The sequence below is a fragment of the Spermophilus citellus genome, assembly GCF_964194105.1.
Source record: "Spermophilus citellus genome assembly, chromosome: 13".
Classification (NCBI taxonomy): domain Eukaryota; kingdom Metazoa; phylum Chordata; class Mammalia; order Rodentia; family Sciuridae; genus Spermophilus; species Spermophilus citellus.
In genome coordinates, this window is record NC_138193.1 from 62,745,512 (window position 1) to 62,889,690 (window position 144,179).

General features: G+C 36.7%; 1 protein-coding gene, 1 long non-coding RNA gene and 1 pseudogene across 3 annotated transcripts in view; 2 read left to right on the forward strand and 1 right to left on the reverse strand.

Annotated features, from left to right (window-relative positions):
- LOC308632959 overlaps positions 1-2,746 on the reverse strand; it is a 10,284-nt gene extending 7,538 nt beyond the window's left edge. The window contains exon 1 of the long non-coding RNA XR_014018662.1: positions 2,705-2,746. This is a non-coding gene — a long non-coding RNA (uncharacterized lncRNA). The remainder of the gene's footprint in view (positions 1-2,704) is intronic.
- Positions 2,747-46,861: 44,115 nt separating this feature from the next.
- LOC308632794 (bax inhibitor 1-like) lies at positions 46,862-47,605 on the forward strand (annotated as a pseudogene). The gene has a single exon. The product of its transcript is annotated as a bax inhibitor 1-like (transcript).
- Positions 47,606-53,960: 6,355 nt separating this feature from the next.
- Positions 53,961-112,690, forward strand: PELI1 (pellino E3 ubiquitin protein ligase 1). Its single transcript, XM_081265060.1, has 7 exons — positions 53,961-54,098; positions 98,587-98,726; positions 101,553-101,682; positions 105,703-105,804; positions 109,299-109,496; positions 109,592-109,780; positions 110,281-112,690. Exons 2-7 carry the CDS (start codon positions 98,656-98,658, stop codon positions 110,845-110,847), a joined length of 1,257 nt encoding a protein of 418 aa, XP_081121186.1. The 5' UTR covers positions 53,961-54,098; positions 98,587-98,655; the 3' UTR covers positions 110,848-112,690.
- Positions 112,691-144,179: the final 31,489 nt, after the last annotated feature.

Sequence of the window (144,179 nt, forward strand, 5' to 3'; positions counted from 1 at the left end):
GAAGTGTGTTTTAGCAGTGAAGATCTCCATTGTCATACCAAGCCAGGGTTCTCTGAGGCACCCATTCTTTTAGATGCATAGGTAGCAACAGTCTAACAAGATTCCCAATCTGCTGGTGGTCTGGTGGAGTTTAATGAAGTTGTTGACAACCTCCTGTACACCAGGAGTGCCACCATATACCTGGTGAGCCACCATCTATTTTCCATTGGCCATGAAGCAACAGCCATGAGGTCATTTCTAATTTGAAGAGGGGGGAAAAAACCACTTTGGGGGTATTTGATTTGGTTTTAAAATTAAAGAATTTAAAATTTATTAATTTGTCCAGCTGGAAAGGGTGGTCAGGATAGGAACTTCAAAAGGCTCCTACAGATGGCTTTTCATTTTTTAAAAAATTATTTTAGTTGTTAATGGATCTTTATTTTATTTATTTATATGTAGTGCTGAGAATCAAACCCAGTGCCTCAGACATGCTAAGCAAGCACTGTACCACTGAGCCACAACCCTAGCCCCAGATGGCTCTTATTGCCACCAAGACACAGCTGTGCTTTTCTTGAGATTTTTGCACAACACATCTTTCGGTCTGGACCCTGCCACACTGGGTATGAGACTGCCATGATGACCCATGTACTGTCTTCTCCTGCTGTTCTGTAAAATGGTGGGAAGGGCAGAGACATTTCTCCATTGAAGGGAAAGGGATTCTTTTTTTTTTTTTTTTTTTTTTTTTGAGATTCTTGCTATGTTGCCCAGATAGATCTCAGACTTCTGAGCTGAAGTGATCCTCCCACCTCAGTCTCCCAAGTAGTTGGGATTACAAGTACATGCCACCATAACCAGCTAACGGGGATTTTGATGATAATGTATACCAGTGTCTCTGGGAGTGACTTCACTCCCAGAGTCGTAAAGTACTGGATTTGGGAAGGCCTGTTTCCTCTTGAACAGAATGGGCTGAATGGGATAGCTTATTTAGCCCTCTGAATTTACAGAACCCCTCTGAAAGATACCCTGGCAACCATGAAGATAAGGAAATCACTTCCCTTAGTACATTGGAAGGTGTTTGGTAAAGCCCCCCTTTACCAATGCCACATTCCATCCAGCTAGGAGCCTCTGGGCCATGTTGTGTTCTTTCTCCAACATAGACATCATGCTGATTAGGCTTTTATTCTCTTTTATCACTTGATTTTATCACTTGATTACTTGAAATGATGACATGGCCTGTAAGACTGCTGCTTCAAGGCTATAATAAAAATTTCTCAGTAATTAAACAATAAAGTTTAGGGGCCAGTGATGTAGCTCATTGGGAGAGTGATTGCCTAGCATGCACAGGGCCCTGTGTTCCATCACCACTGCATCATTTGCCTACCTTTGTGGGTCAGAATCAAGTGAGTTAATGCAGGCAAATCATTTGTCAACTAATCAACTCTCAGCAGTTGGTGGCTATCAGAGTCCACTGTTTTTTGGCTGAAGAGGACATGGTAAGGTCCCTCTCAGACAGAGAGAGTCCCAGGCAGTGGACAAGGGATGCCCGTGCAGCCACTGCAGCAACCATTCCTAGGAACTCCCAGGAGCTGCCCTTGCTCCCAGGGCTGCCTCCAACACCCTCACACATGCTGATGACTCCTGTGGTGAAACTGAAAATACTTACAGAACTTCTCAAAGGTCAACTGTGGCTAATGAGTTATCCCCTGAGAACCTCCTACCACAAGAACACACACACGTGCACCCACACAGGCACAGACACCCATCTGGCTTAAGAGCCATCAAAGTCAAAGAGGTCAATTCTAGAACACAATTTCCCCAGGATGTAAACCGCTATAGTACAGGGTCTGCTTAATACCAGCACAGAAAATTTGACTGTCATTTAACCTCCCAGAACCTTGGTTTGCTTATCAGTCAAATGGGTCTTAATAAGGCCTACTTCTTCAGTTGGTTGCCAGGATCAAATGAAAGTGATGTGCAGAGCCCCTCCACCACGTATGATACCCAGGAAGCTCAAGTTGAGTGCATGATCATCAGGCAAAAGTAGTGATTACTTTAGAGTTCCTATCCATTCCAAACGAGGAGAAATACTCCAATAAAACAAACTTTTATGTGATTAATAATAACATTGCACAATCCAAATTCCTGTACAAAGTTTAGTGTAATCAACCCAAAGCTTTCAGCAAGGTCCCTGAGCCTGACCTCAAATTCAATATCACTATAGCCAAGAACTAAAGGAAAGAGGGGTGGGAATCACCACTGTATTAAACACATCCTCCCTTCCCTTTTTCCCAAAGGCTATTTGTCCCCTTCTCTTGATCAGTTCCCAGAGAACAGAGACTCTTGGGAAACAGGAAGTAGCAACATACCAGTGAGAAAATCCCCAGATGAAAATCAGCAATAAATCTCATCAGGCAACAGTTCGTTTAAAGGGGGGAAATTCCCCCCACCAAACCTCAAAAACAGTCTCTCAAGAAAGCTTTAGAGAAGGTTAGTTTGGGAAATTCCCTCAGAGGCAACAGAACAGAAATGGAAAGCTGCTTCTGAAGGGAAATGCGAATGAGCAAGCCAATTAGTGACTGCCTGGGGAGCACTCTGTGTCAAGCCACCCTGCTGCGCCCCCCCCCCCCATCTTCATCCTGATCCTGAGAGTCACCCAGAGGAGACCCAGTTGCCAGAGCCACTTGACACCCACTCTGCCCAGCCTCCCAACTCAGGAAATTAATACCTCAATTCCTAGACTTTTGACATGACTGCTGCTAAGCCAGATTCCCTTCCGTTAGAACCTCCTGTGACCACGCTAACCCTACCCCTTCCCCAACCCCATGATAGAAAAGCAAGCCACACTAGTCACGCTGTTTCCCTGCAATCCTGCTTCGGCAAGCCTATCAGGTTTTACTGGGTTCTAATCTTAATGTGACCTTGGGGTCACATCTCTTAGCTGCTGCTAAGCTCCAAGAGTCAGGGAGGAATCCTTCCCACGGAGGGGAAAAAAAAAATCACATAAACCTTGTCCTGTCAAGGCCTAGTGAGTTGAAGCACAGAAAATGCATCAACACTGTTGGAAAAGAGCCCGGGGGAAAGTACTGGCTCTATGGATCCCTGATCTGCAGGTTCCAGGGATGCAAGGAAGGTGCAGGTCACTGCTGGGACCAGCTCCCAGGGAATCATTCCCACTCCCCTAGAACTTCCCTGGGGTGTTTTGTTTTGTTTTGCTTTTTAAAGGTATGACCTAAAATCATCATTTCAGGAAGGTGGCAAAAATGAGATTTGAGCTAAAAAGAAAGGAAAATAGGCTCCTTTGTGACAGCCTAAATGTTTAAAAATTGTATATTTACCCATCATAGCTATCAAATCTTAGAAAAGAGTAGTTTGTTTTTTAAAGAAAAAGTAGTCTGAGTCTAAGGTCCTATAAGAAATTATGCTCTGCTAGAGTGTGTGCTCTTTCCTGTGGTCAGATGCACCACTGTGTGATTCACAATGACAGATTCCACTTCCAAATACTTTTTACTCCTACAAAATTCCCTAGCAAAACCACTTCTCTGATACCTTCAGATGAGCATGATTCTTATTCACTCTGATTCCTATGGTTTTATTAAGAGTCTTTTTCTAAAAATTGTAAACACTCTCAGGCACCTACTTTCCCTTAGGCTTGCAAGCAAATAGCCACACGACTCCTGTTTGGGTTTGCAATTAGAATAGGTCTTAAATTCATTTTATATATGTGAATAATAATTACACTAGTTACAGTTAAACTATTGTCGAAGGCTCCACATTTGAAAAGTCTAGATAGATGTCAATATACCCTCAAAAGATGTTATTCCCATTTCTAATCTGAGTACCTGGGAAGTATTCAGTTCTCAATTCCTAACAAAAGCAAGGAATATTCCCAATTTCAGGGGGAATTTTTTCATCTTCTTTCGGCACTTTTGTAGTTATCATGGTGGAATCAATTAATGATAATGTACGTCAGCAAAAAAAAAAAAAAAAAGCCTTCAATGCAGGCACAGATGAAATGGATTCCAACATGGATCAGAGAATATTAAGTAAGCTAACAAAAAAAAAAAGAAGGAAAGAAAGATAGAAAGAAAGCATGGAGAAACTTTGATAGAAGTAAGCTGTTTGCCTTTGCCCTGGAAAGTTTATAGTGTTTTAAACAATTGTAAACATGTCAGTATATGTGGATACCGTTTCCATAGCAGCATAGCAACAGTTAGTAGTTTCTCCAAACATATCCAAAAGGAAACTAAAAATAGCTTGTCTTCAATATCAAAATAAGTATATATATATATTCAGGCAACAAGTACACAAAATGATGTGTAATTAGAAGTTCTACAGACACTGGTCTTTCACTAGAGCATGTCACAGTTAGCTTTAAAAACCATTGAGTCCTGTACCTCTGGATATGGAGCAAGAAGTCCAAGAGTGAAAGGTACAGGCCACCTTGAATTCAAATATCAGAGGCTCCTGACATCAGTGCCCCAGCTATTGCTTTGCTGTCCTACCTGACACTTCTCTTACCTGAAGTCCCACTGTGTCCTATTCTACCTTAGGTTCCTACCAAAATTGGAGTTGAGTGTATTTGCATATTATGATCTCCATTTTTTGCAGTATTCTCTCCTCTTCTTAAATTTTCTGGTCCATTTATTTCAACCTCTCTACAGAGATTGGGCAGTAGTTGCATTTTCTAAAATAATGTAAAATCAAATATCACCCTTTCCCAATGCACTAACTTAAACTGACACTGACAGAAATAGTGATTCCAAAATGAAGTCAGAGTGTCAGTACATGCTTTTGGACCTTCACTGTTTGTACTTTTTATTTATATCCAAGAATTGCAAGTATTTCAAAACATCATCTAGTAAGAATTATGATTACTGGGGTGTACATAATTTATCATCCAAACTGAGACACTTTTGAGAGCAAATGGGGGGGGGTATTATTTATAATTACATTGGGAAAACAGGTGTGATCCAAGACTGTCCCCGGCAGGCCCAGATGAACAGTCACACATTACGTATAAGTGTAAGTGACTTGAGGGCAGGGATGATTTTTATTTGTTAATGTATCTTTTGTTAATGTTTTTTTCTTGGTCTCCGTGTTAGGTTTAAATAAGGTCCCATGCAGCACCACAAGGTGCATCTTACTTCTTCATCATCTGGTCTTTGCCTTAAAAGTAAAGAGGACATGGGGCTGGGGTTGTGTTGAGAGCCACAGCGGAAGGGGCCCCTGCAAACTTTCAGACTGCCAGCTGATGATTGGCTCACAGCGGCCCCAGCAACTTCTAGCTGATTGGCTCCTCTGCAGTGATGCTCATTGGGCTGTTTCCCTGCCCTTTCAGACCATGGAGCTGCTCATTGGGGGACTTTTTTGGCTCTGCCCAGGCACCCAGCCAATCGGCCTCAAGAGCAGGAGGAGTGGGGGAGGTGGAGAGGCTTGTGGGAAGCCGGTGGTGGCAGTTGGGCTCTGAAGGTTTTTCCTGAGGAGCTGTTTCTTTTGGCTGTGTGGTTCTAAAAAATAAAGTTGTTTCTTTTGACAAGTGGCTCCTGAATTGTGCCCAGCCAGACTGCGGCAGTAGAGTGCTGTCTCGCAAGGGTAAGGCCCTGGGTTTGATCCTCAGCACCACATAAAAAATAAATAAATAAAATAAAGGTATTGTATCCATCTACAATTTTAAAAAAAGTAAAGAGAGCAAAAATGGAAAAGTAAAATACATCCATGAATTATAAAAAAAAAAAAGATAATTCTTTCAGTTTCTGAAAGCACTAAAGAAGGGTTAAAGTATAAATTCTGATAAGAAACAATTTCATAATGTCTATCATGGTTACTATCCTGGTTTCATTTTCCTTTGCCAGGAATGTTGGCCCCTAGAGAGAAATGAAGAACGAGTATCGAATGAGTATATGCTGATAGGGAAGAATGCTATTTGTCTTGCGTGATGTGGTGTTAAGAAAAGCACCAGCCATTGGTGAACTCCCAAGAAAAAGAGCATCTTCACTGTATGCCTGGATCCGCCGTAGCACAGGGAATGCCTTACATAAGTGGTTTCCCCACTGATGGCCTCCAGTTGTTGGTTTATTGACTGCATCAAAAGATTGCTGTGGGAGGTTATCATTATGTTCAAGTGAAGCATTTATTATCCTTCCATGAAAAATGCTAGATATCCTCCTGCCTGTTGATGGAGAGACAGAGTTTGGGAGGTGATACTGCCTGTCTTCATGATCTCAGACCCTGTTAGCTTACTGTTTCTTTGGGTTTGAAGATGTTGGCTAACCTATAGGATGTTGCCTAACCTCTCTGGGCTCCGGTTTCTTCCCCTTTCACAGAAGGAAAATAGTAATTGTACCCCTTCTAAGTCATCTGTGAGGGTTAAAAGGAATTCATGTAAAATACCTAGAGCATGAACATAGGCTATTGTTATTATACAGCTCTGTGTTTATTTGGACATTTCTATAAAAATTTAAGTAAAGGTAAACATTATGATTTTATGTTTCTAATTCAAATCAACTCAAATATGTATACCTAATGCCAGAAAGAATCTAAAGCCATTTATGGACTAGATCCTAGTCTCATCTCCCTCCCCAGAATTCAATTGTTTATGACTCTAACAACAATAGGATTTTGCATTTTATTATCATAATTATTATTATTATTCATTAAATTCTATTAAACTCACATCTGTTTGTGTTGGGCCACAACTAATCATCCCATTTCAGGAAAAGATGAAGGCCTAGCCCAAGAGAATAATATCTCTTTTTTAATATCTAGTTTAGAAGTTGGGAAAGTTCCAGAGAAATGAGTTTCTTCACAGAATTATGTAAGACTTTATATTTAATGAATTTCTGGTGTCTAAGGGTGGGGGTGGGGGAAATAGGCTCTTGATAAATATCAAATCATGTTGTTATCTGCAGAAAGTGTGCCAGTTGGTTAAATAGAGCCAAATTCTGTTCAGTTTGGTAATTACTGAATTTGACATTCATAGAGGTTCTTTTATAATTCCGAGAATAAGAAATCCACAAACTCATTAAATTATGAAGTGTTTCAACCCTATTATCCTAATACAATTACCCCATGGACTACATCACTACAGGAAGTCTTTGGGACAGCTCCTGATGTTTAGAAAGACTGAATAACAGGGATTCAATTCATATGAATGCTACCACAGCATGGTTTTAAAAAATAAAATTGAACGTTAATTCACCTAATCTAGACTTGTGGTTAAAGATTCTAAGGAAGGATATTATTACTCATGCCCAACACAGAGTCTTCTGTCCAATAAATCCACCCTGGCCTTCAAAGTCAAGAAGGGCAAAAAAAAAAAAAAAAGATCCAAACTTATTTAAGAATATTGGGGGCTGGGGATGTGGCTCAAGCGGTAGCCCGCTCGCCTGGCATGCGTGCGGCCTGGGTTCGATTCTCAGCACCACATACAAACAAAGATGTTGTGTCCGCCAATAACTAAAAAATAAATATTAAAATTCTCTCTCTTTCTCTCTCTCCCTCTCTCACTCTCTCTTTAAAAAAAAAAAAAAGAATATTGATGGACTGGGGAGTATAGCTCAGGAATAGAGCATTCAATTAACATATGCAAAGCCCTGAATTCAATCCCCAGCACCACAAAATAATAACAACAACAACAACAATAATAATAATGGGGCTTGAAGAAAAATCTAGGTGATGTTTAGGCTTTTAGAGTTTATTCAATGTATTGAGTAATAAAAGTTTTATTAGAAACTCATATCTTGTGGAAAATAATTAGATTTTTCTTGTTGTGGCTAAACAACAAATGGTAATACTGAAAGTTAAATCAACTATTGCTATTAAAATAGACAGAGGTGTAGCCAAGTCTCCTGTTCCCCATTATTAGTATTACTCAAAGGAAACAGTTGTGAATAAAAGAACCAATGGATGAATGAGTAAATGAGTAGTTTGTTTGTTTTTAATTCTAAGTTACTTGAGTTAAATCCAGGAGTAAATGACAGACCAGATGAACCCATGCTGCCAAGGGTGTAAAGATATCTCAGAAACATGAGAGTCTTCATCAATATTTAGTTTCTTTCCCTACTGATTGTTTCATTACTTCCATGGCCTCCAGTTGTTCCATCTTCTTCACCTTTAGGTTAAACTCCCATTTGGTCTTCTGGAAAATTAGAAATGTTGGTCCAGGAATGATAGGAATGCATATGTAAGACTACTTTCAACAAATCTGAAGTTTGTAATCCCAGTGACTCTGGAGGCTGAAGCAGGAGGATTGCAAGTTTGAGGCCAGCCTGGGCAACTTAGTGACACCCTGTCTCAAAATTAAAAATGAAAAGGTCTGGGGATGTAGTTTAATAGGTAGAGCACCCCTGGGTTCAATCCAGAGTACTGCCACACTCAGTGAATATTTATCGAACAAGTGAATCAAACAAAAGAAAGAAATACACACACACAGAGAGAGAGAGAGAGAGAGAGAGAGAGAGAGAGAGAGAAAGAGATTTTGAGTAATAATACCTTGCTTTGTCAGCACCAAAATTTGGTATTTTAAAAAAATAAATCTTTTGCTACTCTATTTTAAAACATTTGAATACATTTTTTGGAACTAACTAGATGGATTTTACACTTTGTTCACTATCTTTCAAGTGAAAAAGGAAGAGACAAAAATATTGCATAATTATCTTTATATCTGTTTCATTCACTGGAGTCTACAATACTAATAAGCATTGTACAGACCAATTCTTGGCCTCATCCATCATACATATTTCTACATACTGCTGCCAGCATTACAGCTCACACCATGCAGTAACCTAATTGTCACACATTTAATTTAATCTCTTACTAAAACAAAGAGGAAATAAAGCTTGGTTTTAGAATAATGTAAATTTAAATTGATCACCAAATATTTGGGGTTTGGAGTTGATGATGTACTTCAGGACTACTGATGGTGACCAGCCTAATGTGATGTGATCCCACATGCAGTGAGGATCTGAGCCATGTCCTTGTCATCACCCACTTTTCCTGATATTGCCAGGAGGCTGCTGAGTGAAGCACAGTAGTCTCACCTTATCCTACAGGCAAATGTTCCAAGATTCCCCCAGTGGGTTCCTAGAACTGTGGATGCTACCAAACCTCATATACAAGCATTGAGGTGCACTGATGCCTCAACAGTCCATCTGATAACCAAGATAGCTACTACATGGAGACACTGGCAATGGGAGGACTCATGTTCAAGGTGGGACAGAGTGGGACAGTTTGAGATTTCATCACACTACTTATAATGACAAGCAATTTAAAACATATGAATTATTTATTTCTAGAATTTTCTATTTAATATTTTGGAACCATGGTTGACTGGTGGTCCAAAACTTCAGAAAACAAAACTATAAATAAGGGGGAACTAATATAATAGCAAAAGAAACTATTAGTAAGGTAACAATGGAAGTTATGTGCCAAATGGAATGTGTTGAATGAATGATGAATATCATCCAGGTGAAACCACTTATTCTAAAATATAATGGAAATTTTTTCAGAATCTTGTGATCTTGGGGGTGTTGCTTAATTTTGCTATGTTCTGTTTTTTTAAATATTTTTTTAGTTACAGATGGACACAATACCTTTATTTTTATTTATTTATTTTTAGATGGTGCTGAGGAGCTAATCCATTGCCTCACATATGCTAGGCAAGTGCTCTAACACTGAGCCACAACCCCAGCCCTATGTTTTGTTTTAATATAGATACTACTGACTCAAATAACCAGGCTTCCATTACTCAGAAAATTTCCACATCCTTATCTAAGTATATCTTCTACCCCATCTATCAAGTTACAATGACCAAGTAAATAATTTTATTTCTTGATAACTCAGAAGGAAAACCGTAGTAATGATTTTCATAGGTTGCTTATTAATTTTCCATTTCTAGTTTGGGGGCACACGACACTTACATGGTTGTGTTTCTCTCCAAACCCCTGCATTCACACATTCGATCATTTAATTACTTAACTATCCAAGTGAAGAGAACAATTGGCCCCTTATAATAGCTTGGATTTGTGAGTAGGAAGAGGGACCTCACCAAAACTAGAGATGCAAATCTACAGACTATAGTTGAAAATTGACCTCAATGATCACAAATGGCAAGTTAGAAGTAGTTGCTTCCACAGTAATTAACCATCTCTTTATCCCCAAACCCCCAATTCAATTCTACCATTCGCATCTGTCTTCTGATGGAGGCCCTCGGGTTCAGGAGTTGGCCATGGCTCTGGGCTCCCAGAGAACTTTGTTTTTACCTCTTGAGATAAAAATTTTAGTATAATTACATTCTGACTTAGTAATTAGTACGCTATTAAGCTTCTCTCCTGGATAATAAACTCCTTGAAACCCCGTTTTCTATTTTTCCACAATATTTGTCTGGCACACAATCAATGATTAAAAATTTTTTTTTTATTTGAATTTAGGTCAAGTTACAGATGAATCTGCGTCCCTGACCTGCAGCTGGGGTCATATGCAGACACTGCTTTCAGGAAGTAAGCTGAAGGATGCCCCTGTTGTATTTGTTAGGTCAGTACGTGCTAAATCCCGTCTTGTATACCCACTGTATATGTCTTCCTTTTCACCAGAGATACTGAGGTCATTCAGTCTTTCTTCTAGAGCTTCACAAGCTAGAAGAGGAACTCGAGAAGGAAAGGGAAATCTTGGCCTGCCCTCACACTTAGCTTCCTTTTTTTTCCTTTCATAGTTTTCATGTTGGTCATGTGACAGCCACAGGAAATGTTTTAGGGTTCTCACTTTGAGGCTCCTGAAAATGTAAGGAAGCTCTTCTAACCATCTGAACTTCCTTTGTGTCTTTTATAATCCCCACTCACATTCAAAAGTCAACAAGTTCATCCTGCTCCTTTCAGTTCTTCAGAAATTGGAGTCTAAACCCAGACCGACCTTTCAGATGTTTGTATTGTGAGACTTGACACATCTCGGGTAATATCTGTGAAGAAAGAAAAATCTTAGCATTACAATAAAGAAAGAGGAAGGAATCAAAAGAAGTACAATGATGTGGTGGAAAGAACCATCTAGGCAGGAACCAGAGGGCCTGAGGTTTCAGCTCTGCCTCTTTGTTTCATCTGGCTGACCCTGGACAACTTAGGTCATTCCTCTGATCTCACCACTTAGTGTAGAAGGTTCCATTAGGGTACCTTTATTCTTTCCCAGAAGTAGGAGTCACTAATATGGCAAGTGATGGGCATTCTCATGGAGCCACTGTCTCCAGGCTGCCACAGAGGTGCCATCTATCTTCTTGGGTCTTGGTTGCCAACCTGTCACCTAGCTAGATATAAAATCTGATCCAGTGAATTAAGTAATATTTCTTCCATTTTCTATTTAACAAAGGCACCAAAACACAGACCTATACTAATAAAACAGAGTTTCTTTCTTTCTTTTCTTTATTTAAATTTTTTATGTAACTAATAGAACAATACCTTCCCAGCACCAATACCTGTCCTTATCTCTCTAGGTGTTTACTCTGGGAAGGAGGATACCAAGGTCTAAGTTTCCTCTCTTATACTTTAGAGCTCAGTAAAGGACATAATGGCCCCCAAATAAAGAAAAACTTTAATTTCTGAGCTCTGGTTGGGATGGAGTTTTCTGTTGTTTGACAAGATGTTCTAATGGGTCTCTCACAGTAGGAGCTAAGACATTATCTGGTAATAGGAGAAAGGAATTGAAAATGTTCTGCATTAAAAATGGAAAAGTCTCTCTCTCTTGTGGGCACAGGAATTTGGGCAGATATGTTGTACTTAGAAAAAAAGAAGATTTCTTGCCCTTAATTTAGACTATTCTGCCTCCAAGAATTGTTGCTTTTGCTTTTGAGTGGGCTTACACATGTGTGTCTATATTGTATGTGTATAATGGGGAGGAGGAGGAAGATGAAGGCAAGATGTTCTCCCAGAGTCTGCAGGGACAGTTGGAAACTTCTGCACAGCTCAGCAGTGAAGAAATCTTGGAGCGGACATTTTCTGGAATGTTGTTATTAATTGTCCTCCTAAAGTCCCCATGGGGCTGTTCCTGAGTGAATAACTTAAACTTTGGGAGATGCTGCAGTCATTAGACCCTGAGGTCAGACTAAAGGAAGCATCTGGTCAGTCTTAAAAGTATTTCCCCCTTTGATGGAGAATTTTGCCCCTGAAGCCAATTGGTAAGGAACTCAGAGGGAAAACAGAGAGTTCTAGATCTTTTAGGTGGCTTGATTGTTCTTCTTCCCTTCTCCCGCCTTTCAGAACTGAGGGGGAAAGAATGGAAGGGGGTTTGTCTAAAATGAGGAATGACAGGAAAGAGCGGGATATAAGCACTAAGATGTTGCAGAGTAGGCCCCTTGATGAGAACAGGGATGATTTCCAAACACTGGAGCAAGATTAGAACAGAAGGGTGCCTGCAGAGAGAAGCTCTGAATAATATGAATTATGACTTTGCCTTTGGACACATATTTTTCAATGAGGGCAAAAATCAGTTCTAGGTGAAAAAAAAAAAAACAAGCTTAGATAGTATAATGATTTGCAACCCTCCAAAAGGCTACAGGAAATAAACAAATACTCAGTATATTTGTAGTGTTTAAATTTTATAGAAAGGGGTGAATTTGAGGTGGGGTTCAATTAGGAGGGAAAATATCTAGAGAATCTCCTTAGGGGAGGTAATGATGAAAAAGGTTGAAGGATGGCATTCTAGAATAATCGGATCTAACTTCAGTTTCACATTATTCGGTCCTGATTGTACTCCCCTCTTAGTATCACTATCCTTTCATTAAAAAAATAGATAGATAGATAGATAGATAGATAGATAGATAGATAGATAGATAAAACAAGGTTTCTATTAGAACAAGTGTGGGGAAGTTAGACCTCCATATTAGCTCCCAGCTGGGGCTACCCAGAGAAATCAGCCAAGAGCCCCAGTGGGGACAAGCAGGGATGGAAGCAATAGTCCAAGGCAGAGGGGAGGGCCAGGGGAGGAACCACAGTCAAGAAGGAAACAGAAACTGTCAGGAGGTCAGTTTCCTTTGTCGGTCTCAAACTGTGGTCTCCTAACAAGACCAGCCACATTAACATCACTTATTAGAAATATAAAATCTCAGGTCCCAGCCCAGGCCTGCTGGCTCAGGAACTCTGGGGGTAGGGCCTGGCCATCTTTTTATAGTACTCCCTCAAGTTGAGACTCTCTGGGCTGGAGGCAGATGACCTAAGGAGGTAGGGAGCTGATTTGGGGGGGATAGAAGGAAAGTGGAAGTTCAGTTGACAAACATTTTTCACTCTCTGGTTTTTAATCATCATTTTAATAGATCTCAGTAATATGAATATTTTTCATTTTTTCCCAGGAAGAGAAACAACTTTGCAGTCAAATGCACCGAGCATAAAGTGAAGGGAAGCCTGCAATAAGTTGGCTAATTAAGGCCCAGAAGTCATCAAGGTAGGCAAGTCAAGGACGGTCAACCTCAAGCTTGTCTTGGCTGGTTCTGCTATCTTCACTGATCTGCTAAGCCACACAATCAGCCATCCCTTTATTTTGTGCTAGGTAGTCATGGTAGAAATGGTCATAAGATATTTCTAATCTATACCTGAAAGATTAAGTTATTTACTCAAGTCCCTACATAGGGAAACTAAGTTACTTGTTTTGGATCACACTATCGATGAAGGTCAAGATCCAAACTCCAATGTTCTGACTATAAACGTTCAAATGATCAAGTTCAACCTTTTTCTTTTCAAATTGCTTCTTATGAACTGTGGCATTTTGACTTAGAACTTTTGTTGTTGTTGTTCAGTTTATGAAGCACTCACAATTGTTTGTGCAGAAAACATACATCTCTCAAATAAGAAGAAAACTTAGGTTGAATGTAAATTTCCTGGTAACAGCCCACTTTGGTTTGTGCCTTCTTCTTCTCCTAAGGCCACTGCTGAGTGTGTGAACTTGCCAACCTTAGATTCAGACCTAGGTTACCCAAAGTCCTTTTCTGAGTTGATTTGCCAGAGACCTATTAAAATAGAATAATAGTTATCATAGTTATGGAAGAATCACTATATAACAACAACTCTCCAGAAACTTGGTGGTGGTTGTTACTGGTTACATTATGAAGCTAGAGTCCAGTGAAAATTACACTGAGAATGGTTTTCCTGACCCAAACTACAGCCAAGTCTCTAGAAAAACTTATTTGCTGCTGTGACTTATGTTCTGGATATAATAATTGTGCTTTCACATTACTGCTAGATCACTTCTAAAATGAACTTGCATTAAATATTCTGACTACCCCTGGTAAGGAGGTAACCAACATTAACCTAGAAGATTGTTGAGTTCTCTCCACCCCCAGAATTTCAATAATCAAAAACATTATTTAAAAAAATAATGCGTTACATTTTCAATAACTTCCTCACTGACTTTCTTAAAAGCCAGTGCTGGTCTTGATGACATGTCAAGTTTCAGGTCCTGTGAGATTTTGACCATGTGGTTATTGAGAAATTCATAGCATCTTTCTGCTGGTGGGATTTTTTAACCAGAACCCTTTGTAGATTTCTGCAGAGATCTGTCACAAGCCAACACTCTCTGTCTCAACCCCCCAGATTACAGGTTGGCTTGAGATTTAAAGAGAAGGCATTGCTGCAAATAAAGGAACCACTCTTGAGATATGTACAACCTAGCCTTTTTTTCAACCCTATATTTTGTGAAGCTCTTTAATTGCTTTTTTTGAACAGGTGAGAGAGTGAGACACTGAGTGTCCTATTATATTATTGAGTGTAGATGTAAGAAAAGGGTTTTAAAAAATTCTTTTTGTTCTTTGTAATACTAAATTAGCCAAATAATTCACACTTAGTGGCAGGTGGGATCTTTCTTAAAGATATTTCTGAAGGATCGCCAAGCTTTCCCTGCACAGGTGTGCATTTTATCCAAACTATGCAGTGATACTCAGCAGAGCCACTGTGTTCTAAAACAGTCCTCTCTTGGTACAAGCTGTAGATAAACTAATCAAACCTGTTACGTTTTGGATCTGGAATGTTCCCTCAAAATTCAACTTGGGTCCCTATTCAGCAATGTCCCAAGGTGGGGATTTGGGGAAATGATAATATTGTGATCTTATTATTTTTACATGATTGCCTTTCTTTTCTAATTTTAATTTTCTAACCTAATCAGTGGATTAACCCATTTCTTGAATTCACAATTTAAATGGACTACTGGGAGGAGATGGAAACTATTGGCAGGAGGGGCATGGTTGGAGGAAGTAGGTCACTGGGGATGTACCCTTGCAGACTGTATCCTGTCCCTGGCCCCTTCTTCTTTCTGTCTGCTCCTTTGCTGCCTTGAGCTGAGCAGTTTTCTTCTACCATGATGTTCTGCCTCACCTTAGGCCCAGAGCAATGGAGCCAACTAATTGTGGACTAAAACCTCAAAAACTGTGAACCAAAATAAATCTTTCCTCCTCTAAGTTTTCCTTGTCAGATATGTTGGTCATGATGATGAAAAGCTGACTAATACCAAACCATATTGTGAAAGAAGGCCTGAGCCATGGATTTAATAAGAGCTAATGTTTATTGAGCATTTACTTTTTGCCAAGCACAAACCTACATACATGTTTTACATGTATTCATTTGGACTTCATAACTACTTGACAGCATAGGTACTCTCAGTATCCAATTCTCATTATCCTTAATTTACAAATGAGGAAAGTGAGGCCCAGGAAAGTTAAATATATTACCCAAGGTCATCTGCTGGTAAGTAGTTAATCATAAACCCAATGCATGACTTGGAAAGTTCTCCTCCTCCCTCACTCTTCTATCTCACTGTGTCTCATTTACCCTGATCCTATGCATTTTATACTGTGGGGTTGGTTAGACTGGGGTGCTGGTTGCCCTCAAGCTCCTTTGTTTCACTGAGCTGTCTTTTGGATAGCCACATCTCTGCCTCTGGCTGGAGTCACACAAAAAGCCTGAACATCTGATACTCATTGGTCATACCTCGTCCCATTGGGGTCTAATTTCACACTGTGCTTAGTGATGCATGCAAAAGCATTATCTCCTGCTCTAACTGGTAGCCCCAAGGGTACTCTCGGACCATGGCCAAACTTGGGGTAACTGAGGCACTCTAACACAGCAGAGGCAACTTAATTCTTCAGCTGCTTACATTAAAGATGAGACAAAGGATGGACATTTTTTTTTTGGACTCGTGTTTCAACCTGATGGCTCCTCTGCCACACTGTCCTTCCTTAAGTTTTCTCTCCCAGAGGATCTCCTCATGGTAAGGCATTGCCCACCCCATACCCAAGCCAAAGCAGACTAACAGAGCACCATCAGAACACCAAACATCATTAGTATTAGAGGTAGGTGGCCACTACTCCTTCCTCTTTCCCATTATCTGACATGATCAGAAGTCCAGGTACAGGATACCTGACCTACATGTCCAGCCTTAGGGACTCTGCACTAGTAATTATCATTAGCTTTCAAAATCTGCAGAATTTAAAAAAAATTGCCCATAAATAGCAAATATTTTGTCCTTCTCCCCACCCCACCAAATGCTGTGTCAAGAGCAACTGGAGGCAACAATTGTTCTGTTCAACATTTGTCCAGTTGAGACCATCTCAGGGTCTCCTTTATCTCTGCCAGAGTCCAGATCCATGGGGGAGGGAGGGTTCAGTATGTAACAATCCTGGAGCTAGTTTATACTTGTCATATATGACTTGGATAGTAATAAACAAGGTTATTATCCAAAAATTATTTGGAAAGTGTTTGACATAATATCCATGAGCTTTGGAGTTTGTTTACGGAAAGCTTTAATTGTAAGCATTAACACAAAGCTAGGCTCCTGTTATGTCTGAACGGTGGCAAAAACAATTTCCCTCTCATTCCACAATCAACACAGATTTGTGGTGCCTGCCCCCAGTCAGTAGAGGTGGGAACCACAGATGAAGACTCCTGTCCTCATGAGACTTCACAATGGCATGTTCTGGGAGATTCTTGGACATCAACTATTTATTTTCAAAAAATTCAGTGGGAATTATTTTAAGTTAAGAAATACCCATGACAGCTGGTTCGGGGGCAAATTTTCTAAACATGCTGTAACAAAATTGGTAATTTTAGCTAAATCACACCCTGTTCTTCAGACACTTGACTCAAATTTTTCTTTACTACAGTCAATCTGTATCCGGAATGTAGAAGCTTATAGGAATGAGCCAGGCCTGCCCAATCTTAAAAGACAGATTTCCGTGCTAGCTTGCATTCTCTACAAGAACAATCTAAATATTTGTATTCAAAGAGAACAGAAAGAACAACCTTTAATAACAGCCAACCTGAATATTTTAGTGAAAGTGTTCTAGGCTTTCTAATTGAGTGAACTAATTGAACTAATAATGTATTTCTGAAATGCCAGAACTCCTAATAAGCAGCAGGAGAAAAGAAGAAAATAGACAATCTCTTTGGGGTAAGCTAGATTATTTTCCCAAGACTTAATTAAGAACTGGACACTGTCTCAGATTCTGAGGGACTTAATATATTGGGTATTTTATGCCTCATCCTTCATGATTTAACATATACCTATTCCATGTTCATTATTGCCAGGCATTGTTCTAAACACTTTATTGACATTAACTTTTAATTTAAAACCTTATTCAGAAAACTTTCTGAATTTTATAAATTTTATGCAATTTTGAGGCTATTTCTGTAGGTGCCTTATGTAAGGTGTACCTTTATGAATATTTCCCTGTACATAACTAAATTAGTGCTCTTAAAAGTCTCTGTACATTCTGCATCCATTAAATAAAAACACTAATTTTTTATTGATCACTAGTCTTCTTTGGCTTAAAATAAAATACATATGGTCTTCAAATGTTCATCCTTGTATTATAATACTCTCCTACTCTGACTCACAGTTACTCAAAGTTCTCAGTTTCTGTTATATGTGCTCATGACAGCAATACATGATTGAAAGAAAAGACGTTTGCCTTAGAGTTTTAAGAGTAATAAGAGTAAAATTAATCTGCTTTTCTATGCTGTTTCACAGAAGTTATAATAAAATTGGGAAGCACAGTAGTGACAAAGAATGCCTTTTTAGAGTTACAAAGTCCCAAATCAAATCTTCAAGTCTTAGCTCCACCTCGTACTAGCTGTGTGGTCTTGAAAAAATTACTTAATCTGTTAGACCTTAACTTCCTCATCAGGAAAACAAAAAATACACTGTGAACCTGGTCTTCAAAGTTACTGCCAGGATTAATTAAAATAATATTTATGTTATAGATTGAATATGGTTCATCCCCACTAAAACTCATGTTGAGGCTTAGTCCCCATTGTAACTGTGTTGAGAGGTTGTGGGCCTTTAGGGTCATGATGAATCTGCCCTTATAAATAAGTTAATACTTTTCTCATGGAAATTGCTTTGCCACTGCAGGTGTTCAGCCCCCTTTCTCTCTCTTTCACACATAACCTACTTGTCCTTCTGCTTTTTTCCACCATGTTATGTTGCAACCTAGGGCCCTTACCAGAAGCCAAATAGATGCCAGCACCCTGCACTTTGACCTCCAGAACTGTGAGCCAAATTAAAAATAAGCAATTACCCTCTCATTCCATAGTCAACCCAGATTTACCTCTTTTCTTTATAAGTTATTCAGTCTTGGGCATCCAGTGCCTGCATTTAACAAGTTCTCAATAAGTGGTTGCTAGTTTTATTACCAATGCACAGCAGTGCCAATTACATGGCAGGCAGTGCTGGAGATCTGATGTATGCTAGCTCATTTAATCCTTTACAATCGTGGGAAGCAAGGAAAAGTCCTTCACATTCGTATAGATTAGGAAAGGGTCAGAGAGGCTAAATAACTTGTTCAATGTCATATAAGCAAACACGTGGCAAAGGAGGTATTTGCAGCCAGGTTTACCTGATTCTGAAGTTCATTTCCACATTGAAGCTTATTCTTTCCAAATTTCTTTACTATTTCATGCAAAATGTGGATTACCATTTCAAGTTTTTATTACTTTAGGGATAGCTACACGAATCCATTTGTTTTGCCTTGCATCACCATGAATAACAAATACATCTTCCACCACATTTACCTCCTCTATCATTCAATTCAAGATAAATATATTTTGCCTAAAGCTTTTCTTGGCTTTTGGAAGAAACTCAAGGTCTGTACTTAAGATCTATAAACAGAAGACAGATCAAATCACAGAGTCAAGAGTTGTGTGCTTCTTTGATTCCCAGTGCTGGGTGTGGATCTATCTTGATCTAAATTTGGATGTTAGTCATTATAACCCATCTTCATACATTCCTTTTTTCATACAACAAATATTTATTGAATTCTGGGTGCATTACTCATGGATCCTACCTTTTTGGAGCTTTCAATAAGAAAGAAAATATATAAAGAGGCCAAGAAATGTTAAGTGCTAGAAGAAAAGTAGTGGGAACATACTAGGGAGTCTCAAAGATAGCTCTCACTGGAGAGAGAAAAATCAAAGGAGGACTAAGGGGAAAACTGGCCTCTTCTATTAATTGCTCCATCCAAGTGCAAACTATTTATTAATTTGCTTCAGAGAAATACAGAAAGGGGCAAATAGATGGGGGTATAAATGAAAGGAGACTGGCCAAAATTTGAGGGATGGAAGTGCCTCAAGCTTTGTTTACACTGATATGTGTCTACAGGATCCATTTACATGTCTTAGAATATGTTTGAAATTTTACATTATAAAAAGTTAAAATATTGAACAAGACAATTTACTTATAGAGTAAACTGCATGCAAAAGGCTTTGGAGTGCATAATATAATGGTGTGGGCCTTGAAGACTAATGAGGCAGAAAGGATATTAGTGACTACCAAAAATGTGAACTGAATTCTCCTTCCTGTCTCCCCCTCCACAGACATAAATCTATCCAACAGGAATTGTTTAATGTAAAACTTCTGGTTAGAAAAGGTAACACTAGGGGGCTGGGGTTGTGGCTCAGTAGTAAAGCAATCGTCTTGCACGTGTGAGACCTGGGTTCGATCCTCAGCACCACATAAAAATAAATAAGTGAAATAAAGGTATTATGTTCAACTACAACTAAAAAATAAATATTAAAAAAAAAGAATAGGTAACACTAGGGTAATAACAACCCAGGGATTCCCCTAGTAGTATGGCCTACCACCAGGGAAGCACTGAGCATATATCCTGATAAAAACAATCTATTTAAGTTTCAAAGAAATTCAAACTCAGTATAATCAATAAAGTTTGGAGGCTCTGGGGTAACTGCACACTTCACTCACAGAGACGTAACACGCAGGCCCAGGGAAAGACAACGTACCAATATTTGTGGGTAAGACAAAAGCCTTCAAAACTGTATTGACCCAAGAATTCTCAGTGGCTCTGTATTGCACGTGTGCTCAGTATGTTGCATAGGTATGGTATGTAGTGATTCTTGCTAATTAAACGCAATGTAGTCTTGATATAGACATTCATATCATTTAATTCAGATGCTATCAGGCATTATAAGGAAAAGAGAGAAAAGCGGGGAGAATAGAGATCAGGCCCCTGGCAGCATTCCAAAAAACTAGGCAGATTCTTGAAATATTGCACTGGCGGAGGTGGTGCATATACTTTGCACTCTTCTGAGGGTGAGAAAGTATATCTCTTAGAAATTCTTGAATGTTTTACTAGAATCGGGAGGAAGTGGCAACCCAACTCTAAACCCAAATAAAAGCTACAGCAGGCAAAATTAGAGAGTGTCACATGCTACTTTAATTCTGTGCTGCCATACTTTAATGGCTTCTCATTTGAGAGTGCATAATTATTTTCAAATTATCATATATCATTTCACAGTTAAATTTGATTATGAACTAGAACATCTAGGGAAATTGGAATTCTACATGCAAACTAGATTCCAATTCCTATTTATTATCCTTTTGGATAGTATTGTTTCCTGAGCCCTCAGATCAACTATTTGCCAGATAACCATGGTAGGGCACTGGGAAATCTTTAACTGGAAGAGATCAGTGCTGTTTTATATGGTGTGTTTGCAAGAGACATCATTTGTTTATATTTGAAACCTAGCTTGTATTCAGTAGGGATATACTTTTCCAAGAACATCTCAAAATATTTCTTTAAGGAAATGTAATTCACTTGACCTCTTACCTCTTAATTACACTCAAATGCATGTGTGTGCATGTATGCTTTCTATACCTTATTTCAATAACAGAGAAAGATGCTCCTAAGGGGGCCTCTGCCTTACTATACTATGAGTCAAAATGACTTGGAAACTCCCTGGATATATTATGATCAACAGTTCTACTTCCAGTTTTGACAGCCTTAGTGCTGCTCTTACGCCACCAGGCTCCTGTTATTCTTCTTCTTCCTTCCAAAGAGAAACAGTGATTTTGTTTATATATGCAGTCAGTATGATAATTATCTACATTTGTTTCTACCAATTCTGTTTGACCTCTGTAGTGACAACTGATAAAATCCATCTCTTTCATAAAGCCAAGTGTCTTTTAGATCCTAGGTCACAGGTCATTTCCTTGGGGAAAAACCAAAAGACTTTAAAGAGGTTATAAAGCCTGTTTTCTTCACAGAAATCAGCCACTGAGGATAATCTCACAGTCCTCAATTCTAATTCCCACCAGCTGTGTGATTATTTGATTGGTATCTATGTATTCCATAAGACTGTAAGTTCCATGAATGTAGGGCTTTGGTCAATGTTGCTCATTATTACTTTCTCGGTGCCTGAAACAAAGTAATCAGTAAATATTTGTAAAAATAATAAATGGGATACATAGGTGCTCATGTGTGTGTGAAGAGATAACTGAATTAAAGAAATTTCTCAAAGAAGCTTTATTAATAACACTCTAGAACTGCACTGTTTAATACAGTAGCCATTAGACATGTGTGGCTATATAAAACAACCTTAAATTAATTAAAACTAATAAAACTAAAAATCCAGCTCCTTGGTTGTACTAGTCACATTTAAAATGCTCAATAGTCACCCACAGCAAGTGACTAGCATACTTGACAGTGCAGATTAGAGAGCCTTGCCATTACTGTAGAAAATTCTATTAGATAGCACAGCTCCAGTGATTTTGAAATTCCAGCATAAGGGTAGTATTATCTTTCCAGGATTCATCAGATCATTATTACTACTGCCATTGTTAATATAAACTATGTGACTTAAATCCCTTTCTTATAAAACTATTCTTCACTAAATGCGTGAGCTTAATCTAAATATTTTACCTCTTTTTCTCCCAAAGTGTATGTAAGTGAATCATTTGGTTACTTTGGTTTGCAGGGGTCCAAGGCCCTATAGTTCTATATACTTTCCTGAGCACTCAAGAATCCTTGAAATCAGGGAAATACACTCTTTTAAAAGTGCATTTATTACACAGACCAGGCCTCTATGCAGTGTTTTGAATAAAACACTGGGAAAAACATAATGTGTTGTAGAAGTCATCATGAGTGTACAAGGAATTGGAATCTGTATTCACTTACTTAATTATGTTAAATGCATGATTGCACACATTTTGAAGTTGTAATTATGCATTAGACTGGTCTAGTCTTCCAAATGAATAATATCAAATATGTTTAGTGAGATCCTTTTATTTCAACAGTTAAGGATTTTTTTTTTAAAAAAAAGTCTAAGACTCAAGTTACAGTTATTTTATTCTATAAATTATGAACATTTTGATTTTGAGAGTGGAGATTAGACAGTTTCCAGAGGTTAGAAGAACACGATTAAAATGAATTTAAAGTAATAATTTGATATAAATAACAAACAAGCCAAAGCTTCCTCAGTGATATAATTGTTAGAAAAAGGAGAAGAGAATAGTGAAGATGATATAAGGAGTGGAGCAGAAAGCCCAGATTCAAGTGAACAAAACAGGAAACAGCACACCAGGAGAAATTTCCAACTGCAAATCGCTACTAGAATCCTCTTAGAGGGAGAAAAGTTCCATATCTCCTTTTAACAAGCTAGACTCTATAATCCTACTTATCTCCATATCTCTTAGAAAAAGACAGATTCTGTTCAGTAAATTTATGATTACCTCTCCTGAACCCATAATTTAAATTATGTCACAAGTTTTTGTCAATCTTTTATCATAAAATACCAAATCCAACTTCTGAATAAGTCATTTTTGCCACATTTTCCTGGTTTCAGTGAGTTAATCAAAGCAATGAATACCAGCACTGCTTTTGACAGGTAACCTCCTCAATGCCAAAAATGCTTGTCAACATCACCAAGCACTATCATCTATCATATTCTAGTAACTTCAAGTTTTCATACCATATATATTCCAAACTATAGGAAATCAAATAATTCCCTAATAATAGCGCACTTAAAAATTTCAAGCCCTACAAATTGAGAAGTGCACAATTAACCCTTTTTAAAGTGCATTTGCAAGGGTTGCACCTGTGTCTACTTAGAAACAAATCTTAGACTGTTTCGCTCTTTCAGTGCCTAGTCAACCTTTAGGTATCAGAATTTTTCATTTACAAAATGCATGTCACATTTGACAAAGATGAACTCATATGGTTTCTCCATATGGCTTTTTGGGCAGTTCAGGTCTTGCTTCTTCAAGGGTAAACCTATGGATTGTCAGGATACAACACAGCAAATTTATCCATAAAGAATTTTGAGATATGATCTAGGAAAGGCAGGGTCAGATGAGTAGAAAATAGGAAAATTGGAAGGTTCATGCCCCTTGTCTCTGCTAATTTCTGCATGGAAATTCATAATATTCATATATTTAGGATCAGTGAAGCCCTTTTAAATCTGTCCAGATAGATTTCTTTGCAGGAATTTGAAGTTTATCTGTCTTCTAGGTTGAGGCAAGAAGCAATGAATGAAGGCTCAGAGAGAGATAATAAGAAAAGATGAGTGGAAACTGTGATAAGCCCCACTTGACAACACTTGAATTTTTTATAAAAGTGTGTTAAAGACTACAAAGAGTCACAAATTTAGAACTTTTTCTTTAGGAGATAGCTTAAACTTAGGGTAGGGGCAAAAGACTAGAATAACTTAAGGAACTTTTTTGTTCCAGTAAAATTCACATGGCCATGTTAAAAGAGGCCAGGGAGTTCCTGTGGAACAGTATTTTCATGTTTTAGGTTGTAAAAATCACATAAAATTATGAGCTAACTTTAACCTTTCTTCAACTTTTCTCCATCTCCCTCCCCAAATACCTCATCTTTCTCTTGACTTCATTAAGTCTACTCTAACACACTCTACACCAACTTCTTTCTGACCACTGGTATCATCCCAAACAATGCAGGACATTTATAATTTGCCCAGATTTTTGTGCAACAATAATAACAAAAAGGAATTCTGAGATAGATCCTTTGTTAGCCTTGATGGTACAATATTTCAGAAGATGATTTTACTTCAGGTGGTATTCCTTCTCTTAAGGGAAACCATATTTAAAATGTTTGCACTTATACTACTCTAGTGAAAACAGGTACTGTGTTTACATTCTTTGTTATTTGGTACAAGTGAATAATCCCTCTACTTTAATTTCTTCATATATTAATGTGAATTATTTTGCTACCTAGTTCAAAGTTGCAAAAACCATCCTGGGGCTGAGGGAGTAGCTCAATGGTAGAATACCTGCCTAGTATATGTAAGGCCCTGGGTTCAATACCCAGTACCACAAGTAAAATAAAATAGCATCCTATGTATTGATGGTTTTTTTAAATATAGTCTGTGTTACATGGAAAATACTTTTTACAATTTCCATATAATTTACTAATTGTCTTGAATATTATTGATATAATAATGACATTGAGAGATATGGTAATGGTGCTTAGGCAGAAGAGCATGCATGAGAGAAAAAGGATTGAAACTGAGAAAATGACTATTGACATTTACTGTGTGCTTGCTATGTGTCAGACACTGTGATAAGTGCTTTTTTGCATTTATTAAATCTCATTTACTTTACACAACATTCCTGTGATTTATGAACTCCTAATAGTGGCATTTGGAAAATGACTCATCTGGTGATTTTTACTTTCTCAACCTAGTTGAACTAGACCTAGGTTCTCCAGAATTCTCTTCCCTGTGTGATCCTGGGTTTGATTTGACCAGAAATGAAATCTGTATGAGATTTGGAAGGCAGAAGTAAAGCAGCAGCCATCACTCTACGAAGATCATCCTGGTTATATACAGTAATGAACAGTCGGAGGTGCCAGCAGGTTCTAGCTATCCATTCTCCTTTACTCCACATCCTTCTATTTTCTATTCAATGGCCCCATTGATCAAACACAGCATCACTTATACTTGAACATGAATTTCCTGAGGCAAAGGAACCCCATAGATTCTCTACTAGTTCCCTATTTGGAGTCCCCTTTCAGTAGCTGAACATGCCTACCTTCTCAGATGGACTGATGGGTGGCCCTTCTGGTCTTCCAATGCCCTCTTCAGACCCTCACTTCCCCAGTGTATCCAACAGTGGAGGCTTTGTTTTCCCAGTTGAATCTTGATTGACAAAGGTAGTGGCATCATGGTGAGATTAAGTAGCTTACCCAAACTCACTCACTTAATAAACTGCAAACAGAATTAGAAGCCTTAATCTGCTTCCAGAGCCCATGATCTTCTTAATAACCACTATACATCATTGCCTTGAGAGAGAGAGAAGGAAGGAGTCAAGAGAAAAGAAAGGAAAAGAGATCAAGCTTGAAGACTAAATAAAATGAGAGGAAGCAGGAGATTTTAAAAAAAAAAGGCAAGGAGGAAAGCAGGAAACAGGCATAGAACCATGAAAAACTAGAGAATAAGCAATGAAGAGAGAAGAGGAATCAAAGCTAAAGGGGGACAGAATAGCAACATTCCCAGTCTCTTGCTCTGCCAATGCTTCCTTTTTAGCACAAAGGGGGAATTTTAAGCATGTTTAATATATGCCAGAGGACTGCAGAGATCTAGTGCTCAGTTATAGAGGAAGCAAAAGCCCTTTGAGTTTTATTATTCTGTTAGAAACTGCATCTAAATTTTCATAAAGGTTAGTTGTTGTCGATAGAGGACCTAATAATTCTCTAATTAGTCACTCCATTTTTTAGCGATTACTAATCTGTTTTTTACAACCTTGCATAAAGTCAGTGATAAAATGCTTTTAAGGAACAACTTTTACTATAGATTTTATCCACGAGTTGATTCTATGCAACAGAACAATGACTAATAATTTAATTACAGTTCATCATATTCAACCAGGGTGGTTATCAATTTAACTATGAGATATTCAACATGAGGGATGTGACAGATTTTGCACATAATTCCAAATAGAGGTGTGAAATATCAGTTTCCCATGTGACTACTTGGTTTACCCCTCCATATTTACTATGTATAATATTACGACTGCCAAGGAGACATAGAAATTAAAAACAAGTTAAAAATCCTGTTGAGTTTTATTTTCTACTCTGAGGCAGCTAAGACTCTAAAAATATCCCATGCAGGGTACAGAAAGTGCTCTTCTGATATCCTAATGTGTATGGAGGCTACAGGACATTACACCTGACTTTCAGGACAAAGCATCTCACACCCCCACTGCCATCCCACATGACTGCCCATGCACTGCTCCTGACTTGCTTTAAAGCATTGGTCAGCATGTTTTTGGCAAGATTAAGCCAGAAGAACAGGTTTTATAAGGAGACAGTGAGAGGAGTTGGGATCATCTTGATGCCAACCATTCCCTCTCTCTCTTTAAGTTCCTGTCTCCTTAAAACTCCATAATGCCACAGTCCCCAGTTAAAGTGTCAGGCTGTTAAGGGATAAAGGGATACCGCCATTGCTTTTATAGCCAGTTGCCCTCTTCCTGTCCCAAAATGGGGCTGAGAAGGGCAGGCTTGACTCAATATATTGTTTAAAATTCAGTTATTTTGAAAGACTTCCTCTCATTTATTTGGATTCATTTCACAGGATTACAGTGGGTTTTGTCTCTGAAGAGGCAAATACAGGCTCAGAATGGTATCAGAAGGCAAAAATTGAATTTATTATTGTTACTATTGTAAATAATTAATAATAATGATCATTCATATTATAACAAGTAATTGTTAAATATTTATTACCACTGTGAATAAGTAGAAGTAATGTTGGTTTCCTGAGACTTCTGAAGTTAGGCTTGAAAAATCACCATCAATTTCAACCCCTTGGCAGCGTCGACTTGGGTGACAGAGCATATGGAGCCCGAACACCCTCAGCCTTTGTCATAAGACCTCTTTTTACACACCTTCTCATACTGCTTTCCCTAGCAGTTTTCAGTTCTGCCAGATTCTGGCTTCCTGGTTTATTTTCCTGTCTGTAATCTCAGACATAATCCGAGTTACCACTTCCAGAGCTCATGTCTTCCCTACCTGCCTCTTCTGGAGAGCTAGCTTTGATTCGTGGTAGCAGGGAGTAATCAGGATTCCTCCTGAGTTTTGTTCAAATTTTTATCCTCTACCCCCAAAAGCTTGAAGATTCCTCAAGCGCCAAACAAATTCCAAAACCACCAGGGACAGAGATGAGACATGACAACCACTGGCTGCTTCCTTAGCCTAACTCCACACCATAGCTAAAATCCAGAGATGGGGATGACCATCAGTATCGTGTTGGTGTAGTGCCGCCCACCATGACAGTGAGTCTGGCTGTGTGAGCTGCCTTAGATTCTTCCCTACTTAAGAGCTTTTTCCTCTGTGGAGCCAGCCTTCTCACCTTGTTTCCAGCCTTTTTGTTATCACCTGAGATCTTGATTCTTATGAGAAACTGGGTTTAAAGAATATGTCTTCAAGACAAGTAGGGACTCTTGACAGAGGGACCCATTGACAAATGGACATTACCTGCCCATTTTCATCTGAACCATCAGTAAATATTCACTGCCTCTTTGTGAAGTCTATGACAGCTTTAACCTCCACTTTACCCACACAGTTGGATTCCTCTATTTTCCCTAAAATAGTCAAAATTTTAGGTGCAAACAACTGAAATGGACTTAATCTTTAACAGACAATGAATTTATTGGCAGACTGATAGGTACCTCCAAGAAGTGTTGGAAAGCCCAAAGAACCAGATTCAATAAATGGGCCAAAAGCAAGAGAAGCCAAGAGATTGAAGCAGACAAACACATTAGAGTGTGCTGGATTGCTATAATGACATCATTTCCTTACTTCACAAGACATAGAAATGACACTGGAAACCCTTTGGATATTGATGTCACCAGACACTGGATGTTCCTGCCACTAACACTTTTACTAAAATGAATTATTTCTTGGCCTTGCCTGTTCAGTCCAGAGTCCTTAGTGGCCTAAGATCACATGACATGCCCTTATCCCTAGGTATATATGGATGGTCATTGAGTCACTGGCCTTGCATTTTAGTGGTTCAATGTGGTCCTACATCTACCAATTAAGGGAATTTCCCAAAATAGAAAGGGTTCAGACATTGACATTAAAAACAAAGCTACTACTTATGTCTAATCAGTCGTGAAATCTCCTAATATCTAATCCTAGAGAAGTTCAGACTCCACTCTCATATTATGAGCCAGATTTGGGCATTCCATACTCCATGAGGCTCCAACCTGTACCATCTTGGTTCTCATAATTTACCACCCTAGCTAGGCAGTTACAACTTGTAATGACTTTGTTCCAGTAAGTATCCTAGGTTAAGGGAATTCATAACCAGTTTCCTACTTAATACAATAAGGTCAAATTCAGCCTCTACTACATGCTTATATTATATACTAAAGCATTTTGAGTATTTTGTACCTTTGACCAAGGACTGAGAAATAATTTTCTTTTGTATTCTTGAATAATAACAACACTTGCTAAAGGCCTACTAAATGTAGCACATGTGTTTATTTTTATCATAATGCAAATATTATCTGTCCATTTTTACAAATGAGGAAACTGAAGCTCCATGCAGTTAAATGACTTGCCCATGAAACTAGTTAAGCCAAAATTTGAATTTATTCTAATTCTTCAGCCTATATTCTCTCAATATGCCATGCTACCTCACCAGGAAAGCAAAGAGTTCTATAGATAGATGTAGTATTCCATATGCAAAATCACCATAAAAACAGGTAGATCTAAAATTATGTCTACCATTTTTTACTCGGATTCTGGAGGTGCGATTATTGTTTCTTGCCTGATGATTTACTTTCTATACTTGCCTGACAGAGAAGGTAACAGATGCAGAGTGTGAGAGCAGAAGAAAAACAAAATGGGTCTTGATGCCAAAGTCAAAATTAACTCGAATGAGATGGAAAGGTAAAAGAAGGGAATTTTCTTTATGTTAGAGTTTATTTTAAATCACTTATGTTCATATTACACTTTACAAATTGTAGAAGATATTAGGAACCTAACTTTTTTAAAAAAATATTCCTTTCATGAAAAGGTTTACAAATTTTTAAAGAATAATGCTTCTAATTGATCCTTTCATGACTTGTTTTCCTTTTTTGATGGTAATCCATGTACATCACTGTGTCTTATTGGTCTTTCTATTTCCAGTACCTGAAAAAAAAATGTTTGGACTGAAAATATAATGATTTAGAGAAGAAATTAAAGGAAGAAAGAAAAAAAAAAAGGCTATCAACTCAACAACAGTACAAAAGAGATTGGGCATACAAGACTTAGGCCCTTTCTCTCCTAAGTAGAGAGTCCTTTCTACTCTTTGACCAATCCCTTAATAGAACAGGAACCTCTTCCCTCAAATCTAATGGGTGCTTAAAAGGAAGCAGATTCAAGTTCACCCACCAAGCATCTGCTCTATGTCAAGAGCTTTCATGTACAACATCTTGTGTAAAACACCTAATAACTCTATAGCCATTATTTTCTCCCCAAGGTTACACAGATAATAAGGAACAAGATTGAAGATAGTATATTACATTTTCTGTTTGTTACAACAAACCACTTGAGGTTAGAAACTTTATAAAGTAAAGAGGTTTATTTAGCTCATAGATTTACAGGCTGAAAGTTCAATATCAGGCAACCTCATCTGTTTACCTTCTGGTGAGAGCTTGTCTGCTGAAACTGGCTCAAAGTCATTACATGGAAGAAGAACAGAAGGGAAATAGCTGAGTGTAGAAGCAGGTGGGGGTGGACTTGCTTTATAACAACTCACTCTTGGAAGAATTGACTGGGGTCCTGAGAGAACTACATTAATCCCTTTTGAGGGCCATGCCTAATTATTCCCAGTAGGCCTCATCTCTTTAAGATTCCACCATCCAACACTGCTATATTGGGGATTAAACTCCAATAGCAGAAGTCAAACCTGGTGTCAATTAAAGCTCAGCATTCATCTAACTCCCTCACTGTTCCTTATCCTCAGTGCACCAATCCATATGCCTTGTTTCAGGAGAATTTATGACATGCTTTTTTTTTTTTTACCTTTTTAACATCCTCTAGATAGGGATGAATTTTATAAATAACAGCATCTTAAATTACACAAAATATGTTCATGGTTTCTCAATAAAATATCCCTATCCTATGTATCATTATCTCTGACCAGAAACTAGTGTTAGAGACTTCCATTTTGTTTGTCCTGTCAAAAGGAAGTGGGGACAACCTAACTGTGATCATTTGAAAAACAGCAGGGAAAAACATTTCTGATATTTTAAAAAGTCTGCATTATTTTTGCTAGATAACTACTAGTAATCCATAGCTGATTTTATAGTAGTTGAATTAGCTTATTTCCTCTTAACCCCAAACTGAGATCACTTCGAAGGCAATTGGGGCTTTGATTGGCAGTTAGGTGGAGGGCAATTAAGGAGTTGAAGTCATTTAAGAAGGCAGTGGGGTGCTTGGGGAAAGACTAAAAGTTACCTTAGGGGAAAGCTAATCAAGAAAAAAACTATGTTAAGTAGAATTTTAAATGAAAATAAGCATTTTAAGAGGAAGGTAAATAAATGTGCCCAAAACATGGGACTACCATACCTTGAAAGGATTATTTATAAAGCACTATGGCCAGTAGGACGGTGACATTAAAACTCAAGGGACGCTCTTATTTCACATTTATGAGTAAGTTCATCAAATGCCCAAGATGAAGTGAAATGGTTCATAATATATATTTAAAATCAAAACAATTTTAAGTCACTGATTTTTTACAATGCCCTAAAACAATTATTAATATTTGTGTGTATTATTATCCAAGAACATTCTCAAACATCTAATTTGTGATTAACAAATATCTAAAAGACCAGAAATCTGCTGTTGACCCTAGGTATGGTTTTCCTGTCTCATCTAGAAAGATGTGTCATCAGCTCAACAAAAATTGTGTCCCAACTCAGAAACCACTGGTCAATTTCCAAGTCAAGACCAAGACATTTTGCAATCAGTTCCCTGCCCAGTGAGCCTGGCAATGGAACAATAGCCTCTCTCCTACTTGAAGAGTATCTTTGTTTACCAGACAAGTCAACATGGTGCCTACCATATGGACAGCCCTTATGGACTCTAACCCACAGCTCCTGACTATGAAGAAGAAAGAGGCCCAAGATTTTCATTCCTTAAGCTTAATAAATGGCCATGTATTTTGTATTTCATGATGCAACACCATGGCTGTTGCTAATTGGACTAGGGAGGGAGTATCGCTAACTCAAAGAAAGCCAATTTATGGCCCCCATAGCCTTTGAGGTAGCCTGGTTGAAGAGCATTTTCTAATGGGTTTCCAAAATGGACTAATCAGGTTCTATCTCTCTACATCACTTTATAAAGATGTAGAAACATGATGCGAGATATAGGAAAGGGGGACCTGGCAACTAGAAGTGGGAGCAGAAGTAGATAGACAGAAAGGAGCAGATTCTGAAAGAGAAACTAAGTCACTTTAGTAGCGCAGCAGTAGAGATGGACAATCAGAATTTCTGAAATAGCTGGCTATGATTCCTCTTTTTCTTGAGATATCTTATTTATTCAGATTATCCTGAGCCCCAGTGCATCTATTAGGAAAGTCTAAGTTTTGCAGTAATAATAACTCACATGAATATTTCAGAGTTTAGCACAATAAAGGTGTGTGTGTGTGTGTGTGTGTGTGTGTGTGTGTGTGTGTGTGTGTTTGTAATCTGCTCCAGGACAGGGAGATATCCACACCATATATCTTTCAATATTTTGGACTACTTCTAGCTAAAAGCTGATCACTGGTTTTTAAATAGTTCTTCCTACATGTGGTAAAATACTTCTCCCATGTAATAGACCGGAGGTTATCACATGACCCACTCAACAGCAAGACAGCTGAGAAATGAAATTTTTCCAAGCTTTAAGAAAAAGAAAACTGGAAGTATAAGTGAATCAGGTAAACAAATATGGGATACTTTACAACCCTCTCTTTAACATTTCATTGGTGCCTTAAGTTCATTACTTTAGTGCCTCCTCCACTCCACTGAAACCCAACAGGTAGGGTTTCATTCATGTCATTTATTCACCTTTGATTCACTCTCAGACACACCTAGCCACACCTCTTACCACTGGCAAATTTGATGCCTCATAAATAATTAACAAAACTTGTAGCAAGCAGGGACTTGCACGGTTAGCTAGAAGCTTTCAGTTGCCCCTTTTCCCCTTCTAAAATAAGCATACTAGCAGAGAATGATGGATTTTTGTTATGTGGGGAGAAGAAGAAAGACAATGAGAGCTAACGGGATCATTTCAGTATGACCGAACTATTGTAATTTCTTTCTTTTTTTTTTTTTTTTAAGAGAGAGCAAGAGAGAGAGAGAGAAAGAGAGAGAGAATTTTTTAAAATATTTATTGTTTTAAGTTTTTGGCGGACACAACTTCTTTGTTTGTATGTGGTGCTGAGGATCGAACCTGGGCCGCATGCATGCCAGGCGAGCGCGCTACCACTTGAGCCACATCCCCAGCCCTGTAATTTATTTCTTTGCAAGTTATCACAGAAGGGTGAATTCAATCTAAAAAGAAATGAAAGAGAAGAATTCAAATTTACTGAGCATCTACTATATGCCATCAGTTCACACAGATGTTATTCATTTACTTATCACCAAGCAGTATTGATGAGTTAGGTAATACTATTTTCCCATTGACTAAATCGAGACATGAAGACATTATAATGACTTGCCCCAAATCATACAACTAGGACATGGTCCTGGAAAAATTCAACCCAGACTTTTAAACCCATGCTTCTCGTAGTTTTATGAAATATGAAAAACCATCAATCTAAAAGACATTCTGAGAAAGACAATCCATATTTTCTCAAGCTACTCCCAAAAGAAATAAGGTTCAGGAAGTACCTTAGGATTTTAAGAAAGACCCCAGGCTTTTCGAGATAACAATCTCTCATACACTCATTTACACATTTATTTATTCAGAAAGATTTAATGAGTCAGGATAAAAAGCAAATGAGGATAAAAAGACAAGATTAAAATCTCAGTTCTCCAGTTGCTCCCTATATTTAGGCATAGATCCATAAGTAAACAGACAATTATGATACAGTAGCATAAGAACTGTGATAGAAATAGGCAAGTGGTATTGAGAATTCTAACCCAGGGTTGCTGTTCAGTTTCCTGGGAAACAGATTCAGATGGAAATCTGTGTGCAAGAAGCTTGTTTTCAGGATCAGCACCTGTAGGGTGAAGTGAAGGAAGCAGAATTGGGCAGGAGAAGTTGGGTGGTAATATAGTCCCGAGGCCCTCAGCCTTTCCACACAGGAAAATTATGGAGCTAGGATGACTTGAGTCATCCCAGCTGGGGCCACAAGACCAGGCTTTTATATTTCTGTATCAACGAGTCATTGCATATAGGCTGCTTCTAGGAAGAAAAGCCTGACCTTAAACTCTCTTTGAACAAGGGCAGTTTCCAGAATGAAATGCAACTGAGGTCTCAGTTGCCAACATGCTCAGCAGTTAAGGGAATGAGTGTTTTTGTCCTGAGGAAATATAGGAAACCAAGCAGCACTCTACAGCATCCACTCCACTCATCAACAGGGATGAAACTGGTGGGAGGTATCCAGGAAAGTGGCACATGCAAAGACATGGTGGGCCTGAGGAGTGCAGTGGGGAGGTTCTTCACGACTGTAGGGATGAGTACTCCATAAGGGAAAGCAGCAAATGCTGAGGTGGAAGAGTGAGGAAAGGCCTGATGAAGCAGAATATGGCAGCTCTGCTCTAAGGCCTCTGGACTTCTTCCTAAAGGCCATGGGAAGATATTCAAATATTGTATTTAGATAGTGACATAATTGGATTTGCTTTGTCAGAAGATTGTTCTGGCAATGGGTAGAGAAAATGTTAGATGAAAATGTAATGAAGAAGGAAAAGAAGCAGTCTTTTTTTAAAAAAAAAATTAGTTGTAGATGGATACAATGCCTTTATTTTATTTATTTTTATGTGGTGCTGAGGATCAAACCCAGTGCCTCACATGTGCTAGGTGAGCGCTTTCCCACTGAGCTACAACCTCAGCCCAAGAAGCAGTCTTATTAGGATGCTGTGACACTAATTCCAGAAAGAATAAAAATTGAACTCGAAGTAGCAGTGAAAGAAGACAGATTCCAGGAATAGTAAATGGGTAAAACTGAGAAAACTTAAGAAATCAATTAAATGTTATGGGTAGGGAAACAAAGAGTCAAGAGGTTCCATAGATTAACTTAATAAAAATCTAGAGAATAAGATAGAAAGTTAAGTTTTGGGCATATTTTGTGTGGAACGCTCATGAGAAGATCTCTAGCTACACAGGTTGGCCCTTGACTGGAGCTCAGGGGAGAAATCTGGGTTGGAGATCGAGAGTCAGAGTCAACACATAAGTACTAGGGGGAAGCCATGATAATGGGGGAGATAAGCTGGGAAGTATACACTCTGGAGTACACAGAGACACTAAAGAAAAACAGTGTTTAAGATGGAGAGGAGAGCTAGGCACGGTGGCACACCCCTGTAATCCCAGTGGCTTGGGAGGCTGAGGCAGGAGGATCATGAGTTCAAGGCCAGCCTCAGCCAAAGCAAAGCGCTAAGCAACTCAATGAGACCCTGTCTCTAAATAAAATACAAAATAGGGCTGGGGATGTGGCTCAATGGTCGGGGAGACCACAAAGAAGTGCTAGAAATATAGGAGGAAAATCAAGAGAGAAGGATGTCTTTTTAGTGAAAAGAAGAGGATGTACCAAGAAGTGTAAAGTACAGTGAACTGCTACTGGAAGATAGAGATAATTTTCCATAGTATGGAGGAGGTAGGGGGTCATGGGTGACCTTGACAAGAAATGATGTAGAAGAAGACAGGGTCACAATAAAAGAGAATAAAAAAATGGGTGAACTTGAAAGACATTATCCTATGTAAAATAAACACATTATTATCAAAGAACAAACACTGCATGATTCCACTTATTTGAGGCATCTAGGGTTGTCAAGTTTATAGAGACAGAAAGTAAAATGCTGGTTGCCACAGGTTGGGGGCAGTGGGAATAGTTAGTATTTAATTTTTATGTATATTTTTTAGTTGTAGATGAACACACAGTATCTTTACTTATTTTTATGTGGTGCTGAGAATCAAATGCGCTTTACCACTGAGCTATAGCACCAGCCCCAGGAATAGTTAGTATTTAATGTGTATGGAGTTTCCATCTGGGAAGCTTAAAGGGGTCTGGAGATGCATGGTGGTGATGGTTGCAAGACAATGTGAATGTACTTAACACCACAGAAGTATACACTTAAAGTCATTAAGATGGCAAATCTGGTGTTGTGTACATTTTACTATAATGAGAGAGAGAGAAAGAACAAAGGAGTGAATGAAAGATGAGAAGATAGAAGAAGTGAATATAGCCTTTTCTCAGGAAACCTGAATGGAAGAGAAGGAGAAATAGAGCAATAGCTGAATAAGGACATAGGGTCGAGGAGGGCATTTTTAGGAGAGCCAGCATAGAAGAAGATGTCAACGGTATAGAAAAGGGAGATGCAGTATGTGAGCAGGATGAGAAAAAAAATGATGGTGAAAAAGGGCCTTAAGAACTGCTTCTGGAATGAAATTATGGTATTTGCTGGTAAATGGATGGAACTGGAGACTATCGTGCTAAGTGAAATAAGCCAATCCCCAAACCCAAGGTGAATGTTCTCTCTGATCTGTGGTTGCTAACACACAATAAGGGGAGGGGAGAAGAATTGAAGTTCATTGGATTAGACAAAGGGGAAAGAAGGGAAGAGAGGGAGGATGGGGATGAGAAGGACAGTAGAATGAATCGAACATGGCTTTCCTATTTCATATATGAACATACAAACAGTGTAACTCCACAACATGTACAACCTCAAGAATGGGATCCAAATTAGAATAAATTATACTCTACATACGTATAATATGTCAAAATATACTCTACTATCATGTATATCTAAATAGAACAAATTTTTTAAAATTTAAAAAAGTTTTTAAATGAAAAATGATTCTATTCCTAGTTTTTTGAGGAATCTCCATATTGCCTTCCAGAGTGGTTACAGCAATTTACAGTCCCACCAACAATGTTATGAGTGTATGTGTCCCCCCACACCCTTGCCAACATTTATTGTTATTTTGCCCTTCATCAGATAAGTGAATAAAGAAAATGTGGTATATATGCACAATGGAGTATTACTCAGCCATAAAGAAGAATGTCATTATGGCATTTGCCAGTAAATACATGAAACTGGACACTATCATGCTAAGTAAAATAAGCCATTTCCAAAAAGTCAAAGGTTGAATGTTTTCTCTGATATGCAGAAGCTAATCCCGAATTAGGGAGGGATAAAAATAATTTTTAAAAAATAGAAGAGGGGCTGGGGTTGTAGCTCAGTGGTAGAGCACTTGCCTAGCATGTATGAGGCACTGGTTTCAATTCTCAGCATCACATATAAATAAATAAATAAAAATAAGTGTTCACTGACAACTAAAATATATATTTAAAAAAAAAAAGAAGAAAGATCAGTGGAGTAGACGAAGGGGAATGAAGGAAAGGGAGGAGGGCTGGGACAGGGAAAGACAGTGGAATGAATCTGACCTAACTTTCCTATTTACATATCTGAATATACCACAGTGAATCTCACCATCATGTACACCCACAAGACACTAATTAAAAAAAAAAACTACAAGTAAATATTTGAAAGATCAATAGAATAGAAGGAAGGGAACAGAGGAAGGGGGGAGGAAGAAAGGGTAAGTACTAGAGACTGAATTTGAACAAATTATATTCCGTGCTTTTAAAATTATGTCAAAATGAGTCCTAATGTTATATATAACTAAAAAGTACCAATAAAAAAATGAAAGATGGTATTGTCCCCTAAGATCTGGAACATATGAACTTATCAAAAGTTGTAAGGACAAAAAAGAGAGGATTGATCTTTTCTGAGACAATGTCAAGTAATAGAAGATACGGTTCCCTTTCAACATTTTTGTTAATAAGCAAGAAATAGGTATATCTTATCTTGATTCTGCTAACTGCTAAAATGCTTCCTTTCCTTTAAAAGGGAAGAAAACAAGACATTGTGTTCTTTTCAAGAGCCTCCTATCTGAGTTACATCTAAGTATACAAAGTACTATTCTAGGCCAATTATTCAATTGTTGCTTTGATAAAACCTGTCATACTAATTCAATACTTAAATATTTCTTAGAAAATATAATTATGGTAAATGTTTTTAAAAGGAGAAGCATATTCTCTTACATTGTGGAGATGTCGTCCTAGTAATAGATGATAAACCTTTTCAAACTTGCAAAATCAGTATAAATTGTGCCATATGAAGGCTTAAACTGGAATAATTTTTAGAGCATTTCTGGCATAATAACGTGTCATAAATAGATCTCCTAAGGGGTTATAGACCCAGACCATACTTCATAATATTTCTGAAGTCAATTAGAAGACCTTTTCAAAATCAATTACTCCTTATTAATTAAATGCTCTAAGTTTTTAATGAATGTGGAACTCACCTTTGGAAACTCTCTGAAAGGCTAAAACCATTTGGAGTCAAAGTAAAAATAATATCTTTCTAAGGATATCAGACTGTTACCCTCTATGGTATTGAAACATTTAAGACAAAAATCAAAATAAAATGGTTTTAAATGGCTTCAAATGAAATATTAAAACTGGAACTGTCTTAGGAAATCTGGAAAGAGTAATTGTACCTCCATCCAAACAGATCTGGATTCCAACCCCAGATCAACTATTTACTAACAACAATTCTGGATATTTATTCAACTTTCTAATGCCTCAGTTTCTTCGTCTAAAAAATGATGATGCTGATTTGAAGAATAGGTTAAAGAGTAAATTAAATGCTAAGTGTCTAGGGTCTGGGGCTCCCCCAGCCTTCAGTTTCCTTTCCTGCGTTCTGCTATCGGCATCAATTTCTGTTCCACAACTGAGTTTACCTCTCTTACTGTTTCCTGTTATTTCTAGGCTATGAAAGCAGAAACCTTCTCTGACCCTCATCTCTGCTCCACAGTCCCTGGGGGTTGCCATTCATACTTGAAAGTCTGTGCAATGGTAAAACACTTGTGTTTGAATCCTAACTATACCTCTTTCTACGGTGTGATCTTGGGTAAATTAATCCATCTGTCTCCATCTGTTTGCCCCTCTGAAAAATGAGAGGAATCATAATACCTACCACAGAGGTTTAAGTTAGCTGTTCATGTAATTATCCCTCAAGCATAGTTAATCCAGAATGTTAAGTTCCACAAGGACTGGAAAAACCTTTTTATTGCTTCTATTCTCCTTGGCCTGGGTAATGAAATAATCAAATTATTTAAATGTGTTGAAATTATTTTAAAAAAACATTTTTATTAATACAGTTTGTGTGTTTTTGGCATAAAGATTTTTATTTTTCTTTCTTTCTTTTTTCTATTTATTTATTTTTGCTACTGGGGCTCAAACCCACAGCCTCATACATGCTAGGCAAGTGCTCTAACACTGAGCTACATCTCCAACCTGGTATAAATTTTTTAAACCTTTTATTTTTTCTTTCTTCTTCTTCTTCTTCTTATTCTTCTTCTTATTATTATTAACAACTATTATTAGCAGCAGCTCAGAGGGTTTTTTTATTGGATTAGATGTCCTATTTGGATTGTTAGATAAATGGTCTCAAAATAATTAACATTTTTTACTATATAACCTATCTTTTCTGTTGTTGTCTTCTTTTTTTTTATTATTATGTGATTTGACTCTGTCTTCTCTGCTCCATTTACAAAGATAGATTTAAAGTTTTCTTCTAAGCCAACCAGCTTCCCTGTGTTATCACGTACCAATGTTTGCCTTTTATTCATGTGCAGCCAACCATATTAACAGCCAAGTCCACAATTATATGTTATCAGTGAAAATTCAGAGTGGTTATATTTATAAATCTTAATACCTAACTCATTTAATAATTGAATAAAAGTGTCAAATATTTGCATTATGTATTGCATTTCTTTGTATTTAAGAATCATCTATTTGTTCTTAACCAGTAGTCCAGTCTAATCCTCCAGTCGATTAGTCTGTTGGAATTTGGAAACAGGGAGAAAAAACTGAGAGTAGATAGCTATTGTTGAAGAGTAAGTAGAAACAAATTGTTTAGGATAGTAAAATAATCTCATAAGTGGATATATTTATGGTTGTAATTGAACAATTAAATCTAGAAATCAAATAAACAATTTTTAACTGAACCTCAAGTTATGAATGAGCTCATTTTCTTATTTTGTATCAATCTCATTGCTCTATACTTACAAAATGAGGTTCTTACTGTGTTCCTTTTATGATTATTTATCAAGACACACAGTGATGATCGATTCTAACATCAGCAGAATTCTAATGGCAATTTCTCCTGTGTCAAGAGTCACGTGTAAATCTCTAAAGAGGCATATATACAACCTCGGCCCTAATTCTCTTCTGTTCCCTGGACTTTTGTTGTTGTTGTTGTTACTCAAGCAAACTAAAGGGCTGCTTGAACCCCACATTTATTAGAGTTGTGTGGCCAAGATTTAGGTGTGGCATGCTGGAGACTGGAAATTCAAAGGTTTTCCCACAGAGTAGTGGAGAGCTTGGGGGAGGGGTCATCCTTGGCAGGATCAGAACATCCCAGAAGACATTTGGCATTTGCTCAGTGATTACAACATAGCAGACATTTTTACAAGGGGGAAGGTGAGAGGCAACAATGACTGCCAGTTAAAGACCATTCCCAAATCTCAGATCTGATTCTCAATAACTAATCCGGCCCTTTGTTACCTCTTGAAGCTTTACATAGCATCTGTCTTCAGAGTAATTAGACATGTTCTGAATTGATTTTTAAGTATTGCCTACTTGTCTGGAACTCCTAGCTCAGTCTAATCCTTCAGTTGAATAATCTGTTGGAATTTGGAACTGGAGAGTAGAAGATGAGGGGTAGATAGCTATGGTTGAAGAGTGAACAGCAACAAATTGGTTAGGATAGCAAAATAATCTGAAAAGTTGTACATGGTTCTATTCAAACAAGGAAATTTAGAAATTGTCTAAACAAAAGTTCAAGCTCAACTTGTAATTATCAAAAGGCTTATTTTCCTATTTTATATCAATCTTGCTACTTTATATGAGTAGAACAAGATTTTTGCTGAATTCTCTTTATACTTTTCAAATCAGTAAAATACTTCTGAGTATTTACTAAGCTTTCTAGTTTTCTGAGAGATAAGAATTACTTCTCAGGGCTGGGGTTATAGCTCAGCAGTTTAGCACTTGCCTCGAACATGTGAGGCACTGGGTTCAATCCTCAGCACCACATAAAAATTAATAAAGATTTGGGTCAATCTTTTTAAAAGTCTTTAAAAAAAGAATTACTTCTCACAATTTTCCTGAATATTGTTAAGTCTAGTCAGTCAGAAATGAAAATGTAGGTGTCACAGTAATGATTATCTTATTAGCCAGGTGACTTACTTTTAAAGTATTTTTTATTTAATTAATTTTACTTATTTGGTTTTGGTTCTACTGATTGAATCTCCAAGGGTGCTTCACCACTGAGCTACACTTTTAATTTTTTTTTAATTTTGAGACAGGGTCTTGGTAAGTTGCTTAAGGCCTTGTTAAATTGCTAAGGCTGCTACTGTCAAGAATAACTAAAAAGCACAAATTTAAAAGAATTTTTTTTTTTTTAAATTACTGAGGCTGGCCTCCAATAGAATCTCTGCCTCCCTAGTCTCTGGGACTATAGGTGTGTGAGCCATGGCTCCCAGCATAGCCAAATGGCTTTCTTTAAAAGTATGCACTAGTAGGCTTTTTAGCATCTTTTCTCCCTCTGTATCAATGGGATTTTTTTTTAACTGCCTAGATATAGTCTTTGACATTCTCTATCCAGAGAAAAAAATAAGTGCAAAAAATATGTCTAAAACGCAAGAGGAAACCCATGCTATGGCTTAGGGCATTCTCAGTAGGAGCATATATTAAGGGAGGGAATTCTAAAGAGTTGGACAGGAATCCTGGTTTCATTTGTGAGGGAGACTAGTCTCACTCGTGGGGATGCCAGTGTTATGGTTAAGGATCCCAAGATAGTGCTGGATTCTCTTTGTGATTTCACTCCATAGAGTATCTTATGTTGGCTACCTACCTAGAGGAAAATGTTAATGGTGAGAGTGAAGCAAAAGTCTGGTGGTATAGTTTCCGTTGTCATCATCCAAAAGAATAGCAGTAGGGTTCAATACATAGAATGATATATATTTGAGGAAAGGAAATGCTAATTACTTCAATTTGTTTACTATGCATTATATAATGTATCAAATTATTGCACTGTTCCCAATAAATATGTACAATATTATGTGTCAATTAAAAATATAAGTACCAGTAAACTACAGTCTGTGGATCAAATCTAACCATTTGCTTTCATAAATAAAATTTTATAAGAACATATACACATACAAAAATAATAGTAAAAGGAGCTAAGATGTGGGAAAGGGTAATTGTTCTGCTAACATTTAAAGAACAAGGTTTTTGTTTTATGTATGTCCTTTACTATCTCTAAAATTTTCCATAATGCAAAGTTGTTGTTTTAAGAGAAAGATGTAAGAGATGGATCAACTAAAGGCATGTATATTTCTTATTTGGATCTCAGTTTTTAAAAAAAAACTTGGATATATGAGAATATTAGGAAAATATTCAGAGTTTTTGGTTTTAGGTATGTTAGTAGCATTGTGTTTATACTTTAAAAAAAAAGAAAAAAGATACCCCCACCAGGCCTGGTGGCACATGTGTAATCCCAACAACATGGGAGGCTGAGGCAGGAGGATCGCAAGTTCAAGGCCAGTCTTGGTGCTTAGTGAGATCCTCAGTAACTTAGCAAGACATTGTCTCTCAAACTTAAAAAAAAAAAAAAAAAAGTAGGGGACATGGCTCAGTGATAAAGCTCGCCTGTGTTTAATCTCTGTATCAAAAAAAAAAAAAGATACTCCCTTTTTAAGAGTCACAAATGGAAATACAGGAATTATATGGCATCTAGGATTTGTTTCAAAATGAACCAGTGAACCAGTGGGTGAGGTAGAGGTAGAGATAAAGCAAGATTGACCAAGAGTTGAAACTGTTGAAGCTGATTGATGGCTACGTGGGATTCATTCGACTACTTTCTCTCTTTCTGTATATATTGAAATTTTCTATAATAAGAAGTTTTCTAAATAATGCATTTTAAAAAATTCTCCCACCAATCAAAGAAGCTCAGGCTAGCCAAGTCTGGCAAATAAAACTGCATCTATGCAAATATGTGATACTGATTTTTATCTGAGTTGAGACAAGTCTGGGGGCAGGAGCTGGGCTGGTAACACTAGGAGGGGGCGTGTGGTGACTCAGGTTGGGAGGCTGGAAGCTTCATACAGTGACACAGTAGGGTGGAGTTGTGAAGCAACTGATCTCTGAGAGGTTACTGTGGAGGCAGGAAGAGAAGGAGGAGACACCAGATGATTAAGGAGGGATGTGAAACTGCATGGGGGAACCAGCAGAGAAAATATTACTGCAGTTTGAGAGAATCGGTTCTGTAGAATCCATCCTCAGAAAAGCAGAGCTCAAACAAACAAGAGTGTTCAGTTGACACAAGCCAGGTCTACAAAGATTTTACAAACAAACTGCAGAGTTTAGGAATAATTTGCTACTTTAGTTACTAAAGTAACAGATAACTAGAGGAAACTAATAAGGAAGGATTGGGGGTTATGTTGGGACCCACCTAACTGGAGGGATGGAATAGACAGAATTAAACTGAGTATAGTGAGTTAATATTCCTCCAGCTTACCAAATTAAACATGGTTGTTACCCTAAACCCTCTCTCCACTGGCCCTGCTCCCCAGTATTCCCTAAGAATGTAATAAGTTTCTGAAAGTGGAAAAGCCTAACAGACAGTATGGTTTTGCTTTGTTTTGTTTGTTTGTTTGTTCATTTGTTTTACTTAAACAATTAATGACCATAGCATTTTAGAAAGTCAAATGTGTTCTTAAAAGTACAGGTAAGTATTTTGAGAGGGAAAAAACGTAGTTATGACAAAATGTCTGATAAGGTTTTCAAAAATAAATTAAAAAACAGATTCCTACATCATGGTAGACTGAGTTGAGTAACTGGAGCCACCTCTTCTGATACAAATACATTGAAATTCTGGGTAAATTTTTTTAAAAAGGAAAGAAACACACAAAATGCATAACTGATGTTGGGAGAAAGAGAAATTCATATTGTGATAGGAGGAAAAAATATTGTAAGATTAGGGGAGACTCAAAGCCAGGGACCTAATTATAGGCCTCAGGAGCTTCGGGCCAGGGTTTTAATTTCCACAGAAGGGACAGAAGATGTAAGATGTGCCCTTGTACCTGCAGAGTAAGAGGGTAGAATTGGGACTTCTGCTAAAGCCTGGACTTTCAAATAGCTTCACAGTCTGTGCAAAGGAGCTAGAACAAGTTTGTCCATCAGACTGGACAAGTAGCAAACAATTTATTGTCTGTCCTGATCTCTGAATACAGGAAATTTTTTTCTTGTTATAAATCTAAACCCAAAGTTTCTTCATTGTTGAGGGTAAGGTCTAAATTGACACTACCTTTGTGTAGGAGAATCTCAATAAAGACTAGTTATGTAGTATATATATACATATACATATATATCTGATAAAGGATTTATAACTAAACTTAAATATTTTATATATTTGTAGTTATAAAGAATTACAATAAAAAATATAATAGAAGAGGTGCATAGACTCTTTAAAGAAAGGATTTCTAAATGGCCAGTATTATTCTTAATATTTGCTCAGTTTCTTTAATCATCCAAGAAATTGCAATGGGATACTATGCACATACTAAAATATCTAAAATGAAAGCAACAGAAAATAAGAAAAGATTGATGAGGATGTAGACACATAAATATATATACTACTTCATTTTTCCTATCATATCTGTCCTGCATTATTGCATATTCTTTTAACTAACCATTCTACTCAAGCACAAATATGATTTTGTATCACTCCTCTGTTAAAAATCTTTCAATAGATCCTCATTGCCAAACTCTTTGACATGGTGTGGTATACAAGGACTTCCATGATCTGCTCTCAGAAAATTTCCCTGACCTCATCATCCAGGGTGTCCGTGCCACACCCTTATGGGCCCAACTATTCCATCCTTCTGCTTCTTTTTCTGACATTGCAGGCCTCCTGAGATTCTCCTTTCCATCTAGTGAGCACCTTCTCATTTTTCAAGATTCACCTCCATTGCTACTTTAGCTCTGAAATGTCTGACTACAGTCTCATTCAAAATTAATTATTCTCTTCTCTATATTCCCACTATTCTCTAAATATGTATCTAGAAAAGAACCTATAAAACTTTATTGTTCTTACTTTATTAACTTGATTGTAAGGTTTTCAAAGATTGGGATCGTGACTAATTAATGTTTGTATACACAACCTGGAACCATAGTACATATTAATAAGTATTTGATGGAAGAATAAATGAATTAAATCTGAGATATTAAAATTTAAGTAATTAGCCAATGAACAAACAAATTAATTTTAGGGTTGAAAACACAATTGAACTATTATCTTCATGAGTTTTTCACTTTTCATATTTCTCATATATATCATTTTTTTGTGAGGAGAGAGGATACTAGGGATTGAACCCATGAGTGCTTAACCACTGAGCTATATCCTTAGCCCTTTTCTTTGTATTATATATGTATATTTTTTAAATATATATTAAGTTTCTTAGGCTGGCTTTGAACTTGTGATTCTCCTGTCCCAGCCTCTAGAGCTGCTGGGATTACAGGTGTGCACCATCATGCCTGGATCACAGTATTTTTTGATCTTCCAAAATGACTGCTTGCGTACACGTTGTTTGTACTAATACAGAGACTATACAGGCTTCATTCTTTGGTGAACAAGCATATTCCTTTAAACTATTAAAATCTTAACTAGATTGTCTTTGACATTTTCCAAATGTATCTGAAATGTCAGAGCCAGCATTTGGGGCCTACAAATCTTTTGAGTGAAAGCCCAGGACTTCAAGTTGTATGCCATTCACAAGTTTAAAATAGGAACATGTTCCATGTTGACTATGAGCTATTTGGAGGCTTTGAGGACATTAGGAGAGAATAATTTTATTTTGGGAAGGAATGTTGGAAGGTAGGAGTTCTGAGAGTTAGCCTACTTAAAATCTAAATATTAAAATGAATACACACACACACACACACACACAACTTTATTGTTTTCAAAACCAAGAATCTCAGCAAGAATCCAATATGTCAACTAGGATCTTTCTGGTCCCAAACAGAAGTGTGTCAGGAATTTATCATAAGAGGATACAATCATTTTTCAATATAAGCTATGGAAAATTTGGACAAAACCTGAAAAGATCTGTTTATTTGTAGCAGATGAAATATTTGCAATGAAAGGAGAAAGAAAAGTTTATAATAGTTACTTCAAGTTACAAGAAAAGATTGGTCTATCTAATTTCATCAGCATCATTTACCAGCAAATTATATTTGTTGCATGTTATTTTAGAGAAAGGTACTGTGAAAGTTTGACATTAGGTGTTCCCCAAACATCTGTGTGATAAAAACTTGCTTCCCATTGGGAGGTGGTAAGACCTTTAGGAGCTAGAGCCTAGTGGGAAGTATTAGGTGATTGGCGGTATGCCCTTGAAGGGGATAGTGGTACCCTGGCCTCATCCTCTAGCTTTTTCTTTTGTTTCCCAGCCATGAGAGGAATGATTTTGCTCTGCCAGATGCTACATGCCATAATGTGGTACCTTACTACATGCCTAAAAGCAACAAGGCCAAACAATCAGGGACTGAAACCTCTAAAACTATGAGCCAAAATAACACTTTTCTCTTTATAAGTTGTTTATCTCAGGTGTTTGTTATAGCAATGGAAAGCTGACTAACACAGGTACCTATATTGGATTTTTCTTTATGTTCATATCCTAAGCACTGTTTTCATATTTGGGGAAAGAGTAGAAACAGATTTAGTTGATTTTGATATAGTCAAATAGGTCAGGAAACTTGTCAAAATTTATCAAGCAACTTCCCCAGAACAGAACCTTTTTAGAATTTAAGAAATCCAAAAAAGTTTAGCTCCCCAGGATTTATTTTCTAATGGAAATGACTAGGTAGCTGAATATACTTTTTGTTGCAAATAAACAATAAAAGAAGAGCTGCTTTTGTTAAGGAAATGTAGGTGTTACTTTAGATATATAGACTGAGCAGGTAGTAACTGGAGGTACACTAATTTTCCATAACTGAACAGTTCCGAATTCAAAGGATTACAGATTTTGAAGAACCATATAATGAAGGTAAAGTCAGTTTCAAAAAGCGTGTCACAGATTTTGATATATAAATGAACGTCACCTTTCTACACCTTTCTACAAACCCCAGCATATGTCTAAATTGTGGTATATCTACCTTAATTACTATGACTCAGTTTTGAAATACTATATATTAATTGAGCATTTACTGTACTCTAATGACTGTACAAAGCATTTATTATATTCATCCTTCAAGAAGAACTGACTGAGAGCACATCTGGTGTTAGAAGAGCTTGTAGACCCCTGAGAGGCAGGTTAAGAAGAGTAGAAGCTGTGTCACACAGCCTCATGGGTCTACACGTGAACATATTTGATTGGAAGATCAACTCTGTGCACTTTTAAAATTTTCACATATAACCCCTTGACCCAGCAGCATTCAAAGAAGGTGCCACTTTTGCCCTTCGTATGTTTCTGGTGGCTGCGGAAGCCTATGTCCATGTGGTCACTCATTTCATTCAGGCTGGCCTACTCTCTGCCTTGAGCTCCCTGGGGTTAATGATTTGGCTGATGTCAATACCTCATAGCTGTGAAACTGAGCAGAAAACACTGGGACTTCTCAATGGATTTGCTTTCCTTACAAGAGTTGGCGTGCGCCCTGCCCTGGAATTGTGCATTGATGTCAATCTTAGCATCCTTCCCAGGCTTTCATGGGCACAGCAATGATCTTTACCTCCTTCACCCTCAATGCACTCTACACCAGGCACTACCTCTTTCTGGGAGGTATCTTGATGTCAGTCATGAGCCTGATGCTCTTGTCTTCACTGGGAAACCTTTTCTTTGGATCCATTTGGCTTTTCCAGGCAAAACTGTATATGGGCCTGGTGGATGTGTTTGGCTTTGTCCTTTTTGATATTCAACTCATTATTGAAAAAGGCTAAAAATGGCAATAAGGATTATATCTGGCACTGCATTGATCTCTTCTTCCATTTCATTACTCTCTTCAGAGAACTCATGACGATCTGGGCTATGAATGAGAAAGACGAAAAGAAAGAGAAGTGAAATGACCATCCAGTCTATCCCAGTTTGACTTCCTCTCCCTCCATGTTCTCTTTGCACACATTATAGATGGCAAGTTCTATGATAATGAAATCATTAAAAAGAAAAAAAACTAATGGAACTAATTGTAAATGATCTTTATACAAAAGATGAACTTAGTCCCAAATATACAAGACCCCAAACTATGTTTAAATTGCTGATCATACACCCAAATTCTAGGCAACATGGTATCTCTCTGATTCAGAAAAATATACTTGATTTGATGAAACTACTATTGGCTTGTGGCTATTCCATTTGGGTTCAGCTACACAACGCAGAACATGAAATAGTGATGCCTTTACAGTAGGATTAGATGAACTCTAGATAGAGAAAAGGGAAGGGAGAGGAAGGGAGGGGGTATGAGGGTAGGAAAGACAGTGGAATGAGATGGACATCATCTCACCTAAGTACATATATGAAGGCACGAATTGTATGACTCTACTTTGTGTACAACCAGAGACATGAAAAATTGTACTCTATATGTATAATAGGAATTGTAATGCATTCTGCTGTCATATATAACAAATTAGAATAAAAATAATTTTAAAAGAATTATGCTATACAAGAGTCATAGAGGATGATAAATAAAAATGAGAAAAAAGTCAATAGACACGGATTTAAATGTTATTTGTGATTTCTTTTCATGGTTAGTTTAGTGTTGATGATTTATACATTAGATAAACTTTATTAATGAATTATAAAAAAATAGTGATGCCTTTAAACAAGATAGAATTTTGTTTCTCATTTTAAAAGAAGTCAGAAGGTAATGCATCCAGAGCTGATATATCAGTTCCATGGTCATTAGGGACACAAATCTCTTCTATTTCAGTTTCTCCCACATTTTTATTTGTTTTAGGATTTCATTTTATCTACATTTTTATTTACTAAGTATATCTGTTTTTATTTTTCACAGCTACTCTGAGGTTTATAATATACATCTTTAACTGGCACAATTTACCTTCAAACAATAATATAATGCTTCATGTAAAATGCCAGATCTTTCTAGACAATATAATTCCATTTCCTCCTTGAACATTTTGAGCTATTTATTGTCCAAAATTTTATTTCCATGTGTGTTACAGCCCTAAAACAGTGTTGTTATTTTATTAAATTATCTTTAAAATTTTTTTTGATTGAGGAGGGAAAGACTTATATTACCACTTCTGGAATGCTTCATTCATTAGCATAAGTCCAAATTTTCCTGTGGTATTGCTTTTTGTATGCTGAAGAAGTTGCTTTAATACTTCTTGTAGTGCAGTTCTGCTAGAGACATTGTCCTAGCTTTTGTTTTCTTAAGCCTTCATTTTTTTAAAAGGAAACATTTATGGTATATTCTTTATTTAAGAAGTAAGGACTTTCAAGAAATAAAAATTATTATTTATGATTTTCTGTGTTTCTTTATCAGTATATTTTATACTATTAATTCTAAACTAAACAAAAGAATATTTGTACAAAGAATAAAAATGATAGAAATTCTATCAGAAATATTTCATATTTATAATTTTAAAATTTATCTACTAGTAGCTTTGTTTTTATCTAATGTTTTCCTTGATATAGTTTTCCCGTGATGTGTAAGTTGCTTTTTTTTTGTTATTATTAGTTGTTCAAAACATTACAAAGCTCTTGACATATCATATTTCATACATTTGATTCAAGTGGGTTATGAACTTTCATTTTTACCCCGTATACAGATTGCAGAATCACATCGGTTACACATCCACGTTTTTACGTACTGCCATACTAGTGTCTGTTGTATTCTGCTGCCCTTCCTATCCCCCCTCCCCTCCCCTTCCCTTCCCTCTCTCTACCCCATCTATCTTAACTCATTTCTCTTCTTTTTTCCCTTTCCCCTCACTTCCTCTTGTATGTAATTTTGTATACCCCTGAGGGTCTCCTTCCATTTCCATGCAATTTCCCTTCTCTCTCCCTTTCCCTCCCACCTCTCGTCCCTGTTTAATGTTAATCTTCTTCTCATGCTCTTCCTCCCTGCTCTGTTCTTAGTTGCCCTCCTTATATCAAAGAAGACATTTGGCATTTGTTTTTTAGGGATTGGCTAGCTTCACTTAGCATAATCTGCTCTAATACCATCCATTTCCCTGCAAATGCCATGATTTTGTCATTTTTTAGTGCTGAGTAATACTCCATTGTGTATAAATGCCACATTTTTTTTTATCCATTCATCTATTGAAGGGCATCTAGGTTGGTTCCACAATCTAGCTATTGTGAATTGTGCTGCTATGAACATCAACGTAACTGTATCCCTATAATACGCTCTTTTAAGGTCTTTGGGGAATAGTCCGAGAAGGGGAATAGCTGGGTCAAATGGTGGTTCCATTCCCAGCTTTCCCAGGAATCTCCATACTGTTAAGCCTTCATTTTTGAAAGACATTTTCTCTAAATATATGATTCTATATGACAGATTTTTTTTCCTTTCAGTGCTTTAAAGATATCTTTTCAATGTATTCTGGACTTTCAGAGGTTTTGATTGGAGTCCACTGAACTTTTGTCTTTATTCCTTTATATGTAATATACCTTTTTCCTCTGGCTGCTTTTAATATCTTCTCCATATCACTGCATTTCAACAGTTTGGCAATGATGCCTTTTGCAGTGGTTTTTAAGAGTGTGTGCGCATTTAGCCTATTTAGGATTCACTGAGCTCTTGGGTTTATAAATACTTTCAGCCATATCGCTTCAAATAATTTTTTGTTAACCCCTAAGGCCCTTCTCTCATCTGGGAATGTAATTAAGCAAATATTAAAGTGCTTGATATTATCACACGGATCACTGAACTCTTCTTGAGTTCTCCCTCTCCCTCCTCTCCTCCTCTTCCACTTTCTCTTTTATTTTGGCTAGGTTCTATTGCTATGTTTTTTTTGTTTTTTTTTGTTTTTTTTTTTGGTACCAGGGATTGAACTCAAGTGCGCTTAACTTCTGAGCCACATCCCCAGCCCTTTTTTATTTTTTATTTTAAGACAGTGTCTCACTAAGTTGCTTAGAGCCTTGCTAAGTTGCTGAGGCTGGCTTTGAACTTGCAATCCTCCTGCCCCAGTCTCCCGAACCTCTGGGATTACAGGTGTGCTCCACTATTGCTATGTCTTTAAATGTTCTAATTTTTTTCTCTGAGTGCCTTAATTTGCTACTACCTCTGAGTGTGAATCCTATCAGTAAAATTTTTATTTCAGAAGTTGTAATTTTAGTCTCTAGATTCCACTTCTTACATCTTTAATCTCTCTTAGCGTGTGGAGCATATTCACCATGACAGCTTTGAAGTTGCTGACTGCCAATTCTATCATCTCTGTCATTTGCAACTTTATGTAGACTTTACTCCAGTTAGAATTAAGGTTTTTGCTATTTGCAACCAAAATTAATTTTTCTGCTCCTTCGTATGTCCTATTTCTTTTGTTACTTCCAAGGGGCTTTCATGATCTTCCTATCTACTTCTTAAGTGCTAGCACTTTCCAACGTTCTATTATTGATTACTCCTTTTCTGCTGTGCATACTATTCCAGAGTGATACCATCTATATGATGGTATATTCCAATCCTCTATTATGTTGCTTTGATCTCTCTCCTGAGCCTAAGAGTATTTATGTAACTGTCCACTCCACTTCTCCAACCGGATGTTGCAGAATCAACTCAAAATCAACCTACTCAAAAAGAAGTACTCAAATTCCCCCTCAAATCTGTTCCATCTCTTGTATCCCCTAACTCAATGAATGGCATCACTAGCTTGTCATCACACAAACCAGAAATCTGGGAGCCAATCTTGGTGTCTTCCTTGTAGTAGCTCCTCAGTCTCTGTTTTTCTCATTCTGGATAACCACATCAGTTTTCATGAAGACATCCATACCTCCTCATCACAGCCTTGAAGGAAGCTGACTCCCTTTACCCTAAGAGTAGGCTTATATCTTTATCCTAAAATAATTAACTTCATGCCACCTCTTGTCTACCATTTTTAGCTTATGTATGGACATGTGACTCAATTATTGAGACTTCTGGGAAAGAGTTTTCTCTCTTTTCCAAAGAGACCATTCTTCATATGTCGTAATGGGCCCAGATGGCAAAACTTATATCCACAGGATTTGTGACAACTGTCATTTGACCATAAAGCTACTACTAAAAGCATGAAAATGAGAAAGAAATGTGTCCTTAATGACATCGCTGAGTTGTTGCATCAATCACCCCTGTAGCCATCCTTTTTCCTAGATTTTCTAGATAGATGGGTCAATAAATCTCCCTCAGTTAAGCCAGTTAGAGTTAAGATTTTTGCTATTTGCAACCAAAAGCATCATAATTTATAACTTCCCTCATCCTTTCTTTACCCCTAAACATAGGCAATTAGTCATTAGGTTCTATTAATTTTATCTTCTAAGTAGCACCTGATTACTCTCAGTTCTGAATCCTGCTGCCACCAGTACCTTAGTTCATTCTCTTATCTTTTCCAGTATAATACTGTATCATGCCCCATACATGTTACACTCCAGAGAGTAATCTTCCTAAAATGCGTACCTTATCAAAATTTCATCTGCTTACAATCCTGGTGTGGCTTTCTATTGTTTCCAGAAAAAAAGTCCACATTAGCATATTGTACAAGATTCATCATCATCTAGGCTGTCTCCTTACTTTTTTTCAGCAGCTTCTCTGGCCACTGTCCCCAACTCCATTCTACTACCCGCAATGCTGAACCAAAATGTTCTTTGATTACATGCCTCCCATATTTTCACACTTGTTGCTCTCCCTGCCCTCCAAAGCTCTTCCCCACTTTTCTGGCACTAAATACACAGATACACCCATTTCTATTTATTCTCAAATTCAAATGATCTTTTGAACAATCTCTTGACCTTGCCTGAGTCTGGGGGGTTTATGCACTTTTCTACTATAGTAGTGTTTATCTCCTTTGCAAAGTAAGCACTTTGAAAACAAGGAATGTTTCCTTTGCATTTCTGTACCTCTATTTCTGAGGCTCAGTAAAGTGCCTGCCACAAGGACATTCAATAAGTGTATTTTGAATGAGCAAACAATTATGTGGTCTGAAGGAATCAGGATTTCTGATACTGTGACTCCTTTCAAAAACTTTGACTTCCCATAAATGTATGTTGATTCCTAAGCATTAATCTTTTTCTTCCAGGGTGTGGGGTTCTAAGTAGACTGAAATGAGAAAAACAATGAACCTGAGACAGGTTACTTCTAGTCTTCTGGAGAGCCAGTCATGTGTCCTGGCTTTCTCCACCCTTCACCACCACCTATGCATACCTGGGTGCCCAGAATGGGTGTAGACGTAGCTGACCAGCCCAACAACATACTCATAAGCTTGCTTCAGATTTCTTATTGCCAAATGAAAGTTTGCTAATACAGTGAACCATTTTCAACTTTACACTCACCTTGTGAACTTACAGGCACTTAATGAAATGTGTATGTCTTAAGCATCGTAGGCCTTAAAGTGAACAGATATTAATTATTTTATACGATCAAGTAAAATTCAGCGATCTTAATCCTGAACTTTACCTTTGCTGGCACTAGAATTAGATGAGACTAACTGAGCAAAGAAATTATGGGATTCTGTTAGTGGTGATGTTACTAACAGTTTCACAACCTCATTGTTAAATTACTGGAAGCAACGAGATTTCAGTGTTTCAGGTAAAGAAATTTGAATTTAAGACAGGATTCACTTGAAGGAAGCAAGGGAAATGGGGTATTTGTAATTCAGGATATGTGGAAGAAAAGCAGCAGAGAAGGCTGAAATATCCGGAGAACGTTAGATTGCACGGGGCACTTGTGTGTGGTGAGGCTAGCTGTTGCAGGTGGAGCAAAGTAGGTAGGACCCGCTATGGGACGGTTCCTCAACAACACTAAGACACAGGACCGGCCTTGTTTAGTCAACAATCCTTTGCATACGCTTGCTTATAGAGTCGGTGACCATGGTAACGGTGTGGAGGCGGGACGCGAACATTTTCGAGCATGCGCAGCTCAGAACCAGGACCCCGGGATCCTCCACAACAATGTCGGAGAACTACAATTCCCATGAGTCCTCTCGGTGCCGCGGCACCGCCTCCCGCTGTGGCCCTACCCCCGTCCCCTCCCTCAGGCTCAGCCCTCCTGTTAGACCCCTCCCCTCCCTCTGAGTGTGTGTCAGTGACCCAGAGGCAGTGTGAGGCGGAGGAACCGTCGGGGGGCGCCGCCGCCGCTGCCGCCAGCAGCAGCAGCCACAGCAACAACAGCAGCAGCCACAGCAGCAGCCGTGAGGCGCGACCGGATTTGTCTCTAGCCCTCCGGGAGCGCTCCACAAAGCGGGCCCGCGCCTCTCGTTCGCTCCGCGGCTCCTCAGCTCTCGGCTCCGCCGTCAACTTCGCCTCGTGGGGCTTGGCCGGCTGGCGAGGCAGGCGGCGGCGGAACGCCAGGCTGTCTGCTCGCGCCCCCCGCGCACGCACTCTTCACCCCCACATTCAGGGTCTCGGGGGCCGCGCTGGCATTCCGGCCACCAGCAGTTGTCCGGTGAGTACGGCTGCAGCACGGCGCGGGAGGGGTCGTGGCAGGGGTAACCAAAGGTGCGGGGAAGGCGGGCTCTCAACTTCCTCGGCTGCTGTCCCTGCGGCGGGCCGGCCGGTTCTCCCCGCCCGCCTGCGCGCCCTCGTGCCGCGCCCGGAGGCGGTGGGGAGCGGAGTTTGAGGCTCCTGCATCCCGCGCCCTCGCAGGAGGAAGCGCCTTTGTCAGGAGCCGGCCCGACGCGCCCTCCCCCACTGCCGGGGAGCGGGCGCGCGGCGTCCGACTCCCGGCCCCGCGCCGGGCGGGCCGCGCTCTCCTGCTGCGGGAGGGGAGCCCTGCGGGTGGCGGGAGGCAAAGGGAAATGAAAGAGAAACAAAGGGGGCAGTGGGCTTTTGCTTTGTTTGCGCGGATCTGATAACTTCTTTCTCCTCCCTTACATAACACAGACTTCCAAGTTAGTCATTCTTTTTATTGTTAGGATGATTGTCATCATCTCTGCGTGTCTCTCACATTTCCTTTCATCTTTGGATCTCAGAGCATTTTAAAAAACACTAATTAATTTCAGCTCCAGGGCCTTTGCCAAGCAAGTTAATACACCCGTTTCGGTCCAGTGGGTAAACTGAGGTCGGAAAGCTCCCTAATTGATGGATACGCTTGATCTACCGTGCCTGGTGTCTGAGGATCTGAAAGCGTTTATGAGTAATAACTCGTTCTCCAATGCCCCGTGGAAAAGTTTAAGATGCTCATTTTACGTACAGGTTAACTGAAGTCTGAAAGAAGTCTGGGTAATTGTTAGGTAGTTCAAACAATAATTCTTAGTGCATAATGTTTGAATCTTAAAACCTCAAAGGACTTCCTGAAAAATGTTCTGAGTGGAGAAAATACTGTAAATCATAAACTCACCATCTACTTTTATTTTTATAGGTACAAGTCTCTCATGAGATGAGAGGAATGATAGGGTTTTTGTTTTGTTTTGTGTTAATGTCACTCAAGATTTTAGCCACTACACACAAGGAAATGTGTCTTGCTTTGGTCACCAACAGTTGTCCCATCCTTTAATCATCAAATAGTGTATCCACAAATATTATGGAGCACCTTCTCCTTAAGGTGCTGGTTGCACTAAGAACTGAAGCTATTAAGTGCTTTAGAATGATTATCTGTTTGTATTGGTTCAAAAACTATTTACTTTTTCTTACTCTACAAAATGTAACTTTGTTTTCATAGCAAGTGATCTTTTGTTTCAGAGATGGCTTTGGGTTTTTTGTTGATGTTGTTTTTTTTTTTTTTTGACATTGAATATATATTACTCTTACAATTGAGGAGAAATGAGTTTATTATTCATTTTCCATACTAGTGTGAATTTAAATTTTTGAATTGTGGAGGTTAAGTTCGTGCAATTTTTCTCTTTTGGTTTTTGATACAGTTTCTTTATACCTAACAGGGAACTGTTTTCTCAAAGTAATCAGATTTACATCCAAGACCCAAGTTCTCCAAGTTGGGGCACCTCAGCAACTCAGGGAGACCCTGACTCAAAATTTAAAAATTAAAAAGAGATGGGAATATAGCTCAGTGTAAAGACCCCTTTGGGTTTAAGGAAAGCATTGTCCTTATTAAATAAATATAGCATATAAATTCTTTGCTTTTTGTTCATATCAACAACTTTTGGAGTAAAATACTTGACTCTGGGGCAATTTTATTTATTTCTGCAGTTTTATTTATTGGATACCAAACTGGAAGGTACCAAAAATTTAAATCAGGCATTGTTTCTACAACTCTTCCTGAGATGAACAGTGATCAGAACTGTATTAATAGTGAATATGTTCACTTATCCTAGATTCTCTTGAATTTGATTATGGTACCCCTCAGTATTTACATTGTTGTTTACATCAGAAAATGAAAGTTAGACATTTGTTATTTTCCCCTCAAGTCTCTAGCCTTTCCCTTTTTCTGTAGTTTATTAAAAGAGTCTTGAGTTTAAAACAATTGGAAATTAGAACAGTTAAATGCAAAAAAATTGCATGTAGTGAAATGGTTATTGTACCTCATCTAATAAAGTTAAAACCCTTAAGAAACTGTCACCTAGATTTTTATTAGCCTGGTAGTAATGTATTATTTGAAAAAAATAAACTGGAAATCTGCCTTAGTGGCAGATCTGCCCTCCTTAAAAAAAACCTGGTATTTAATAACCTTAGAGTTGTGTTAAGTATTTCCTATGATATTTACCAGATTTAACAGTGGCATTTGTACTTTAAGGAAGCTTGTAGCACAGAGTTTTTACTTAGTCCCTAGAGTTCCAAAGGCAGAAGTCATTGTGGACTTGGTGAAGTCTGGTTTTGCAGGTGTCCTTATTTCTTTTGAGTTCCCTTAAAACAAATGACTGAAAAGTACTCAATGGAAAACTGAGTTTAATACTGCTGAGTGCCACTTGGGCAAGTTTTGAGGGGAAGATTAAGGATGTTTCCATTTGACTTAGTTTCAGCTTCCTTTCAGGTTGTTAGAACATCAATTGTATTTTAAAAATTCTCATTTCCAAATATACTTTATTGTGGTTGTCCAGTAGCTCCAGGGATAAAGATTGTAGTAATTCTCTTTGTGAACAACTAATGTTTTCATACAGAAGCTTGTATTAGCAGATAACAGTTTTAAGGCAAAAGTTAGAGTTGAAAACTGTCTTTTCTACATATATACATACATTTTATCTTGGAACATCAGTATAGGTCTATCCTAGTACTATGTCAGAAAGATTTATAGAATTATTTTATTGTATATATTTTAACTGTGTATATTAAAGTTTTATAATGACCAATATATGATAGCACTGAGGTGGTTTTAGGAGTTTCTTTGGAAAAATTGTGTTATTCCAATTTTATCTTTTAACTGAGGAAGATTTAAGAGCCAATGGAGGGGCTGGGATTGTAGCTTAAAGCACTTGCTTAGCATATTTGAGGCCCTGCGTCAATTCCCAGCACCAAAAAAAAAAAAAAGAAAAGAAAGAAAATGATAAGACAAATTTAAAGGGTACAATATTAAAGATTCCCAGTAGCACATATAAATAAGAGACAAAATTCTAGTTGAGGAAGTCTATAAACAGTGCATTTCAATTTGTTCCATTTATAGATTGGTAGCACCTTTCCCAGATTCCTTCTAAATATATTACACAGAAATAAATAGTATTCTTTCTTTCAAGGGATTTGGGTTATTGGAGATTTTATTGTTTGTGGTAGTGGGTGGTTTATTGTTCTTCTTTGTTAAAGTTTACCTCTGTTAGAGAAAAACTTTCCACTGACAGGGGGAACTTCAAAGTAAGAAATATTGATCACTGAAAGATCTGGATATGATTCCAGGTTTTGCCACTAGTTTTTTTCATGTTATCTTGAATTATCATTTCTCCATTTTTTTTCTTTCAAAAGTTGAAAATAGTTGCCCAACATTATTACATTTAGAAGGTTCTAAATGATTTTTTGTTGCTGCTGAATGAATTTGAAAGTGCTAAAGAGAAAACAAGATTGCTGGAGTGAATGCCAGTGAATTTCTGATTTTTTTCTTTTTTAGTAGAAATAGGTAATTGAAACATAAACATCTGTTTATTCTCGCCAATAAACTTGGAGAGAAAGGGTTTCATCAGATGATTTAAGAGAAATTAATTGTAAATGATTCTGAGAAGATTTATTTTTTCATAATGTTGTACAAAATGTTTTATATTTTCTTGCGGACAGTAAACTCCAGAGAAATGGATTCTACATAATACTATAGTTTCACCCCTGTAGTACTTTTATACCTCAAAATACCATTTAGAGAAAAATAGATTGTGTTGCTTATGAATATAAATGGGAAGATCCTCACATCTGTCATCATCCCTTAGTTAATCTTGACCATTCATGTAGTTTCAAAAAATTAATTCAATACACATGTAATTTACTTCTCAAAGCATTTGTTGCTGATTTTTATTTTGTAATGAATCTCTTGGGATGTTGCTGATTCTAAAAATATGTAGTATCCCCGGTTTCCCATCATCATCTGTAGTTTCTTTTTCTATTATTTTTTGGCTGCAGTTTATTTTTTTCCCCAAACTGTCTAAAATAAGCTATGAAATGTTTAAACATACTTAACAAGAAATACATTCAGCAATTTATCATGCTAAATTTTCAGCATAGAAGGTGCATTCAAATCTGTTTGGGGTAGAAGTACACTTTTGAAGATGTCTAAAGCAGGGATAGCAAATAGGTACCATCTTGGGTACCAAATCCACTTGCCAATGGTCACTGCCTGGAGTGCTGTGTTTAGAAAACTGGGGTTCCTAATTCAGATATAGCAATAAAGAGTGCTGTGCTTAGCGATTTTTGCTATTGGATAGGCAATGGACTTCTGGAATGAGTGCCAAATATTCATTATTTATTTGATGCTTTTACATGTAGGGACTGGTGTAGGTACTGATGTCACACAGACTAAAATCTGTCCTTCCTGGTGTTTACATTCTAATAATAAAACTCAGACAGTAAAATATTTCATGTTTCAAGAAAAGTGACCTGGTTTCTTCAGAAAATAAATAGCAAGAAACAAGAGAGGGGGAGGAAACTATAAGACTTCTAAGAGACTTAAGAGGCATAGCCACCAAATGCAGTAAAAGGACCTGAGTTAGATCTTGCTCTGAACAAACTAACTTTAAAAATACATTTATGAAAAATTGGGGAAACTTGAACAATGGATATTTAATTTGAAGGAATTATTGACTTTTAAGGCACCATGGAAGCTATATACTTCTTTAGTAATACTAACATTACTCAAAATATGTTTAGTCTTTTTTTTTTTTAAGTCCTTGCCTTATGGAAATATATATGAATTAAAATGTCTAGATTTTTTTTGTTTTAAAATAATTTAGAAGTGAGAATATGGTTGAAACAAGATTGACTATATATTTTGTTGATGGAAGATGCCATATAGATACATATTCTTTCCACTTCTGTGTGTTGGAAAATTTCCATCAGGTTTTATGCACACATGACACACAAAGCAGGGAAGAAGAGGGGATATGTGGGACACAAGTAAGGGATAGGAGGAGGATGTAGTTTTAAGGGCAAGGTCTTTTCAGAAAAGACCTCATTGAGAAGATGATATATATTTGAGTAAAGTGAAGGAGGTAAGAATGAGACTTGTAGGTAGTCTTTGTGCAAGACATTCCAGACAGAATGAACAGCAAATACAATGGTTCTGGGCACGGGTTGGGAGGTGTTAGACTATAAGAAACTGAAAGATTAGAGTGGATCAGATTGAAACAGAGTATCAGATAATAAAGTCACAATGGTAAAGAGAAGGTAGTAAAGACTAGATTGAATAGGACTAGTCCATCTTTGTTTTAATGTAGAAACACTAACCTAAAATAAGTCTTCTATTTTAGAGTAGTCACCATGGAAGCTATACACTTCTTTAGTAATACTAACATTACTCAAAATATTTTTAGTCCTTTTTTTTTTTTTTGCTTGCCTTTTAAGCCAGTCTAAGCCACACATGAAAATAGCTTTTTACTTTGTATTTACTCCTTGTTTTTAAGGAAAAAGGGGTTATGAGCCACATGATACTTCATCTTATTTATCAGATATGACTCAAGATTTTGACAGAATACAGGAAATAACTTGAGGGTATTTATAATAATTGGATCCACTCTGAGAAGGCAACTCTGTTTCTAAAAATCAGATCCACCCATAGACTAAACAGGAATTTTAATAAAATTCTGGACAATTGTAGCATCATTTGGAATAAGGGTATAATACTCTGTGCATGACTAGTATGAAGGCACTAAGTTCATTTGGATATTTAAATTTTAATACTTTAAATACAAATGAAAACAAGTCCATGTGCTTTTGGTGGGGGGCAGGTTTTGGGAATTTAACCCAGGGACATTCAACCACTGAGCCCACATCCCTAATCCTTTATTTATTTTTATTTTGAGACAGGGTCTTGCTAAGGTGTTTAGGGCCTTGCTAAATTGCTCAGGATGACCTTGAACTTGGTGATCCTCCTGCCTCAGCCTCCAGAGTCGCTGAGATTATAGATAGGCATGCACCACCACTTCTGGCCCATGTGCATTTCTTAATGTTTAAATACTCAAACCAGTCATTGCAGATGTTTCATTTATATCATACATTCAAGACTAAAAAGATGACATTTTAAAATGTAAAAAATTGTATAACTTATTGCTATGGTGGACAATTGGGAAATTGAAAGACTGATGTACATTGTTCATAGATGAATCTTGTATTTTTTACTCAGATCAGTAATTGTTTCAAGTTTTAAATCTTTATTATTAAAACTATAGAAAGGGCTGGTTTTGTAGCTCAGTGGTAGAGCGCCTGCCTAGCATGTGTGAGGCACTTGGTTCAATCCTCAGCATCACATAAAAATAAATAAATAAAATAAAGGTATTGTGTCCATCTACAACTAAAAAAAAAATATTTAAAAAAAACTATAGAAAATTGGTTGTCATCCACATTTTTAAAATAAGAATACAGACCAATTTGTTTGTTTGTTTTGGTGGTGCTGGGGATTGAACCCAGAGCCTTGTGCATGTTAGGCAAGCATTCTACCAACTGATCTATATCCCCAACCCCAGATGTTTTTAAATGTCAAAGAAAACACTTGATAAATTTGGATTTTTAGGGTTGACGTTGTAGATCAGTGGTACAGTGCTCACTTTGCATGTGGAAGACACTGGGTTTGATCCTCAGCACCACATAAAAATTAAATAAAGGCATTGTGTCCATTTATAACTAAAAAATTATTTAAAAAAAAGGAAAAAGAAAAACTGAATTTTTTTTAAATTGGATTTTTAGTTAGTTACACATAATGTATAGCAATGGGGGAACACAACTTTTTCCATTTGAATTTTTAACCAGTAGTATTTAGAATTTAATGGCATTAAGTAGAATTTGTGAACTTTCATTATATAGGAAATTATCTAGTGATCACTAAGACCATATGTACATAACCATAAAAGGAATACTTTAACAAAGCTTCCTATTTTAAACATCTTTCAGTAAACTGTTAGGAATCAAGCCAATTCATTTAGTTTTCATCCCTTTGGTGTATATGTGTGTACATATATGTATATATGCATGTGTATATGTAAATAGATAACCAGACCCATTCTTCATACACTGTACATACCATCAGGATTGATCTGCTAGACTGGATTATTTAAAGGGTTTTAAACACTAGCCTATTAGGGTGGAACACAGAGCTCATGTTTAATTCCTGGGCTTTCCATTGACTCTGAAAGTCTTTAAAAAGCTATCTTTGATTCATCTGTAAAATAAAAATGGCAGTTTTCCATAAAGGACTTTGAAATTCTGTGATAATCATACTGAAGTATGCTTATTTTAGAAATAGCTTTCAGTCTATTGATTTGGTAGTAGAATCATGAATGTTTTTTACTTCCACTTATGTAGAACAAATAAATAACTTGTAATGGAAGAAAAAAGAGGGGATAAGGAACAAAAAAAGGAAAGAAGGGAAAATAATGGTTGTCGAAAAATAGTAAACATTGCCAGAGATAATTCTTGTAACTTGGATCTACTTACACGACTAGGACCTAATGAGCTAAGACTCAAATTAGAGAATGAAAATAATAAAACTTCTATTTAGAGAAAAGAAGTTGCTTTGCTAAAAGAATATCTTATTATGTTTACTTCAACATTAAGATTAAGAATTATTTGAAAATTCAATCTATTAAGTTTAAGTTTTTGCAACAACAGATTTTAGATGGTTACTCTGAATTTGTGCATTGCAAGATAACTCATAATTCCATGTCCCTGCCTTTCTCATTTTCATTTTTACATTATTCTGCCACTATCTCTGTCTATGGTCCTTCACCATCTTTAGTCATGCCCGTTGCTCTTCCACAGTATCTCATAAAGTGGACCTAAAATGAATTAAGCACCTAAAAAGTAACATGCAGATAGCAAGTATAACACTTTTTCTATTTGTGCCTTACTTCTTCTGTCTTAACTTTCCTTGCTCCCCCCACCCCTTTTTAAAACGTGTATTCTGGTAGAAACAATGTATTCTATCAGCTAGACACTGCTAGATAACTGTTTGACCTGCAGAGTACAATATAGAGTACAGTAATAGACTTAATGATTTGAAAGCCCAGTAATTAATCCTGTATCCATCCAGAATCTATATACCTAAACTAGCAAAGTTTAATGGAATTGACAGCCTAGTGGAATTTCAAAAGCTATTTCCAGTTCTTAGTGTTTTTTGTCTTTCCCCAAAATGGTAAACAACTGGGTATTTCATCAAGATCATAATTATAGTTGATCGTACACAACCTGATGACAAAAACTCTCTGGATTTCTATTGAGCTTTTCTTTGACAGTCAAGTAGAAATTATGAGAAGATTGGTAATGTGGTGAAGTTTATAACTTCTTCCCTCCACAAGAATGAATTACAAAGTTGAGCATGGTGACATGTGCCTATAATCCCAGCAGTTTGGGAGGTTGAGTCAGGAGGATCACAAGCTTGAGACAAGCCGGCATAACGTGGGGAGACCCTGTCTCAAAATAATAAAAAGGACTGGAGATGTAGCTCAGTGTTAGAGTACCTTTCAGTTCAATCCCCTGTACTGAAAAGAAAAAAAAAAATAGATAAAGTGAATTATGAAGTGATTGACTCTGATTTTCCTAGTTGCATGTTGTAGTGCTCAACATTTAAGATTGGCTTAATCTTTAGAAGGCACAGTTGAGTTCAATTTTATTTTTTTTACAGTGAGTGAAAACAATTTGTTCTTTAAAACCTTAATGTTGTATTCCTGGTTCTTGGCATATACTGTCCTCTGTACTTAATGTTCCTCTGGGTTTAAGTCAGTTTTAATGATATGCATGTACTGGAAGCACTAAAAGTTGATTTTCTGTCATTTTAGACCTAGTTAACATGATGGATTTTTCTTCTACTTGTTTCTCACTAGCATTCTTTAAATTTACCATCATCTAAAACATCCAAAGTATAAAATCAGTTATCATTCATGAGAAAGTGTGTTAAAACATGTATCTTTTGTAGAGTAGTGACTGTATCTAATTAGAAACCACAGCCCTATGTGCAGACTTCATGTATCAGAAAGCATTTTAAGTATACTTAATGCTTTACTGTAATTTTTATTTAAAATAGGATGATTCAGTCTCTGAACTAGTCCTTTTAGGTTACCAAAGGAGCTGTGATGAATTTTGAGGTGAACTTTAAATTTTGTGATAAATTTTAAACTGCTGAACTTAGAGCACATCTATAACTTTATTGATACCAAACATTTTTCTTTTAATTCACTACTGAAATTTGTTCAACAAAATCACATTTTGCTAAAAGCAACTTGTATCTCTTTTAGAAGTAGTGTGTTGATTTATTTACATAGTTCATCTGTTAGACTAGTCTTTAAGGCTTTTGACAGAATTACCTCCAAGCTGCCTTTAAAATGGTTTGCAAAAAGAATCTGCAAGGTTTCATAACTGAGTGGGCTGTTAATGATTCAGTAGGCCCCCTCATTTTCCTCCTACCCCTTAAATTGAAAACGCCTTTATGGCATCTAGGTGCCCTGAGTCATCATGGCTAAACTCTATAAAGAAGAGTTGTCATACGGAAAAATTCACCATGAAGTAAAATTGTTAGGAAGCAACCTTAGTCAGTGATCATTCATTGATCATAATAATACAACCAAGAGGTTGTGGGCTTCATTTAAATCCTTAAGTGTATTTACATGTGTGCTTTATTATTGGGTTACAAATTCTTTAATACCTAATAAAACCATATAAGGGTTTATTTCCAGTTAAATTTTAATTGGTTTGACTTTTCTTATATGTTAATTGAAAAGGAATTTTAAAAATTGAATAAATGTATCTGGAAAAGCAGTAGGTATATGATAAAAACTACTACACCTGAAGTTAAGAGACCTAACTAGAGTACTGGTCCATTTAATATGTGATATCATATATTTCATTTAGCCTCTCTGGGCCCTAGTTTCTTTATCTTTACAAGATCAGTTAATCTGTAGCACCTATGTCCTCTTTTGAAGCAGCCCATTGGTTGATAATAACTAAAGATGGATTCCAAACTATATTCAGACTTCTTTTTGATACAGCACTGTCAGAAACTATATAGTTGGTATTCTAGGTGAAATCTGTTTGTCATCCCAATTGTATAAGGTCTCTTCCAACTTCAAGATTCCATGACTTTAAATGATTTGAAAGAAGTCTCTTCCTTTCTGAGTCTACTGTGTCTTTACATTGAGTGCTCAGGGTCAAAGCTTAACTGCATGAATATAAGAATTCTTGTCGTCAAGAATAGTATGTTTATGTTTTATGTAGTAATGTTAAAAACAAAATATTGAAGAAAATTCACAGGGGCACTTTAAATTCTACATGGGATGAAAACAAACCAAAATGTTTAGAGATAATTTGATTTAAATTCAAGTTCTAACAGTTCTGTGATACAAACCTCAGGTTCAAAGTGATATGTTTGTGTGGAGTGTACACTGTGAAAAAGAATGAATGCTAGACACAGAGGCCTGAGTTCTAGCTCTGCAAACTGTTTTTTAACCTGATTGATGTTCTTATCTAAGTAATGGTGCATCAGTGCATCTCAAACATTAATGTATTGTATTGATTGCCTAGGAATCATATTAAAAGGCATATTCTGATTCTTTAGATCTGAAAAGAGCTTGAGATTCTTCATTTTTCATATGCCTGTACTTGTGCAACTGTACCAAAAACATCAAAACTAAAGTTTTACTTATTAGGTAATTTCCAAATCTTCTTCTGGATTAGAGGGTCTTTACATCTTAATGCTACTTCTTTATCTCTTTAACATCACTACTAAATTTGTTGTTTTTGAATCCTCTTCTTCATGGATTTGTTCCCTATTTTCTCATTCTGACAACCCTTTAATTTTGATGTTTTTCCTTTTCCTGAAAAATAGTAAAGGTAGTCACTAAGTTAAAGGTAAGGTAGTATGCTAGAAAGGGGCTCTGAGTAGAAGAAAACTGAATTCAGAATCCTCACCCATTGATTAGTAGCTCTGTTGCTTTGGGTAGTTGATTCAATTTACTTAATCTCTCAAGGCTCTGAGTATGTTACTAGTAACATAATTGAATAGAGTCTCTATATTCAGCCCTCAGTTAGATATCAAACATAAAGCAGGTATTCAAAAATTGAAAGTTTTTATTCTTTCTTTTCCGTATTTTTATTAGTACATTATAATTATATATAATTATGGGATTCATTGTTATATATCTGTACATGCACACAATATTAAACAGTATTATTCAGTTATTATTATTATTATCCTGATTTGGTTTGGTAAAAAGAAAAATGAGAAGGGAAGATCTGCCCCTAGCCCAGGATCCCCTGTGTGCCACACTTAAATTTTCAACTGCCTACTAATTTATATTAACTCAGATTCTTGATACTTGCCATGTCAGACTTATTTTTCTTTCCATACCTTTTGTACCTCATTCAGTCCTGATGGAAGTTAGTGTTTCACTGTCTACATACCTGTCAGGAACTTGTCATTTCTGCCTTGATTTCCCAAGTATTGCTTTCCTTTATCCTCACTGCTCTCATGTTAGGTCAGCTCTTCCTCATCCTCTTTCTTTTGGGTTATTTTTATCCGATCTTCCTGGTTCTCGTCCTTACCTGTTTCTTATACATCTTCCATATTGCTTTCAAGTTATTTTTCCTAAAATTTCTTTTTTATGAACCAAATATTTCTTGAATATCTACAATGTAGAATGCAGTGCAGGCAGGCAGTGGGTATATGGTGAAATAACAAAATGAGACTGTTCTTTTTTAATGAAAATCATAGACTAAAAAAAATAAAAAAAATAAAAAAGAAAATCGTAGACTAGAGACAGATATTCAAAGCAAGCACGTATACAAGTACATACAGTGTTGAGAGCCACAGTTTAGACGGAATGATGCCTGGCATTTTGCTAGAGGGAATGGTTGAAAGGTGATCCTACTCTGGGATTAGGACAGCTCTGGGATTAGGGTGGATCCACCCGGATTAGGGCGGATCCTGCTGCCTCAGGCGCCCGCTACTTTGGAGTTTCCCTTGAGTTCTCCCGGGAGAATAGGCGCGGGGGAGCCTGGTGGAGGGAGTATGTTCCCGGAAGTGTGTGTAGAGTGCCGGTGAGAGTTCGGGAATAAAGAGTTGCTGTTTGAACCTACAAGGCTTTGTGGCAGCTCGGTTATTTTGTGCCCAGCCAGACTGCGGCAATACAGAGCAAGATGCTATGAGACAGAGTAACAGGAGGGGACCTGGATTATATTGGGTTGTCAGAGAAAGCCTTCTGAAGAGTTAACACTTAAGCTGTCTCAGGAATGAGAAGAAGCCAGATGGAGAGCCACAACAATGTTGTTCCAGGCTGAGAATAAAGCATGAGCAAAAACCCTGAGTGGGGAAAGTTGAGTATGTTTTAGAAGTCAACTGATAGGGGATGTGATGGGTAGGATACAAGATGAGAGAGAAAGTATGATGGACTTTCAAGTTGCTGATATGAACAATTTCTGGATTTTTGGCTATGCCATTTACTAAAGCAGAGATACCAGGTGAGGACAGGTTAGGGCAAGGGGGTGGAACCACTTTAGTTTGTCAAGGTTGAAAATCTGAAAATATAATTGTAGTTATGTTAGTCCTCTGCGCTGGTTTCCCATTTCCCATAACATCTGTTCCAGATCCTGTCTTGGTTTATAAAGTCTTTACATAGTTTAACAAACCTGCCTCTCTAGCTGCTTTTCCCTCATCTTTCCTTCATTATTTTGCTTAAGCCATAATGTTTTTCTCCAAACTGTTTAATACCTCGGCATATGTTTTTCCCTTTGGATTGAATAAGTGTCTCTAAGATCTTTTCATTATTCAAGGTCCATCTGGAATATTATTGTTGTATATAATCTTCTCTAGGTTTAGGATTGGATCTCAGGACTTTTTACTGCTATTTGATTGATACCTCAATTGTATTACAATTTCTCTTTTAACATATGTGGATATACTTTACTAAAGTATAAGCCATGTATATAGACGTCTAAGCTTATTGTCTTTGTGTTCCCAGGATCTAGGGAACATAGAGCTTCTCAGATAATGAATGAGATGTTTTTTATAAAAGCAGTCTTAACGCAACCCCCCTCCAAACTGGGATGAGTCTTTCTTTGCTTCCATGGTGCCCAAACACTTCTTTTGTGCCACATATTAACATTAAATTGTCTAGCATAAATTGAATGGCAGAGAACAAGTCCTATTTTTTCTTGTCTCCCTAGCACCTAATACTTAACTTGGAATTGAGAAATTTCATTAGATCATAGTATAACTGTTGAATACCTCACAATAATATGCATTAGTTAATTATGTACATTAATGAAGGCTGGCAGAAGGGGAGGGGAAAATGAAAATTTCAGTATAATTATCAACATATCTCAGATGCTTTCTGTTCTTGATTAAAAGATATATAATGATGCTAAATAAATAATAAAATCTAATTATTCCTTTGAAATAGATGTGGAGATCACTTAATATAATGTGTCCATCTTGCTAAATCCAGTCTTCATCTTATCTGACCTTGGAAACCATAGTCTTAGACTCTCCTTTTTACTCCATACTCTTTTCCGTAGGTCATTTCAGATATATAAATTGAAGATTTCCAGATTTACATTTATGACCCATAGTTCTCCAAGTGCCAGATTTGTATATTTATATCTTTCTAACTTTCTCCACAGGTATCTCAAAAGTAAATTTCCAGAAGCCCTAAGAGTACCAGACCATAGAATTTTTTTAAGTAATTTGTTACATTTAATAAAAACTAATTTCCAACATTGTTCCTACTCTAAAACATTTTCTTCAACAGGAAATATTTTCCATACTAATTATTTCTAAATAGTTGATAATATAAATATTCAGATAACTAGGAAGGGATTGCCTAAAGACCTCTGTAGAGCCGCTACCATATGCTAGACCTTTGTTTGTTTCATAACAATCCTTTGAGGTTAAGTAATATTAATAGGGTATAATGGAGACAGCTATCAGCCTTAACCAAGATGTCTCAGGTTCCAATCCCAGATGTCAGTCCTACTGAAGTAATAGCTCTGTGACCTCAGGCAGTTTACTAAACTGATTTTGTCTCACTCTCCTCCTTTATAACAGAAACAATAATCCTAGGAACATTATTAGGAATTAAAGAATTGGTACACAGAGCTCTTTGAAAAATGCTTGGTACTTAAAGACTGCATATGTGTTAGTTGTTGTTATTTATTATCTCAGGTTTACAGGTGAAGAAATTGAGCCTCAGTGAAGTTGGTCCAAGTCTCACAACTATTAAATGATGGTGCCAATAGTTGGACATAGACATCTGACTCCAGAACTCCCTTAACTACTCCATTTTATGTCATCTCAAATAATAATAATTTATTTCATCAGTTTGCCTACAGACTCCATATTAATGGTCTCCTTGTGATCAGAAGAGTATGGTAATGCATTCTAGCACTCAACACCTAGTGCTTAAGATGTACAAGATACAAAAATATGCACATAAAATCTCACTTTGCTACCATCTGAGAAGCCTAAGAATATACCTCCATTTAATTTCATTTTGTTCCATATACATTTTCTTTTTCTTATTAGTGGTTATGTCACCAAAATCCCTAGAAAGTGGAAGTACTAATTTTACATTACTCTTGTAATGACTTTGGTTGTTGTGACTTACTTACTCTATTAAATCTTCTTTTGCTAAACATTTTCAGAATGACTTGGGGGTTCAATAGTGTGTCATAACCACATAGTGTGTTTAAAATCAAGAATTTTTATAAATAAAATTAATTGGTATCTCTTTTGACATTATGTAATGATTTGCCTGTTTTTAAAAGCCCAAGACATTTTAATTTCCCAAGAAGTTTTTCTTGAATTTTAATTTTCATCAGCTGTTTTTTGAATAGGATCTTTGATTTTAGTATTTTGATGTCTTTGTATTAAATCTTTATGTAGTTGAATCTGCTTATTTTTTTAAGCTTTAGTCTCTGATATTTGTTTATGCTCCTAGTAAAAATAAAAAGCACATCTGGTTACTATTTAAAGCTTCTGTAGATGATTTGCTCTTCCCCTCCACCTCCTCCGATTACTTGTTATTTTCTTTTTTCCAATGTCAATTTTTTATTCCTTTGTGGCAGAGGAAAAGAAAGTCCTTTGTAGTGAGACAATATAAGGTAGAAGATATGAAATCTTGTAGCCTTTGAACTTAGGGGAAGAAGGCCTTAAGAGAAAGGTAGACTTTAAAAAGCTAAAATCATCTGTGACGAGAGTTTTTACTTTTGGAACTGAATTCTGGGACCTAGTATGTTTACTTTGGGGGAGACAAACACATTTGAAATAGTTTTTATATTAGTTAAGACTTTTTCTGCTGTAATGGAAAATTCAACAGGATTGAGAAAGAGAAAGGAAATGTATTGGTTTGTGTAAATTGGCCCAGGATAGGTGTGTCTTCGAGAATGACTCCACTCACGATGCAAATAATGTTATCAGGACTCCGTTTCTCTACGTTTTTAAGGACTGCTTCCTCGGTGTTGCTTTCTAATCTAGTGTTCCTGGTAGCTTCTATTCCCTTACCTTCTAAAACCTCACAGTGTCACAAGTAACTAAAGGAGTGACCATCTTTTTCCTAGAAGCCTTGGCAAAGTCTTATTGCATCTTATTGGCTCTTAGCTGGTCCACTCCCCTGTGGCCAGAGGAACATGAAGCTCAAGTTTTTGAGACAGTTAATGCACAGCCAAGTTTGAGGGTGTAGTCTCCACCAGACATGAACTGAAAGTGAAAAAGAGTTTTCCTCCAGAAATGAAATAATGATACCATTATACCAGAGGAGGGGTGAATTTTCTGGACAATAAAACAGATGTCCATAATGCTTGATAGTACTTAATTAGAAAAGACCTAGGAAAAAACTGGGAAGATTTTTTTTTTTTACATATGATATTTAGTTCTACTTTGGGTTATATATAAGTTACTGTTTTTAAATGGAAATTGCTAGTACTTTTTACCAATAGGGCTTTGAAAATGTATTGAAATTTCTTGCTACTTTAACAAATACCATATTAACTAATTTTCCTGTTAGCTGTAATAATCAAATTTGTTGAGCTAGTCCTTCAATGTTTTAAGCAGAATGGGCTTTTGAAACAAGAAATTCATAAAGAACTGTGAGGCCAAGGTCCTTGCCTAGGTTAGGGCCTTTAAGAGAGCTACAGTAGGAGTAAGGGTTTGTGAGGGCTACTGACAGGCTTTACATGCTGATTTCTATAACCAATTTTAGTCTGAAAATGAAAAGTCCCTTTTTACTACATAGAAGATAAATTCCCCATGGTCTGATTACTCTCCCCCAAAATAAGAGACAAAGTGCAAAGTTCCTCCTGTTTCTTATGTCATATTAATGTATGTATGAATGAGAATATCCATTCCCAAAAGACTTTAACATTCTACAGTCTAGGAAAAAAAATTTATATTTCTTGACACCATAGAAATATTTACTCTTTTTCCACCAAATTAAATAATTCCTTAAGATACAACTTTGCAAATCTTCTTTTCCTTTATTCTTTGAAGCGCTGCAAAATGAGCAAGACAGTTTCTCCTTTGGAGGAGTGTTCAGCTTTAATAGATGATAGCACAAGGTTATATGTAACTGTAATGCAAAACTAGATATAAGGTCCTTAGAAAATTTGCACATAAACTGTTGGCTCAAAAAAATTTATACCCAATTTAGGGGATAGAGAGACTCTGATTGGAAAAGGCATATCAAGTAGGTCTTGAAATATCAGAAGTAAGTAGTGATAATATTTTAAAAATTGTTTGCTGAGTGTTTTTTATGTATTTTGTCAAAAATTTTCAGTGCATGTGATGAAGAGCGGGAGAGTCATATCACTGTAAATTTAGGAAAAATTTGGGAAGATTTGAATTAAGGCAGGTCCAAAAGAGACATGGCTTGAAGTTTTAAAATTAAAATTAATAGATTATATTGGGACATATCAAATTGAGGAGCTTTCTTCTTTAGCTACTACACTACTACAGTAATTTTTTAATAATGTAAAACAGAATTGAAAAATCTTTTTTATTTTTATTTTTTTTTTTGTATTGAGGATTTAACCCAGGGGCACCTTACCACTGAGACATGTCTAGTTTTGTTTCGTTTTGGTTTGGTTTTTGCGACAGTCTCACTAAATTGCTGAGGCTGGCCTTGAAATTGCAATCCTCCTGCCACAGCCTCTTAAAGCTCTAGGATTGCAGGCATAGGTTACCATGCCCAGCTTGAAAATTGTTTCTAACAAAAATTACATTGTATTTCTCAGGAGGTAATCAGTGATTTACACGATAACTTAGTATGTATTGTCTTAGAAGGTAATAATTTCATCTGTCACATAAGTCCTATGCCTGTGTGTGGATCAGCAATAATAGCCACTGTACACTGTATTCTGCATCTTCTAGAATCAGCAGTGTATTTAGTATTTATATAGGTTTTGTGTATTTTACAAATATAAAATGGTTCTTTTTTAAGTAGGCTTTTAGAGATACAGTGTGACTTAAATGAGTGGTCTTAAATGACTATAGTCTAAGTATTTACTGAAGAACATTTTTATAATCATAAAAAAGGAAATAATACATTGCATGAGCTAACAATATATCTCCAGATAAAGTCTTCCTTTTAAAATGGGATTAAGAAGAACCATTAGACAAAACATATTTGAATATGGTTTTAATGGCAAGTTATTGAGTTGTATGAAAAAAGAGCCCAATTAAACAGTTAAGATCTGTAAATTTATTGTATTCTCTGCGTAGTATTTTTTTCACTAAATGCCAGGGATATATTAAAATGCCTCCATTTATGTTTCTCTACAAAAGATTATTCTAAGTTTAAGTGATTTTCACAATTCATTGCTGTCTAAAAATTTCCCTTGACTTCACATTTTGTTCTGAATGTCTTAGTTTCTTTCCTCCACCCACACAATATTGAAGGCACTGGTAGCAAGAGTTGCAGAGTAGTACAGTGAATTTGAGAACCAACCCTGGCTTTTTTTTTTTCCCAAAACAAAATAACCTTTATTATAAGATTGCTTTTTATTGATACCAAAAAAGGGGAGACTTTGGCAAGTGTTCAATAAATGTGTGAATAACCTAATTGATTTCACTGGAATGAATAGGAAGCTTTACTGTTTGTCCTTGTAGATACTTGGCTCAGTAAACACAGGGATGGTGATAGACCAAATACTCTGTGACAAAATGTTGAAAAGAAAACAGCAAACATACAGATTCGAATATTTGCAATTTTATATCTTTAACTCTTCAAAGAGAAAGAGTAATATGTTCATTAGGATCTTGCCTATATTTCTGCTATAAAAAATATTCATGTTAACTTACATAAAACCCAGTAGTTTGACAATGTTAATATGTGAAAAGAGAGAGGAGATCCTTGCTGAGAATTGGAAACTGTGAAATTCAGATACGTATAGAAATTTAAACATACTGTCATATATACTCTGTAATAAAACTTCATTAAAGGCAGGTGGCATAATTAGGACAAATGGTTTTGTCTTACTTTTAGGACCATTATTATATGAATAAAAATAAGATATCTCAGAAAAATTCTAGGGGGAAAAATCTGTTTTTCCTAATTCTATTAGCATCTTAAAGATAGGAACATTTGCTGGGTGAGGTTGTGCATGCCTGTAATCCCAGCAGCTTGGGAGGCTGAGGCAGGAGGATTGTGAGTTCAAAGCCAGCTTCAGCAAAAAGTGAGGTGCTAAGCAACTCGGTAAGACCCTGTCTCTAAATAATGCAAAATAGGGCTGGGAATGTGGTTCAGTGGTTGAGTGCCCCAAATTCAATCCCCATTATCCACCCACCCCCCACAAAAAAGATAGAAACATTTCACATTGTTTTCGTAGCACAGAATAGGACTCACAGTAGGCATTCTTTAAGCATAAATGTTTACTGTACTAACCTAAATATGAGAAATTTCAGGGTTAGGCAGTGTTATTTTTCTAGCCTTTAAATATACACCATTCATTCTGGGCTGGGGCTGTGGCTCATCGGTACAGCACTTGCCTAGCACCTTCAAGGCGCTGGGTTAGATCCTCAGCACCACATTTAAAAAAATAAAATAAATAAAATAAAGATATTGTGTCCAATTACAACTAAAAAATTTTTTTAAAAAATAATAAATATACACCATTCACCCTTTGTATCTTGATTTGATACAAATAAATCTTCAATTTTGAATGTGAAGAAAACATGTATAAATTATATGATCTATAAAGTGAATCAACAGAGGTGAAGAATTGCTTTGAAAAAAGGAATAGATATTCCTGTTCAGTGGTCAATTCTAACATTGTAGTTAGAGGCTCAATTACAACTTTCAAGTGTCAACTGAGACAACAACCTAGATTTTATAGGTTCCAATTTCAAGTTCAGTAACCCTTTGACAATAAGGGAAAGAACTACAATTAGCAAAATTGCAGTTGTCACTTGATCTTATTGGAAATGTAAGGTTGGGAAAAAAGTTAAAACAGTATTTAATGAATGTATTTTTAATTCAACAAAAGTTACCAGAAGACATCCCTTTCAATTCAAGCAATATTCATCAGTATTAAAAATCTGACTCACCATTGGTTAGAAAACATTGCAGTGATATTATGATCTACTAAAGAATAGTGGCCCAACAGAAGTTTTATGCACAAATGTGCCTCTGGAAAGTTTTCAAATAAACTCTAAATGGCTTGGAATTTGATGGGGTTTGTGCTTGCTTTCTTCCTTGTTTTGTTATTGTTGTTTAGTAAATATCAACAAAAGTTGTTTTATATTATTTTCAGGTTTTAGTAGTCTATCCATTGTTGGAAAAGTATGTAGTGTCGGTGTTCCCTATTTTCGAGAGATAAAGGAGAATCAATAATTGTCATACTTTTTATTTGTACTGAACTGAATTTTTTCCAAATAAAGACTTTATATTTTAGGGATAAATACTAAATTTATTAATAATTAATTAATAGGTTTGTTCCAAACCACTCTTCCTGCACCCTATCTCTGCTAGTAAACTCATGTTTTATCAAGTTTGTCCTGGTTCTCAATACTTAAAAATATAAAGACCACCCAACATCAGAGATGCCTTTTTTAGATCGGTTTTGTGCTGGCTAGTTTTACATAGTTTAATAAGGTATTGTTTTTATATGTAATTTCTTACTTTTTTAACATCCTTGCATTTCATAAATGTTTAGGCAACCCAACTTACTCAAGAATGAGACTACTGCTTGCTTAATTGATTACTGGTGTATTTTTGATCCATTCACATTGGGAAAAAGGAAGGGTGCAAACCCACCCTGATGACCTCAAAGGTCTCCTGCCTTCCTTAGATAAAGAGACTTCCTTGTGGAGAAATTGAACAATAAAGTATAAAAATGTTGAGGGAGCCCACACAAACCTTTGGTATTAATTGATGCAGATTTTTGTAAATTAACAGTAAGAAATTACCAAAATGTAAGGAAAATCAGTAACTAGAAAGAAGGCATCATCCATTCTGTCCTAATACGTAGGACTTATCTTTCCCTTTCCATCATTAGGCTAAACTTTCGACTACCAATTTAATCTCTTCTAAAAGTTTACTGTTAAACTGTCCAAGAATTCCAAAAGTGAATTTTATGTGTGCCAAGCAGCCTATATTTTGGGTTCCAATATTCCACCCAGATTTGGCAAAATAAAACAGTTTACTATAATACAAAATTTATATTTGATGTAATACATTATTTTTGTCCTAGACATTGTTGTCATACATTTTCTGGCCCTAGTTTGGTGGATTTGCTTATTCATACAATGTAGAATGATAGAACACATGTTTAAATTCAGATTTGGCTTCTGCTACTAAGAGTCTTTTTTTTTGGGGGGGGGGGATCTTTTTTCCTCTTCAGTCTACAAAATGTTTTATTTACTATCTCTATATTTAACATGCTTTTACACTTCTAAACATCTAGAAAGACCAGATGTTTCAAATAAGTTTGTTTTGCCACTTAGTTTCTAAATGACCATGAGCAAATTATTTAGTCTAATTTCCTCATCAGTCATAGGACAATGATAAATATTGAGCTTAACATGGGTGATGTTCTGAGTACCTGCTATATACAAGTTTCCTTTCTTCCCTCTTTCTGAAACCTCATTTAAATTCTTTTTATTTAATGAAGTTTATTTTCTAATCTAGTTTTTAAGGCCTGTTTTACCTTTCCAGCTGTATCTCATTCAGTTAAACTTGTATGTATGTATGTATTGCTTGCTTATAGTCTCAAAGCTTATCAGAGTTATGGTCCTTGATTTCCACAAATTTGGTCTTTATTGATCTCCTAACTAAATCCTTCACTCAGGGAACTTGCTGGCTAACCCTTTCTGGAGCATGTAATATGGAGTTTTTCCCTTTTTTCCTTTTTATTTTGTTGTGATTTTTTTCTACCTGAAATGCGTTTTCTCCAGTTATCATAATCTAGTCTCAGGATCCAACTCAGATACTTCAACTCAAATAAAACCTTTTCTGAATCTTTTCCACCTTAATGGTATAATTTTCTTTGAAAACTTAGTACTTATGGTGTTTTGCATTAATAATATTGCCTCTCCTTTACTGATTTGGCTTGGGGTAATTGATGTACACTTCTATTTCATAAGTCAGCAAGTGTCAATATAGGGCATTATACCTTTACATTAACTCGAATATTCCCATAGCTTTTGGCATAATGAATGCTCAGTAATATTTCTGGGGTCAGTAATTGCATTATTGGTATCTCTGGATACACAAAATTAAGAGTAGGGAGACTGTACCCCTCAGTTTGGAACTTCTTCAATATCTAGTAAAACTCTAAGAGAAGCCCACAATTGTTAATAGGAGAAATCAAAGTATTTAATGGAAAGTACTAATCTAGAATATTAGGAAAAGGTTCTTTATTCCCTGGTTTTGAAGGAATGTCATCATCTGGTAACTTAGAAATATTAGCTATAAGAGGACTTCAATTTTTAGCTATTTAGTCAAATAGGACTATTAGGTAGTGGGCAGGCTAGCTAATTAGTTTGGACACCAACTTACGGTTAAATACTATATCTGTTGGTTTTGTAATTTCTTTGTTCTTATAGGAATTAAGTCACATTATATTGGGCCATAAGTTTATATTGAGCTATTTATTTGAATATTCAGCTTAATATGATATTGTTGTTATGGTAAAATACAAAAATTTGTTTAGCGTCTGTGTCTCCTGGGGTTCCTGGAATAAAGCTCCTAAAACCCTTAGAATTTCCTGAGTGATCACAATGTCTTGTGTTATTCATCATGAGCTTCTTTTAGATCATGCTTTAATTTATGCTCTTGAGGTTATTTAGAATGGGGCTCCTAGGTAGCCTCAGAATGGGACTGGTGACCAGAAGTACCAAGTGACTAGAGAATTGCATCCGTCAGTCTCACCCTAAGAGTGGGGCATGACATCAAACTTTTGGGTTGGTGAACATATCAAAGCACTGGGAATGGCATGTCTGCAGAGGGTACTACAGAAACTCCACTGCTTACATCTGCTCCAAATACCTTGCCCTGTGCATATTTTCCATTTGGCTGTTTCTGAGTTTGATGGTTGTTGTTTGTTTGTTTGTTTCTGAAAGGAGGTCTTGCAATACTAGGCAGGTCTCAAACTGGGCTCAAATTATCCTTTGTCCTCAGCCTCTTGAGTAGCTGGTGTACAGTCATGCCCCAGTGCCTGGCTCTGAGTTGTAGTCTTTATAATAAACCAAGAAACATAAATGGTTTATTGTCTTGTTTTAGTTCTTCTGTGAGCTGTACTAATAAATTATGGGACTCCTCAATTTATAGCCAGTAAGTAGGTCAGAGGTACAGGAAGCCTGGGACTTTTGTTTGCCCCCCGAATTGGGAGTGGGGGAGTCTTTGGGGACTGAGCCCTTCAACTTGTAGGATCTGACACTAACTCCAGATAGGTGGTGTCAAAATTGAATTGAATTGTTGGCTGTCCAACTATTTAGTCAGAGAATTGGTTGATGTCAGAGAACACATACTCCAGTTGCTGTCATATAAAGTGATGTAAGATATCAGTAAAAATATAAACACCACCAAAAAGCTCCATATCTACAATTAAAAACTGACCAAAACAGAATAGGAGATTTAAAATTCCAAAAAAGCCTAATTGTGAATTTCATGATTTCTGATACAAAAAGCATTGTTTTGGAAAGTCTAGCTCTGTAAAAATTTACCTATTTTGTAGAATGTTCATGTAATTAGTTTTCCTCAGCTTCTCTGACTCAAGAAGAAGTAGGAGTTACAATATCTAGAATTTTCAAAATTATATAAGTTCTAAAAGTTGCATAAGATCGGTATTTGCATTCCAGATGAATGCTGGTATCCAGTGATCCTTGAGTCTGTAGTGGATTTCTTTTAGTGTGTTAGTGCTTTATTTGTTTGCTTTCCTGTTTATTGTAGCAGTTTTATTAAGGTACAATTCATATACCATGCAGTTTACCCATAATTGTGCAACCATCATCACAGTTTTAGAACATTCTCATCGCCTGAAAAAGAAACCCCATACCTTTTAGCCAATCCCGTAATTCAGCTCCCCACTCCACAACACACACACAGGCAACCGCTAATCCACTTTCTGTTTTTGGACTTGCCTGTACTAGACACGTCATATAAATGGAGCCATACCCAAAAAAAAAAAAAAAATGTGGTGACTGATTTCCTTCACTTAGTAAAATGTTTTAAAGGTTTATTCATGTGTTAGTACTTCATTCCTTTTATTTGCCAACTAATATTCCACTGTATGGTTGTATACCATATTTTGTTTACCTGTTCATCAGTTGTTGGACATTTGGGTTGTTTCACTTTTTGGCTATTATGAATTATGCTTCTATGAACACAGGCATCAGTTTTGTGTTGACATAGTTTTATTTCGCCTAGGTTTATGCCTCGAAGTTGAATTACTAAGTCATATGATAACTTTGTTTAATCTAGAGGAACTGCCAGACTTTGTTTTCCAAGATGACTATACCATTTTACTTTTTCACTAACAGTGATTAATGATATCAGCTTTTTTAAATCTTTGCCAATATTGGTCATTAGCTGTCCTTTTTATTATAGTTATTCTAGTAGATCTGAAGTGGCGGTTTATTGTGGTTTTGATTTACATTTTCTTAATGACAAATAATATTGGGCATCTTTTTATGTATTTATTGACATATTTCTTCTTTGGGGAAATAATTGGGTCCTCTACCAATTTTTATTTGGGTTATTTAATTCAGTAAATTGAACCCAGGGACTCTACAAGTGAACTACATCCCTGTTTTAATTTTTTATCTTGAGAACAGGATCTTGTTAAGTTGCTAAGGCTGGCCTTGAACTTGTAATCTTCCTGCCTCTGCCTCCTGAGTTGCTGGAATTTGTTATTTATCTTATTGAGTTGTCAGAGTTCTATATATATTCCAGATACAAGTCTTTTTATCATATATATGATTTTCAAATATTTTACCATTCTGTGGGTTCTTTATGATAGTACTTTTGAGGTGTAGATTTCTTTTTAGGTTACTTATAGGTGATAAAAACCTACAAGGTGGGGGTGTAAACGGCCAGTTCAGGGAGGCATGCCCCATTTGATGTACAGAGAAACAGATCTCCATGGTATACCTGGCACCAAATTTTTATTTGTCTTAAGTTTCAGTTTTCTTTTTATGATGTAAAATTATGACAACATACAACAAAGAACAGCACTAACAGCAAACATTTCGCCATCTCATGTAATGATATCTATACAGTACAGTATGAGTTAACTTGTTTGCTGACAGTTCAGTTCTTTAGTGCTTGTGATATTGCCTCTAAAACTAATGAAATAAGCTCTAACATAGTAGTAGAAAGATGTTTTAGCTAGCTTCCCTATTTAGCCCTGTGACTTTCATCAATAACTTACCTCTCTGGATATGGATTTTTCTCATCTATAAAATTAGAGAATTGAAAGGAAGATTGAATAGTAGATTCTTTCAGGTTCTTTTTGGCTTTAAAATGTGATTATATATTACAGTAACATCAGTGATTTTTTTTTTCTTCATCTTCTTCCCTTAACATGAATGAACTATGCCTTTTTAATTAGGTCTGACATTTATTTTCTCAAGGATTGTCTAGATGAATTTGATAAGTAAAAAACTGGGCACACATAGATATTCAACAAAAATTTGCTGTAGAGTAACAAATACCATCTATATGAATTGTATTGTGGGTTAGAGGAACATGACTTAAGCATCACCAGTGAGGCAGAACTAAAGGAAGAAATAATTTACACACCTGATGAGGGTGTGGCTAGAAGTAAAGTGACTATGAGGAATGAGTCCGTGATTGTGTCATTGGAAGTATTCAGAGATCATTAGAAAAGAAGCAAGCTCTCAGAGGTCAGTTGGGTCCAAAGGTGAAACCAAAATCTCAACAACTAAGGAGAAAAAAATAGGACTATAAGAAAACGAACATCTGAGAAGACCTAGAAATTGTGAGGTAAGCACACTTTATTTGATTTGATTTTGTGGGAGAGTGATTTTTTTTTTAAGAAGTTTCAGTGTACTGATAGTTTATAATTGGTCCTTGGGGGCTTGTTATTAAGCCTGTATAAAAAAGCCTGGTCCTTAATTCAACTGAAATAATTGCCAGAGTCATTGAAGAGTAAGATAAAGAAGTTTAAGATACTTATAAGCCAAACCGGATATGTAAGTAGGGGAAAAGTCGTTGAGATAAAGGTGCTTGCCAAAGTTTCATAACTTTGATTCCCACCAACCAAGAAAGCTACTTAAAGTTTTGGTTATGTTTTGTATTTGTATTTGACTGGCCTCCGTGATATTTTTTAATCAAATATTAGTGTAAATAAAAGCACATGTGACAAACAAAAGAAAGGGTTTTTTTTGTTGTGGTTTTGTTTTATTTACATATGTATTTTGAAGTAGTCAAAATTCAGACTGGGGGACAAAAGCATAGAAATTTAATTCTAACCTTTCTATTCCTTTTGAATATGGGTCTTTGTCCTACTTTTTAAAATTTCATTGTAATTACTTAGAAAATATGGAGGTTTTATCTTCAATATCTTATTAGAGCTCTTTAAGAAAAATATATTTCTTTAGAAGATATAAACACAGAGCATAGTATACATAAGAAATTTGATATTCGTTTTTTTAAAATTTATTCTCATTTTTGTATGTGACAGTAGAATGCATTTTGACACATTTTTATCCTCTTAATGTTCTATTTTTAACCATTAAGGGAGTAATGATGATATATCATACGGGCTGTTAATATCTCAGTTGCATAGGGTTGAGCAACAAATAGACTTCCAAAATTAAGAGAATTGGTATATTGATCCAAAGAGTGGGCAAGTTCTTAGATTTTTTTTTTTTAATGGAATCAACTTCAAAGTATAGATAGTCAACCAAACTACATTCTGTTTGGTATGAACACTGAACCTGTCATGTCCAACTTCTTGAGCAGTTTCGTCAGTCCAGAATCACATGACAAGGCAGGATTACCAGGTAGCATGTCCTTAAAATACAACCAGATCATCTTTACATGTAAGTTTTTTGGACTGAACATAATCAAGATACCTGAGCAGATTTATTTCACTATAATCTAAATGGGCCTGTTGCCAGTAGAAGGAGCAAAAGAAGTATTATCCAGATTTACTGAAGAACAGTTTTAAGGCATATGACATATTTCTGGAATGCTAAGACCTGTAGAAACCAGCCACGAGAGAGGATGGTTTCATTCTGTGCCAAGTCATTAGTGACAAGATATTACTATAAAGATGATTTTCTTCAAAATGTTGCTCTTTTGTCCTGTGGACACTTTGTGAGAATGCTTTGCAGATAAATTAGGGCCATTAAAAGTATGTTTTATGATACTTTAAAAAATACAATATATTGATAGATAGGACTTTAAATGATTCTAATTAAGGTCACAAAGGGCACTTACTTTTCAGTCAGGTGTTATTAGTAATATACTATTCACTATAGTGTAATTGAATTAAGTCTCATTGGCTACATAGCCATTTAATAGGTGGCTGTGAACTGTGGGTATCAATATCAATTTTAGTGTTCCATTAATTATTTTTAACAATAGGGTTTAACACTTGAAGAATATTAAAAGACTTTAGACTCAAGTTGGGCTTCAGTTTAATGACTGAGTTATATAGATTATTTGCATGTGCACCTTATCGAACAAGTATGAACCAGCATTATTTTTGTGACTTAACTTTAGTATTCTTTAAAAAAAAAAAAAAGCATAATTAACACAAAGTGGTTCCACTTTTGTTTAGAGGGACAGACTTGGTTCGTGTACAACTATTCCCTGTGAGAAAATAGATTTATTTTGTTAAGAAAGGGTATGGGGAAATTAATAGTACAGGTAGCAACTCTTTGAATAGAATTTATATATAGGCTAATCTGAGAGCAGCAAAAGTCATTAAGTAGGGTGCCTACAGTAGCTATTTATTGAAGTTTGTCCAGTCCCAACTTATCTCTGGGTACAGCTGTCATTTCTCCATGTTTGTGAGCACCAAATGAATCTAGTTTATTTTAAAGTGTAAAGCTAGAAATAAATAAATATAATCAACTGGAAATGTGATTAAATGTTCAGTTTTTATGTCCTGGAGTATATAGAATTTTAGGACTAAATTAAAAGATTGGATTCATTTAGTAGTGCTAAAAGTGTACTTTCTTTACATATGAATTATATTTTTTTTCAAATGGAGTTTTTAATAGATTATCATATTAAATCTGTTAAAGTAGTCTATTTTGCTCTCATGAAAAGGTAGTTCTCTATCTTGAATATTTTTCTGACATTTATAGAGCATTTATATTGTTAATTCAGACAGCCTTTTTAAGAAATAGAATACTTTTCTCTTTTCAAGTACCTTATTCCATAGCTTGTTATTCAGCCTGTGTAAAAATTGTTCTGTGCTTCCTCTTACTTCCGTTTCTTCCCTTTTGGGCTACAGACTTCCTTAGGGAGGAGGTGAAAAAAAAGTGAATTTTCACTTCAGCCAATAGAATCTAGAATTATGTAGTATTTACCTACTTTGCGTAACACAGGCCCACCCACACACATTATGAGGTGCTTAAGTGAAAGAACACTGAGCAGACAGCTAGCTTATTCAGTGTGTCATTCCAAATGTATTTGGCAGATGCTTTAATACTATCTGGATTTTGTCTAGCTTGTGGTGTTAGCGATGGAATAAAAAGGTAGGTGTTCTGTTGCTTAATTTTAAGTGTCACGTTGTCGGTGCTTCAGGTTAAAGTAAGCTTGCAAAAAAGAATGATTTGAAGCATAATTGAATCATTTATATTTCATTTTTCATATTCAGCTTTAGAAGTGTGTTGTATGAATTAAATTTCCTTCCAACTTAGGGAAAGGGTTGAATAAATCTCAAACACCATTTGGGTTGTTAGGGTGGATTTACATCATTATTCTTATTTCCCATCAGTCATAAAGAAAGCCTAAGAAATATAACTACAGGTGTTTATTGTTTGTTCATTATAGATCAATAGAAAACTGAAAGCTGCTCATTTTTAATATTTTAAAATCTAAGCTACAGTAGTTTTTTTTACATATATTAGAATGTAATGTTGTCTGTTTTTTTCTTTTCAGTTATAAAATCTGAGAATTATGTTGCTTTCTGAAGGAAATTGCTTGTTGCCAGAATGATGGTGCTGTCATTGTACTTTGCTTAGCTGTTGACAGCTTATTCACAATCTTAATTTCTTAGCCATAAATCTCCTCCCAAGATCGTTTCAAGAAAGAGATCTGGGCCTTTGTGAAAACTATAATTTAATATTTAAACATTATCATAATATGGGAAAAATTATAAGGAATTTAAAAAAAATACTAACAGTTATGCTATATAGGGATTTTAAGTAACGTTTCTACCTGGATATTTTGATTGTTCTTCTGATATAGTGGGAAGAGCTTTAATAATTTCAAGTCTGATGATTGATTAGAGGGACTCTTTCTGCTAAAAAAGACAGTTATAAGTTTCCTAGCAGTTTTCTTTTCTGAAGCATTTTCTTTTCATCAACAGAAAAGGTGTAATTGAAGTTTTTGTCTTCCTGTAGGACATTTATGAACAGCTTGATCCAGATCCTAGAATATTGACATGAATTTTAATCCAATTTTCTAATCTTTTTCTGAGGAAGAAGTATTTACTCTTTTGTATAAGATGGACGATAAGTCAGTGACAAGGGGAAAAGTACAAATGGGGGAAATCGATCATAATTTATGTAATCGGAGTATTTGTAATGTGATAATATAATAATAACCAGAGTGTCAGAATGATAGAAAATTTATAGAAATATTCCTGTTAGGCTGAGTCTGCAGCTCAGTAGCCGAGTACTTGCCTAGCATGTGTGAGGCACTGGGTTTGATCCTTAGCACCACATAAAAGTAAACAAATAAAATAAAGGCATGCTGTCCATCTACAACAACAAAAAATTAAAAGAAAAGAAATATCCCTACTATTTGAATTTATTATTTTCCTAATGAAAATGGTTAAATAGGAATACCATACTGAGTGATTTAAAATATTCATTCTTCTAAAAAATAAAATAACATGTTCTTAGCCTCCTACACACAGTGTCTCTAAATTACTCTTATAAAAATTTATGGGAAACACATTATGATTTGGTCAAAGAAAGATCAGCTCCTACTCTTGAGAACTTTTCATGAACCAAAAAGAAAAATTAAAACTCATAAGGTGAAACTTGTTGCCTGGTTGTAGTGGTGCACCTTATAAAACGCAACTATGCATGAGGCTAAGACAGCATGATCCCAAATTTGAGGTTTGTCTAAGCAACTTAGTAAACCCTGTCTCAAAATTTAAAAAAAAAAAAATTAAAAAGAACTGTGGGGATGTAGCTCAGTGGTAGTATTAATTGTCATTTTACAATGATGATAATAATCTTAAAATTATTTCCTCTCTATTGATAGCTGGCTTTACTGAAGAAAACCATGTTAAGAGATTTATTTGTAATTCAAATTTTCAACTCTATTTTTTCTTTTCCCATTCCTTTTGGATGGAACTTATTATGGAATTTTGAAATGGGAAGAATTAAAGTCTTCCCTACAAGAAGTGGGAATACATGTTCTAACTGATTTGATTTAGATGTAATGTTTTCCTCTATCGAGAATCAAACATAACATTCAGCCTTGAAATTAAAGTTGTGGTTTTTAAGGTCTTTGATTATATTTTAGGTCTATTATATATTAAGAGCTGTAGAAAACTAGAATTTTCTACAGAGTATCAAAGTTATCCACAAAGACTAGGTTATGTTTATTTTGATACCGAGAAATAAATATGAATCTTTTAGAAAATAATTAAATCCTAAGTGATGGAGCATCTTCACCATAAAGTGAACCAAGTATTTATTAAGACCTACTTTTGTATGCCTAATTAAATACATAGTAGACATTTAACAAATACTTAATTTTTAAAATATTACTTTATGTACTTGGAAATCACTGTTTTAATCTTACAGTTTGGATAATTTGAAGGTACCCCAAAGTTTTATAAAAGGAAGAATTAGCTGGGCATGGTGGCACATGCCTCCATCCCAGCAGCTGGGGCAGGGCATACTGAGGCAGGAGGATCTCAAGTCCAAAGCCAATCTCAGCAACTAAGCAACTTTGTGAGATCCTTTTTCAAAAAAATGAAAAACAGGCTGGACATGTGGCTCAGTGGGTAAGTGGCACCTGGGTTCAATCCCCAATACCAAAAAGAAAAAGAAATAGGTCTGGTCCAGTAATACATGCATGTAATCTCAGAAATTTCAAAGGCTGAGGCAGGAGGATTGCAAATTTGAGTCCAGCCTGGGCAACTTAGTGAAACTTTGTCTCAAAATAAAATTTTAAAAGGAGTGGGGATGTAGGTAAGTGGTAAAGTACCCCTGAGTTCAGTGACCAGTACTGCAACAACAGAAAATAGTGAGTATTTAATGAGTGAATCAGGCACATGACAACATTCATATCATTGCAGTTTTGTTGTTCTCAATCAAACCTTGTGACAAATCATGCGCGGTATGGGAAATATTTTCACCATTTTGTATGCTGTGAAAATAATGTGGGACAGATCTGATTTTTAAATTTGGGGATTTGTTAAGAACTGTGAATGTAGCCCTTATGACTGTGAGGGGCCCAAATTCTTGGAGTTGGCCATATGTACAGTTATGGCTTAGAACTTCACAAATGTCTTTTCTGATATGAAAACAATAGTATTATAATGAAATAATTAGTGATAATTTTTTAAAAATACTAGTTAGCTTAAGATTTATAATTTAAAGCTTTTTAAATGAAATGTGTCAAAATTACCCAGAACTGCTTTTTATTCTTTACTTTTTCTTCTCCCAGCCCCCACTTCTATTCATGTGGATAGGTAGACAAGATTGAAAAGTTCAAATACTGTTAAAAGATTTCAGTGTACAACATTAATTTAGAAGTTATTATATAACTGCATATACAAAGTGTTTTCTAAAATCACCTGGAATGTTGAGCAGTAAAATTGTCCTTTTATGTTTTTGTTCTGTTTTGTTTTACCTTTTTTAAGGAAAAAAAAAAAGAAAAGAAAAACATGAAGCATGGTTCTATCAAATTGCTCAGATGCAGTGTTACTCTGTCCAGTGAGTGCCCAAGTGTCACTTGTGCAGTGACATCTTTCCTGACCAAAGGGCTATAGATGGAACAGTTTCACCTAAGAGAAAGGACATGAGACCCTGCAGGCACTGTGATTTGGCAGGACCAAGTAACAGGGAACTCTCACACCTTTAGGTTGTAGGAAGGCTAAAAGGAGGAAAACTTGAGTCTCAGATTCATATTTTCAATGCCTCATATTATATTTAAAGGGCATTTTTGTTTGTTTTCAATTTTTGTTATTTTTTTTAAAACTTTCTATTTTGAAGTAGTTTTGATCTTAGAAATTAGAAAACAAATGCATCAAGTTTACATATACCCTTTACTCAGTTTCCTCCAATGTTACCATTTATATAACCAGAGTGTATTTACCAAAACCAGAGGTTAACAATGATACAATACTACTTACACAACTTTTAAGTCATTCAAATTTCACCAGTTTTCCCACTTTTCATTTTTCTGTTCCAGGATCCAATTTATGATCTCATGTAATTGTTACATCTTCACAATAATCTCCAATCTGTGACAGTTTCTCAGTTTTAACTTGCCTTTTGTAACCATGGAACTTTTAACAAGTATTCGTAGTTCTTTTGTGGAATGTCTGTCAATTTGGATTTGTCTGGTGTTTTCTTGTCATTAGATTGAGGTTATCCATTTTTGGGCAACATCCCTCAGATATGTGATATGAAAATATCTTATTACTGGCATTATTAAATTTGATCAATGTCTGCCAAGTTTGTCCCATTGTAAATTTACTGTTTTCCCCTGTATAATTCATTATTATCTTAGGAGAGATACTTTGATACTATTGTTGCCATTAAAAAAATGTGTGGAACTTATTTATTGTTTTAATAAAAACAAAGACTAGAGAAAACTCAGATTATTCTATTTCTGGGAGTAATTTGACTTCCCCAACTAATCATAATATTTTTGTGAGGAAAAACCCAGGGCCTATATAAGATTAATATTGCTTACTCCTGGAAATAAAACAGTGCCCCTCACTTAATGTTCCACGTTTAAATCCCGTAGGTTGATGGACTTTAAAGTGTTTGGGAAAATAATTATGCATTTTTTTCACCAAGTTTAGAATTTATCCAAGGGCTTTTAGGTTTTTTTTGTGTGTGTGTGTGTGTGGTGTTTTTGTTGTTGTTGTTGTTGTTATTGTTTGTAGCAGGGATTGAACCCAGGGGCATTTAACCACTAAGCCACATTCCTAGCCCTTTCTTTTTTTCATTTTATACTGATATAAGGTCTCACTAAGTTGCTTAGGACCTTGCTAAATTGCTGAGGCTGGCTTTGAACTTGCAATCCTCCTGCCTCTGCTACTGAGTTGCCAGGATTAGGCCTGTGCCACCATGCCTAGCTTATCCACGGTACTTTTAACAATTGATTGCATTACTGAGAAAATTAAAATAGTTATTATAGAAGTCTATTTTTAAAAGCTGTTGGGACAATAGTATTAGTTATACAAGCAGTACTTTAGTAAGAAAGGAGTTGGGGGATTTTTTAGTTCTTGTTTAATTTAGTTTCCCAGTGTAATTTCCCCTCTTCCCCTACCCAATGTACTGCAGACTGTAATTATTTCAGCAATTCCATGGTGGTATAAGCTTGAGGTGTATGACCTTGGTTTTCTTGCCTATGAAATAAGGTTTATAATAGTTTCTGTCTGGTTAGGTTGTTCAAGGCTTAAATGACTTAATACATATAAAGTGCTTATAAAGTGCTTATTTAGAACAGTACTTGGCATAGAGACAGAACTCAGTGTTAGCCATTATCAAAAGGTATTACCAGTGTTGGATGCTGACTTTAGAAAATGATAGAATTTCCCACAAATATAGTTTAATCTTGTGTTTTTATTCCAAATAATTGTCAAATTCCACCAGATTTACTGCTTCTGCAGAATTTTCATTTTATGTTTTAATGGTTCATAGGGGAATTTCTAGTCTTGCTTTTTGAGAAGCATATTATCATTTTAGGAATTTTGGGAATCTAAAATGGTTGAATGCAGGCCAAGAACAGAAAAGGACAATAAAAATGTTTGAGTTCTAATTATGCTTTTAAAATAACATCTTTTAAGTATGAATAATTAAGTGATTATATGGGGGAAGGTGGTGAGGCTGTTTCATAACCCCTTCTCCCAATCAGTAATACTGCCCCTGCAGTCTTTTTCTTAGCTATAACTTCTAGGGAGCATGTGAAACTTTCTGTCCCTAAACAGTCTGAACTCATTTCTAATGTTTTTCTTCCTGATAGTACCAAGAATTTACCTCAATGCAATACCCTTCTTTCTCCCTTTGGGTTCCTGATTTTTAAAACAAGTATGCAAAGTCTACCTCATTTACTGAACTTTTTTATTGTGGGTAACTACCAGGAAACAGGATTGACAAATAGGCTGAGCATTGAGGAAGCGACAAAAGTTCAAATAATCTCAAAAAGCTCTAGTCATTGTTGCATAATTGTTATTAGTCTGTGAAGTATACCTTTTTAGAGTTTGTACAGGTATATTTTATAATCTCTCTTCTAAATGGTCCCTAATATAGTCTCTTATTCTTATTTAGGAATTAGCCCATTCATCCTTAACTAGAGTATGAATTAGTGGTAAAACCTAAACTACTTCACCTAGGATCCTTAGTTTCCCTATTTATAAAATGGGGATAAATGATTATAAGAATTTTCAGCTCAATTCACAGGGCTATTATGAGGGTCAAATTAAATAATCTTATGTGAAAGTATTTTGCTAATTAACCTTCGGTACCTGTGAAAAAATAGACCTTAACCCAAAATTGATTCAAATTGACACCCCTCTGACTTATAAGGATTTCCCTGTTTTCCAAAGCCTGCTTTTATTTTTTCTAAGTATGGTCTCTAGGTCCAGAAGATACTTCCTTATCTGCCTATAGTACTGGCCTTTTAACTATTTCTGTTGCCACCTCAGCTCTAGTCCCTTTCCTTCAACCATTTGAGAGAGGTTGTCATAAAACATTTCTTTTTTTTATATAATACAACATTTTAACTGCACAGGAACATTAATAAGTGCCATCAAGGCAAGGTGAAATTCTTCCATTCTCACTCACTGCAACCTCCTTCAAAGCTGTTGCCTTCACCAACAGAAGGCTTAAAATAAATAACCTAATAAGACATCATTGGTATGTTACTAAGTACCTTACTACCTGTTAAGTTTTATGCCAAAAACTAGGGGAAATTCCCCTCTTTGCAACAAATTCTATTACCCCTAATTTAAAATTAGAGCTATGGATTTTACAGTGGAACAGTGAGACATTTTTGATGTCAAGGCCAAGGATGTCCTGAGCCTCTTACAGCACACAAGTCAGGCCCCTCCAATGTCAAAATGTCAGTGATGCCCAGACCTTTAAACCCTAGTTTATAAAGAAATAAATTCAGTCCTTGGCAAATATGTTAACTACTTTTCCATCTGAATGAAAATAAGTTATCTTTGTAGGTGATAGACTCTCAGCATGTCATGAAGCTACTCTTGCTAGGGGAGGCTGGGAGTTTGTGCATTTGGCATCTTGTATCTTGGGAAAGGGAACATGAATCTTACTTCCTTGCCCTGCTATTTTGAGCAAATAAAATAGTAATCTCCAGCTACCATCTCTGACACTATTGTTTCTCCTTTTGTGTAAAAATTACGCTTATTAATTCTGCTGATTGTGAAAGTAGGAAAAATGTGATTGAAGTATCACTCTTACCAAGAAACTACTATACATTTACCTCCATTCAATCATAAGCTGCTTTGGTTTCATAAAGTGGGCTCCCCCCCCCCCCAAATATACCTGAACAGTTCTTTCTGTTTGAGTCATCCTCTTGAAATCAACCACACAGGGACTCTTGGGTAGATGGAAATCTTTCATCAGAGATAGTAAATACAGTCCACTTTTTTTTTTCACCATAAAGCAGCATTATAACATTTCATATTTTAAAAGTTTCCTCTTTTCCATCTAGCATCCCTTTTTGCCTACCCACTTGCCACCAAAATAGAAGTGTTCAAAAGATTGGGTTAACATCTAAATAAGATTGCTTTTGTCCCTTACTTAGTATTTGTTTTAGTTCTTTTTTATTTTTCAGAGCAGGAATTTTGTATTTGTGTTTACTGGCATTGTTAAATTTGATCAATGTCTGCAAAAGCAAAAGACAAAGTAATGTAACTAGTAAAAGAAAACATTATGTTGAGGGAAGATTTATTTCCCAGTTTCCCTTTTTGAGATGAAACTGACAGTTACAGAAAGTTTTCCCTTTAGGAAGACATAGTTTGAAAATAATTATACTTCACCGGCCTTCAGAGAACATATGGCTAGACAGTGATATCTATCAAACAAATAAGATTATTCCTAAGAAATATCTTATGACCAACTTTTCATGTTCTTCCAAACCTACACAGAAAATAACATTATTTCAGAATGTTTATTGAAAAAAAATGTTTTAACTTAGGAAGATTAGTTCCTGCCTTTGAGAGCAACATGCTTAATTTTTAAGGATGAAGCAGAGCTTCAAAGTAATAGATATTATAGAAAACAGCATCATAAGCCAGGTGGTGCACACCTGTAGTCCCAGCTACTCTGAAGATTGAGACAGAAGGATCACAAGTTTGAGGCTAGCTTAGGCAACTTTGTGAGAACCTGTCTCAAAATCAAAAGATCTAGGCATGTAACTAAGTGATAGAATACCCCTGGGTTCAACTACCAGTACCAAAGACAAAGAGGAAAAAGATTTAAAAAAAAAACAAACTTTTTCTCTTAATATTTTTTTCTAGTAGGGTAGAATTAATGATGCTATTGTTTCATGTTCTTTGAGCTAGAACACCTTGGGAAAACAGCTGTATACATGGAGTCTAACCACCAAGAAGTGGGACCAGTAATTGAAGCATTAGAATTTTTTTTGTGTACACACCTATTTCAAGTTGTCAAGTGCATGACTTCAGGAATTCATTTTGAAGAACTACATATCTTAATCAGATTTTTAAATATGGAGAGAATAAATGAGAAAGTGAATGCATAAGCATAAGCTTAGCTTGTATATTGCCAAAATTTCAGGAGCCCACGCTCTAGCTCCTATGCTGTGTTAAAAATTGTAACCCAGCCGGACACTACCCTGTAATCCCAGCATCTCAGAAAGCTGAAACAGGAGGATCACAAGTTCAAAGCCAGCCTCAGCGATGGCGAAGTGCTAAGCAACTCAGTGAGACCCCGTCTCTAAATAAAATACAAAGTAGGGCTGGAGATGTGGCTCAATGGTCAATTGTCCCTGAGTTCAAACCCTGGTTACCCGCCACAAAAAAAAAAAAAAAAAAAAAAAAAATTCTGACCCATTTTGAAAATCATAAGAGTATATCAGCTTCTTTTATGACAATCACCTATCAACATGTGTTAGAAATTCAATGAAGTTTCCAAAAAATAACTTGTCAACATTTTATTTGTAGTTTAGTAATGCCAGATATATATCAATTAATCATATGCCATTTTAAACTTAAGAAAACTGTTTATCTTGGGCTATTTAAGTATATAAATAACCAGTACTACTAAATTGTTTTATTTTAGATTATTAAAGACAAAAATAGAAAATAAGTTTGAGATTGTTTCTGTGGTAGAAACTTCAGTGTCAAAGATAAATTATTTTAAGATCAGCCCTTCTGAGGCACCTAAGCAGAGTAATAAGAATATGTCTGAATGGAAAAACATACTGTTTTTCTTGGCTAATGTGGCCAAGGGCTTTAAAAAGTGTAGACTGAAGGGTATATACTAACCTCTACTTTTATTCTTTTTAGTTTCTCATCTAAGCTGTTTCTTTTACTATAGAGGCAGTAGAACTAAACCTACATAATGTAATGCTATGGATGTTATGTGTAAATTCTTATGTCAGGACCAGATGGTTGCTTATATTTTTTCTAACTTCAAAATTCTCTTCATTTCTACTTTAGTTCCTTCATTTTTAGAGATCAAGAAACAGATGGCATTGTTCAGAGAGAGCTAGAACTAGAATGTAGGCTAATATTTGCTAGCCATTTGATATGACACTTTCATATTTTTGCCATATCCATGCTGATATTATTTAATAATATTTAAATTGACTTCTTTAAATGAATAAACTTTTTTAAACAAACATTTTTGCTACTAAACATAGAAGTTATCACTTCTTTAAATAGAAAGTAACTCTGAGTAAAAATCCAATCAAAACAAGACAATGCTATTAAAATTTAATTTAAATTTAATTAATTAATATTATTAAATTTTTATTTCTTGCTGTTCTTGGTTCAGAAATGTGTCAAGGCAATGTTTTCATGTTTGATGGCAGCATCCTAATTGAAAAGAAAAAGCACAGTTAAGACCTCCAGTTAAGCTTCTGCATTCCTTTTTTAAATGGAATGCTTCTTAGGAAGGAAATAAGAGGATATAAAGACATGTTTATATGCTCAGCTGTGTTGGGATATTTTTTGTCTTTGTTTTCTGGCTTTTGCTGTGCTGGGGATTGAACCCAGTACCTTGCAAGTGATAAGCAAATACTCTACCATTGAGCTACATCCCAGCCTTCAATTATGATTTCATGTATACCAGAAAGAAGGTCTTTTATGAGAAACAAAAATTGTTCTTTGGTTCATTTGAATTAATTTTTTAAACTCTTAAATTTTGGCATTGAAATTTTTAGTTAGCATCAGTTTCATTTTCTAAATAAGGAGTTTGATCAGTGTAGTTCATTTTTGCTTAAGACATTTCCACACAATGCTAACATCTGACAATTATGGTGACATGTATTGATATCTGTTACCTAAATTTTAAACAATCTAATGAGTTAAAATCTTGATCAACAAGACAACAAGAATGAATTTATTTTGGAAGATGAGAGGTTTTTGTTTTTTTGGTTGTGTTGTTGTTGTTTTAGTTCATTTGAACAGAGGAAATGTTTTCCTTAAAATAGTTTTAAATATGCTTCATTTCTTTAAAATAAATCAGTATTTTTGAACTTTCAATAAAGTTAGCATATTTGTCAGATTGCTGGTCTAATAGTGTTATATTGCTTTCAAAGGATTAAAGGTGTCAGAATAGCTAAGCTTTCTCTGATTTGATTTGATCTCATTGAACTAAATATTCTGTTCTTGCCTTCTCTCCAGAAGTGCCACTATTGTAGACTGTCAGTGTACTGTAGAAAAAGACACTTTTTTTTATTCATGAGTTTCCTGTAAAACATATTGGTGGAAGTATAAAAACAGGAGACATTTATGGGCTAGGTAGTAATAAGAGTTTTATTGTGAAACCTTTGTAACAGTGTTTATCAGGAAAACCAGAGAGAGAAACAGATAAAGAAACTCATGGTCCCATTAATCTGTTAATGAACTAGACATGATAGTATTCGAGGATTTGTTTATAGGGATTTTTTTATTTCTCAGAAGTGTTTATCTTTTGTTTTTCATACTTAGGTTAAATTTATATTTTTTAATTAAACTTTTTATTTTGAGATAATTGTAAATTCACATGCAATTGTAAGAAAGAACAGAGATTGTGTATCTTTACCCAGCTTATCTCAGTGGTTATGTCTTTCAGAACTATAGTTCTGCAAGAATATATATATAGCAAAATATCACAGCCAGGATATTCTTCTTAGGTTTGGGGGTTTTGTTTTGTTTTGTTTTGTTTTTGGCAGTGCTGAGAATCAAACTCAGTGTCTTCACTTCTTGCATGTGCTAGGCAAGCACTTTACCACTGAGCTACATCCCCAGCCACAGCCAGGATATTGACATTGATAGAAATGTTTTTTTTGGTTTTGTTTTTATCTCTATCACCACTGTGGCCCATCTATTGATCTTTTGTAACCCAGAACCATTGTCCTTTCTACTCATTTCATGAATGTTATATAAAAGTAATTGTTCATATAATCTTTGGAGTTAGCATTTTTTACTTAACATAATTAAATTTTTATTTCTTGCTGTTCTTGGTTCAGAAATGTTTCAAGGCAATGTTTTCATGTTTGATGGCAACATCCTAATTGAAAAGAAAAAGCACAGTTAAGACCTCTAGTTAACATACCTCAACATTGTAAAAGCAATCTATGCTAAGCCTCAGGCTAGCATCATTCTGAATGGAGAAAAATTGAAGGCATTCCCTCTAAAATCTGGAACAAGACAGGGATGCCCTCTCTCACCACTTCTGTTCAACATAGTTCTCGAAACACTGGCCAGAGCAATTAGACAGACGAAAGAAATTAAAGGCATAAAAATAGGAAAAGAAGAACTTAAATTATCACTATTTGCAGATGACATGATTCTATACCTAGCAGACCCAAAAGGGTCTACAAAGAAACTATTAGAGCTAATAAATGAATTCAGCAAAGTGGCAGGATATAAAATCAACACGCATAAATCAAATGCATTCCTGTATATCAGCGACAAATCCTCTGAAACGGAAATGAGGAAAAACACTCCATTCACAATATCCTCAAAAAAAATAAAATACTTGGGAATCAACCTAACAAAAGAGGTGAAAGACTTATACAATGAAAACTACAGAACCCTAAAGAGAGAAATAGAAGAAGATCTTAGAAGATGGAAAAATATACCCTGTTCATGGATAGGCAGAACTATCATCATCAAAATGGCGATATTACCAAAAGTTCTCTATAGGTTTAATGCAATGCCAATCAATATCCCAACGGCATTTCTTGTAGAAATAGATAAAGCAATCATGAAATTCATATGGAAAAACAAAAGACCCAGAATAGCAAAAACAATGCTAAGCAGGAAGTGTGAATCAGGCGGTATAGCAATACCAGACTTCAAACTATACTACAGAGCAATAGTAACAAAAACAGCATGGTACTGGTACCAAAACAGGCGGGTGGACCAATGGTACAGAATAGAGGACACAGAAACCAATCCACAAAACTACAACTCTCTTATATTTGATAAAGGGGCTAAAAGCATGCAATGGAGGAAGGATAGCATCTTCAACAAATGGTGTTGGGAAAACTGGAAATCCATATGTATCAAAATGAAACTGAATCCCTTTCTCTCGCCATGCACAAAAGTTAACTCAACATGGATCAAGGAGCTTGATATCAAATCAGAGACACAGCGTCTGATAGAAGAAAAAGTTGGCTCCGATCTACATACTGTGGGGTCGGGCCCCAAATTCCTCAATAGGACACCCATAGCACAAGAGTTAATAACTAGAATCAACAAATGGGACTTACTCAAACTAAAAAGTTTTTTCTCAGCAAAAGAAACAATAAGAGAGGTAAATAGGGAGCCTACGTCCTGGGAACAAATCTTTACTCCTCACACTTCAGATAGAGCCCTAATATCCAGAGTATACAAAGAACTCAAAAAATTAGACAATAAGATAACAAATAACCCAATCAACAGATGGGCCAAGGACCTGAACAGACAATTCTCAGAGGAGGACATACTATCAATCAACAAGCACATGAAAAAATGCTCAGCATCGCTAGCAGTCAGAGAAATGCAAATCAAAACCACCCTAAGATACCATCTCACTCCAGTAAGATTGGCAGCCATTAGGAAGTCAAACAACAACAAGTGCTGGCAAGGATGTGGGGAAAAGGGTACACTTGCTCATTGTTGGTGGGACTGCAAATTGGTGCAGCCAATTTGGAAAGCAGTATGGAGATTTCTTGGAAAGCTGGGAATGGAACCGCCATTTGACCCAGCTATTCCCCTTCTTGGTCTATTCCCTAAAGACCTAAAAAGAGCATGCTACAGGGACACTGCTACATCGATGTTCATAGCAGCACAATTCACAATAGCAAGACTGTGGAACCAACCTAGATGCCCTTCAATAGATGAATGGATAAAAAAAATGTGGCATCTATACACAATGTTGAGTATTACTCTGCATTAAAAAATGACAATCATAGAATTTGGAGGGAAATGGATGGCATTAGAGCAGATTATGCTAAGTGAAGCCAGCCAATCCCTAAAAAACAAATGCCAAATGTCTTCTTTGATATAAGGAGAGTAACTAAGAACAGAGTAGGGATGAAGAGCATGAGAAGAAGATTAACATTGAACAGGGATGAGAGGTGGGAGGGAAAGCGAGAGGGAAGGGAAATTGCATGGAAATGGAAGGAGACCCTCATGGTTATACAAAGTTACATACAAGAGGAAGTGAGGGGAAAGGGAAAAATAATACAAGGGGGAGAAATGAATTACAGTAGAGGGGGTAGAGAGAGAAGAGGGGAGGGGAAGGAAGGGGGGATAGTAGAGGATAGGAAAGGCAGCAGAATACAACAGACACTAGTATGGCAATATGTAAATCAATGGAAGTGTAACTGATGTGATTCTGCAATCTGTATACGGGGTAAAAATGGGAGTTCATAACCCACTTGAATCAAAATGTGAAATATGATATGTCAAGAACTATGTAATGTTTTGAACAACCAACAATAAAAAAAAGACCTCCAGTTAAGCTTCTGCATTCCTTTTTTAAATGAGATTCATTCATGTTGTATTTATTAGCAGTTTGTTCCTTTTTGCTGCTGAGTAGTATTCCATGATGTGTATATACTAATTCAATCATTCATTTAGTTAGAACATCTGGATTGTTTCTGTTATAAGGCTATTACAGATAAAGCTGCTATAATTATTTGTCTACGGATTTTTTATGTGTACATAAGTCTTCATTTAAACAGGTTTAACGCTCAGGAGTACAGTATTGTCTTTAATATTACCTACCTTTACATTTGCAACCAAGTGTTGTTTCTACCTTGAAAGGAAAGCTTATTATTTACTGGTATTTTTGCTACCATTTTGTTTGTTTGTTTGTTTGTTTTTTCCCTTATATTCCAAAGATCTTTCCTTTTATCTGTTTCTTTCTATTTTGAAGATTTCCTCTAACCATTCTTTTATGGTCTATTGCTGGCAAATTCTTTTAATTTCCCCATCTGAGAATGTTTTAATAATCCTTCTCTATTTTTTGTTGACTATAGAATTCTCTGTCGACAGTTCGTTCCTTTCAGCACAGGAAAAAATTATTAAACCAGTGTTCTGGCTTCTATGGTTTCCGATAAGAAGTCTGCTGTCTTTCTAATTGTTTTTTTCCAGATAAGATGTTGCTTCTTTTTATGCCTTGAAGATATTTTCTTTGCCTCTGGTTTTCAGAAGTTTAATTATGATACATCTTGGCTTGCATGTCTTTAGGTTTATCCTGTGTGTGGTTTGTTCAGAGCTGTAGTTTTATTTTTCTTTACAACTTTAAATTTTCAGTCATTATTTCTGAAAGTACTATTCCAGCTCTGCTCTTCTCTCTTCTTGAAATTCCAGTGACAAAGTGTTAGATCTTTTGCTGTAGTCCCATAAACCCATGAGGCTCTGCCCATGCCCCCACACACACCATTTTCTGTCTTGTTCAGATTGAGTAATTCCTATTATTCTCTTTTATTTTGGTTAATATATTTTCTAGTTCCAACATTTCCAGTTGCTTCTTTGTATCTTCTTTCTTTGCTGAAACTTCCTTCCCTGCCCCACTTGCCCCAAATGTGTTTTGTAACTACTGAAACATTTTTATCATGATTGCTTTTAACTCTGTCAGATAATTCTTCCATTACTATCATCTCAGTTTGGGTATCTACTGGTTATCTTTTGCATTGTTTTAAATCTTTACAATCTTGATATGATGAGTAATCTTCTTTTAAAACTTGGGGCATTTTTCATATTATATTCTAAGGCTCTGGATATCATCTAAACCTTCTGTTTCCCTGGCTTTTCCTGACACTGTTCTGACAGATTAATAGGGGTGTTTTATCTAATATTACTGCCTGGTTTATATGAAAGTTGAAATTCTCTGCTCTACCTCCATTGACACATGAGGACGGTCCTTGTTATTACTGGGTCATAGTGGAAATCCAAGTTCCCTATGTAGTACCTACTGATAATGCTGAGGTAAGTGTAAGATGTACCTGGCCATTGGAGTGAAAGGCCTGTCTTCCTACTTGACCTACTCTAATGCTACCTCTGTGGAGCATTGGACCTCCTCCTTATGGTACCCAAAATGGAAGTCAAGTCTCCCTATTCAACTCTTGGTGGTGTAGTAGGAGGAGTATGTAGTATTTTCTGTAGGCTTTGATTGTAGTAGAACAATTATTATTGTCCAAAGTTTTGTTTTGGTAGGTTGCCCCTTTCTTGTTCCTTTAACTAGAAAGCAAGCTTTTGTTGTGCCTTTTCCTCCTCTGATATGTATTAGTTGACATATCTGGATTCTGGCTTCTGTAGCTCCATGTCTGGAATGTATTAGTAAAAAAAGAAAACTGAGAGAACTCACTCTCAGGTTGATTCTTGGATTCTCGGGTTTCTACCTGTTCTGCCTCTTTCCATTTTTCATGTTTCTTTTTTTTTCCTTTCTTCTTCCTCCCTTTCTTCTTCTCCTTTCCTCCTTTTTCTCTCTTTCTCTTTCTTCCTTAATGGGGAATCAAGCCCAGGACCTTGCTTATGCTAGGCAAGTACTCTACCACTGAGCTATATCCCCAATCATTTCATGTCATCTTGCATTTCACATATGATGTCCAGAGTTTTTAGTTGTACTTTGTAGAAATAATAGAGGAAAGTACACTTCTATCTTCTGTAAATAGAAGGCCCAAATTTAAATTTGGATCCATTTGTATCAAATGTTGTAAGCAGAAAGTGTCACATACTGTATCAGATGATGACTTCATACTACTGTTCTCAAAAAGACTGTTAGAAATTAATATCTTTATTTAGACTGAAATTCATGGTTCACGTTATTAATGAAAACTTTTCCCCTCTAGGAGATAATGCAAAAGGTGTCCCAAGGCTCCTGACCAGTAAACAAAGATTTGAGAAAGACAGCCAAGCTCATGTTTTCTCCTGATCAAGAAAATCATCCTTCCAAAGCACCAGTAAAATATGGTGAACTCATTGTCTTAGGGTAAGCATTCTACATCTGATGAGATATAAAATTGAATAATATATAGTAATTTTAGCCTCTAGGTTAAAAGTACTTTTTTTTAGAATTTATATCTTACTAGCTTCTAAAGAGAAATTTAAAGTTATGGGGTAATGTTACCAATTAAGAAACTTACAATGCTTACATTTATGCCATTTTTGTAAGTGCTTAAATGATTCATAAACTTTATCTTACCCGTACCCTCAAAGAAGACAGTTTTCCTCCTCTGTCTCATCTTTTTGAAAATTTTACTTCAGCCATCTTTACCAAAAATTTTCTTCCTCTTTTCCTGCTTTAGGACATTTCATGTAAATGAGTGTTTATTTATTGTTTTGTCCCCAGAGGTAGTTGACGCTTTGTGCTTAAGGTCTGCTTTGTGCTCTGTATTGTTGAAAGAAGTTAGGAAGACCCTGAAGGCCAGTACCTAGCTTACTTGTTTTCTTCAATAGTAATCTCATTAATATAATTCCCAGAAAAACAGCCTATGGATTGAAGAATAGATTATTCCATTATTTCAATTTATTAAATATAAACGTGCCATAACTGTCAAAGTGGGGACATAATATTAATCTGTTAATATTGTGTTAATATTAATTCTAGAGATTCCAGAAACTAAAAATTGAAAAATTTCCTTCCCACCTACTGTTTCTCTTCTTTTGCCTAAACAGCAGCTCTAGATACTGTTGTAAATTTGAGAGTCAGAATGGTATAAGTTCTTGTTCAAGTAAGAACGTGTTGTTTCAGATGAGAAAGAGACACAGGGGAGATCCGTAGAGTTGTTGATCTTGACAGGGAATCTAGATTCCAGTACGTATTCCAACACTGTTAACTTTGTGACCTTGGGCAAGTCAACTGTTCTAGACCTTTGTTTTTCCTCCCCTATAAAATGACAGTGTGATAAGATAGATCTAAGACCTTTTGAGACATAAAAATTTTTCCTATCAAAAACCAAATTTAAAAGATCATAAACTTAATATGGTAACTTCAATATTAGAAATTCAAGTCACATTGCTTTTAGTACTATTAATGACAAACAGCTTTTAACTACCAAAAAAAACCCAACAACTAAGTATTTTAGTGGGAAATTTGAGAATATTTGAAAAATAAGGGTTAAAATTTAGTGAGTGGTTTTAAACTGCCTCTCAGCCTAGTAGTTTCTAGTAGTAGTGGTCATTTCTGTATCTGGTACTTGGTGTCTTAAAATGCAAATAATGCTTCTTCCCAATTCTAGAAGAAGTGAAATTGGACAAGGTGTTCATTTCCTGCTGTTAATTTCTCTTAGAAAAGATCTTTGAATTCAGGAACACAATATGAGGACAGAGAGTATAGAACACAGAAGAGGAATGAGCCATGCAACTTAAGGACAGTAGTGAGGGTAAATAAGATGCCTACAGTGGAACTTGTGGCAACCCATAGCCTAGAATAGTAAATTTAACATATTAGCCAAGGGACTCTGCTTTGTACTGTAACAAGGCTAGCAAGAAATAGTTAGGACTTTCTCCCAGTACAAAATGTTTATTTATTATTTTTTTTATAAAGAATCAGTTTGGTTTCTGTATATGACAGTTACTGGGTAAATTACTTCTCAACTTTGAAATATGATTCTTCTCAACCATAATTGCAGGCCATTTTACAATCACTTTCTCCTCCAACTCCAGATCTGTCCCTATTCCCTGCCTCATTTCTGCCCAGATTGACCAACTACATATAGGAAATTATCAAACCAAAGATTTTATCAGAATAGAAAAGCAGTGAATGAAGATATTAGCTGTTTATACATTAGTGAAGCAGTGAAGAATGACAAAAAAGCATAACAAACATACCCAGATTCAAGCTTTGGCTTTGCCATTGTCATGTGGCCTTCAGAAAATAATTCCTGAGTTTATTTCCTAGCCTGCAAAAATGGGGACAGTAGGGCCAGTCTTGCAGACTTTATTAAGTACCTACCATAGAGTGAATACCCAAGTGTTTCTGTTTGGATTTTTTTAAAAGCTTGTTTCCAGTTGTTTCAGTCCTTACTTAACTTGCTTATTTTCTAGGCATATATTTTTTATGAAAACATGGTTATAAGGCCTGAAAAACAAAAAGTATGTTTACTAGCTAGCAGACATCTTACACATACACACCATGTTGGCAGAGCTTGTCTATGTGTGTGTATGTATTCAGGTAGCCAAAACTTAATGAAGAAATCTAAATAGTTCTTATTTTAAAAGTTCAAGTAGGTGCTGGGGTTATGGCTCAGAGGTAGAACACTTGCCTAGCACGTGTGAGGCACTGGGTTTGATTCTCAGCACCACATAAAAGTAAATAAAGATATTGTGTCCATCTACAAGTAAAAATATTTTTTAAAAGAAAGTTCAGCTATTTAAAGTATTTGGTTCACAATTAAGGGAGAGTCTATTTTAAACAAAACATGTTATACTTTTAAATGTATTAGCACATGCAAAAACAATTTAAAAAATAGAAAAAAAATACAGTGAGTCATAAGGAATCTGTTAGGCCATTAATCAGCTCTTTATTATATTCACTAAAAGAGGGACAAAAATATGTAGACAACACAAAGCTATGCATAATACAAAATGTATTTCTCTGAGACTTGGGATATAGCCAAAGAGATTCTTACTTTGTTTCATACCCAGACAACTGGTGTGGAGATTAGCAGTTGCCAAAAAGAATTTGAGATTGTTATAATATGCTAATAGATAATTAATTGGGAATTGATTCTACAAGGTAAAGTAAAACATTTGTTTTATAATTGTGTGATTCTTAAAAGAGCTCACTTAATCTCTTTTATTTTTTCCACAACAGGTATAATGGATCTCTCCCAAATGGTGATAGAGGAAGGAGGAAAAGTAGGTTTGCTTTGTTTAAAAGACCTAAGGCAAATGGGGTAAAGCCCAGCACTGTGCATATTGCATGTACTCCTCAGGCAGCAAAGGTAAACAAATAAAAATAAAAGCTATGTAAACTGGGTAATTGAAAAACTTTTGTGTGTTTCTTATATTCTCTAGCATTCCCTTTGCATTCTGTTTCATAAATTTTGTTTGGATTGAAGAACTGCTATCAGAAGGGAAATTCGGCTTTTTATTCTTTTAAAATGACACACCATGTTCTGTGGATAGAAATTACAAGGAAACATTCCCTTTTCTTATTAAAAGATGTGGATGTATGGCCAGGACTTTTTATCTGGTAGTGTTTAGAATTGTGTGACTGTCCACCCTGATAAAGAGGGCATTCCTGTTACTCAGGGACATCCCCTGGGCTGGTGGAAGGAGTATGGTGTCTAGTATGTATAATAAGATATCAGATGGACAAGGTAGTGTTTAAACTTAATGATTATCTAAGATTCTGTGGATTTTTTGTTTTTGTCTTGTTTGGGGTATCAGGGATTGAACTCAGGGTACTTAACCACTTAGCCACATCCCAAGCCCTTTTTATTTTTTGAAACAGGGTCTCACTAAGTTGCTAAGGACCTTGCTAAGTATCTGAGGCTGGCCCTGAACTTGAAATCCACCTGCCTTAGCCTCCTGAGTCTTTAGCATTATAAATATGTGCCACTGCACCTGGCTTATTTTTATTTTTGGTTCATGACTGTCATAGCTTTTATTAAAGTACCCTGTACATAGAGGACCTCAGTAATTATTAGCTTGAATCAAAGCTATAGAAATAAATATTCAGCTGTAATTTCTCACCCTCCTGTCCTAATCAATGCTTCTAGCCCCTTTTCCTTTCCATACCAAAATCTCCAGAAGCTAGACCACCATTTCAGGACACTTGTGCTTTTCCTAGAATAATAGACAAGTAGAGATTTGAACTTTACATTTCCTTGTGAATTCCTCTATTTCCAGTTGATACTGTGATAAACAAATAAGAAAAATTACAGATTTGTTTGACTTCAGAAAGTACCTATATCTTTAAATAAGAAGCTTATCCAGTTTGGAGTGACTTCAGAAAATACCTAGATCTTTAAATAAAAAGCCTATCCAGTTTGGAGTGCAAAAAACAATCCTCAAGCCTTTGCTCTAGGCCTTCTTTATACTAATCAAGAGCCAATGAGTATAGAAAAGGGAGAGTGTCTTTAAGTGATAATTTTTGCTCCTTTGCAGAAAAGGTCTGTGCTGAGCAGTGGTATACGTGAATAGCTTGTGGATCCCAATCTGAGGAGCTTTTTGTGATGTTTCTAGTAAGCTCCTGGCATTTGGGGTGTGCCAGTTCTTCATTGTACAGGACCGTCCACATATTATAGGACATTTAATATTCTTGATCCCCCACCCATCAAGTATTATTTGAGCCCTCAAATCATTGTGACAGCCAAAAAATACACATTTTCAGATGCTTCTTAGCTAATACCACCTCTGATTGAGAACCACTCTGAGGGAAAATGCTTGTAACTCCAAACTCTGAAATATTGGTTTTTTTTACTCTGTAATGCCACTTAGGTTTTTGTTTGTTTGTTGTGGTACTAGGGACTAAACCCAAGGGTGTTCTTCCACTGAGCTATATCCCCAACCTTTTTTTAAGTTTTGAGACAGACACTTGCTAAGTAGCTGAGGCTGGCCTCCAACTTCAGATCTGCCTGTCGGCCTCCAGAGCTACTGGGCTTAAAGTGCTGCACCACTGTACCCAGCATGCCCCTCATGTTTTTGTTGACTCCTTTTTATCTTTACAGGGAATCAAACAAATTTTTCTTTTTAAATTTTAAAGGCCAATAGGGCATTATGTAAAATTGTGGATGTGTAACCGATGTGACTCTGCAATCTGCATTTGGGGTAAAATTGGGAGTTCATAACCCACTTCAGTCTAATGTATGAAGTATGATATGTCAAGAGCTTTGTAACGTTGTGAACAACCAATAAAAAAATAAAAATTAAAATTAAAAAAAAAAATTTTAAAGGAATATGTTAGTGAGGTCATGAAGAAAAATTATTTAGTCTGGCAGTCATCTGGAATGAGTGGTTAAAACCTTGCCTTCCAGCCCCGTGAGACTCAAACTTGACATAGTTCTTATCCCTAATATAAGGGCCATGTGCCCGCCCAAGCCAGCAGACCAGAGCTTGTCTTTGTGATTGGGGTAACGGAGAGTTGGGCTCATCCGAGTGGGGAGCCTGGGCTATGCTCTGGCCTGATTTTGCAGGCAAGTGGGACAGGTGATTGCTAAAGTCTCCACGTGTCACGTGTTGGGGTGGGTAGCCCGTATTTCCATAGCGATGTGAAGTAGCACAGAGTCCAGGACGAATGCTGTACTCCCCACAGGGCCATGAGTGGTGCTGTGGGGCATGCAGCAGAGGGTGAGATGGTCCCAGAGGCCAGCAGTGACTCACTTGCATGCAGGTGCTGTGATGTGTGCTTTCGAGGCAGTTGTGAAATTGGTCTGACTCTTGGTGTACTCTTGTAAATTCAGAGAGCTTGTCCGACTTTATAGTTTCCTTTTTTTTTTTTTAACCTCTTGTTTCAGAGTGTCTATTTTGAATTAAAATTTGTTACACCACTGCAAAAAAAAAAAAAAAAATAGGTTCAGTAGTTAAAAAAAAAAAAAACTAAAGATTTTAGTCTCAAAGCACACAAAAGACAGCATTTTTAAATACTGAGCAATTATTTGAAAAGTCAGTTGCTTAATGCTGGATTTAAGTATAGATTGTAAAGCATGTGAAAAAAATTATACAATTTTCATGAAACATAAATGTGTAGCAAAAAATATATTAACAACCTGCATGTAAGTGATCTACACTGCATTCTTGAGGTTGTATACCTCTGAGGAGAAGGGAAAAATAGGGAGGGACATATGGGCAGGCTCAGTTATATCTGTAGAGTTAATTTTTTAAAAAAAAATATATCAGAAACGAAAACATTGTTAGACTGATAAAGCTGGGTAGATAGAACTCAGATATTTATTCTCCTTCAGTATTGAAAATTAATTATCTTAATCTAAAATTATTATTTTAAAGCTTAATCTGATACAGATTAGCTAAAAATTGAAACCAGCTAAAATTTTATAATGCCAAACTTCTAATTAAGAAACATTTTTCAGGCTGAGGTTGTGGCTCAGTAGTAAAATGCTTGCCTAACACATGTGAGGTTCTGGGTTTGATCCTCAGCACCACATAAAAATAAATAAATGAATAAAATAAAGTTATGTGTCCATATATAACAAAATATTTTTTTAAAAATCAGTTTTCATTTAGCTCCTTTGCTGTGTATAATCATTCTCTTGTGTCTTTGTATCTTATTTTCCTCTTACTCAACCTGTTTCCACTTCCTTTATGCAATGACTAGGTTTTTCCCCCTCTGATATTATCTTTAGCTCATATACATAAAAAGGGCCTGAAAACAAAACTGAAGAGTTCTTTTTAGCAATGTTTTTAGTTTGGGATAAGTCAGAAGTACAGTCATAAGCTTTAATATCTATTGCCTTTGCTAATATTTAATCATTCTACAAATTTTTCTATATCTAGCCCAACATATATATATGGCAAACATTTATCATCTGTATAAGTCATCAAATGATTAGAAAACCAGCTAACCCTGCAGATTGGTTAACTGTACGACTCTTTAAAGGACTTTAAAAATAAGTTTCTTCTTATAAGAATTATTTTCTTCTCCTGTACTGAGAATCAATTTTAGCTTCTATATGGCATTTGGTTTTGATTACTTTATAATTTAAAATACTTTACAAGGGAGATAGATCTTAGAGTTTTTGTTTTTAAAATATGTGGTTTTACTCTGTAACTACTTGAAAATATTCTTCTATACCCTCTCAATCTAAGGATACTATTGTCATAGCTGAGATTATGCAAGAGTTATTAACCTGGGCCTTAAATTTCAGGGGGGAGATACATAAGTGGATCATATATGTGAAAAATAGTTTTACCTTTATTTTATTGGAAAGATTTTTCAATTGACTTGATTGATTTTCTGATTTGCTTTATCTAATATTTGTTATTAACTTTTTTATTCACAGGCAATAAGCAACAAGGACCAGCATAGCATATCATACACTCTATCTCGGGCCCAGACAGTGGTGGTTGAATATACTCATGATAGCAACACTGATATGTTTCAGGTATTATAACATGAAATTTTTTTTTCTTAAAAAAAATAATAGTTAAAAATCTATTGTTGGAGGTTGAGATACATATGGCTTAGTGATAGAATGTGCACTTAGCATGCATAAGGCCCTAGGTTCAATCCCCAGCACCAAAGGAAAAAATATATTGTCAGTAACTTCTGCTGCAGTCAAATTAAGAATTACAATTTTTAATAATGTAGCTCATTAAAATATGTATTGATTTCTGAGCCTTATAAAAGTCATTATGCCATGGTTAAGAGATGGCCTCAATAATCAGAATCCCTGATAAACTTTACTTAGCCCTCCGTGTCATCCTTTGTAAAGTGCAGGTAATAGAATCCTCCTCATGGCAGGCTTAAATGAGTTGTGCATGTAAAGTGCTCAGAGCTCTGCTAGCTACTTAGTAAACTCTTAGTAAATGTTAGCTATTAATATCTAAAAAAAGAAACTCAAAAATACTCTGCATGCATTTATGCCCTTTTTTTTTTTTCCCCACTACCTCCCACCTTCCTCCCTAGGCAACAAAAAGTACAGGCAATTTCTAACTATTCATATCAAATATGTGATGTCAAACTTGTTATTACTGGTGCACCTTCATTTTTGTACCAATCCAATGCTGATATTTTTATAAACTGATAGTTTACAGAACTGCTAAATCCAAAGATGTAAACAGAAGTCTTAATATCCCCTCCCTTAATACTGGTTTTGCTAAAGAAACTTCAGTAGGACATAAATGTTTCATGATAAATTTTGCTATTATTATTATTGTCCCAGTTATTTTTCCACTGTTTTTTAATTGTACAAGAGTAAATAAAGATGAAAAGTCCCAGAGACAACATTTAAGTTTAACCAATAGCAAAATATTTCTTTGAGGTTGGTTTCTCCCTTTAGCCCTTAAATAAGATGCAACACTTTTTTTAGACTAGTGTCTCTGTGGTTAATTTAGAATGTATTTTTTTGTTTCCTTGTTTTTACCAAAAGTAAGTAAATAATGTCCTTAGTGACATAAAGGTTTGGTTCCCAGCAAAAACCTAACACAAAGCTTTAGGATGATTTTCCACATTTTATTTCACCACCAAACAATTAAAATGAACTTGTTTAGCTTTTTTTAAATCAAGGTGCTTCTTAGACACTTGATCACAGAATTTTAACTGCAGAAAGTACATTATGTTTATTTGCTCATCCCTTTATCATATGTAATCAATTTCTCCTTTATCATAAAGTAGAGAGTTTTTCCTGGTATAATAATAAACTGATTTTGGCCTTTCTACAGGTATTATTCCCATGGAAAATACAAACATTTTACATCAGAAAACCTGAGATAAATCAGAAATATCCTGTTAAATTAGGCAGTCTTCCAGGAACTGGTTTTATAAACATTTTAGATTATCTGCTTTCTAAACTGAACAAGAACATTTATATTTCAATCCATCAGACATTCAAACTCCAACTCAGTTTCCTGCCCAGTTGCTATACTGTTGTCTAAATGTGAATGAAGTGCAGATTTCTGATAGGGTGGCAGAAGGATGGAGAAAAGACTTCACAGCAGTGCCTATTCATTTGGACCTTCTTGTCAGGTCAAGTAGGATCCTTGCCGGTAACCAGGAAAAAGGCATTCTGGCCAAAGAGATGGCAGAAAAATTCTATGCAGTGTGGCAGGAAATTGATAAACAAGCTACTTATTGCTACAATATATACTTGTATACACAAGTAATAGGAAATTGGGCTGAATTGACAAAAGAGAAGGAAATCTTTAGTAAGTTTCTAACTTATCATAAATAAAAAGTTTGGATAGGCTGTAAGGAACCATTTTCATGGTCATGAAGAAGAGTGACATGAGAAATCTGTAGTTTCAAAGCTAATCGTAGCAATTAAAGGAAGAACTACTGGAGTTTAATATAAAATATTTTGGCATCTGATCGTATAGTTTTTCTCTTTATAAATATTTAAGCTTTCTTCCTTCTTACTTGGCAATACCAGTATTGCTTTGAAGTCTTCAGTCTTCTCCAAGGCCCAGATCAAATGTCAACTTTCTAGAATAGTCCAGTGGCTCTTCCCAAACAAATAAATGATGCTTTTGCTTGATCCAAATATTAATCCCCAGTCTACTCTTTGGCATACATCTTTTGCCTCTAAAAGAGCCTTTTTATTTTTGGAGATATTTTTAGTTTCATAGGTCTGTGGTCGTTTTCTTGAGATATCATTAGCTTAAAAATAAGCAAAAGGAACATCTAACATTTGTTAACCAACCAACTTTTCCCTAAAATTATTCAAACTAAATGTAAAAACTGTACTTGTTGATAGGAAAAAAACACTAAAGAGTTTTATCTAAAAGTATGCTGATATGAGGAACTTTTTTTTCCATTTTTTTATTGGTACACCATAATTCTTAATGATTGGGTTTGTTGTTGCTGATATGAGGAACTCTTGAGGCTCAACTATGCAAAGAATGACTTTTAAGAGTCTTTTCAGTATTCACATTCTTCAATTTAATGATACTACTTTTTAACAAATATTAACAAACTGATAATTTCTAAATGTTTAAAACCTTATAACTCTTGTCACTTTTGTCACCTATTCCAGTGATTTGTTATCTTCTTTTCAACTTTAGAAATGGAATTAATTTATTTATTGCTTAGTAGTTTTGAAGATTTCTCTTATTCTCTAACACCTCACTCATCCAGAATTCTTATCTTGGAACCTTCTCTTCAGAAATATGAGCAAGAACCAGCAAGAAAATCTAAAAGACATCTAGGCAATATAAAGTAAATGCCACAGAGTCTCACTGAAATTCCTTTTTTTGTGCTTCTTAGAGAATCCCTTAGGCTCTAAGAATCTTTTGCAATGCTGTTCTTTAAAGTTGGTTATTTGATTTCTCAACCCATATCAAAATAAGAAAAGCTGGTTAGAGGGGAAAAAAATATCACTTAAATCAAGAAATGACAGCTGATAACTTAGTAAAAAAGGAAGTGGGAAAATCTGTAAAGTGTACAAAAGACCTCAAAACAAGGCCACTCAAACCTTTAATGTAATTATCTTATAGTACCTGAAGACATCTTTGGATTGCAGCATTCTGTAAATGGTAGTCAGTGGTGTAATGTTCTGGATACATCATACAGGATTTGTTTAAATATTCAATATATCCTGTTAAACAAGGGAGAGTAATATATGGTAGATGTATTTCCACCCAAAAAGGTTATAGTCTGCAACCATCTAGAAATATCAGTTATCCTGAATTCTTCATACTCTGAGGGTTTTATAAATTCTGTCTTAAGTTCCCACTTTATTCAGTATTGCAAATGATTACTACACTATAGAGAGTCTGAAAGATTAGTTTTCAAGGGTATAGATGCCCCCAAAGTTAAGTATGCTAAGTTTGAGTTAGAAATTTTAGTCTTAATTTTTTCACCTTAACATTTCACTTTTCTTGAGTAGATTTTTCCACTGTGTTCTTCAAATAAGTTTATAGATATTTCTTTTTCCCTTAGATTGGTCGGTCGACTGAAAGTCCTATTGATTTTGTTGTAACTGACACAGTTCCTGGAAGTCAAAGTAATTCTGATACACAGTCAGTTCAAAGCACTATATCAAGATTTGCCTGTAGAATCATATGTGAGCGGAATCCCCCCTTTACAGCACGGATTTATGCTGCAGGATTTGATTCATCAAAAAACATTTTTCTTGGGGTAAAAAGCTTTTTTCCTAAATGATGCATTCTTTTATACCAGCTTCTATTTCCAAATTAAAAATAAATGTAAGGTCACTACTATTATTTCTATAGGAAAAGGCTGCCAAATGGAAGACATCCGATGGGCAGATGGATGGCTTAACCACTAATGGTGTTCTTGTGATGCATCCACGTAATGGGTTCACAGAAGACTCCAAGCCTGGAATATGGAGAGAAATATCGGTGTGTGGGAATGTATTCAGCCTGCGTGAAACCAGATCAGCTCAACAGAGAGGAAAAATGGTAAATACTGAATTCTAGTTTCTTATTTAGCCACCATCAGTACATAGGATAAGTTGGACTGAACACGTTATGTATATTCAAAAAAAAAAATCTTAAATCTATCACTGATAAAGAGAACTGAGTCTGAGTGTCAAATACACTACCAGATTCTATACTAGAAGATAATATCTCGTTGTTTCAATTAGGAAAATATATAATGTCTGTCATGTCAATAGATTTTAAAACTCAAGCTTTCCTCAATGAAACAGCACTGTAACCTTTCTTTGGTCTAAATATCTTTTGACCATTTTTACCTAATTGGAAATATTAGGCTTCTTGTTTAGCTAGATGTTTTAATCGTAAGTTGTCCTCGAGAATAAAGAGATGTTACTGTTCAGTATTTTATCCTTAGTTTTCAAACTTACATCTTTCATGACTTTCCCTTAAGACTAAATTTTTTATGTAAAAATCCAAAACATAGTAGTGAATACACTTTTTTATTTTTATTTTTTAATCTCTAGGTGGAAATTGAAACTAATCAGTTACAAGATGGCTCATTGATTGACCTCTGTGGTGCAACATTGCTGTGGCGTACTGCAGAAGGCCTTTCCCACACTCCCACCGTGAAGCATTTAGAAGCTTTAAGACAGGAAATCAACGCAGCACGACCTCAGTGCCCTGTAGGGTTCAACACATTAGCATTTCCTAGTATGAAGAGGAAAGATGTTGTAGATGAAAAACAACCATGGGTATATCTAAACTGCGGCCATGTACATGGCTATCATAACTGGGGAAACAAAGAAGAACGTGACGGAAAAGATCGTGAATGTCCTATGTGTAGATCTGTCGGTCCCTATGTCCCTCTGTGGCTTGGATGTGAAGCTGGATTTTATGTGGACGCTGGCCCTCCAACACATGCATTTAGCCCTTGTGGGCATGTGTGTTCAGAGAAGACAACAGCCTATTGGTCCCAGATCCCGCTTCCTCATGGTACTCACACTTTTCACGCAGCCTGTCCCTTTTGTGCACATCAGTTGGCTGGTGAACAAGGCTACATCAGACTCATTTTCCAAGGACCTCTAGACTAACAGACAGTTGTCCTCCAGGACTACATTATAAATTTATAAGCTAAGTGATTTGGGTTTTGCAACCTGTTGTTCACGTCACAGTTTCTCTGCTCTGATCATTTGCATTAAGATGAAGAATTTTTTAAAAAATTTATAACAAATAGTAGCAATTTCTGAGCAAAATCGGGGAAACTCAAGCAAAGGAATTTTTGAAAGTACCAGACTTCTGAATTACAATCTTTGAAAATATATTTTAAGGAGAAAAAGACATAGTCTAATTTGATGCCTTCGTTTTAGTGTTTTTGAATCACCCATCCTCAGTGTCGAGAAATTGTTTTGTATAACTGAGGGTACTGCTGGTTCAAACTATGTTAGTTTACAGTTTGTTGCAAACATTGTAAAATACAGCAACATGTATATTAACTTTTCTATTTATCTTTATTTTAGAAAATATCTTAGAACGTTCTTGATAGTGTAGCATGGTAATGATGGTGTCACACCGTGTGTGTGAATGGTAGTTTAGTGAGCACAAATCTCAAGGATTTGCAAACTTAGGAAGAAGAACAAGAGAGCCTCTCTCCCACTCCCATCTAAATATGTGATTTGGTAAATTAGAATACTTTATAAAATCAGGTTCACATTAATTACCATTGTCTAAGAAGTGTTTGTTTTTAACCACATTGAAGATAATCAGGAAAGATTTTTTTTTCCTTAATGTTTCTCTCAAGTGTAGTACTACAACAAAAACTTAATGCTAAGAAACATTTTATATGCTCCTTTGAATATGCAATTTAATCTAGATTATCTATTTTTCTCCCATGATAATTAACCTGTTTTTAGTATCAGCAACATTTGGCAAGTTTATTTTTTGGATATAAACTGTGGTTCATCTGTTCAGTGTTTCTAGAAAAAAAAATCATTCCCATGAGAAAAAATATAAATTAACAAGAAAGGAGAGTGACTTGATTTGCTTTTAGAAAAAGAAATGCTTAGTTAATTCTGTATTTGGCTTTATCTGGGCATTAGAAAATTTAGAGATAGAGGGTTAAAGAATGATGATAGTGCCCTCCACTTTTAACCTAGCAGACCAGCCTTAACTGTGGACTTGAATCCTAATAAGAGTTGCCACAGTGTGACTCAAATAAATGTTTGGTTGGCAGATGCTCACCAGTGACAGCAGAGTTGAGGGATACATTTGCAAGGTCTGTTTATTCTCTTTAACTTCAGTAAGTCCTTTGCTTTCAGAAGTAAGAAAAAGTTTCTTCTCCTTTGCCCTAATCTTTTTTCTAAATGTGCCACAAGAAAAGTATAGATAGTTGTACTACATCAAACCCTTTTTGACACTTGTAGAAATCAATACATTTTCAGATTTTGACAGAATAGTTTTTTAGTCATTTGATTTGTTTTCCTTTAATTTGAAAAGTTGTATGATACTTAATTGACTAGCAGGTTTTTATATGTGGTAGCATAGCTTTAATTTATCCTATTACATTGCTATTATATTTTAGGGGGGTTAAAAAAGCAAAACTTGTCACTTAGAAGCCATGAACTATTTTATTTTACTTCGACTGTCAAAATTCCTTGTTTTTAAAAATGATCATTGAGTTCACTCAGGAAATGCATGTCAGGAAACTTGTATTATAAGTTTATTAGTTGTGATGTATCAGTAACTATTGTTACCCCTTTTTCAAAGAAACATAATGATTCTGAATTTTCTAGATTGTCACATGCTTTGTGACTAATGCAAGGAAATCAAGTCCTGTATTGTATTTGTTCTAGTCCTTTCTATTCAGGCTATATATTGTAGCTTAATTTTTATTTGCAATTAATTTATTCAAACTAAGTAAATACTTTCCAAAATAGATATTTGAATTTGTGTCTTGCCTTTTTGCATAGTGGAGAATGGAAACCGTAGTCGAGACTGGACAGATCTGCCCAACACTTTAAAATATTCATTTGAAATAGACAAGGAAGTTACATTTACTGTAACACTTTTAAAGTCTCTGGTTCTCTTTGGAAATCTTCTCTTAATAATAGAGGGACTTGATAGTGGTTTAATAATAAAGACCTTTTCTAAGTCAAGTCCTGCTAGAGAGTTGGTTCTACGCAGGTTGCATACAGGGTTATTTAAAATAGTGCCTCAGTAACTATAAAAGTTTTATCTTCTTCCCAAAGTGCCTGAATTTCCTCCTAGCATCTGGGAATAACATGGTTCATTTTATATCAAATTTAAACTTTAAAAACTCAAGCAATGTAAATCATTAGGTGTTTGCTGTTTAGCATTTTGAGTAATAGTTCTGTCATTTTTCCAGTACCTAATAGAACACTTTTATTTATTCATTCAGCTGTATTAAAGAAATGTCAGTATTCTGGCCAAAGAGGAGAAAAGGCTGTATTTAGGTCTCTTAAATGCATTCTTGAGAAAGATAATCCTAGCCGGTCCTGGTGGCACACACTTGTAATCGCAGTGGCTCAGGAGGCTGAGTTAGGAGGATCTCCAAGTTCAAAGTCAAACTCAACAATCTAGTAAGGCTCTTGACTCCCTCTCTCAAGATAAAAAGGGCTGGAAATACGGCTCAGTGGTTAAATGCAACTGGGTTGAATCCCTGGGGCTTAACTTTTATGAAAGCAATTTTGCATTTAAAAGTTCATCAGTTTATACAGATGTTCAGTTTCCCTAATCTAAAATGCTACAGTCTAGAGGTAAAACATCATGAAGGGCAGATATTGAGAAACAGGAGTCTGTCTTTGCTCAGAGTATTATCCCTGTAGCAAATCAGATCAGCAAAACTCTACCTAACTAAACTAAGATCTTAACACCCCCGCTTTGAGAGTTACTCTTATATAAGTATACTGTAATGCCTTGACCTCAAATTTTCATCTACTCATTTTTATAGCAGATACTGAAAAGCTAGTCTGCACCAAATTCTGTTCTAAACATTAGGTAATAATAAGAAGTAAAAGAACCCTTCCACCTTGGGATTTGTAATCAGGTGATAAAGATAGAAATGAGCAAGAAAAAAATTAAAAATGTAACATGATAGTGAACTATGCTGAAGAGGAAAAGCAGAAAAGGAAAATAAATAAGTTATGTACTGGTGGGGAGGGATAGTGTTTTGTAATATGTAGGAGGTCCAGGGAACCTTCCCTTACTGGGAAGGTAGTAGTTGACTAAAGATTTGAAGAAGCTGAAGAGTAGGGCTACTTAGGAGAGCATTTAGGCAGAAGAAACAGCCATCACAAGGGCCCTGGAATGGAAACTTTTCTGAAATATTTCTATAATAGCAAAGAAGCCAGTGTGGCTAAAGTGGTATGAAAAGGGGAAGAGCAGTAGATAAAGACGAAGTAAAATGAGAGGTTAAAGGTAGAGGGAATTGGGATGGATCTAGATCATGAGGCACCACCTGAGAATGTAGCTTTTATTCTGAGTAAGATGGGAGCCAGTAGAGGGTCTAGGGCATGAGAATGAGAGTGACATGATCTAAAACAGTGAAGGGGATAGGCAGTAATTCTGGAGAGAAATACACAGTGGCTTGGATCAAGGCGGTGACCTTAGAAATAGTTTGAGAAGTGATCAAATTCTAGATGTTTTTGCAGGTAGAACCAATGGCATTTGCTGGAAGATCAGGTATGGTGTGTGAAGGAATCAAAAGAACAATGGCTCAGGGCTGGGGGTGTAGCTCAGTGACATAGTCCAAGGCCCTGGATTCAGTCCTCAGCACCAATACAAAATAAAGGGGAAAAAAAATGCTTAGCTCAATCAGCCTGAGCAACTGGAAGGATGGCATCAACAGTTTTTTGAGGGGAAGGGTCCTCTGGCAGTGGATTCAGGAAGTAATCGGACATTTGATTGAGCCTCTTATTAGAAAAGATTTTTGCCAAAGCTGGAATGCCTTTACTTTCCTTAACTGCTATCCAAGTTCTCAGTATACTAAAGATCATTATGATGAGTGTTCTCTATATATATCATGCTAGCCCAGTATATCTCATGCTAGCTTAGAAATAAACCAACAAAACATATTCCTCGTGATTAATAGTGGACTTCCTCTCATAGAAGTAGGAGAGTTGGGACAGCACTCGTGTTTCTGTCTTCGCTTTGGCTGCCCTCTAAGGAAATATGTTCTGTTTTCAGCTGCAGTCAGTAACTTCCTTTTGCTAAAGTCTTCTGATAGTTTTTCTTTATTCTTAATCCGTATCCACCTTTTTACTTGACTCTTGGCTTTTAAAATAAATATTCCTCAATTTTTCTGGATTTTAGTAATTTGCTGCTTCAAATCCTTTATAAAAGGCAGTGACAGAGCAAAAGTGTTTTTTTCTTGAAATTTTTTTGTTTTTTTGTGTAAACATTGAACTATTTGTGGCAAACAATTGGAGGGGGTGGTACTAGGGATTAAACTCAGGGGCACTCAACCACCAAGCCACATCCCCAGCTCTATTTTGTATTTTATTTAGAGACAGGGTCTCACTGAGTTGCTTAGCCCTTCACTGTTCCTGAGGCTGGCTTTGAACCCACAATCCTCCTTTCTTAGCCTGCCAAAACAGTGGGATTACTGGCATGTGCCGCTGTGCCCAGCAGCACACAGAATTCTTGAACCTATTTTATAAATCCAGACTTTAATATCCAGTTTCCGTGAAGTAATATGCCTCTCTCTGATCATTATCAACAGGAAATAAATAAGATCAAGAGTTTTCTTAATAATTGTCATAAAGTATCATGTCCAAACATGGTACTAGTGATGTAATGGGAATGCTAGGTTCTTTAGGGTGATAGTAAATTGTAAACCCAGCTATGTAAGTCAAAAGTTAAGCCACAGTATAAAATAAATTTGTCACAGCTAACATTTGAGTGTGTGTGTCAAGCACTGTTTGCACCATACTAATAATATTAGTGGTATTATTTAAAACTCAGCCCTGTGAGTTAGGATCTGTTATCTCTATTTTACAATGAAGTCAGCCACAGCAATGTAACTTGCCCAAGGTTCACGACTTATAACTAACCAAAGGACTCAGAATTTGAACTTTGGAAGTCTTACCCCATTTGTGTGTACACAGCCACTACATTCTGCTGCTTCCCCATTTTAATGATGAAATACATTGAAGAAATTCTTTTGCAAGTTGATATGTATCATAGTCATATGATACTTATTGAGCCACACAGTAAATGCTTAAAAACTATTTCTTGTATAGTCAGAGAAAACTGAGAACTTCTAAACTACTGAAACACTCTTGAGTTAGGAAGGTTAGCAAAAATAGTGAAAAGGAAAGAAGGTTATAGAAGCTGTTTATTTGATCAGAAAATGCATTTACCTTGGCTGGACAAGAGACAAAAGCAGGAAAAGGGGGAGACTACAAAAAGTGACACTAACTGGAAGTTTGACAGGGCAAACTTGTGGTAAAAGATTCTCATGGAGAAGAGAAGAAATATCAATTATAGCCAAAAAGTATGTCATCCAGACATTTCATTTTGAGACCCTATGATTAATAAGAAAAAACACAGAAGGCAGCGAATATTAAAAGGGAAAATTAAGATTACTGTAGATATTCCTGAAGTATTAGCATGTTTTTGATGTTATTGTATTTTTTATGCCTTTATTTATTCATGTGATGCTGAGGATTGAACCCAGTGCTTCACACATGGTAGGTAAGCACTTTACCACTGAGCTACAATTGCAGCCCTAAAGTATTATATCTTTTTACTGTATAACTATTTATCTTAAATAGAATATAAAATAGCTGTGATCTTGGAACTCAGGCTATGGGTGAGGAAACCAAGTCCTAGTAAGGTGAAGTGATCATTGATTTGACAGATCTGGTAGTAGAACCTCAATCCCCTGTCTACCCTGATTATCATAAATTTGAGTCATCCAGCCTCAGGTATATTCCTGTTTTGACTATTAAAACAGACATTTAATACCTTTTATTTGCATTTAATAGCTTTTATTTTAATTGTATTTAATAGCTTTTATTTTTAAATTACAAGTGTCTGCAGAGTGAAAATAACTTGTTGTCATGTGAACAATGGTTTCCAAGTCTAAGGGAAGGGTTGCTTCAGATTTCATTGAAAAGGTTGCCTAGTTTGGAAATGAAAGACAAGTGTGAAAGAGTTGTGTTGGGCACAGTTGCTCATGCCAGTAATCTCAGCTACGCAGGAGGCTGAGGCAGGAGAATCACTTGAGTCCAGGCCATTCTGGGCAACATAGGAAGGTCCTGTCTCAACGAAAACACAAAACAAAATCTCTGGGAGTTTCCCTTGCAGCTCTTTGGTACTCTACATGAATCATTTCAAATCATCCACTCATTCATTTGACAAGGCTCTTTACTTTATTTTTCTACTTACAGTGAAATGAATAGTTATTTTGCGTACCACACCTCTCTTAGGAATGCAAGGCATTCAGATAGTTTTCAATTGTACTTGGCTTCATTAAATTCCTTTTAGAAAATTATTTGAAACAAATGAAAATGATATAATAGTTATTATACTGTCAAGCAACAACAACAATAAAAATCTCAGTTCACAATAAGAATAATCTGAATACCAAGTACCCATAAAGTTGAGTAGATTTTGAACCATGAAGGGCAAATCCTTAAGTGGAGAGACAGGAGTTGAATTGGATCAGGTGCACAGAGAAAAGAGAATGAGAGTGTGTGGTAGGTTGTTAGGTGTCTATAGTTAGAATCTCCTAGAGCAAAAATAGGCTCAAGTGGCAGCTGAGAAAGGGTAGCAGCTGTGGGTGTTGGTAAGATCTTAGAATCCCTAAAGTAATAACCTCCAAAGTAAAGTTTGTACAGGGATTGAGAAGGGAAAGACAGGTAGCTTCTGGAAGAGAGGTCCAAGAATATCTCCCCCCTCCCCCTTATACACAAACACACCAGATTACTCCCTTCTAGAATTAGTATTGCTTCTCAAAATGACTAATTTGGCTGGGCACACCTGTAATCCCAGGACCCATGGGAAGCTGAAGCAGGAGGATCTCAAGCTTCAAGCAATCCTGGCTGGGTAATTTAGCAAGACCCCATCTCAAAATTTTAAGAAGGACTGGAGATGTAGCTCAGGGGTAGAATGCCCCAGGTTCAATCCCCGGGGGGGGGGGGGGGGGGGGGGGGAACCAAACCTGTTCACCTGAATATGTAAATTCTAGCAAGTTTGTTAGTGTCATTTCTATATTATACTGCATATTGATTGTTTTTCATTAATTTTACTCAAAAGAACTCAACCATGGCAGGAATTCCTTAGTCAAATACACTATGCAAAGTTGGTTTCTTATTGCAGAGGCAATTTAACTGTGAAGTGATACTTGTATGTGATGAAATGAAAGTCAAAAGATACTACTCTTGGGATGTGGCCTATTGCAGAGAAGCCTTAAAAGAGCATTTTAGTGCCTTGGTATATGTTCTAGGATTTTTTTTTTTTTTTTTAAGTTTGAGAGTTAACAATCAAGAGTTTGTTTGAAGGTGTTTTTATTGGTTTCATTATTGCTGCTGACTTCAAATATGGCCATACTTATTTACCAAAGTGTTTTAATTTCTCTTTATACAAAAGGGCCATTGAAAATGTTGTCTGGGTGGGATTTCACAACTAAGCGGAATTCTTCAGGCAAGGCACAAATCCAAGCCTTAATCCAGTCTGGCCAGAGAGACCAGTCCTTAGATGTTCCTTTATCAGAGTAGGTAACAATGGGCAGTTATTCATTGTAAATAAACTGGAGACTGAGTGAAGGGAGTTAGAAGATATCAAGATAAGCAGCCTGCCCTTTAGAGAGGATGCGGTTGTGCTGCAGGCAGCATTTCCTGTAATTTTGTAACATACTTTTTAACTCTTGGCTCTGTGGGTAGCCATGAATCTGATTACCTGAAATTCTATAGGAAAAAAAGTAATCCAGCTCTTCGGCATCAATGAATTAACACTCATTATACCTCATCTTAGTTCCTTAGGTCTTTGGTGCTGGTCCTTTGTATGAAATTGGACTTGGACAGTAGATGGTCCCAGACTTATCAAATTTACAGCTTCTTCACTTGGGGAACTCAGAAGCCTATTTGAAATGCAACAAAGTCAAGAGTATGTTAAATGAACTACGGTTATCTTCAGTCATTCAATGGCTGATGGAAAGGGTACTTGAAATAATTCATAGCTGAAACACTTCTTTTTTTAAAATTTATTTACTTATTCTAATTTGTTATACATGACAGCAGAGTGCATTTTAATTCGTAGTACATATATAGAGCACAATTTTTCACGTCTCTGGTTGTACACAAAGTAGAATCACACCATTCAGTGTCTTCGTACATGTACTTAGGGTAATGATGTTCATCTCATTTCACAATCTTTTCTACCCCCATACCCCCTTTCCTTCCCCTCCCTCCCCTTTGCCCTATCTAAAGTTCCTCCATCCTCCCATGCTCCCACCCCCACCCCCATTATGGATCAGCATCCATATATCAGAGAAAACATTTGGCCTTTGATTCGGGGGGATTAGCTTACTTCACTTAGCATGATATTCTCCAATTCCGTCCATTTACCTGAAAATGCCATGATTTTATTCTCTTTTAATGCTGAGTAATATTCCATTGTGTATATATACCACAGTTTCTTTATTCATTCATCTATTGAAGGACATCTAGGTTGATTCCACAATTTAGATATTGTGAATTATGCTGTTTTTAAGTTCTTTGGGTATAAACCGAGGAGTGGGACAGCTGGGTCAAATGGTGATTTCCATTCCAAATTTTCTAAGGAACCTTCATATTGCTTTCCATATTGGTTGTACCAATTTGCAGTCCCACCAGCAATGTATGAGTGTGCCCCTTTTCCCTACATCCTCACCAACACCTAATGTTTGTATTCTTAATAGCTGCCATTGTGACTGGAGTGAGTTGAAATCTTAGAGTAGTTTTGATTTGCATTTCTCTAATTACTAGAGATGTTGAACGTGTGTGTGTGTGTGTGTGTGTGTGTGTGTGTGTGTGTATGTGTTGATTGATTATATATCATCTTCTGAGATGTCTCTATTTAGTTCCTTGGCCCATTTATTAACTGGGTGATTTGTTTATTTGGTATTAAGTTTTTTAAGTATATCTCTTAGAGATTAGTGCTTTATCTGATGTGTGTGTAATAAAAATTTGCTCCAATTCTGTAGGCTCTCTCTTCACCTGATTGTTTCTTTTGCTGGGAAGAAGCTTTTCAGTTTGAATCCATCCCATTTATTGATTCTTTATTTTATTTCTTGCACTATAGGAGTCTGTTAAGGAAGTCAGGGCCTAATCTGACATGATGAAGATTTGGGCCTAGTTTTTCTTCTATTAGGCACAGGGTGTCTAGTCTAATTCCTAGGTCCTTGATCCACTTTGAGTTGAGTTTATGCATGGTGAGAGATTAGGGGTTTAATTTCATTTTATTGCATATGGATTTTCTAGTTCTCCCAGCACCATTTGTTGAAGAGGCTATCTTTTCTCCAATGTATGTTTTTGGCACCTTTGTCTAGTATGAGATAACTGTATTTATGTGGGTTTGTCTCTGTGTCCTCTATTCTGTACCATTGGTCTATAAGTCTATTTTGGTGCCAATACCATGGCTGTTATTGTTACTATTGCTCTGTAATATAGTTTAAGATCTGGAATAGTGATGCCACCTGCTTCACTCTTCTTGCTGAGGATTGTTTTGGCTATTCTGGGTCTATTGTTTTTCCAGATGAATTTCAAAATTGCTTTTTCTATTTCTATGAGGAATGTCATTGGGATTTTGATTGGAATTTCATTAAATCTGTATAGTGCTTTTGGTAGTATGGTCACTTTGACAATATTAATTCTGCTTATCCAAGAATTAGGGAGATCTTTCCATCTTCTAAGGTCTTCTTTAATTTCTTTCTTTAGTTTTCATTGAGGAGGTCTTTCACCTCTTAATATTAAGTTGATTCCCAAGTATTTTTTTTTTTTGAGGCTATCGTAAATGGTGTAGTTTTCCTAGTTTCTCTTTCAGAGGATTTGTCATTGATATACAGAAGGATTTGTCATTGATATACAGAAATGTCTTTGATTTATGGGTATTTATTTTATATCATGCTGACTTTGCTGAATTCATTTACTAGTTCTAGAAGTTTTCTGGTGGAATTTTTGGAATCCTTTAAGTATAGAATCATGTCATCGGCAAATAGTGATAGAGTTCTTCTTATCCGTATCTGTATCTGCTCTGGCTAGATTCAAGAAATTTGTTAAATAGAAGTGGTAAAAGTGGGCATCCCTGTCCTCTTCCAGTTTTTAGAGGGAATGCTTTCAGTTTTTTTCCATTTAGAATGATGTTAGCCTTGAGCTTAGCATAGATGGTTTTTACAATGTTGAGATATGTTCCTGTTATCCCTAGTTTTTCTATTGTTTTGAACATGAAGGGGTACTATATTTTGTTGAATGCGTTTTCTGCATCTGTGGAGATGATCATATGATTCTTATCTTTCAGTCTATTGATGTGATGAATTACATTTGTTGATTTCTGTATGTTGAACCAACCTTGCATCCCTAGGGGCACACTCATACTTGTTCGTGGTGCACTATCTTTTAAATATGTTTTCATATTCAGTTAGCCAAAATTGTATTGAGAATATTTGCATCTATGTTCATTAGAGATATTGGTCTGAAGTTTTCTTTCTTTGATGTGTCTTTGTCTAGTTTTGGGATCAGGGTGATATTGGCTTCAGAGAATGAGTTTGGAAGTGTTCCCGCTTTTACTATTTCATGGAATAATTTGAGGAGTATTGGTTCTTCTTTGAAGGTCTTGTGGAACTCAGCTGTGTATCCATGTGTGCTGCCCCTGACCCTTGTAGGCAGCTGAACTTAAGGTCGCTCTTGTGAATTTCCAGGGATACCAGGCACGTGCAGAGAGAGAGAGAGAGAGAGAGAGAGAGAGAGAGAGAGCACGTTCAGAAGTGGGCTTTTATTGGTGAGATGCTTATTCTTAGAAAGTTCCATCCAAAAAAGGTCAAAAGGGGCAGTGTTACAAAGGACAGGTGAGTGTAATTCAACCCAAGGGGCCATGGGGTGACATACCTACATCAGAAGACAAGCCCTCAAACTTCTGGGACCAGGGCAATGTCCAGGTCACTATGAGATGTAGTGATGGTCAAAGCCACTCCACTCCAGGATGGAAGACGCGAATCATTCAGAGTGGCTCCCCACACATCTGGTCCTGGGCTTTTCTTGGTTGGTAGGCATTATCTTCTGTATTTCTGTAGTGTCCGTCGTGATATTTCCTTTTTCATCACAATGTTAGTAATTTGAATTTTCTCTCTCCTTCTCTTCATTAGCATGGCTAAGGGTTTATCAATTTTATTTATTTTTTCAAAGAACCATCTTTTTGTTTTGTCAGTTTTTTCAATTATTTCTTTTGTTTCAGTTTCATTGATTTTTAGCTCTGATTTTAATTATTTCCTGTCTTCTTCTGATTTTGGTGTTAATTTGTTGTTCTTTTTCTGGTTTTTTTTTTTATATATATAATGTTAGGTCATTTATGTATTGACTTTTTCTTCTTTTAAAGAATGAACTCCATGCAATTAACTTTCCTCTTAGTATTGCTTTCACAGTGTCCCAGAGATTTTGATATGTTCTATCAGTGTTTTCATTTACCTCTAAGAATTTTTTAATTTCCTCTTTAATGTCTTTTGTAATCCATTGTTGTTCCTTCAGTAGCATATTATTTATTCTCTTAGCTTCTATTTTTTATTTCATCATTGATTTCATTCTATTGTGATCTGATAGGATGCAGGGTAGTATCTCTACTTTTTTGTATTTGCTAAGAGTTGCTTTGTGGCATAGTGTATGGTCTCTTTTAGAGAAGGATCCATGTGCTGCTGAAAAGAAAGTGTATTTACTCGCTGATGGATGAAATATCCTATATAAGTCTGTTAAGTCTAAGTTATTGATTGTATTATTGAGTTCTATAGTTTTTTGTTTAGCTTTTGTTTGAAGATTTATTCAGTAGCTAATGAGGTGTGTTAAAGTCACCCAGAATTGTTGTGTTGTGGTCTATTTGACTCTTGAACTTGAGAAGAGTTTGATGAACATAGATGCTTCATTGTTTGGGACATATATATTTATAATTGTTATATCTTGTTGATGTATGGTTCCCTTAAGCATTATGAAATGTCCTTCTTTATCCCTTTGATTGACTTTGGCTTGAAGTCTACTTTATTTGATATAAGGATGGAAATCCCTGCTTGTTTCCATAGTCCATGTGAGTGGTATGTTTTTTCCAAACTTTCACCTTCACTCTGTAGATATCTTTTCCTTATGAGATGAGTCTCTTGGAGGCAACATATTGTTGGGTCTTTTTTTTTTTTTTAATCCAGTCTGCCAGTCTATGTCTTTTAATTGGTGCGTTTAAACCATTAACATTTAGGGTTATTATTGAGACATGATTTATAGTCCCAGTCACTTTTGTTTATTTTTGGTAATTTAACCTGACTTGGTGTTTCTCCTTTGATTGTTTTTTCCTTTAGTGTGATACCTCCCTATGCTGATTTTAGTTGTTGTTTTTCATTTCCTCCTCATGGAATATTTTGCCAAAGATGTTCTTTAGTGCAGGCTTTCTAGTTATAAAAATTCCTTTTTTAAATATATATATATATATATATATATATATATATATATATATATATATATATATCTTAGTTGTTGATGTACCTTTATTATTTATTTATTTATATGTGGTGCTGAGGATTGAACCCAGTGTCTCACACATGCTAGGCAAGAGCTCTGACACTGAGCCATAAACCCAGCCCCCTGTAAATTCTTTTAACTTTTGTTTTACATGGAAGGTTTTTATTTTGTCATCAAATCTAAAGCTTAATTTTGCTGGATATAAGATACTTGGTTGGTCCCATTTTCTTTCAGAGCTTGGTATATGTTGTTCCAGGATCTTCTAGTTTTCAGGGTCTATGTTGAAAAATCTGTGGAGATCCTAATTGGTTTCCCCCTATATGTAATCTGATTTCTTTCTCTTGTGGCTTTTAAAATTCTCTCCTTATTCTGTATGCTAGGCATTTTCATTATAATGTGCCTTGGTGTAGATCTGTTGGGATTTTGTACATTTGGTGTCCTGTAAGCCTCTTGTATTTGATTTTCCAATTCATTTTTCATGTTTGGAAATTTTTCTGATATTATTTTATTGAATATATTGTTCATTTGGTTTGTAACTCTATGCTTTCCTCTATCCCAATAGTTCTTAAAGTTGGTATTTTTATGTTATCCCATAATTCTTTAATGTTCTGCTCATGGTTTGTTACCATCTTCACTGTATGATTAACTTTATTTTCAAGATTATATATCTTGTCTTCATTATCTGAGGTTCTCTCTTCCAAGTGATCTAATCTGTTGGTGATGTTTTCTATTGAGTTTTTAATTTGGTTTATTATTTCCTTCATTTCAAGGATTTCTGTTGTTTTTTTTTTTTTCAGAACCTCTATCTCCTTATTGAAGTAATATTTTGCTTCCTGTATTTGTTTATGTAGCTCTTTATCAAAATTATCTTTTGCTGTCTGTATTTGCTCTGTTATATCATCCTTTAATTCACAGAACATTTTATAATGTACATCCTGAACATTTAATTATGTACATCCTGAACTCTTTCTCTGTAATTTCTTCTGCTGTGCTGGCCATGGATTCTAATAATGTGGTATCTTGGTTTGTTTGGGGCACTGTCTTCCCTTGTTATTTCATGTTGTTCGTGTGTCTTCCCTTCTAGCACTGAGGATCAGAGGCATTACAGTTTTAACCCTATAGTCTTATAGTGTCCCTGCAGGATTCCAATACCTCTTCTTTAAGGGGGAGAATAATATTAACAGATCCAAATACAAACAATATACAACCTTAAACCAAATAGCTGCTATTAAGACATTTATGGTTTTGTCACAATATTCAGAAATGTTTAGTTCAATTATTATCTACAATATAAACAATAGGTTTGCAAAGATATACAGTTTCTGACGGTGAACAAAGAGAAAACTGGGGGTGTGGTATAGAATGATATGTTAAGGAGGTAGGAGGTGAGGATATCAAGTTTTTAGATCTTAGGAAGCTTGAAAGAGGAATCTAAAGAAGTTGGCTAGTAGCAGGAGAAAAGAGAGAAAGTGATTTGGGGTAGACGACAAGTAAGTGGGAAGATGGTAGAGTACAAAAAACAAACAAACATAAAAATTAAGAAACGTAAAAATAGGAGATAAAAGAATATACATCACAACTATAATATACTATTCAACAATCCCAGTCCTCAGTAACCTAATTCATGAAAAGTACTTGGTTTCACAAATGTTGGGGATGTGAGGGCAGGAGAAGAGAGAGAAAAAATAAGAAAAGAAAGAGAAAAGAAAAAAATATCTCGAAGGAAAATATGAGAATTTCTACCACGCGGCCTGCGCAGTGGTTTCATTAATGAGGTTCTAGGCATAAAGTTAGTTAGAAGAGATCGAAATAAAACACACAGACAGTACCTTATTTATATTGCTAGGTCCGAGACGGCTCACCTCTCTGGTTCCCACCTCTAGCCGCCCAGCAGGGCAGCGAGGATTACTCAGGGCTAGCAGGAGAGAGAGAGAGAGAGCGAACACGCCGGGGAGTAGCCTTTTATTTGGGGAACAAGAGATTCAGGGGAGAATTCCATTCAATGAAGGTTGAGGGGGGGCTGCACTCCAAGGTCAGGGTCAGTGATTGGGTCCCCGGGGTCAGTGGTCAGGCACACCCCCACACGGATGGGCTCTCTCATCAGGAAAGGGTCGGGAAAGCTTCGACACAGCCAAAGCGCCTCAGGCCCTTAACGGGAGTCACCCAATCACATGTCAGAATGGCTCCCCACAAGAATTCTTTTTTTTTTTTTTTTTTTGGAGATCAGTATCTTTCCAGCTTTCCTTCTCATCCAATAGGTGGGATTGTCTGTTTGCTGATATCTTCACCCTCAGGATGGTGAAGGTTATTAGGTTGGGAGGGTTGGTCTTAGGGTGGAGCCCCTGGAGGTGGGGTATAGCACTTGCCTATCCTAGATGGGAGGGAGACTGCACCCCAAGGCTCTCCTTTGGGGCCTGCCCCTGTAATGTGGATACCTGGTCTTATCTCCCGATATCATCTGTAGACCTCACAGTTGCTGGTCTCTAATTTAGTCTACACTGTATCTCACTCACACCCCCCTTTCTACTTCCTAATCATGAACCTCTCTCTCCAGAGGTCTTGTGGGCTGAGCTCTTTGTGAGCTACTGACCCGCTGCGTAGCTGCAAGCAATGTGCCAGGTTAGTGGCTGCGGGGGGAAAGAGGGGATTTGGGGACTATAGGTACCTTGATATTGCTTTTAGGCCCCAGCAGGTGTCCCAAGCTGGGTGTTTCCCTAACTACAGATGAAGACAAAGGTTGTGCCAAGATGGAGGCGGCTGCTTTCAGATATAGGTTGTCAGGTCAGATCAGGCCGGGTGTGGCGTTGGGCCGCATGTTCAGAGATGCAACTCTGTGGCATGCAGTGTTATGACTGGCGGCGTCTCCAGTCCCAGTCCTGTGTCCCCAGGCACAGGCTACTGCATATAGGGGACTATGGCATGGTTGCAGTGTCCCAAGATGGAGGGGACAGTTGGGGGGAGCCCCATGTTGGTAGATGGAGATCCACACAGGAGTGGCAACCGGAGGTCCTGCTTATGGGCAGTGGCTGGGTATACTGTGTGGGAATGGCGGCCAAGGGTCCCACATGGGTGCTGATGCTGCTAGTGCTGTTCAGGCATGGTGGCCCATGGTCCTGCATGGGTGAGCAGCCAGAGTTCTGTGCTGGCACAGTGGCCTGATTCCTGTGCAGGAGCAGCTGTCAGGGATCCTCCAGTAACTCACAGAGAAACAGTATTCCCACTACTAGAATCCCAGGTCACAGAGTGACACAGAATGCAGCCTCCCTCTCGCCCGCCATCTTGGATCCCCTGAAACACTTCTTAAAAGGGTATAATTTGGTTTACACAGTACCTGTACAGCAGTGACCCAACATAAAAGTTCCCTAACAGCCAGGCACGGTGGCTCGTGCCTGTAATCCCAGCAGCTTGGGATGCTGAGGCAGGAGGATGTTGAATTGAAAGACAGCCTCAGCAACTTAGCAAGGCCGTAAGCAACTTAGCAAGACCCTGTCTCTAAAAAGGGATGGGGATAAGGCTCAGTGATTAAGCACCCTGGGATTCTATCCCTGAATCCCTAATACAAAAAAAAAAAAAAAAAATCCCAAACAACAAATGCCAAGGATCTATTCCTATTAGCCTGTATTGTTATTGAATCATATGTTGACTTCTGACACCAGTTTGAAATGCTTTTTGACCTGCAAAAATGTTTTGTTGTAATTCAGATTAAAATTTGATCTTAACCGTTTCATTCATAGCTTCATTATGATGAATTAAGCCTGCTTACCAATACAATGTACTACAAAATGGGAGAGTCATCAGTAAAGGAATTGACATTACATGCACATTTCTACACTGAGAATATTACATTAACCTTTGTCGTTATTAATGTTCATTATACTGGGCAATAGAACGCAGTTGGTACTAGAGAAGGTTTGCACACAAACAACAAGTCTGCACCAGTTGAGTAAAAACATTCCCAGAAAGTTTGCTTTATTACTTTGTTTCTTTAAAGGTTTTCTTTTCATGAAAAGTTGATAGGCTTTATTTAGAGAACTAGGTATAATTAAAAGGGAGCCCTGTGCATGGACACCATATTCCTAGCTGGAAAGAATGCATTGACCCTTGAAGTTCTCTCTCATGTGCTTCTGTTTGCATTATTCATTTCCAGCTAACACAGCAATTCTAAAATGCCAGCATTTGCTTTTTGTTTTCTGGTACTATGTGTAAGCAATCTAAACCTACCTTGGGTACCAAGAAGATAATGCCATGCTTTTATGGAATTCCAGATCGCTGGTTCTCTTTCAAGTGGAGTTGGAGATAGTGCAGTTGGCCTGTTAATACATTTAAAATTTGATTCTGTTCCTTAACCAATTCTCTTCTCATGAGGAAAACTGTCCTATGACCAGCAATCTCACAAACAAGTGCCAGAGCTGATCTATACGAGAAGGATACAGGAGTGTACATCATGATAGATGAGATTCAACAAACAGCAACATTCATTTTAAAATCATAAATTAGTTGTGATTTGGGCTTGTATGACTGGGTCTGAAACTGTTCATCTGATTTTATTCTGCTTCTTAAAGGCTAGAGGGCCTTTTGCAATAGAGTTAGTCTCCTCCTCTCATGGAAGACTATGTGAGAGAATGAAATAATGGAAGACAAAGGTTTGATCTCTCATAAACTCTAAGGAGAATCTGAAAAGGCAGATGATGTCTTGCGTACAGTTAGCCTGCAGTTAAATATTCATTGAATATTTGAGCAGATTAGAGCTGGACCCTTCATCCTTCATGTGCTGAGGAGCTATTTCTAATTTTCTAGCAACCTTGAGATCACAGGATAGGAGACAGAACACCATTTTTTTAGTAGAATCAGAAAGTAGGAAGAGTCTTGGCTAACCATTATGGAAAACTTTTCTCTCGTCTTGTTCTTGGGTCCCTTGGGCATACTTCAAAGAAGAGGCCCACTGGCACCTTGAATTAGAAAGCAAGAGTTGCTTTCAGTTTGATCTTTTTCTCTGTGAACAGTGGCAATTCACAGTGCTCTGTTAAAATTAGCAACATTTTTTTTTAAACATTAACTAAAGATGTCTGGAGAAAGGAATTCTTCCATTTCATTCACAGTGAGAGTGGTTGTTACACTGAATATTGCTTAATTGCCTGACCAGTCAGACATGTTTGTCCACTATGAAAGGTAAAGCATGTATTGAATATTGAATATCTACTTTGGATTCATTTGTTCAACAAAAACATATTGAGCTAAGTGAGAGGCACTGGAGATACAAAGATGAATAAAATAAATATGATTTCTACCCTCATGATGCTAAAAATCTAATAGTAAATAAACAATCACAATATAGTGTAGTAAGTGCTAGGACAGAAGTGAAGATCCTTTGGGAGCACCATATGAGGAGCACTAAACAGACTCAGAAGGTCAGAGAAGGGACCTTCTGAAGTGAATCAGGGATCTGAAAGTAGAGGGAGGCAGCCACTGATGGAGGCAGAGTGGCGGGGGAGCAGTAGGAAGAGGATTCCTAGCAGAGACCACAGCTTAGCTGGTGAGTCAGCATCAATGGAGAGTAGTGCATACTTCAGAAACTGAAATTAAATGTGGCTAAGTGGAGAGTAAAAGGAAGGGAGTGGCAAAAAAAAAGGGGCAAGAGATGCAGGCAGGAGACATCAGACAGGGTGTTTTGTTTGCTTGAATCAAAATGTTGAGCTTTAGCCTAAGGGCTGTGGGGGTTAGGGAATGACAAGATCAGAGGTTTAATTTTGAAAGATTATTCTGGATGCATTGTGGAGAATCAGCATGGAAGTCTGGAGGCAGAGAGAGAGAAAAAGTTATAGCATTGCCCAGGTAAGAGAGAATAGAGAACTGCCTTGGGAATAGAGACATGTGGGTGAATCTTAAACACATTTTAATATTTTTATATTTGGCAGGACTATGTGGTTGGTTGGATGAAAGAGTAACCATGATTCTGGCTTGGGTAGCTAGACGGGTGATTTATAATAGGGAAGCCGAAGATACATGTAGTTTGAGATCACTACAAGATATCCATGATGTTGTTCTGTTGGCAGTTGAGTGTATGAGTCTAGAATCCCCAAAAGATATCTGCCTTAGAAATATGGATTTGGAGATCATTCAAGCCTAAGGTCCTACAAGGAAGCCATGATCTAGAAGGGCTGAGATTAACAGGAGTACGGTGGAAGAAAAAAAGTCCATAACAGAGAGTGAGAGAAATGTTGGGACCTAGGGGTGGCAAGTGGGGAGAGGCATAACATCAGAAGAGATCCATGGTCCAGAAGCCAGGAGAAGAGAATCCTTGGAGTAGACATGGTCCACGATGTCACATTACTATGGAGAAAAGTAAGTTAGGACCTGAGAAATGTCCATTGGATTTAACTACAAAGAAAGAGTTAGGACCTTAATGAGAAGCCAATATTGCAAAGATTTTTGAGAAGATCTTTAAGGATAAAGAAGTGGAGACTCAACAAGGCCAACTAGTTAACTATAGTGAAGAAGAAAAGGAGAAGGAAAGGGTGACAGAGAGGAAGGAACGAAGAGAAAAACTGGAAGAGGATACAAAGTTGAATGAAAGGTTGCTTGGTTGATTGGTTGGTTCTGTTTTGCAGATGAGAGCTATTTGAGGATGTTTGAAAGCTGAAAGGAAGTGGGGTTAGGGGGGAGAAAGCATGAGTAGAGAGTAGGATGGAGGAGAGAAGATAGGAAAAAACAAAATGGGGAGGAGAGTAATCTTGAAGATAGGCAGTGGAGGGACCCCCTTATCTAAAAATAAGATTTCTTATATTGCCCCTCTTAGATAAGCAGAGGTCAACTGCTGAGAGAGAAGGAGGGAGAAGGAAGAGTGTAAGTCTAAGGAGCATGAAGAAAGCCTGAAGCGTTTGCTAGAGAATTGGAGAGACTGCTGAGCCTCCCTGAGGGCCCAGTTGAGGTTGGAGAACATACTTGATAACTTGATATTGGCATCAACCCACCATATGGGTGGCATTAACCCACCATATATTGGCATCAACCCATCATATATTGGCATCCACCCTCATATGGGGGTCTTTAATATTGATGGTCAAAGCATCAGTATTAAAGACCCCCATATGAGGGTGGGTAGATTGACCTAATATTATTATATCAGTTATGTTTCCTACAAATGACAGAAAATCCCAAATAATAATCTATCTTCAAGACTACCCCCCATTTTGTTTTTTCCTATCTTCTCTCCTCCATCCTACTCTCTACCCCTGCTTTCTCTCCCCTAACCCGACTTCCTTTCAGCTTTCAAATATCCTCAAGTAGCTCTCATCTGCAAAACAGAACCAACCAACCAACCCTTTCATTCAACTTTGCATCCTCTTCCAGTTGCTTAAACATGAAAGAAGTTGATTACTCCCACATAAAAATCCAGATAGGGGGCTGGGGTTGTGGCTCAGTGGCAGAGTTCTTGCTTAGCATGTATGAGGCACTGAGTTCAATCCTCAGCACCACATATAAATAAATAGATAATAAAATTACATCAACAACTAAAAAATATTTTTTAAAAAATCCAAGTAGATGAATAAGGCTAGAGTAGAACTTATGGTGTTAGGAATCCAAATTCTTTCTAATTCCGTCCTTTGCCATCCTTCGGATTTGGTTTTTGTGTCACGGTTCAATATGGCTTCTTCAGCTCCATCTATTTTGTTTGTATTCTAGCTATCAGGAAGAAGTAAGTACCAGGAGAAGGGCATATGCTGATTTTACTTAAATTCATTGACTAGGGCTTAGTCCAATAGGGAAGTTGACAAATTAGTCTTTCTTTTTAGTACCAGGGGTTAAACCCAGAGGTGTTTAACCACTGAGCAACATCCCCCAGCCCTTTTTATTTTGAGACAGGTTCACACTAAGTTGCTAAGGCTCTTGCTAAGTTGCTGAGGCTGGCTTTGAATTTGCAATCCTCCTGCCTCAGCCTCCCAAGCTGCTGGGATGACAGACATGCACCTCCATGCCCGGCACAAACATAGTCTTTATTATGAATGACCATGTGTCCAGTTAAATTTCTGAGCCTCTCTTTTCAAGGGATCCAATGATAGATACAAAAGTCATGGCCACATAGGGTTTGTCTGGATAAGTGCAACAGGAGTTTAAGACAAGACAGGAGTCAATAAAAATTAGGGAGGAGCTAAGTGATCTCGTTATTTTTTTCCAGGTATGCATCATATTCTATAAATGTGACTTCCATATTTCAGGGTAAACTGAGCCCCCAGCTTCAGGAATGTGTGCTTATGGTCTAAGCCAGTATTTCTTTACAGGGGCAATATTGGCATTTGGAAAAACCAATGGGACCATCCTGTGCATTGCAAGACATTTGATGCTCCTAATCTCCTCACTACCATCACCTAAATGCCACTGGCACTCCTACTAGTCCTAACAACATTTGCATATACAATCATGTGTGATATAATGATGTTTTGGCCAATGACAGGCTACAGATATGATGGTGACTAACTTTATACCCAGGTTGCTCATGTGTAATGTGCTGTACCATTTTTATAGTTTGTTAAATGTTCCCCAAAAGCCCATGTGCTAAAAGCTCAGTCCCCACTGCAGTGTTATTGGGAGGTACTTTGGACCTTTACAAGGTGGGATCTTCTGGGGGTGGTCCTTGGTCATTGGGTCTGTTCTCAAAGGGGGTTGTGGGACCCCATCTCTTTGTCTTCCATTTCTGGGCCTGTGATATAAGCAGCTTGCTCTACCACGTGCTCCTCCCATGATCTACCACCCGCACCAAAGGCTCAAAGCATGATCTTGGACTGGAGCCTTCATAATCATGAGCCAAAATAACACTGTTCTCTTTATAAGTTAATTATTTCTCATATTTCATTATAGTGATGGAAAGCTAATACAACCACTTAGGTTTGTGTAAGTACATTCTGTGATGTTCGCCCTAACAACAAAATTGCCTAATGAGGTGTTTCTCAGAACTACCCCCATTGTTAAGTAATTCATGACTGTACTCCCAAGGAAATCATTTGGCTCCCAGTTGAGAACAAGTAGTCTAAATTAATCATGGCAATCCCAGCTCCTTTGCTACTGTGATTGACTTAAGAGTGGACAATTAAGTCCAGAACTAGGGAATTAGCACATGGCATTCCCCTAGTCACCACAATTGGTTCAGGCTGTTCCACTTAATGAAAGGTCAGCTTTTTGTTTGATGATTGAAGACTCACTTCTTCTCAGCCCCTGTGGATATAATGAAGAAGCCGGTAGGCCTAGTTGCTACTGACATCCGGCCTCCAGGACCACTAGGGGAGCCAATCCCAGAATGACACAGACTCTGAGTGTGACAGAGTGTGGAGACAAAAACACAGCGTTCTCGGTACACCTGAATTGTGACCAACCCCAAGGGCCTTGCCACTGTGAAAATTGTGATATTTGAGTCTCTAAATCCCCTCTGTGTTTAAATGAGTTAGGCTTCAGTTTCCTATTACTGGCAAATGAAAGCATACTCATTAATAAAAGAGGGACCTGAGGGCAGTTGAATCAAAGGAGTGAAATACACACAGGGGAGGATGGAAATGAGAGTCAGGGATACCGTAGATGAAGGAAGGGGCTTATATCTTGGGTAGAAACTGAGGGAAGCAGGCAGAAGAGAGTTGAAGGTAATCAGAACAGTTCTAGCATTGTGCTGGGACAACTCAATGAGGTTTATATTACTCCAATGTGTAGACGAAGAAACTTGAAACCCACCCGAGGACCTCAAGCTAGTAGCTGGCAGAAGTAAGCCCTATTAAGTTCAACTCCAGGACCCAGGTTCTTTCCACTACCTCCCCATTGCTATATGATGCCAGAATAGGGACAAATACCCCTTGTCAATCCTTCCCATGCTTCAATCCAGGATAACAAAAAAATCTGGCTCAGTGGGATTATTTTCCCATACAGAAAAGATAGCTCACCTGCAGGTTATGCAGTACTGTGTTCAGGTTAGCCGAAGAGGCAATATATTTTTTTGAGAAGAAGTGAGTCTTCAATCATCAAACAAAAAGCTGACCTTTCATTAAGACAGACAGCTTACAGAACTAACATTAACAGAGGTAAAAGGAATAACCAAAAAGTGCACGAGGAGAAGTATTTAATGTTAATTGTCAAGTGTTGAATATCAGAGTATGTGCATTTGATTTTTTTTTTATTTCAGAAGCTTATTTTTCCTGTTTTAATTTCTTTTTAAAATAGTTAATGCATGCACATAGAACAAATGCAAAAGGCACAGAAAGTATTCTGTGAAAAATATATCTACCTCCCTCCTCTGTCCTCCAGTCACCCTTCCTAGAGGTAATCACTGTTGACAGAATGGATCCCCTTTTTCCTGACCCCTTCCTCCTCTTTCTTCATCTCAGGCAGAGGTACACCAGCTCTTCATCTGATAACAATACAGACTTTCCAAATAGAGCAGAGTTTTCAACCCATTTCTGTATCCACTAAAAGTCAATTATGCAAAAGCAAAGCCACCTTATTATCTATAATGACTTCTTGCTGGAAAGTCCCCATTCCACAGGCAGGTGGAAATACTTGGTCTTGCCAGTTAAAAATATGTGAATCTCTTTAGAAACTGGGAAATTTGTCTCTTGGGAAATCACTCAATCTTTCAAGGTTTCTCCCTCACCCAGGGGTTCTCCTCCTTCCTTTCCTTTCCCGAGATGTCATCTAGGTGCAGGGAAAAATATATTTGCCATGCTCTAGGCCCTCCCACTTCCCTTAGTGAAGAAATTGTTCTCTCTGGCCTTTGAACCTACATTGATTTCAGTTTCTGATAGCCCCAGCCCTAAAGGATGAACAGCATAAGCCTTGCCCCTTCTCAACTCAAGGCCAGGCCTCTTCTTCCATCCTATTCATTCTGTCAGCCTCCATCATTCTCCCACTGGATCTCCTCAAACAGTGCACAGGCCCCAAGGAGCTGGAAGCATGATCTCAAGGCCTGTCCTTGTCCCATCACAGCATCTCTGCTTCTCTGTATTTGCCTCAGTTCCAAATGGAAAGTGGGGTACACACCTCTTCTTCAGGGCTCTGCCTTCACTCATCTGGAGTAACCCTGTGCTTCTACTCTCTGAATAGCCTAATTTCCTGCCTGTTGCTTTAACTTTTTATCTTCCTTTCCAGTCCAGAGAAATGGCTCCAAGGTCATATCCTGTGTTCTTCTTGGCTTTACCTATGATCTGCTCAAGGGCAGTCCTCCCAGCTCTTCTTCACTGGTGTGTGTACAAATTCATCTTTTTTTTCCCCTTCAATCACAGTGTGGCTTTTGCTAACTAAAATTATTTGATTCCAAACTATTGTTTTGTTGTGAATATTTTTAATCCTATTTTGAGACACTAAGTGATGACTTACCCATTCTTGGCTGAGTTTTCTGTCTCCATGACACAATGCATGCCATTGAATTAGTGGGTGGGGGAGCCGTGAGGACAAGGGTTTACTGGGAAGGCAAATATGTTGGTTTAATATCTCACAGGCATTATCTCTGTTACATCAGCTTAATGTTCCCAGTGCCAGCTAAAGGGAAGCCAAAGTCAGCATGGTAAATGCTACTGAATTTTCAGGTGCTACTACAGGTACAACCACTGCATGTGAAAACTTCACGGTCCTTAAAATCTGTCACCTGGATAGGTATACTCTGTCCCTAATCTCTCTACTTCTTGGTTCAACCTCCTGCAGTCCATTTCCCACAAAATAGGCAGAGTTATGTTTTTCAAATATAAGTCAGATCCTAATTGAGAAAATGTTAAAATGGACATGCAGAAAACTTGGACTCCTTCAAGGTCAGGTCTCTATGTAGCAGGGCTGAGAAACTAGACACAAGCCAGGCCTGGTCAAGGTCAGGCTTACTCGTATGTAGGCAGAGAGAGAGAGAGGGAAAAAAAATAGAAAAGATAGATGCCTGGTACCCAGACCCCCACCAAAAACGGTTTGGTAAACTCATTGGACCAAAGTGGGCATAAAGAGCTCCTTGCACTGAGTACCTTACCCAGGATTGGTTAGGGGGGGATGATTTCCTTCTTCCTGTAGATCCATATAAACCCCTGGACAATAGCCACTCTCTGGTATCCCTCTCTTGGGACCCTTCCCCTTTGGGAGCTCTGCTTTCTATTACTCTAATAAATTCTGTCACTTTGCTCTCACCCTTGTCTGTGGATTTCATTCTTTGAATTCACAAGACAAACAACCCCATCTCATGCTTCATGCTACACTGTAACTTCCCAGCTTCTCATCATTCTTTGATCTGGCTCTGCCTCTCTCAACCTGGCTCTTATTTTAGTCTCCTTTCTTCATCTCCTTCTAAGCCTTTCCTCTGACTGTGCTCTGTACTGCCCACCTTTGTGTCTTCAAACATATGAGGCTCATTTCTACCACAGGTCCTTTGCACTTATTGTTTCTTTGATTGCAGATTGTCACTCTAGTGTATCCTTCTCTGGCTTCAGTTTGCAACTCTGATGTCACCAATTAGCCACACCACACCCCAGTAACATCAGCCATATCATACCATTTTATCTTCTTCAGAGCCCTTAGTTACTGAAATTGCATTATTTGGCTTGTTTGCATATTTACTAGCTGACCCTCCTCACTTGGAATGCAATCACCTTAAATAGGGACCTGGCTTGTCTTCTGTAGCACTATGTTTCTTGCCTGGCACATAGTAAACACTCAGTAAATATTTGTGGACTAAAACTAATTCATTGCAACCAGAGGGGAAGAGAAGAAAGACAAATATTTGTGGATTAAAATCAACGAATTTCAACCAGAGGAGAAAAGAAGGAAGCTAGCTGTGCAGGGGAAAACCCAGGCCTCACACATGCTAAGCAAGCACTCAAATGCTGAGCTGCATCCCCAGCTACAAACATATTTTTTAGCTCCACAAGCACTAGTGTGTGCCATTTTATTTCTATGTTAGGGAATACTAATTTCCATGTATGATTTCTATGTAAAGGAATCATAAGATTAATCTGCCTTCTAGGGAGAAACTTGGCTGTAAGACAGAACTAGCATCTATAATTATGCCACAGAGGGAAAAAAATCAGTTTTTTTTTTTCAAATAATCAAGTCAGATCAAAGTACAAATTGTTAGTTTTATTTGCCAGGTACACAATTTGAATGATTTGCATGTGTGTTGGTCTGAGCTTAACCTGGTGCAGATCACCAGCTATTTTAGGGTCCCCTGATTGCTGCAAGTTGTTTACTTGATTTCTTTCATTTTAAGTGAAGCAGAGGAGGCAGGGCTGATCAGAGGGAACAGCCAAAAAGAGATGCAATGTGAATGTTTTTTTTTTTTTTTTTCAGGCACACTACAAAACAATCACCAACAAATTTCGGGTATTTTTTTGTACTTTCAAGACTGGAAGCTAAGCTCTCCTTGATATGTGCTTTCAAATTTTGAGTACATGGTACACTGAACAGTCCTGAGTGGCTGCACAAACACTGACAGAAGGACTTTAAAATTCTGCAATGAGTGATATGTTTTTGAACAAAGATGGAGGAAAATTAGTCGTCATTCTGATCAGAATAGATGAAGTCAAACATCCTTCACCAGAGTTAGTGTCCATAATTTCTGCCATCGGGCTTCATCTTTTTATCCTGGAATCCTCTTTTTTAAATGCACACATTCCTAACAATATATTACACTAATTCATGAAGACATTGAAGCTAATTAGATCCATATTCCTCACTGTGAGAAAAATTATCAGTAACAAGAGCCCTGAAAGAAAAAGAAAAGAGATCCATTGGGAGAAGTGCTTTCTGAACATAGAATGGACCAAATACAATACAAATAATACAGTAGTTGACAAGTCACTTTGGATAATGATATCGTGAGGCAAATGATTTCATGAGTAAGTTTTGTGATATGAGCTACTTAATCGGAGAAAATGGATTTTTTTTAAACTTCAAGTGTTGCTATGCAATATGAATTTTGATTGATTTTTTTCCAGTTAGGGTCCCAATGAGAAACAGATGGCACACTTAAATTAGGATAATTTGAGGAGAGAGACAAAGAGAAAGAGAGAAAGGAACTCAACATGTAAATCCTACTGAGAGGAGGGTCAAAGATATAAATTTCACACAGAAATGACAATGCATAATAATAATGATTATGACCATCATCATAATAGCTAACATGTAAAGAGCACTTATTGTGAGCCTGCACTGTCCTAAGCTCTAGAACTCTAGCAACAGGGCTAATAATGGATAGGAAAAAGCCAAGAGTACTAGCAAGGTCAGATAGGAGGTAGAATAGGGCAGGGAGAAACTGACTTACTGATGCCCTCATCAGAGACGGGTCATCTAGCCTCTTCAGGCACCAAGCAGTCTGCACCAGAGTGCTCATTCAGTTCACTAACAGAGACACAGGGCTAGAGGTAGAAATAGAATGTTTGACTTATCTGTGACGTTCTTCCAATGTGGCCAGTACTCTATTTACAATGTTAGGGGCAGCCAATAATAATAACAGTCCCAAATATTTCATATCTTATAACCTCTTATAAAGCTACAAAAGGATAAAGCTAATAGAGACATAGGTAGAATATATTTAAGACTTTGGGGTAGGAAAGAACTTTGTAAGTCAGACCAAAAAAATAAACCATAAGATTAAATGTTAAAAGATTGGACTGTGCCAAGATTAAGAATTTCTGTTCAATGAAGACCATCACAGACAAATTTAAGCAGATAGAGAACAGACTGAAAGGAACAGTTTAGAAGATATCACAAACCAACAAGGAATTAAAATCTAGCATATCTAAGGAGCTCCTGTGAATCAGATAAGGCACCTGCGGAAATACAGAAATATGAAAAGTCAGTTCTCAGAAATGGAAACGCAATACCTAAGAAGGATTAAAGAGAAGTTCATTGTCAGTAGTAAACAGAGGAATGCAAATTAAAAAAAAGTCTTTGAGATACCATCATACACCCCATAGATTTGTAAAAATTATAAATTTGGGCAATCTTAACAGTCTTGGCAAAGATGTAAGAAACAATAATCCTCATGTGCTGATTGATGTTGGGACTGTACATAGACACAACTATTCCAGAGAGCTCTGGGCAGTGTGTTATTGTGTGTACGTGTGTGTATACATATATACAACTACCACCCAGGAATGCCTCTTCACACAGGTTCATGAGGAGATCTGTACAAAGGTGTCTCCTGCAGAGTTGGTGCTGGTAGAAAGGAGTTAGATAGAGGCTGTCTGGAGGATCCATCACTAGGGGAATGGGTATGTTAATAGATATGTTAAAAGAACCACATGAGACACAACATATAGAACCTTCTGCAGCAGACATGAGCTAGGTGAACTAGACATGGATAGAACTTAAAAACAGCTCTGCATGAAAGATCAAGGAAAGAATGAAAGCCATGGAACATTACAGGATTTAAACATATGCATTCATCAAACAACATTAGGTTAAAAAAAATTCATGCATATCCAATCACATATTTAATTATGTTAGAATGGCTACAAAGACTGACATTGATATGGGGCAGGTAAGAATAATAAGGTAAAATAAAATAAGAAAAGACTTAGCTTGGAAAACATGAAAAGGCCTGGTGTGGATGATCATGTATCATGATCTGATGAGAGGAATTAACTCTCAAGTCTTTGCACTTGTAGTCCAGAAGGAAAAAAAAATATTAAAAAGGTCCAACCCCAACTTTCTCTCTTGAAGTTTGTTCATCCAACAAATGAGATGTGATGCCTGCTTTTTTGAGATCATCCATGTAAATAGCTGTGTGAGCAGCAACTCAAAGCTCATCCATCTAGCTGATCCTTCCAACTCTCAGGAGACACTTGAGCAAAACACATATCCACGAAAAGCCAGAGGGTGGGAATAAAAGAGAGTGGAGGATAGTCTTATAAAATTGAACTCCATAAAACAAGCTCCAATGCAGCCTTATTTATGAGACTAGAAGTGCAACATGAGACCAAGAATAAACATGTCACAGTGTCACATTAGTGACCCTAGCTTGGTTATTTATATCAAGCAAAAAGAAAAGTTATTTGAAATATTATCCAAATATGAAAAACAGAAAACAGGAGACAAATAGGTAGCTCCAGGCCATCTGCAAAACCAATTTAGTTGGTAAAAGTGAATTATTTGGTATCATCAGGCAATATAAAATGTGCGTGTGTGTGTGTGTGTGTGTGTGTGTGTGTGTGTGTGTACAAATATATAAATTTTTAAAGTGAATTGATCTCAGGATTTTGTTTGCTTCAGATTGCTCTCAGCCAAACAGGAAACACAAAGGAGTCTGGTTTGATTCCAGAACTCTTCCTTTTTAAGGCTGCCAGGTCTGTACTCTTGAAGGGAATGAGAGTGAACCACGCTGAATATTTCTGTGTTTCTGAGAAGGCCTCTCTGACCCAAGTCCTTGCAGCTGCATGCACCACCTGTGGAATGAGTCTATTACCCTTTTCCAGTTCATTCTTCCTTTTCTCCAACTATCTGCCTGGGCAGATGACTGCTGGGATTTCACATTATCTCTCATTTTCTGTAACTTCAGGGTTATAGCCACCTCGCTTAAATTACTCTCTTCGCAGGAACTGATTTTAAAATGGAAGCCTGAGTAGTGCAGGTGAGGGGTGGATTCTTGATTCTTTGGTTCTATATTATCTTCCTCTGGGTTACCTTTTGTGCCTAAAATCGGTTTCCTTAGCCATTAAAAATGAATAATTCCTTAAACCTTATTCAGAATACGTAGATATTTGAAAACATTTTTAGCTATCTCTCTCTCTCTCTCTCTCTCTCTCTCTCTCTCTCTCTCTCTCTCTCTCTCTCTCTCTCTCTCGTGGTTCTGGGAATCACTCAGGTCATGCACATGCACGTGCTAGTAAGTGCTCTACTACTAGGCCGGACACCTCAGTTACCATCTTATTTGGCTCTCCTTTCATAGTAGACTTACCTATAGGTTTAACTAAAAGTATATCAAGAGATCCTTTAGAAACACAGCAATTTCAGCAATTTAATTAAAGAAATCTAATACTATACTAAAACTATCAAAAAATCTTGAATTTTGTAGGAGAAAAGAAGCTTAACAATTACCAGTTCTCAATTTTTTTTCCTTTTTAGAGAACCATGTGATACTAACTGAGGATAAAGGTATCAGTGAGATTCACAGCCTTTCCTTGTTCTTTCATGTACCAGCCAGCATCTCACTTTGAAGTGTACAACATGATATAGGACCATGAACACAAAATAATCAAGTCCCAGTCTACACAGAATCACTGAGTTCCTGAAGATTGTTCAATATCCTTTTTAACCTAATAACCAAATTCCACATTTCCTCTGCTAATTGGGCAAAATACCTAGCACTCAATTATAAGAATTTTCATTGGCTATTCGCATCAAATGATACAGATAATATTTACTACATTATTGAAAGACTGCTAACAAAAGCCAATTCACAATTTTTAGGAAATAATGTCTGACTTTGAATTTCTGATTTTACTATACATGTTTATGTAGAAAAGTTGCCAAACACAGATTAAAAAAAGAAGAATTTTTCAAAATCTCACCAGCAAGAGAAAATGGCATGTACCCATTAATACTTTTAATCTTCATTTTCAGCTTAAACAAAAATATTTTACTTTGAAATTTTCATCCAAATAGACTTGTTTCTCCTAAGGTAAGCTTCTGAGAAACCAACTTCCCTTGTGCAGACAACAGATTCTGCTCTGGGGGAAGGAAGTGGCTCACATCCTGGCTAACAGGATCATTGTTACTCTACGGAATTGGCAAAAAGCCTTCTTTACTCAGAAAGTCAATTATGTTTTAGAAAATCTAAGAATTGGGTCTGCCTTGGGGCATAGTGGCTCAAAAGCGAATTTTAGTCATAGAGAGTGAGCTAGACATTTTTCTTGCCTTTAATAATTACATTCCATTCAATGTGAATCCTAGCTATTGAATCCTAGCTGTTCCTTATAAGCTACATAACCAAGAATAAGTTACTAAAGCCCTTCTCTGCCCCAGTTTCCTCATCTGTTGAATAGGAGCAATAATAGTACTCCCCTCGCTGGGTCCTTGCAAAGACTAATGAGTTGTGACAATAAATAGTGTCTGGCCTGTAGTAAAAAGGTTTCAGCCATTGTTGGCAACATCATTGTGGGTTAGTATGAGGATTATGAGAAATTATTTGAAACCCCTGTCACACTTAGGAATTATTAGTACAATAATTTGTATGACAGGGAGGGTTTGTTCTAAACTGTTGACCTTCTTGCTTGGCAACAGGTGGTTTTTACCTCTACTCCAATGTGATTCAGTAGAGCTTCTCTCAGTGATCTGTGCAGTCCAATATGGTAGGCGCTCTTGAAATGTGACTTATGCAACTGAGGAATTGAATTTTTCATTTTAATTTTATTGAAGTCTTACTAATTTCATTAGTCAGAGCTAGTCCCTTGGTTTCTTTCTGCTCATCTCCTTGTCTAATCACCCCCATTTCCTTCAGGCACAAAGTAACTCCATCTGTAGGGACTTTAGTAAATGTCTCCTCATTTACTCTAGGTTTTGAATGACATGATTTTCTTTGTAGCACTTCCTTGCTAAGTGAGAAGTACAATCTTACCATTAAGAAAGCAAGAAACAGTCTAGTAAAGTGGCCTATACCTGTGATCCCACCTACTCAGGAGAATGAGACAAGAGGATTGCAAATTCAAGGCCAGCCTGGGCAACTTAGGGAGACCCAAAACTTAGGGAGTCTCAAAATAAAAAACAAAAGAACTGGGGATGTGGGGATGTTGTAAAGTGCCCCTGGATTCAATCCCCAGTGCCACAAAAAAAGGAAAGAAAAAAAATAGAACAAAGTAGATATATTTCCAGGGTAAAATTTCACCACCAAGTATAATTTTCCACCAAGTGCTTTGCAAATGTGTATGCAAATAATTTAATTTTTAAATGGCAGATTAGTTTTTAAAGCTGCTTTATGGATTTGGAATGAAAAGGGAACTACTTCTACTATCAAGTTCCCTATGTTAGAATACATAGCAGGATAATTCTATTTGTTTGTTTATTGATTGATTGATTGATTGGTTGGTTGCAGTACTAGGGATTGAACCTAGAGCCTTGAGCATGTTAGGCAAACTCTCTGCTACTGAGTTATAACCCCAGCCCCAGCATGGTAGTTGTTCTTGATTTGCTCCATTCTGTGTCTTAGGAATAGTTCTCTGCCTCCCTGTAGACTCTTGCTTAGAGCCTGTTCTGAGCCTCCAACTGATACCTTTGCCCGCTATGCCTGGTAGTTGTCTGAACTTGACCAGACTCCCCAAGGGAACCACTGAACTCCTAAAAGCCAGCAGTATGGGACTGGCCCTGGAAGCAAGCCCATACTCCCCTTTTCCAAGTCCAGGACCCTGTTTCTCTTTCCCTCTGTGATAAAGCCAATCTCTACTTCTGATCTTAGATAAATCACCTGACACTTACTTCAGGGTAAAGCTGTAAAACTCAACTACGAAACCAAAGCCAATTTTGCATGAGCTCTTCCTTCTCTCCCGGGGAAAGGCTGCCACCTGCTGTAACATATTTGCATTGGACTTTTCCAAGATCACTGACAACCGCTTCCTCCAAATAAAACTAATGTAGACACCACATCACCAGCCTTCATCTCTGAGTGAAAGTATAAATAGGAGGGCAAATCAGGAGGCACTGGCTTAAAGCAAAGAGGCAAACTCATCCAAAAGAGCAGTGCCCAGAATGCACTGGCTTTACCACAACTGAATGTGAAAGCATCCTTAATTCTGGGCTCAGCAACAATGTGTTTCCAATCAGCACACAGTAACCTTCAGAAAACTTCTCGACAGGCTTACCACAAGCTCAGCCTTTCTAGTTCTGTGTATCTTTATTCTTCACACCCCTGGAAAGTCTATGGCAGGTGAAAATTTTTTTGAACTGCTCATCTTCAGGACAGCACCTCTGAGCCTTAATCCTGGACTTCTTACAAGAAGCCCAGATTGTTCCATAGAGGCCAGGATCAGTACAGTGACCATCTCATTAGATAAAAGCTCTATTCTCAGTCTTCTTGGTGGGCTTAGTATGCCCCCAAGAAAAGGACAAATATTTTCATGGCTCAGCAAAATAAAAGTGAAAGAGTCTGGGACATGCTAAAGTATGCCTTTCTGGTATGTCAATTATTTTGAGCTAAAAGGGTATAAAAGACAGAAAATGAAAGGAGAAGCTGCATTTTTGTCTTCTGAAACCTCCTTATCTGTCAAAAAACACATCTTCCAAAGGGAACTTAGTTGTCATAAATTCCTCCCCTAGAAGTTTCCCCAATCTGCAAAGATTGATTATAGGAGAGGACACTAGGAATTGACACCACGTCTACACAAACTTTGTCACAAACTATCTTCTCTTTCATCTGTTCTTCTAAGGGCCCTTTTATCTTTCCTCAAACCATGTACTCTCCTCTAGTTGCCTGTATCCCTCCTCCCCTTCCCAAATCTGCTCTCTTCAGGTCTTCACATTTTTTTCCCTCTGATATTTCCATGCATATAATTTTTCCTGATCATCTGCTGCTGACATATTTTTTTCATAGACCAAGTTATGCAATTTAGGAGGGCAATGGGAAAGTCTTTCCCTCCCCTATAAAAACAAGACTGACATAGGCCAATCACTTAATTCCCCTGACCCCTCTCCTCCCTTCTCCACTCTCTACTCCTATCCTGAGGTTTTCATCACCCCCCAACACCCCGCCCAGCTGCCTGGGTCTCCCTCTA

Coding starts and splice junctions, on each gene's coding strand:
- PELI1 (XM_081265060.1), top strand. CDS start 98,656: ATGTTTTCTCCTGATCAAGAAAATCATCCTTCCAAAGCACCAGTAAAA. Junction 105,805..109,298: donor GCAACACTGATATGTTTCAG/GTATTATAACAT, acceptor TTTTTCCCTTAG/ATTGGTCGGTCGACTGAAAG. Junction 109,497..109,591: donor CAAAAAACATTTTTCTTGGG/GTAAAAAGCTTT, acceptor TTATTTCTATAG/GAAAAGGCTGCCAAATGGAA.